Genomic DNA, 144,179 nt, shown 5'->3' with positions numbered 1-144,179 from the left:
GTAGGGGACAAGGAGGGAATGAGGAAATATGAATTTTATGATCAATTGTGTCCCCTATTTTAGACCCCAACGGCTCCATGTACATGCTACAAGTACATGTATGTTCCCTCCACATCCAGCTATGAAGACGCAAATACATGTGCGTCCAACGTTAACATGTCCTCTTTCAGATCCGCCATGAATGGGTCGGATATTCCGTTCCTAAGTATGCTTGGCCACCGACTTTTTATGGTGCACCTTTCTTATTTCACAGCTCTGGCGAGTAGGCCCTGAATTCTGCCATCGATCCTTTTTCTGCTTTCTGCCTCTGAAAGCTCCAGCCTGGACTCGCATCTGTATCCATGACCTTTGTTTTACTCCCTGCACGGCTAACGGTGCCCGGCTCAGCCTGTTGCCTGCCAAGACTCTATTCAGCCTTCAAGTTATCTGCTCCGCTCCTCATCCAATACATTCCTGTCTAGTAGTTTAGGTAAACATCTTTCCAGCTACAGAGCAAAGGGCCCGGCCTCACTGTCTCCGTGCAAGTAATTCATAGCTCCTGTTACCATGGAAGGCCCATGCCCCACGCATCTCATGTAGACACATAGACGCTTGTACACGCACTAGCAGTCAGCATAGAATAGACTCTGTCCGAGAGACCTTTCCTTCCCGATAGTATAGTTCTTTAAACACAAGATATTAGATACGATTTAGGATTAGGTTGTCCTGACATCCCAGACTTCTGTCTCCTCATGAAGGGCTCAATGTCAAGTCCCTTTCACCCTCTAGTTACACGTCAATCACACGTCATGCGGCTGCGCACGCATCTCTGCCAAGTATTACTGCTGACATTGCAGGATTCTCTTATGGATCCACCCACTTATGATATCATCTTAATGACGTCTCTAGTATACGCCTTTATGCACGCCTATTGTAACGCCTTTTCATTACGTATGTGTATTCTTATCTTTCTTATCAGCTGTTACGCCTACTGCATCTGTCTTTACTGTAAATGCATTTTACTATATATATGATTGCCTGTCAATGTATTGCCTATCCCTTCCTGAACCTTCGTGGTGATGGAATACGATTGCCATGGTTCGAACCATAATTCCTTGTAAGGAATAAAGCCTTTTTAGAACCTCAAATACCACGGATTCTGCCTCTTATTTTTCTGAGTTATTCTTATAGACTTTACCGCATAAAAATAGTACAGGTAATTTAAATATTTACCACACGCCCCTAGGGCCCAAACGTGTATTTGTGCTATTACTGATGATTGCTCACTTGTAACTTAAGTACTTCGAACTCCAGTCTCATAAAGAGACTAGAGGAGTGTATGTTAACCTAAATACATATATTTTAAATATATACCTGGTGTGGTTCTCCATTCATTTGGTCATGCAGGGGGTTATAGAGTGGTAAAACAAGCTGCTTTACATTCCTTTGAGACTTATCCTGAAGGCTGCTCTCCACAGCTACCACTAGGATAGCTTTCTTTAAAGGTTGTTTTTGACCTAATCATCAATAAGGGTCGTTTGGACTGGTGGAAGATGCCCACTCTAACTAGTGGACATCATATACTAGACCAACTTCTCACAACTCTCTTGTGGAGGGCACAGCCACGGTTCCTCGTCCTCCTAAACATGGCATGAAATGTTCTCGAGAGGATCCCAATGTGCCAGGGACTTCTGACAGATCCTCTCAGGATGGAGCACTCGTTGATTCTAACAGGACAACTGAGCCTCGTGGCTTGGAGAGTTTCAGGGAGCACTGGTGTCTGCCAGGCTTTTTCCACAAGCTCACTTATATATTCAACAAGCCTGGTCATCAAATGCTTTAAAACAATATTCTTCAGCATGGCGCAAATGGATTAGTTGGTGTATTGAACGGGGAACTGATCCCAAGGAGGAGGAATTAAGCATGATAGTTAATGTTCTGCCGCAATTGGCGGACCCTGGTCTGGCGTATAGGTCGGTGAATAATTAGCGATCAGCTATTTCAGTAGGGCATTCTCCACTGGAAGATATGCCAGTTGGAGATCACCCTTTTGTTTGTAAACTGATGAGAGGGATTCAGATAAATTTTCCCCCCGAACCTAGATATTTCGTTTTGTTGGATGTGAATAAGGTCCTTAAATGTTTGAAAAATTGGCCTTGTAATGAGGACCTGTCCCGTAAATAATTGTCAGCAAAGTTGACGATGTTAGTCTGTTTGAGCTCTTGCAAAAGGCTTTCGAATGTCTTGGCATGTAGAGTATTTTCTCCTTCTTGGATGTCTTTCCCCTATTTCTAAACAAACCAAGACTAATAATAGATATGTTTTGTATCCTTCTTTCCCGCATAACCACAATCTTTGCATGGTAAGATGTCTGAAGGAATATGAAGACCGTACAAGGGAGTTTCGTCAACACCTGAGTAGGCAATTGTCAATTGCCTTACACAGACAATTTGGCCAAGTTTCTGCGGGCACCTTAGCTATTTGAATACAATGTTTATTCACTGAGCCTTTGGTGCCCATTCTCTGAGGGGCGCTATGGCCTTAAAATCATTGGGTTACAGATTGGAGGATATCATATCGATGGTGGGTTGATCGTCCTTGTCCACATCGAGAAATTTCTACCATAAGCCTACTGTGGATATAACATCTGTTGTGGGACAGCTTGGAACAAAAATAATCAGAGCCTCCGGTCCTGATATAGAATGTAAAATGTTCTAGCTTACGCATCAAGAATTTTCAATTCTGATAAGGACACAGAGGTGAGGATTATCCCACTTAAAGATTCATGTTGATGTTTTTTGTGATAATGTTATGTTGTTATGTTATAGGTATTTCTAAGCGCTGCAATTACCCGAGGGTGTCCTGGCGCTAACCACTATTCTCTGAGCATTTAAAATAGGAGGCAATGTTACAGGTTAAAAAGCCAGGTTTTCAATCCCCTCCTAAATGTATGGAGGTGGTGGCATTTCTCAAATACAGGGGAAGGTCATTCCAGGCCTTTGCTGCATAAACAAAGCTTCTCCCCCCCATGAGGCGCTTTTAATGGATGGTACTATCACCAACTTGCCTCCACAGGAGCGAAGGTTTCTTCTGGGTGAGTACCACCTCATTTGCCGTTTCAAGTAGTCTGGGCCTGTGCCTTGTAAACAGTGCATAGAGCTTTAAAACGCACTAGTTTCCTAACCGGCAACCAATTAATTATTTTGATTTCCTTAGTAATAGGGGCACATTTGGGTGTGCCAGTAAGCAACCTTGCTGCCACATTTTGCAAAAGTTGCAATTTATTCAAAAAACGTTCCTGTATGTTTAAATAAAGGCTGTTACAATAATCAAGCCTGGACAGAATGAGTGCAGTAACTACAGTCCGCTGCCTATCAGCCAACAAAAAGGGGAGAATTTTCTTAATCATTCTGAATGCATAGGAGGTAGTTGATGCTAATAATATATATATATATATATATATATATATATATATATATATATATATATATATATATGACGAGGATTCCGCCTGGAGCACTCCTGCACACCAACTATCCTGAAGGAGAGCGGGAACAAACGGAAACCGACCCCGATAGCGAGTGAGTAGATTGTTTTATTAAATTCACAGCACCGCCTGCATGACGCGTTTCAGCCTCACCAGAGGCCTTGATCACATGACGCCATGGGAGTTGTGATCCCGCTTTTTAAAGTGCAAAATGCTAATTAATAGAATGACACAATTGGCTGATTCAAACCCTGCATGAATAGACATAGAAAAGTTTCTTAAACATTGGATAACATCACAACAGTGCAGTAATGTCAAAAGCATCTGCGTCAAACAGTTAAAATACTGAAAAACAAATTTCATATGATAAAATTATTATATGATAAAATTATTTCATCATTACTGGCAAGTAACTCATGTTAAAATAACTTGAAACAACATTTTTTGTTGTTTTTTGATTTCGTGCAAGTGTAACAGAAAGCGATAAAGTTGTTTATAACAGAATTGAATATTGATGCTTTCCTAAATATACAAAGCGAACAAACAATTTGCAATATTAAGCAGATTACATCAAACCCAAGTGGGTATAATCTAACAAATTTGAGTTAGACGCACCCTGGCAATTTGAACACTGATTTGTCAACCAGCACATCTTGCACAATTACTCATACTTGCCTTAGAGACGCAGTGCAGCCTACAAGCCCTAAAGTAACATGTGAGGTTACTGTGAAGTGCATATATAGGAGCCCTTGTTCTAATCCATGTTTTAACCAATATTCTGACAAGTGTCGAAATATGTCTAGATGCAGAGAAGACATATAAAATACAAAGTATATCAAAAAGATGTGTCATCTAAAATTATTAAAACCAACAGTGGGTGGAGGAGGTGTGACCGACAACGCAATGCAGCTTAACACATAGGGAGTCAAATTTGATACAACCCAATTTAAAGGCAAGTAAAGAGGTCTTCACTAGAATTAAGGCCCTGCGGTGTCTTCGTGTCTAGTTCAAGGATATACCTCGTTTCTAGGGCACGAAGCAATGCTTCTCTGTTGCCACCACGTCTTAAAGGGAGCACTGCATCAATGACAAAGAACTTTAATAGTTCACTTTTGTTATTGTGTAGTTCTTTGAAGTGGCGTGCCACCGGATAAGATGCATCACTACCATTGATTGCCCGTATATGCTGGAGTATCCGTTTGTGGACCTGCAACTTGGTACTGCCCACATATTGCAGGCCACACGGACACTCCGGCACATACATCGCGTACTCGGTCTTGCAAGTGAGTGGTTTTATGATGGGACGAGGAATCTCGCAGAACGGGATCGTGAACTGCGTCTTGTTAACTCCCTGTCTACACGCTTTGCAGCTGGGGCATCTTTTGAAGCCTTTACAAGACTGCAACCAGGTTGTATTGGAACCTAACTCAGGACTAGATTTAACTAAAGCATCGCTCATAGAGCGAGATTTCCTGAAGGTGATGTTTGGACTAGCTGCCATTAGATCCCCAATGACAGGGTCATTACAAACCAAGCTCCAATTTTTCTTCAGAATTTTTCTGAGTGCTTGGTGTTGACGATTGTATGTCCAGATCAATCTAACTGGTTCCCTGGTGTGAATAGGTGTAGCAATTGATCCCTTGTTGATCAGGGTCTCCTCTCTAGACAAGCAGTTAGCCTTGCGTATGGCATTGTCAATCGTTGAAACAGAGTAGCCCCTCGCTAGGAAACGTGATTTACTCAAATTCTGTGCCGCTAGGCAATCAGACTCTGTGCTACAGATGCGCCTGATACGCAGCATCTCCCTGTAGGGAATGCTGCGAATAAGATGCACAGGATGGTGACTTGTGGCATGGGGAACCATATTACCCGCGGTGGGTTTCCTAAAGAGGCGTGTATTGAGTTTGCCATAATCAATAAAGATTTCAACATCCAAGAAGAACACTCTATCTTGACTAATATCTGAGGTAAAGCTAAGATTAAGGGTGTTAGAATTGATAACCTCGATAAAGTCAAGGATCTGCTGTTTTGTGCCTTGCCAAACCATGAAAATATCATCTATAAAACGATACCAATGGATTACATGTTTTGACAGGATATCATGATGTTGACCATAGAGGACCAGCTCCTCCCAGTAGCCCATATGGAGACAGGCATAACTGGGAGAAAAGCTGGCCCCCATGGCAACACCTCTGACCTGCTGAAAGAATTGATTGCCAAACATAAAGAAATTGTTGTGCAGGCAAAAGGAAATCATAGCTAACAACATTTTGTTGTGATTGACCATATGTAGAGGTCGGGTCCCCAGATAGTGCTGGACAGCTTTTACACCATCAGAATGATGGATGCTGGTGTAGAGGGAGGTTACATCCAGTGTAACCAACCAAAACGTGGGGTCCCACTTAAACCCGGCTATTTTCCTTAAAAAATCGCTTGTATCCTGCACATATGATGGCAAAGTCTTAACATGTTCCTGCAAAAAGGCATCAATATATACAGAGGTATTCTCACAAAGTCCACCTCGTGCCGAGATGATTGGCCTGCCTGGTGGCTTCTCAGAGTTCTTATGTATCTTAGGAATAAAATACATGACAGGAATTACTGGAAAGTCATTTTTAAGAAATTTCAGTTCATCTTGACTTAGTAATCCTGTGCTCCTCCAGGCAACAAGATGGGAATAGAATTCAGTTCTGGCTACCTTCACTGTAGCTGCATCACAGCGTCTGTAACAAAGGGAATCATTAAGTTGACTATGGGCTTCCTCCAGATATAGGTCCCTAGGCCAAAGCACTGCATTACCCCCCTTGTCAGATTGACGTATGATGATGTTATTATCGGCTTGCAATTTGCTGACAAGTTGGAAGTAGCAATTGTTCCGTGCTGTGTATTTAAATTTTTCACGCAGGGTAGATGAGTATAGTTTTTTGATCCCTGAGACAGAAAGTTCGTGAAAAATATCGATGTTATCATGCAGCATCAAAGGCGTGAAGGTAGATTTAGGTTTGAATTTGGTATGACCAGGCACATTCAGGGTTAGGTGTTCTTCCGTGAAATCAGAACTAGAGCCCTCATACCTCAACTGCTGAAGGTCTTGCATTAGATCCAAATCGTTATCAATCAATCCTTGTTGCACATCCAACATAGGTGTAAGACATGGTCTCTGAATGTTAGGATTGAGTAGAAAGTGCTTCTGCAGCATTAACTTACGGATCAATTTATATAAATCGATCCGGGTTTTAGAGTAGTTAAAGTTGCTACCTGGGCTGAACGAGAGACCAAGATGTAAAATGTTGATCTCAGCTGGACTAAGTTGCGTGCTAGTAAGGTTAACAACAGATGATGATTCTATGGACTCTGTAACTTGATGTGGTACTATAGTTACTTGTTCCATCTCTTGTTGTTTTTCCTTTTTGGCCTGGTGTTTGCGGTGTGCTTGTCGTCGCAATCTGCGCTTTTGGTTGAGTCTTTGGCGCTGTTGGGATTTTGCCTTCTGGGTCTCAAGGAAAAAAACATAGGTTTCAGGGGTGTTATAGTTAGCTGGACTTTTCACTTGTACATTTGAGATGTCATCAGTGATGTCATGAGTGATGTCACTGACCATGTCATGAGTGATGTAATATGTGACGTCATCAGCAGTGCATTGCGGGCGGGCGAGTTATAGTTAGCTGCACTAACTATAACGGGGGAATTTCAATGGTTTTGTACAAGTGAAAAGTCCAGCTAACTATAACACCCCTGAAACCTATGTTTTTTTCAGTGAATTTCTGAGGCTTTTTAAATGCTAATTCCTATCTATAACATTGCCTGAAACCTATGGTTTTTTCTGTGAATTTCAAAGGTTTTTTAAATGCTAATTTCTAACTATGCCTACAGAGATAGGACATGTGAAGAAAGAAGAAAAAATGCACAGAAAGAAAAAAAAGAAGTGCAGAAAGAAGCAACAAAAGTCCTCAAAGACGAAGAAAAGTGCAGGAAGAAGGATAACGTGCAGAAAGAACAAAAAGAAGAGCAGAAAGAAGCCTTGTTGCAAAATCATCCTGTACCCTCAACTTTTTCAGATGGATACTGGTGGTAACTGAGTCTGACTAACCAGTCCTAGAGCCAGTGCTATGTTAAAAGACACTTAGAATACAGTGAAAACACCTACATACACTAGGGAACATTATGCGTTGGGGTCCCCCTGTGATTAGCATGACCTCCTCTGTAAGCCCCTAGTATATAATAGGGCATGGGGATTAAAACTACCTCTTAAAACAGGCCACAGGGCGTTTTTGCACACGTTACCTCAGGCCCCGTCCCCTCCCTTCACCACTGTGTAAACACGCCCTGTGTCCGTTTTTAGTTGGGAGATTAAGTTCATTTGAATCCTGAGGGTCCCTAGGGTCCAACTAGCCCACTAGGTACCTCCAGTAAGTGCCACAGAGCTGCGTTGCAGAGAGGTGTAAAAAGGGGCTTGGCCTGGACCACCTCTCTGCAATGCAGCTCAGTGGCGCTTACTGGAAGCACTTGGTGGGCTAGTTAGCCCCCAGGGGCCCTCAGTATTGAAGGGAAATTATATCCCCAATTTAAAACGTGCCATAGTGCGTGTTTGCACACGTCACCTCAGGCCCCGTCCCCTCCCTTCACCACTGTGTAAACGCGCCCTGTGGCTGTTCTAAGTTGAGAGATTAAGTCCCCTTGAATCCTAAGGGTCCCTAGGGTCAAACTAGACCACTAGGTACCTCCAGTAAGCGCCACAGAGCTGCGTTGCAGAGAGGTGTAAAAAGGGGCTTGGCCTCAGAACACCTGTCTGCAGCGCAGCTCCCTGGCGCATACTGGAGATGCCTGTTGGGGGCGCGTTTGCAGAGTGCTGCACGGAGGGGGCATGGCCTCCGGCACGATGCCAGTCTTTTATTTATTTTAATTTTTTAAGAAGGGGGGCTGTGTGGTTCCCCTTCTAATTCTAATTTATTGGCCCTGATGACCCCTTCCCCCAGGGCCTGTCTCCTAATTATATTTTTTTGACCCCAATCCCCAGGGCCGGCCACTGTTTTTTATTATTTTAAAAAAATATATATTTATAGACACACCTAGGACATGCTGGACAAACCGTACGTACCTATCACCATGACGATTTGCGTGATATTCATTAAAAGGTGACTATGCATACAATGAATCCACGTGGAATGTATTTACACCACTAGTGAAGCTCTGACATGTCTGATGCCCTACCGTGCCTAATCCCGGTAGACACCCTTGTCGTTTATTTATACAAACATGGGTAGCTATTGACGGGCACATTTAATACACATGCACACCAAGCCATTCAAAGGGGATTCGACAAACATTCGATCAAAACTATGCAATAAACCCCCTTCACGGTTAATAAAGCACTCATCCACTGCCGGATGTGTAATACTTTTTATTTTACTCTCTGGAAAGGGGACGAACATCACTTGAGAGTCACAGCGCGCTCCTGACAGAGCCCAATGCTGTGTTACACCCACCATTGCCTGCTGAGTGCCACACACCTCTGTGTTGTATTCCACTAGCTAGTGCATATGCTATGACACTCTCTAGCCCATGTGCACTGTAACACCACCCCGTGAAGATGTCATGCCACACTTGTCTTCGCACGGGTTATATTGCCCCATCTAACGTGCCTTCCTCGATGCCTATGTTATAACGCACAGTGCTATGCCATACATATTACAATCTGGGATCCATATCTTTGTCACAGTGCATATGCAACGTTACACTCCCCAGCACATATTTTATATGACAACTTTAGAGACTAGTTAGGTTACACAACACTGCCCTGTGCATATTACACTCCAAGGCGCATATCGCATAGCACGCGCTAGTGCCTGTGCTATCTCGCGCTCTCCAATGAATCTGTCATTGCGCACAATGTATTGCATATTATATTTCACGTCCGGTTCATCTTATATCACACTTTTTGGTGCATAGTTTATACCATACACTATATCTAGTTTTCATTTTCAATCGTGCTCTCAGGACTATGTTCTATATAACACTGTGTTCACCTACCCTTTTCACGGGCATTACATTTTGCGATAGGGCGTGGAGGGTCTGTGGGTGTTTCTGCCAAGTGAGCCCGGAGTCACAGTCACAAACGTCCTCTTCTTCCTGAATAAAAGTGAGATTATGCTGCATACTTGTTCATATTTTAAGTAGTTCGCACAGACACAATGTTTTAAAAACAATAAAATTCCTAATACCCGCCTTCTCTGAACAGTTAGCTTGCTGCTCCACCCCCCTCCTCCCTATCCTCTGTTGTGTGAATCCATGGACTAGCCTCCTCCCTCCTGCCATGCATGGTCTGATGTGCTGCCACTGCCCTCAATTTAGTATGATGTACCAGTCCACTACTCCTGCCCTCCATTGCCCAATTCTATGCCCCATCATTGACCTCCTGCTTAAACTCTGTGCTTAGCTTGCCTCCCCTATTCTCCTTCCCCCTGCCCTCCGATGTCTTTGTGCATGCCCCTGCTCCATCCTTTTTGCCCACCATGTTCCATGGACCTGGCACTATCTATCTACTCTGAGTGTTCTGTTGAGCTGCCACTCCCTTCCCACCTGCCTAGCATTGTCAGATGACTGTAACCTGTCCCTGCCACCTCCACCCTGCCTGTCCAAATGCCATGCCCCTATCCTCTTCCTCCCTTCCTACATGGTCCATTGTACTGCCACACCCTTCTGCCCTCCCTGGTCTGTTGTGCTGCAACTGCTCCTCCTGCCTGCCCCGTGTGGTCTGTTGTGAGGCCCCTTCCCCTGAACTTTCTTGTCTGTGCACAGGTCCTGACCCTCCCTTCTATCCTCCATCGTCCTTTGTGCATGCCCCTGCACCCTCCTTCTTGCCCATCATAGCCATTGTGCTGCCACTAACCCTCCCACTTGCCATGCATGGTCTTCTGTGCTGCCATGGCCCCTCCCACCTTCCCTGTGTGGTCAGTTAGCTGCCCCTGACCCCCTCCCACCTTCCCTCCATGGTCTGTGTGTATGCCATCACAGTCTCACTGTTGCTCTTCATGGTGTGTCTTGCTTCTAGTGCCCATCCTGCCTGACCTCCATGGCTATCTTGCTGCTCCTGCCCTGCCCCCTTGCCCCCAGCCCTCTGTTTACATGTGCAGACCCCTACTCCCTCCCTCCTGGCTTGTCTGTTCCATTGTAATGCCCCTGATCCATCCCTCCTGCCCTATATGGTCTGTTATGCTGCAGCTTTCTCTCCTGTCTGTCCATTATGGTCAGCTAGCTACCATTGCCTCTTGCCCCTCTGTTCTCTGTTATCCATATGCATGGTCCTGTCCCCTCCCTCTTGCTTTCTATGGATTGTTGTGCTGCACTCCCGTCCTGCATGCCCTGTGTGGTGTATTGTGCTGCTGCAAACCCTGATGCCTGCCCTGGAGGATCAGTTTGGTGCACCTCTCCATGTCCCTTCTGTCCTCTGTTATCCAAGTCCATGTCCCTACCCCATTTCCTTTCATGATCCAATGTACCATACTTGCGAACATTTTGAACTTGGTAAGAGGGAGATTTTGAAAAAAAACTAGGGTATTGATTTTCCCCTTTGAGTTACATTGAAAAAGAGGAGATTGTAGACAGGAGACAGATCAAATAAAGCCCATTTGAGCTTAAAAACATTGGACGTTTCCTGGCTGAATCGGGTCTGTTGGCATGTATGGTTGTACTACCATTGCCTCTTCCTTCTGCCCACAATGGTCTATTACATTGCCACAGCCTCTCTTGCAAGTCCTGTATTGTTGGTTTGTTGCCCCTGCCCCCCTTTCCACTGCCCTCCATAGTCTGTTGTGCTTCCACGGCCCTTCCTGCCTGCTCAGTGTGGTTAAATTTTTGCCTTTGCACCCTCCTACCTGCCTTCAATTTTCAGAGTCCGTGCCCCTGGCCTCTGCCTCTCAACAGTATCCTAATGAACAACTAGATTGCTAACATTCAATATTTATTACAAAAGTGTGGAACGCCTGACATCATCTTGATGTAATCAAAACTGTAATACCTAGAGCATTTCCTTTAGAAATTACATATATGAGAGGGTCTTATTGGCATCAAAATTATGGTTAGTGCTCTAAAAGACTAAAATAAGGACATATTTTATGAGTTTTCAAATAGCGACAAAGCACTTTTAAATTATTTGTTATCTTTATGTTTTTTTATCCAGTTGACCACTTGATTAAATGTTGCACTTAGGGGAGAGGATGTGGTGTTACTTCCAGAACTGCAGACTTTGCAACTGGGGAACCAGGTTGAAATATCTGCTTCAGCTCGACATTCTGTGATTCTGGTCAAATCACTTAGTCTCCCCATGTCTACAACCAAAATGAATTTGTTCTTTTGTGATGTAACCAATGCTCATGTAAAGCACTCCAATACCTGACAAGTCTGCACTATATAACACTGCAAAAACACAAAATAATAAGTGTTTTGCACACTTCTGTCATTGGGCTGTATTTGGGCTACATCTGGGTGATTTTGGGCTACATTTGGGCTCTTTTGTCTCCGGTGGCCATCTTGGGAGATTTGTTATGAAGTTTCCTAATTTCCTCATGTACTGCAGTCTCCTCAGTAGGAAATGCTTTCAGCTTTTTACTTTGATTCCATCATGAAGGTATTCAGATATGTCACACATTTGCCATAAATTCTCAATGTTTCGCGAGGAATCGTCAACCGGCGCCAAAGATATTCAAAATAGAATTTTGAGATTTCCTATGGAAACTAGGTTGTAACTATAACTGTCTACTGGCGACCGCCAGTAGATAATATATATATGTATGTATATATATATATATATATATATTCACTGAAAAAACCATAGGTTTCACACACGTTATAGTTAGGAATTACCATTTAAAAAACCTTGCAAATTCACTGAAAAAACCATAGGTTTCACACATGTTATAGTTAGCTGGACATTTCACTCGTAAAAAACCATTGAAATTCCCCCGTTATAGTTAGTGCAGGCAACTATAACTCACGCGACCGCAATTCTCTGCTGATGCTAATACTGTATTTAGACACTTATTTGCCCATGTCTTCTTCCATTAAATTTTAGCTATACATATATTGCAAATATTTTTTTTTCATAAAGACACATATGTCATCAGCAGAGGATTGCGGTCGCGTGAGTTATAGTTGCCTGCACTAACTATAACGGGGGAATTTCAATGGTTTTTTACGAGTGAAATGTCCAGCTAACTATAACATGTGTGAAACCTATGGTTTTTTCAGTGAATTTGCAAGGTTTTTTAAATGGTAATTCCTAACTTTAACGTGTGTGAAACCTATGGTTTTTTCAGTGAATTTGTACGGTTTTTTAAATGCTAAGTTACTTTACGCCGTTCGTGGCATGCGCGCCCACTTCACGCAGTTCGTTCCGTGCGCGCACGGTGCGCTTCGCACACAGTGAGCATGCGGTGCGCTAAGCGCACCGCGCGCCCACTTTACGCAGTTAGTGCCGTGGGCCATGCCTTGGGCCATGTACGCACGATGCGCATCGCGCATCGTCCACACACGGAGGACATATTATGCGCTTCGTTGTGAAAGGTTATCTATTAGATGATCAAATTAGCTCTATGCCATGCACAAAAGGTGCACTTCGGGCACCTTTTGCACACGGGGTAAGGAAAATGTGGATAATTTTTTTTTTAACAGTTAGCTTGCTGCTCCACCCCCCCACCTCCCTATCCTCTGTTGTGTGAATCCATGGACTATCCTCCTCCCTCCTGCCATGCATGGTCTGATGTGCTGCCACTGCCCAAAATTTAGTATGATGTACCAGTCCACTCCTCCTGCCCTACATTGCCCAATTCTATGCCCCATCATTGACCTCCTGCTTAGCCTCTGTGCTTAGCTTGCTGCCCCTATTCTCCCTCCCCCTGCCCTCCGATGTATTTGTGCGTGCCCCTGCTCCATCATTTTTGCCCACCATGTTCCATGGTCCTGCCACTTCTATCTACTCTGTTTTTTTATTTTTGTTATTTAATATTTTTATTAAGAAGCTTGGAACAAACAACATTGTTTAACAATAAAAAAGAACAAAAACATGGTCTCATTACAATACATAATACATTCCTCCACAGTTAACTTCAAAAGCAAATACAAGGGATGGTAAGGTCAAGCACAAGAAAAAGAAATTAAAGCATAATACAATAGGTAAATTCGTGTTTAGCCAACCCAATTTTGACTATTCCTTAGTCCATTTTTCCAAAGGGTCCCAAATGCGTTGCCCCATCTCACGCCTTCTTCTACCCCATCTTAAAAAATAGCTGATTCTAAATTATATAGAGCCAGAATCCTTGCTCTCCAATTTAAGAAAGTAGGGGCATCCGGGCTTATCCACTCCGATGTTATGGACAGCCTTACCACAGACATAGCTGTAAACTAAAAAGCAATTTCATACCTAGTTCTCTGCTTCAAACGGTTGCTCTCACAACCAAATATAACAAGCTCTGCCGAGAGAACAACTGAGATATTGAGTTTGGAATTTAAAAAAACTTTTATATCATGCAGAAATATATACAGTTTGGGACACGAAAAAAACATATGTAAATCATTAGCAGCTGCCAGCCCACATCTCGAGCAATGATGACCTCCTCTACCTCCCCATTTAGCAATTTTGGCCGGGGTATAGTACAAGTCAAACAGTGCCATTTAGCTTTGGGACCGTAAGCTTCCTGATATAAAGATGCTGTTTGAAAGTTCTAAAGCCTGAGAAATATCTAGATCTGTTTTACCTAACTTTGTTTCCCATTTAGCATTCATTTAATTTCAATAGTCTTTATTTTCGATCAATTTCATCATAAAAAGACATTACAATGTAAAAATAAGCATTACATACAAGATAAAAGATAAAAACGGTTCCAAAATGACACAAAAGAAATAAGATCATGATTAAACACAACACTGGTATCTAGTGATTCCTATTTCTAATAATCCAAACCCAACCCAAGAATTTGGCCACGGCGACTACGATACATTCACCAGTATCAGATCTTAAGATTCTTAAAGCCTCAAGCCCCAGTCTAGTGCCCAAAGTGCGACGTATAGGTTTGAGCCATTTAGCCCGGGGGCTGCATAGTCCGGACAGACAAAAAATATATGACCCACAGATTCAGCACAGTCTTTACACCAGCGACAGGAGTCACATACCTCACCCTTCCATTTTTTAGTAAACAGTTTGGTGGGTAGGGTGCCAACCCTCAGTTGATGATAAAGTTTCCTGTCACTGGGCCTGGTAATAATGTCCCAATAGGCTTCTAAGAGTGGGACTTTTTTCCTCACAAGAAACCTGCCTGTCAAAGACTCTGCTGGAACAAGGGATAGTTGTTTCTGAAGTACCATAGACCAGTAAAGGCTTTTAAAGAGTTTTTTAGGAGGAAAAGTGTTATTAGCAGGGTCAGTCCCAGGCCCATGGATTCCAATAGCAGACTAACTTGCTTGAACCACACAATGTTACCGGAGCCCAGAATAGAGCGAACATCCAAAAATGCCTTTGCATAGGGGCCTAATTCCGGTACGGTCCATAGTCTCCTCCAAAAAGCCAATGGTTTAAACCTGGCAATATCTTCAAAAGAATAACAACCAAGATCCAGCAGGAGCGGTTTCACTGGACTTGAACAGGGGAGACCAGTGAGGATCCTCAAAAATTTGTGTTGTGCCTTGACCAAAGGGGAAAGATCAGCAAAACCCCAGAGTTCTGCACCATAAAGGATCGCAGAATTAATCCTGGCATTATAGATTTTATTAGCAGGACCTATCATTTTCATCTGGGACTGTTTCTGTTCTTTAACCAAGCACCCAGAGAGCTGGGCAAATTTGAGAGATAGGACATCTATTTGTGGCCTCCAATTCAACTTGTTTTCGAAAACAACCCCCAGATAAGTCATAACTTTGGCACGTTCGAGTAAATCATTGTTCATGGTAACATGACCTTTCACACTTTTCCCTTTGTTAAAGACCATGTACTTAGTTTTTGAGACGTTAACTAGCAGGTCGAAGTCAGAACAAAAGTTGGCAAATACGTTCAAAGCCGCCTGTAACCCAGACTGAGTCTGGGATAGTAGTAGGGTGTCGTCGGCAAACATGAGTAGTGGGATTTTTATACCGCCCAGCGTGGGGGCGTCAGTGGATGTAGATGAAAAGTACTGCACAACTCTATTAATGAATAACAGAAAAAGAGTAGGCGCAAGGACGCACCCTTGCCTAACACCCCTATTAACTTTGAATCTGTCAGTGACCTGCCCTTGATTCCCCCATCGTACTTGTGCAAAGTTATTGTCATGCAACCTAATGACAATATTCAAAAGGTCAGCAGGCATCCCTAACTCTGCTAGAGCCCCCCAAAGTTTAGTCCTATTGACTAAGTCAAAGGCTGACCGGAGGTCAACAAAAGCGGCGTACAGAGTACCGCCACAAAGATGGACCGTTTTCCAGACGATCAGTTGGAACTTGAACGCCTGGTCGATGGTACTGGTACAGGGTCTAAACCCGGCCTGCAGAGGTGAGATGATATCCTCCTGCTCAATCCATGACTGAATTCTTGCCAGGATCATCCTGGCAATAATTTTTTGAACGGAATCAATTAAACTAATCGGGCGGTAATTCCCCGGGCACGAGCGATCACCCTTCTTAAAGATGGGCAGTATCTCGGCGCCCTTCCAGGATTCAGGGATGACAGCCCCTTTGGCTATAGCAGTTGCCATGAATGCAATATAGGGCACCCAATTACTATGGTCAAATTTAAAAAGATCCGCGGAGACACAATCTATGCCCGGTGCCTTGCTACTAGGAACCTTGGTTAAAGCCATCTCGACCTCTTTACAATCGAATGTAAGGTTCTGGAGGGTGGACATGTCCTGTAAGATGGGAGGAACAGTCTCTTCAACCAGATTAGTATCCGAGAACTGGCACTCAAAATGCGACACCCAAGATTCGGGGAGAACATGGTTTGAGGGAGCCTGCGAACTCGGAGAGTTGCCCCACTTCACAATATGCCAAAACATGGTCAGATTTCTTTGTTTACTAGCGACCAAAAGGTCGTTCCAATGTTCGTTGTCCCAATCTTGTTTAGCCGAGACTTTAGCCTTACTGTAGTCTTTCCTGGCTAATCTGATATTGGCCTGATTTTTAGATTTAATGGTGGATTTCGGTTTGCCATAAGACTCACGGCATGCTTTGTTATACCAAGGATTTTGCTTTGGTAAAAACGATTTCTTAACCATACAGGGTTTAGAAAAAAGAGCCTTGAAGCCTAAAAATAGGTTTTCGTGAATATGAGTAGACTCGCCAACGACAGCCTCTTGGCTCTGGAGAGAATGAAGGGCTTCCAACGCACATTAATCTTTCGAGCTAATTTCGGTGAGTACTGCACTATCGATAGCAACCTTTTCCTAGCGCACTCTCCGTTGATTATTAGTTAGGAGGGCGTCAGCAGTAACTATCTCGGATGGTTCACTTCTATGGGCTGGGCAAAACAGAAAACTCAGACCTAAAGGATTGTGGTCGCTCTCGGGGCGATTAAGAATCACCATATCATTTAAAGTGGACCAAAACTCCACTTTAATTAGGGCATAATCGATTCTACTACAACGACGACCATCGGCAAAGGTATCCTTGCCATTTTTGTCAGAGAGGGTCCGTCCGTTGGCTGCCCTAAAGCCACGCCCCATACACAAGCTCATCCACTGAATAGCAGATTCAGTCCACCTCTTGATGGGGGGGAAGGTCAAGAGGTGGAATATTCCAATTTGCGTCCACTTCCAGTGTAAGTGAGTCCCAAGCAGTGTACAAAGGTTCGAAACAGCAATTTAGATTACCCACTATTATCACATTTGTGCAGGGGTTGACTGTTTCCAAGAACCCGTCTAATTGTAGAAAAGTATTAGTACCTCACCCGCCTGGTAGGCCCCTATTATATACATTTATAATCAAGATATCAGGATCATCATTAAGTTGCAACGAGATGATCAAAATGTCGGGGCTATCAATGGCTATCAATGGCCAGTTCGGTGAGACTATACTTAAGGATTTGCCTCACCCATATGCAGAGACCACCCGAAGGATGACCCCTTATCCCACTAGAGGCCCCTTTATAAAAATTAACATAACCAGAAAAGTAAATCGGGTCCACAGCCCACGTTTCCTGAAAGACCAGGATATCGAGGTTATTCGCCCAGGCAGACCACTCCTCCATTACAATTTTACTTCTTAGACCGGCAATGTTCCACGAGGCCAATGTAAGAAGGGGGGAAATAGTTGTAACAGCTGGCAAATGGGCAAGTAAAGAACCCTGTGCGGCAGAATGGTTTACAGTGTTGCCAGGTTCCAAACACTCGTGCTCGTTGGGACAAGGATCTATGTGTGAAATTAATGATCTATCATTGTGCAACGCGCGAGTAAGAGGTACCGTCTCGGTTTCGATTGGTGTGGGGTTAACAAAGTTTTTGCCCTGGGGATTATCTAAACACTCCAGTGCTGGTAGAAAGGAATCAAAATTGCTAGGGGGCACAATGAGAGAAACATATGCAGTGTTGGAATACGTGTCACCCATACCCAGGTGTACCACCCTGGGCCCGCTACAACTTACGGTCCCCGTAATGGCAGAACATCCAGGGCCAATAGCAATTTTACTCACACAACCCAAATTAGTAAAATTAGTTGACAGTCAATCAACCCCTTCCATACTACTCAACGGGGCAAAATGATTAGACAATGGGAGATGGAAATCCAATCTGGATGGACAGCGAAAAAAGCCCCTGTTGACCCTTTCCCAACCAGTAGACAAATCGCAACGTGTGTCGCGAAAGTCAAAAGAAAAGAAATAGGACAAATCCAAGGTGTGTATTCCAGTAACGCTCGAGGTATTAGGATGGGAATATATATGACTCACCACTCTAGGGTCCCGAAAGTTAATGATTATACAATCTCCCTCCACTTTCTTTACTTTGATACCCAACCAACTCACCCTACGTACAGACAAAATTTCCGCACTTAGTCTAGGTGGCAAAGGCCTATTCACATTTAGCCAGTGAATCACCTTATTCTTCAACTCGCTGTGGGACTCAATCTTTACCTGAGGGAGCCTTGGAACACCAGCCAATATAACAGTATAGGGTGAGGACTCAGGAGGAAGATTGATACATGGAAGTTTTAAAAACGGACCTTCACTCTGGGAAGAAGTCTGCCCTGTTGTATTGTTGCTCTTATTGATAACAACATTACTAGCTAGTTTATTGGACATAACAGCGCCAACAGGTGTATGAGTAACTTCCACGACATGATCTTTGTGGGCAGGTGGGTAGGAAGATACACTAGCCGGGGAAGTAGGACCATTAGAAACAAACCCTGTTTTGACGGCTGAACCAGGAGGTGGTAAAATCTCGGAACCTGGCGGAGTCGCTAAAGTTTTCTCCGAAAGAGTCGTGTTTGTGAGCACAGTACTCTCCAGTTTCCCAATGGAAGTGGAGAGTTGCTTGACTCTCTCGTATAGTGGTAAGAAGAAAGATTTAAGCAATCGGTCCAGAGACTCAAAAAAGCCGGTAGGCAGAGAATTGACGTTAGGCATAATAGGGGAGGGCTGACTGGGCATAAGACTCCCAACAACGGGAGGGGTACTACGAGACATATGGGATTGGGGATCGTTACATGGGTTGGCAGGTTTAAACGCTTTGGGCACTTTGGCACGTCTGCCCTTGGATGGCACTCCCACACGTTTTCTTTTCCCATTGGTAGACTGGGGCCTGCTACCCATACTCGAAATAACTTTACGTGGCTGCTCAATAGGAGGCAAAGAGGGAATAACACTAGAATTGACAGATAAGCGACTGGGTTCTAAAATGTTTATAGTATCAGGAATGATTTCCAAAGTGCTATGTGTTGTGTCCAACATCCCTTGCACAGTACTAGGCAGCAGATCAGAAACGGGTTGAGGCTGCCTGCATTCAGGAGAGACGGCTGCCATGATGTTACCAAGAGACGATCTCTTCGCTGATATTTCTAAAGACAGTCTTTTTTCTGTTAAAATGATCTCGTGTTCAAGGACACGGACTGCTCTAGTGATGAAATTATCGAGAGTCCCTGATACACAGCCCCCTGTACTGCCCTGCACAATCTTCCTTCCAGACCTTAAGGAAGTCATCTTCGTACGTGACAAGCGTACAATAGGGCAGCCAGTGGCAATAACAAAGGTCCTTAGGATACAATATATTACAGATACCAATATTCACTTTGGGTTTAGGAACATTAATGAAACATAACTAATGCACACAACTAATAAGGGACATGGGTACAACAAGAACTCACAACTATGCGGGCACTTGTACCACACAGAGAGTGCCGAGGTTAGAGGGATTGCCCGTCCCGTCCACTACTGGCCACGAACGGCCACAAACGGTCCCGCCCTTGTCCCGGGCTTCTCCCGCGCTGCAACCCACGCTGCGTGTAGAGAGTCATCTGGGGTTAGTCCTGAGGAGGGGCGGAGTCACGGCGGAAGAGGCTGCAGCTGAGGTCCGAAGGGCTGCTGGTCCTCGCAGTCCGTAGCGCTCACAATCCCCCTGAAGCAGCAAGTGGCTGTGAGAGTCCTGTGAGTGGCTCCCGCGGAGCGGGGGCCACGAGCTGTTATCAATGTCCTGAGGAGGGGCGGAGTCACGGCGGAAGAGGCTGCAGCTGAGGTCTGAAGGGCTGCTGGTCCTCGCAGTCCGTAGCGCTCACAATCCCCCTGAAGCAGCAAGTGGCGGTGAGAGTCCTGCGAGTGGCTCCCGCGGAGCGGGGGCCACGAGCTGTTATCAATGTCCTAAGGAGGGGCGGAGTCAGGGCGGAAGAAGCTGCAGCTGAGGTCCGAAGGGCTGCTGGTCCTCGCAGTCCGTAGCGCTCACAATCCCCCTGAAGCAGCAAGTGGCGGTGAGATTCCTGCTAAAACTGATTGACTGCCTTCACAACATCCATTGTTTGAAAGAGCATTCTGTAAGAGTATAGCATCTGGGAAACCAGAGAGTAAATGTTGATACAGCGTGCCTATTCTAGAGTGTTTTAATATCAATTCCATGAGTAGATTTTTCTTGAAAAAACCAACATCTTGCCCCCTTGCTTTCTCTACAAAACTACGAATCTGTAAGTACTTAAAAAAACTCATGTACATTTAAACTGAATTTCTCCCTCAAAAAACTCAAAAGAAGCCAATACTCCCTCAGTTCCAAGATCTCCCAGCGTCCTTACTCCCTGTGAAAACCACCTGAATAAGATTATATCTTGAAAAATGGGAGGTAAAAGTCCTGCCGCAGCAAGGGGTGTGTAATTATAGATTTTAGGAATCAAATATTTACGACGAATCTTACGCCAAAGCGAGAACATTGCTATTATAACCTTGAACTTTGTCTTTTTGTAGTAACTGGGCTCCAATACACAAACAAATATCCCCCTAGCTTCTTCTCCCAATCCTATTTCAAAGATAGAGGGCCTGCGGTATGGCAAAGTGTTGAACAAGAGCTGACCAATAGTACAGCATTAAATTAGGTTTTGCCCATCCTCCCCTCTCCCTCGGAAGATACATCCAATTAGCTGCTCACCGAGGGCGATGGTAACCCCAAAGGAATCTATGACAACACCTTTCAGCTTGAGCTAAGCTTGCATGAGAAAACTCCAATGGAATGGTCCTGAAGAGGTATAAAAACTTTGGTAAGACCAACATCAGGGGCGTAGCTAGAGCTTGTGGCGCCCGGGGCTATCCCTCAGATTGCAGCCCCGGGGGGGAGGGGGGAGGGGGGGGTAAGGGGAGGAGGGTGCTGGGGAAAAAGGACCAAGAGACACGTAGTATCGCCGCTAATAATTACCTTGATCATGCAAGTTACATGCACATACATGACACGATCCAAGACTACATAGTTGAATACACTGGTGACCGGCAGTACAAAGGAGAACACACAGACTGCCACCCTGCAGGATTTCAGGAAGGGCCTAAAACCATGGTTATTCGATTAAAGTCCCTCATCAGCAGCACCGCCCCACCCTCCAGCACCTAGATACCCTTACAGGTGATAAGTAGCGCTATACAAATCCTGTTTGTTTGATTGATTGAGACCCGATTTCCACACATCGTTTTTGCGCTATATTAGTTTTATCTGTAAAACTGTATGTCTTTGCAAGTTTGTGCTGACTGTACGTTGGGGCACATGGCCTCTGTTTATACCTTCCCTCAGCTCACTCCTTGTACTTGCCAGCCCTTATCACTGACCTACTCCTGCCCAGCAGCTTCAGCTGACACCACGTGCCGGTGGATTTGAGGGTGGACTCTCATCCAACCCTCTAGCTTACTATTTTTCTCCTTCTTTTTGTGCATACTGTGGAAAGTTCAACATGTTGCTTTGTACAAATTGTTACCGATTTGATTATTCAAAACTCCAACCGAATTAATTTCTGTGCCTTGGTATTTCCTCTATCAGGTCATTTAAATCTGCCATCATGCCCTGGGAAGCTGCAGCAAAAGAACGACTGTGCTGCGAATTACATTGCGAAAAACTCCACTCTTTGCTAATAGTGGGAAACTGCAAACAATGTTAAAGAATCTGTGGGAAGGAGGTATTACATGCTTTGCAATACAAGGAAGAAAATGCCCTGATGTGTGACTCAAACTAGGCACGGGACACCATGAGATGTCTAACAGCATAGGGTTTCCACGGTGCCAACCTGCACTCTAAACACTTCCTGGCAGCTCTCCTTCTAATGTTTTCCTTTCCCCTTCTATCCTTGTCATCTTTTTTCGAACAGTAAGCTCTTTCTTGCGCTACACCACCCCCATTCCAGCTTTTCCTGGCTCTTTTTATCTCCTTCATTCTCTTCTGTACCGCTTTCACTGTACTGTAATACCTTTGGACCTGGGCGAAATTTAAATTATGCTGGCAAAATCTATATCATTTTGGAAATTTCGCCTTAACTTTGCTATGTAAAATTTCCAAACTTGGACCATGTTGTGTAATCGTCATAAAATTATAGCACAGGGGTACAGGAACAATGCGAACAACCACAACATGAGCAGCTATAGTTTGCAGTAATCAGTTTATTTTGCACTTTTTTAAAATGCAAAATACGTTGTTGCATCAAAAATTGAGGCTAGGATGCATTTTGCGCTCAAATATAGCACTAAATGATGGGTTTGCATTTCACAAAATGATACATAATTTTCTGGAATGTTCCTGATATTTTGCGATTTACACAAAAGCAAATTAGGTACATTTTGCACACCCCTAAAATAGTTTCCTTTCACCTTCTTTTCTTAATGTTTCCTTGTTCTTGGTTCGTCTCTTCCCTTTGCTACTCCGATCTCTAATCTCCTGTCCATGCGTGCAGGGAAGGATGGGACAGACCTACCATTTCTGAACTCCCAGAATTTACTACTGTTTCGTTGATCTTTTTCTCATTCGTTCCTCCCCTCCTCCGACACTGTTTACTGCCTCTCCCTCTCCTTGGTTTCCTTTCCCCTCTCTCTTTCGTTTCTCCTGGTACATTGTGCCTCTGGTTTCCTTTCTCAGTCTCTCCTGCATCGCGCCGCGCCCCCTCCCTGTCTACCTGCCCCCAATCTGCGGAAAATCCCCGATCCCTGCATCTCTGATTGGACACACAGAGTGAGTACAGAGGGTAAGTAGTGCATTCACATTCAGAACACACAGGCCCTATCTGTACTTTATTAACTGTATCTTCCTGTACATATAAAATCCCAATAAATCCTTTGTGACATTAAAGAGAACACACAGGCTCTTCTTAAGAATATCACGTAAGCAGTAGAAGGTGTTTACTTCTGCAGAAGGGACATCAGTGGTCCTCAAATCTGATAAGGGCATCTTTTTTCTTTGTTGCTCATGAAACATATATCACAATAGTGTCCAACATATAGGAAGGCTTCTAGGAGTTATAAAGTGACACTTTCTATGCAATTACAATACACTACAAACTCCCATTCTCATTGCTTCGGTCCTCTCACACTCTTCGTGAGCTACCCCCTCCCGCACATAATAGCACAGCCAATGCCCCCCACAGCTCTCTCACCATTACATCTGCACTTCCGTGCCCCTCCCCGAAAGTCTAGCAGTAATAGGTCCATAGAAGATTCAGTTGCTACCTGAGTCAATGCAAACTCATACCTGCCAACTCACACGGTGCCACCGCGTATGACACGATTTCCTACACATGGTCACCCGGTGAGGAACCGAAATCACACAGTGGCAGGGAAGACGAGCACACTAAAGTAAACAGTGGATTTCCAGCTCCTTCCCGGAGGCATGAGTAGCCGGCTGCGGGTAGGTAAGCGTGCGCTGACATCATGCAAGGCTGGCACAGTCTCACTTACTTGGAGGCAGCCCCCATCACTAACTGTACCCAGGACTGTACCCAGAGGGAAGACTCACGTGCTGAACATGCGGGACCCTGCACCACAACAGCTGAAACAAACGCGACTATTATTAAAAGAAAAAAATGTTTCCTACCTTACAACGCGAACCAACTGAAAACTTTGGGAAAGGGAGGCCCCTGCACTTCGAGGAAATCCAAGCCGATAGTGTGTGGCAACTCTATGCTACACCACCCTGCTGCCGTGGCTGCCCTGAAGGTGTCGAGGTCAGGGAGGGAGGGAGGACAATCAAACTCCCGCCGGCGGCACGGACAGCTCCTGGGGGGCAGGTCCATTAGCAGGAAATTGAAAAAAAAACACATAACGGTGCCTGCCTCACGCTGAGTACGATAGGTGCAACATTGTCGGAGTCTGTTCACGTGACCTGATAGACTGGCGCCAGCGATCGGGTCCCACTCTAGCAGAGGGTGCCAATTTGATACTAAATGCCGAGCTGTGATCCTCGGCATATAGTGTCCCAGGCGGCCGCCAAAAGGTGTCAGTGGCATAATAGGGAGTGGGTGGGGTGGCAGGCCCACTGAGGGCAGGCCCCGCAGGTGTCACTTACTGTCTCTGATACATGCCAACATATCAGAAGAGCAAAGTGGGAGTTTAAAAAAAATAAATCGGGAGAATGGGGCCTTGAATCAGGTTACTGTCATGTATGGGCTTTGGAAGTGTGCTGCTGCAGGATCGGGCATTTGAAACGCAAATGCATGTTTTTTTCATACCTTTCAGAAGCATGGAGCCTGATGGAAGGCAGAGAGAGGGTGATACAAGTGTTGTGCACTCACTGGCCTGAAAGGTTGCTGGCATTGCATACACCACCGCCCCCACCCCCCTGTGTGTCAGCCCGGGCTGACACGCTGAGACAGCTTCCCGTGAACACACACAGCCGCCCCCAGTACTTCACAGGTCTTTAAAAGACCATTCGCTGGTTAATGAGGCTTTGTTGGTTTTTCACCCCTTCTAGAGCCCCTGCATTGCCACTCTGACTATTGCTGGAAGAATTAGCACGTTACACGATACAAGCCCTGTCAGCTGAAACCCCGAGGAATCTTGCTTGCAGGAATCCGGAGGCGGGAGACTAGCGTTAACATCGGTATTCTCCCGCCTGAATCGGGAGGGTGTCTGTTCTTGATCTGGTGACGTCTGGCCTGGGCCGTAGTCTGATTGACTGGTGGCCCGTTGCGGAGGCCTTTATAATTTATTTGGGGACTTGGGACACTGACTGACACTACTGTAAAGTGTCAGACAGTGAGTGTCCCCACTCCCCAAATAAATTATAAAGGCCGCCACGACGGGCCACCAGTGACCGCCGCCGCCCCAAAAATAGTGCCGCCTGGGGCGGTCCGCCCCCCCGCCTAGCTACGCCACTGACCAATATTTTCAATACATTTCCCCTACCGTATAGAGACAGATGGAGATTATCTATCCTTGTCAACATCGAGTTAATTACTTTAATTACAGGCAAAATATTCAAATCTGGAATGTTTTCTACTGCAGCCATTATTTTAACCCCTAAGTACCCCGCGGTCTGCACCACCGGGGCATCAGACGGACCCATAGATGCTGACTGAATCACTTGAGTTTTAGTGACATTGAGTTTATAACCAGACAAATGTCCATACTGTTCTGTAAGACTCTTGATAGCAGAGAATGCCAGTGCCACATTGCTAGTCAATACTACAATGTCATCGGCATATGCTAATGCCTTATACTCTGCTGTAGGAACCCTGACTGGAGATATTTCTACACATTTCTCTATTTTACTTAAAAGCGGGTCTATATACAAAGCAAACAGAAGGGGCGAACAAGGGCAACCTTGTCGAGTGCCCCTTCCATTGCAAAAAGAACTTGATCGCAATCCTGAGACTGAGAGAGTCGCCTCCGGAGATATATATAACGACTGGAGTGCATGGAGAAATTCCAAACTAAACCCCTTCCATCCCAGAACTGCCCACAGAAACCCCCAGGCGACCCTGTCAAACGCCTTCTCGGCGTCCAACAGGATAGCTCCAAGGGGAGAGTGTGTGGTTTGAGCCCAATCTAAAAGAGCTATTACACGCCGAACATGGTCGGCTGTGTCTCTACCTGGGATGAAACCATGCTGTCATAGGGACACTAAAGGAGAGATCACAGCTGCTAGTCTAGTGGCTAGAATTTTCGAAAATATTTTACTGTCCACATTTATTAACGATATTGGACGGAACGATGCAGGGTCCAATTCAGGTTTGTCTTTTTTTTAATAAGAATTATAGATGTTTGTCGCCAGGAATCTGGTATATGTCCTCCCTGTGCTCCTCTAAAAATAGTCAGCATCTCTGCTTGAATTTCCGAACAGAACAACTTATAAAACTCAAGAGGAATGGAATCCGGACCTGCAGCTTTCCCACTGGCTAGAGACTTAATTGCCAACTCGACCTCCTCCCATTCTATAGGAGCTGAAAGAATTTCATTTTGCTGAGTGGTAATGAGATCCTGTAAAAAGTCTTCTATTTCTACCTCCATGTTGGATAGAACATCTTCCTGTGAATACAGACGGCAATAAAACTGCCTAAAGACCTCAATGACCCCCTCTGGTGTGTCCTGTATACAGCCTTGGGAGTCCTGGATCTTTAAAATGTGATTAGCCAATCCTTTTTCATGCAACCGCTTGGCTAGAACCCTGCCAGCTTTTTCCCCAAATTCAAACATCTATGATCTAAATTGTACGTACTTTGCCGCAAGATCCTGCCAAAAAAATTCCAACAGAGAGGTCCTTACTCTAGCTATCTGTGACTGAATTTCCAGAATCTCACGACCCTCTCTTATAGCGCATACCAACTGAGTCTCTGCGGTCCCCAATTCCTCAATACGCCGCTTAGTCTGATCCTGAACTAACTTTCTCCTAAAGAATGAGAAACTTTTCGTTTCCCCCCCCTTACCACTGCTTTAAACGTGTCCCAGACTATTGTATGTACAGCTGTATCTTTATAGATTTTTAAAAATTCCCTCATCCAATTTTTCATATGATCTATATAAGACTGTTCCAGTAATAATTTCCTCTCAAAAGTCCAAGTCCTTGGAACCTTTTGGGTACCCCTCATTGTGCATTCAATTATCAAAGGATTATGATCCGAAAGTATCCTGGGTAAGACTGAGATAGATGTGGCTTCTACCACCTGGTCAGATACAAAAACATAATCTAAACGAACCAGCTTATTATGGGGGACTGAAAAGAAAGTATAGCCATCTAAGTGTTTATTATTATAAAACCAAGAATCAATCAGACGGTGTTCTTAAACCAGAGCTTGGAGAGCCCTAAAAACTCTATGTTTCTTACCAGTGTAAATTTGAGACCCTCCTAAATTAAAATCAGCTAAGAGGTTAATATTCATATCCCCACAAAAACATACAGGATGAGGCCAAAGTGCCAATTCCACGTTTAAATAGTGTAGAACTGCTGGATCATCAGAGTTTGAGCAATAGACTGTACAAACAGTCATGGGGCTGCCATTAACCACCAACTCAGCTATTGCCCATCTACCATTACTAACTTGTGCAGTTCTACTGCATACCCCAGATCCATGTCTCAAAAGAATTGCGACCCCTCTAATCCTAGCAGATTGTCGAGAGCACACAACTAAGTCAAACCCAGGAATTTTTAAATATGCCCGATCATTCCAAGATACATGCGTTTCCTGCAGACACACCACCTCAAGGTGGAAAGCCTGGATAACCTTCGAGAATAATCCCCTCTTTTTGCCATCATTGAGGCCACAGATATTCCAAGTCCCTTTACGAATTTTGCCCTGTGCCATCTATGTTGAAAAAAATAGAACCAAACAATAAAAATAACAGCTCTTCCTCCACAAATATTTGCATTTAACAAGAAAAAGACATGCTGTGTAAAAACCATGAGTACTTTGTTAGTTCCAGCTTCTTTTTTAATGTTTTTAACCCCAACCCTCCCTAACCCCCTTGATCACTCCCTACCCCCCTCCTGCTCCGTCCCTCCTACCTCCCTCCCCCCCCCAAATGAGGCATAAGGACTCTGTCCTTTCGATGAAAAGGCTGGTTAACCACCCGTCCCCTCCTGTGCAACTGCCAGAACCAAAAGCCAAAAAAACAAGCCCTTAATTACACATGCAAAGATATATGAGCACCGCAACCGTAGCGCAACAAGAGAACCAAAAAACTCAAGAAAACATTTTATTTTGGGTTACAGCAAGAGACCCAATACTTTCTGTGTGGTGCAGTGCTTCCCTAAAAACAAACACATTCCCCTAGGACCCCTGGACCCTCCATTGAAAAAGACATCAAAATCAAGAGCAGTGAGAGAGAACTGTATCCTTACAATGAATCCAAATACACCTTAGCCTGAATTTCTGAGTCAAAAAACTTTGTCTGACCCTGAAAAATGATTTTTAGCTTTGAGGGAAACAACAAAAACACCTGAGCTCCCTTAGACTGCAATGGTCCAATTAACTGCCGGAGCTGCCACCTCCGTTCCACGGTCGCTGGACATAAATTAGGCCTGACAAAGAACTCACACCCCCTTCCAACCCTTTTTTTATCAGGTCACGGAGACTTCAAAAGTGTTAGAAATTCATTTTGGAGGTACACAGAACAGTGCAAATGCAGTTATATAGCATTCAGGACACTGCCATTACACCTATATAGTTTTTGAATGATTTTGAGGTAATAACATTTTTGACCTCCATAAGGGGGGAAAGCTGAAATTTTACCACGCTCGGAGTTCCATGACTTCCGTGACCTTGTCCCCCTGAAATTTAAAAGAACAATTTTCAATGTTTTTGTAAAACTATTCATTCTATATCATTCATTATATGTTTAGCATGCTATTGAGCCACTGTAGCACTTTGTTTTTTTCATTTTATCCCAATTTTGACCGTTTTTGAACACTTTGATGCACCAATCATGTATTTGGACTAAGTCATTTTTCACTTCATGGAGACTTCAAAAGTGTTAGAAATTCATTTTGGAAATACACAGAAAAGTGCAAATGCACTTATATACCATTCAGAAAGCTGCAATTGCACCTACATAGTTTTTAAATGATTTTGATGTATTAATATTTTTGATCTCCATGGGGAGAGCCCTTAAGCTGAAGTTTTACCCAGCTCAGAGTTCCACGACCTCGGACACAACTGTGACGTTGTCCCCCGAACTTATTTTTGAAACTATTCATTTTGTTTCATTCATTGTGTGTTTATAATGTAATTAGGCCACTGTAACACTCAATTATTTGTATTTTAATCAATTTTTGAGCATTTTTTAACACTTTGATGCATCAATAATATTTTGGGACTTAGCCATTTTTTTCTTTAGGTAGACTTCAAAAGTGTTAGAAATTCATTTTGGAGGTACCTAGGACACTGTAAGTGCACATAGCATTCCACACACTGCAATTGTACCTATATACTTTTTTAATGATTTTGTATTATATATTTTTTGACCTCTTGGAGCACCATAGCCTTCTGTAGAAGTGACTCTGTTCCCCGAACACCTAAAAAAATGACAAATATCACTAAAACAGGTAGCTGGATGCTACATTTGGGTCTCAGACTCTGAAGCTTTATCATCTGAGGAATAATATGAGTCCTGGTTCCACAGGGACCCAAAAACAGTCATGAGGGTTGATACCGAAAATTAGCAAAACTCGCTTATAGTGAGCACTTCTAGCAAGTTTTGCTAATTTGTCAAATAGCTCAGGCTGGATATCAGAGAAACTGTTTGAGTGCACAAGACCTAAATACACTTGTTAGAAAGGTCAGGTCTGATGCTTTCATGTGGTGTATATACCTTTGATACCATATGAAGTTTTTTTCCAGCTTGAACTAGGAATGTGATGTGACTCTGAGCTCTATGGCCTGTAATGGAAAAATGAGTTTGACACCAAACACCTCAAAATGTCAGAAATAGGAGTCAGACATGTAACTGGAGGCTGGAAATGAGCCCTAGCCACTCTTGCTATATCACCTGAGATATATTATGGGGTCCTGGTGGCCACAGGGACCTGCAAACAGTCATTAGAGTTGGTACTGAAAATTAGCAAAACTCGCTAATAGTGAGCGCTTCTAGCGAGGTTTGCTAATTTGTCAAATAGCTCAGGCTGGATATCAGAGACACTGTTTAAGTGCACAAGATATAAATACACTTCTTAGAAAGGTCAGGTCTGATCCTTTCATGTGATCTATCTACCTTTGGTATTATCTGAAGTTTTTTTTTCAGCTTCCAGCCAAGGGAAAAACCTGATATCGACCCAATTTTGAGCACCTTGGGCTGGGTGGAAGAAGTGACTTTGCTCCCTTAAACCCAAAAACACTAGTATTTGTGTATTCATACATTTTGAAAAAGAATTTCCTGTGACTTTGAATGGGAATCCACCATTTAAAAAAGACCGAAGTGCACTGGTTGGTGCTCACGAGAGGCTTGCATATGATAAGTGGAGACTGAAACAGCAACTTCTAAGAAAGGAGGAAACAATGAGTAAGTAAACATTTAGAGATGCTGAAATATATTGAAAAGTTAAAATTTTAGAAACTGATATCAATTTATTTTGTTTCTTTAAATCACAGAACAGTTCCCGCAAAGGCAACCAAGAGAAAAATGTGTACTAAAGTTTTTTAATCAAATGCAATGCAATGATGTACCAGAGATTGCAGAGCTAATCCAGAATTGGAAACCGATGACAGAAAGCACATCTCCAACTGGTGATAAACAAATTAACTCATGTCTGAGTCACCAACGGTGGAGTGGAGTCTCTGTTGTTGACGAAGAAGGAAGAAGGAAGGCCGTTGAATTACGCATATTTCAAAAAGGAGAGGCGGTCTGTGATTTTCATGGGGAGCTAATATCTGCAACAGAAGGAATAAAGATGAATGAGCTGCCAAAGAAAAAAATGAGCAGCTTATTTTTTTTTTATTTATTATAAATTCTTTTTATTAAACATATTCAGCATATTCAACATAGGTACAGTTCCAACAGTTCAATGACAGGGCACACAGCGATACCAAGGTATATAAACATAGGAGGATGATAATTGGAAGTTATTTTGAGGGGGGACTGTCACATTCGGGGTCATCTGGTGGGGTACATATATAGCCACGATATGCGTTCCAGCGAGTCCAGATCCTAGACCACTTTCGGTAATGGGGTGGACTAGATCCTAGAGGGATTCTTGGCATAATGCCTACACAGATGCTAGGTACATTTAGGTACATCTAGTTAGGGAGACATCGTAGGAGTACGCACTTTTATCATGTGTTTCATAAACATGTATATATTCATGATTTCTGAAGATGGTAGAACTCGACCATTCCTTTACTTTCATAGTACTGCTAATCATATATCTCTGCTACTGTCTAATGGTTGTTGCAGCTCATTTATACTGCACTAGAATAACAACCGTTCAATAAATACTTATTCAAATTCCCAGACTGTTTATTCAGTGTATCTCTGAGACAAACTAAGTGAGCACGAATGACTGAGCGAAAGATAGCATATTGTTTCTACGATTCTGAGGGATCAGGATTGTCATGTTCTGAGGTTGCCCATAACTATTCTCTCCCCGATACGAGGAGACTCTAGTGGCACTGTGATCTAGCTAATATAGACAGGCTAACGTCACACACTGGCCGGACCTAGAAAGGAGAATTCTGGTTTTGACATGTAGGCTTTGCCCGCACCAACCACCCCCTACATGAGACAATTTGTTGAGACACAGGTGGCACTTAAATCTCTTAGTCTGGGTGAAATACACAGGGGCTGCATAAATGCAAGATTGGACGCCAAATACCCAAGGTGCGCCTGTCCAAATAATCATGTACAAATGGCCATCATCAGATGATTGTAACAAGACACACAGGCACTGGCCACCGTAAGTATGAACAAGGAAATTCAGGTCAGGCTGTACAGTGGACACTTGTACTACATTTTACGTCAATATATATGGTGCCAGGGGACAATGGCACAGAGCACAACCTATGCTGTAGACACTGAGAGTGTCCACGTTTTGTGATGACACACATGACACCTATGAAAACATGCCCCAGGGGATAGTAGTGGCCACACAACTCCATGGTCCTGAATGGGAATGACTGCAACGCACGCCACCATTCCTGCACTATGCGTATCGCACACTCATGCACATCATGTCACAGGCCACAACATAGGATATGCGTGCTGTGAGGCATGACACTTGAGAGACTAACTCCCATGTCTGGACTCAGCATCAGTGCCAACTGACATGGAACCCACATGTACTGAACTGGACAGGGCACAGGCAAGGTCCCAAAACCTGTTACACACCACCCCCACGCATGATGCTACAGGCATAGTTCACGTGGAGAAAGCGCCAGCCTACATTACCTTGTGAAGGAGTGACTACACACAGACCAGGGAACACATTGCAAGGAGGGGAAGGGAGACAGGAGAGCACCGCTATACTGTGGGTAACTGGATCTGCACAGGACATTTAAACCCTGGCAGTGTATCCATGCAACTGTGCACTTACAAATGCTGGTGACACACAACAAACACACATGTACCTACCCCTTTCCTGCTGCTGCTTCTCCTGTAAGCGCCTGTCCAAGTCTGGAAATACCACCGCCAGCACACGCTTGTGGATGTGGGTCAGACGGCGGCACCCGCGGTTCTTATGGGTCTCAGGTGAGTCCCCCAGCAGGACCCGTGCGATCCTCCGCGTCCAGCACCGGATATCCTGCCAGCGTTTCCTCACCTGGGCCAGGCGCCGCTTGCGACCATCCGCACTCCTCACGGCACTGACGGCGGTCAACCATATCTGCTTCTTGGCAGAGGCGCCTACCTGTGAGGATAAACAAGTGACACTACATCAATACACCAGGCACATGTCACAGAGAGACATATTGGAACAAATTTGCTGTTTACAACAAGGCATAGTATGCATCCAACGCATTGCACCTTTGTCATAGGGACATGATCCTCTGGGGAAGGGCAAAAGCAGTACGTGCCATTGAAAGTACACAGGTGGAATGAGGGCAATGACACAATCAATGATCGAGGCTCACACTGTGCATCACAAGCTACACCAGGATAATGTGCAGCACCTCAAAGCAGTCACATGCCACAGGCCACTGACGCTAACGCAGCAGAGTACACAGACACACACAGGCACAGGACATGCACCTGCCATTGCCACATGCAGCGACAAACCTCACTCTGCACATGTGCCACTAGACAGGGGGCTCACAGGTGTGGGGCTGGCCCTGCACATCAGACACACAGCACTGCTCCCTGCTCACATCACATGGGCAGGGTATATCCATCCCTCATGCAGCCCGGGTGCCACACTCCACATATGCACCCACCCTCATGACAGGGGACTTACACACACACCGATGTCCAGGGTACGAACACATCATGTGGACACTCTCAGCACAGGTACACAGAACTAACACACATCTGTGGTACAGTCACCTGTCACACTGGGCTGACCACATCATAAAATGAGGACTGTAGAGGCTACATTCCCAGGAGGACAAGACAGGCAGAATGTGGCATGCACCATGCAGTGATTGTCACAGTAAACACAATGCAAGTGAGGACGGCATACATGCACCACAGCATGCACTGGCTGGGAGACATCAGGCATTCCCCCCCGGGACCCCCCCCTACAGTACATAGCATGTGTGCCACACCTGGACACAATGCCAGAAGTCACAGTCACAAACAAGGGACACAGTCTGTGCTAGTAGACTCTGCACTCTCCTGATACCCTGGTCGGCCATACAGCAGGGGGTACTGTGAGAGGATCACATCCAGCAAAGCCAGGTTCTCCTCCAGGGTGAAAGGCTGTGACCTCTCCAAAGACCTTGACATGGTTCCAGGGAATCAGTAGCAGCAGCTGGGTCATCGAATACAAAGATGTGCAGGCAAGTGCTCCCTCATGGGACCTGGCTGCCTTATATCTGCCTTGCTGGCCTGTTTCATGCACAGGAGTACAGAGGGATTGGTCACTCACATTTGCATCCTATGTTTCCTCCAATCCCTTCAAACCTAGCACCGCTAGGTTCTTATTGTGTTTTTTTCTTGAGCATGATGTCAACTCCAGAACCACATTGCAACAAAGTAGATTCATTCAAACTGACTACTGCTGTGCACCTGCTTAAAAAAATTCAAACTTTAAACTTGGTCTCCATGACAACCAGCATGCATGTAGGCCTTTATACTTGTCCCTCATGTGTCCCCTATGTAATTTGGAGTTTCACACACAGGTACGGTGCGTACCGGGGCCCTAGGGCACCACAAATGCATAGCAACGGCCCGTACAGGCGTGTGTACGGTCCGTACCACTATGGGTACGCATACGCGAGAACACCCATAGTGACAGTGAGCGTACGCGCGTGTGTACGGTCGTATCACTATGGGTGTTCTCGCGTATGCGTACTCATAGTGGTACGGACCGTACACATGCCTGTACGCTCACTATCACTATGGGTGTGCTAGCGTATGCGTACTCATAGTGGTACAGACCGTACACACGCCTGTACGCTCACTATCACTATGGGTGTGCTCGCGTATGCGTACTCATAGTGATAGTGAGCGTACTCCCATGGTGATAGGGAACGTACATAGGCCCTCTGAGCGAAAGTACGGTGCCTTTCACACATCACAGTGGTGACAGGCAGCACACAGGAAGGAATAGGGCTGACAAACTTGTCCATGGATGGACATCGAGGCATTGTCTGGGCAGTACTACATGTGTGGGGCACAGGTGTGAAAGGCTGTGATGTGGCACATTACTCCTGAGTGGAGAAGGCACCAGATGTATGATGAGATGAGTACAGATGTTATGTGTGACGGTGCAATGTGTGCCAAGCATGGTCTTAACTCCTTTGACATGTGTGCATGTCGTACTGCACACTTGGGATGAGCGTCACTGGCATGGCACAGTCAACAACACACGCAAGTGTCCCCTGATGCCCGCTACTGGGGTTACCACACCAGAAATGTGACTACCCACGGTGCACGATGTGACTGTCATGTATGTGTGGGGGGTGGCCATTTGCTTGATGTTGGAGCTCCCTCAAAAGCATCAGCTGTTGCAGCAACCAACATGTGTCTGTGTGTAGATGGACATGGCACACTGTTCCGCACACCAGGCCACATGTGGTATCGGATGTGAGGTGCGTATGTATGCATGGCACACGGAGTAGCGTAACAAGGACATGTCTGCATCCTCTCTATGAATGTGTGCTGAGTCATTACATGTACACCTTATTGGCAAGGTGTGTGGGCTGTCCTAGTGTAATGTCATGTGACCTGTGGCTCTAGTGTTCCGCTACCAGTCTCTGCAATCGACATCCTACTTCTGCTCATGTGTTGATGTATGTCACTCCTGTGTTGCGTCTGGCTGTTCACTTACACTGGGACACAGCTAATCCCATGCCATGGTATGTGGAGGTTCACAATCTCCGTGTGTAGCTGGGTCTTGGTAGGAGTGTCACCTGGAAGCCATTCGTGTCCAGGGCATGTGGCACATACCTCACTCCGTATGTCGCATATGTGTATTGACAGATTAACATGTGCTCAGCACCCAAAAATTGTTGTAGCAGTGCACTCACTCTTCCTTGTCACTTCCAAATTACTGCAGAGCGCCGCCTCTTCCCCGAGCAATTCCGGACTTGGCTGACATGCGGGAGAATGACTGTATCCGGTGCTACCGCTTCCCCCAACCGTTGATTCTGGAGTTGACGGCGAGGCTGGCACCACACCTGCAACCGCTGCACAGGTATCCTAAGGCACTGACACCCAAGCTGAAGGTAATGGCAGCCCTACATTTTCTTGCCACGGGTACCTTTCAAAATACCATTGCTCATGTTAGTGGCATGTCCCAGAGCATGTTCTGCCGTGTGCTGCATGATTTCTTAGAGGCCATGTTGCTTCACCTGGATGAGTTCATCCATTTCCCAACCCCTGAAATGTTGACTGGTGTCAAGCGTGGATTCTATGCCCTGGGAGGGATGCCCCATGTCATTGGGTCCATAGATGGGACACATGTGGCTTTGGTACCACCACAGGCACAGGAGGTAGCGTACAGGAATCGCAAACACTACCACTCCATCAATGCCCTTGTGGTGTGTCTGTCCAACATGGTGATTTCACATGTCTGTGCTCGTTTTCCAGGATCAGCACACGATGCCTACATCATGAGGCGTAGCAGGGTGCCTGAAAGGATGACGCAGCTGCGCAACGAACGAGCATGTGTTGTTGGTGGGTACACTCCGTCTGTCCTGTATTTTGCGTAGACTTCCAGCACGACCGCTTCTCCTGTCCTACTTATGTCCATGTGCTTTCCATGTAGGGGACGCTGGCTATCCCAACATGCCATGGCTGATCACACCTCTCCGCAACCCCATCACGCCGGCCCAGCTCCGCTACAACACCGCCCATGGCCGGACAAGGCGAGTGATAGAGAGGACATTTGGCCTCCTGAAGAGCCGATTCCGATGCCTCCACAAGACCGGCGGCGCCCTCCCATATGCCCCGGCGAAGGTCTGCAAAATCTTCATGGTCTGCTGCATGCTGCACAACATGGCAGTTGAGAAAGCTGTGCCACTCATCCTGGATCAAGATGATCAGGACCATCCACCCGTGGAGGACGAAGGTCTTGGCAATGGGGCTAGTGATGTGGAGGATGTGGTTCCGCAAGAGGACATCCGGACTCGGCTCATACGCGACTTCTTTGCTTAGTGGTGAGTACCAGTGTCTGTGTGTGCACGCATTGGTCCCCGTGTGGCATGTGTTGCGATGTGTGTGTCCATCTGCATGTATGGCACCTGAGTCAGAGGTGTGTGTGTGGATGTGTCACTGGAGTGATGGTGCCAGTCATAATTGTGACCTAGCATGTTGTCATCCATACATGTGTCGAGTACATGCACATGCAAGTGGCTGTGCTTTTTGTGGCTGACTTCTTGTGTGTCTCTCTTCCCCAGGTACTTGTGCATGCCGTCTGCTGCTTGCATTGTTGTGGCACTGCTATTCCTCATGGACACGTCATCGTGTGCTGACTCAGCGTTACACGCACGGACAAGTTTGGAAGTCTCCTTAGGGTAAGGGATGCATCAGGGGTGTATTGGGTGTGGCAGTTGTTTACGATGTATGCACACTGCCCCTGTCGATGTTTGGTTCCTCTGCAGACATGTCGCATCACCATGGTACACATGACATGCTGCTGGGTACACCTGAATAGATGGTCAGACTTGTTGACAGTCATCAGTGATGGGATTGTGGAATGTGATGATGGCATCAATGTGTGTTACACTGCCCTCGGACACATACGCTTTGCATTGGCTTGACATGGTGTGGGACTTCCACATCAGCGGATCAATGGTGTATGGCAGTCTCTCCGTGAGCAGCAGGGGGTGTTTAGCTGTTAGCCGACACTTGTGTGCCAGTTCCATGGCTATCACGCATTTGTGCTGCAGAAGGGGGATTCCAGTGTTGGACCCACATGTTACTCCACATGACCCGTTCATGTGTACTCCGAGTTGCCTCTGCAATCCTGAATACATGACTAATAAAGGTGTCCCTATGCCTCCAAGGTGCCTATTCTCAGTCAATGCTGGTGTGTTGCCACGGTGCATCCGGCATGTCTGGCATGGTTTTCCGTGACAGTGGCTATGTGTCTATGTGTAGAGTGGCAAGATGCAAGCTGTTTGTGTGGGATTAGACTGTGTATTGTGCATGATGTCCATGACTGTGTGGGTATTGTGACATGTGCCATCCCAATGCATCCAATGTTGGCCAGGCCACCATTCTCTGCATCCACCTGACTCAAGCTTGCAGGTCATGGTTCTGCCACCTGTCCACACATACCTGGGTGCCCCCCAGGACACTCCACATGATCCCTGACCTCTGCGTATGGCTGTCGCTGTACTCAAAATGTCTGTCGGCATGGTTGTGCGGCCACCCCCTCAGCTGGTTGGGCCCATCACGGGTGTGTATGGTGCTCCATGTCTGTCTTGCCTAATACAATGTGACCCATGTGTGTCCTGTGCCAGACTCAGGCCCCAGGGTGTGGATGGTTGAAGTCAAATGAGAACTCAGGCATGGTTAGACTTTACAAGACACATGTAAGGTAATAATGCAAAAGGTAGGCATCTTCTCTTTATGGTGTAACTTTTTATTTTGGTTGGGGTACCGGGGGGGGGGGGGTATGACATGAGGGGCTTTCCGGGTGTGTGGAATCCAAAGTTCACTAGGGGAGTTGGTGTCCTTGCCATTTGAAATCCTCAGAGTCCATGCCACAGTCTTTGTCAACATTGGTCAGACAGTGACCAGTAAGTCCATGTGGCAGAGAATGTCTTTTGCTGCTGTGCTGCTGTTGCTCCAGTGGGCCAGGTGCCAGGCCAGGTGTCCTGGGAGATGGTGCTGTTGCGCCGACCCTCACGGTCTTTTCCGTGGACGACCCGCCCTCCTGCGGGGACCCTCAGAAGCAGGCCGTGACGATGTTTGGGATGCTCCGTCGGATGTCTCCTCCTCCTCCTCATCCCTCCCTGTGGGTGGTGATGTTCTACGCCTGGTGGCACAGGGAGGGTTGCCCATGTTGTCGGCCATCCGACGGAGTGTACTGTGAATTCCCGTGAACACCGTCAAGAGCTCAGCCTGTCCGTCCTCCATCCGCCGTTGGTGTCGCAGTAGATAGGCATGTTGCTCCGCATGTTGTTGGGCCTGCTGTGTCTTGATCTCATCGAGGGTCCCCTTCATCTCGTTGAGGGTGGACACAACCTGGGCCATGCCCGTGGTGTTCTGCCGGTATGTGTCCAGGATGTTGCGGACATGGGAATATACCGGTTCCCCAGCCAACTGGTCAGGCTCGCACCTCCACCGTCCTCCACTCCCACCACCCCTGCCCACTTGCACCTGGCCTGCCCTTGTGGGCACATCGGGTCTCCGGGACCCCTGAGGGGTGGCATTGGCGTTGTCGCCTGCCTCCTCCTGGGTGCCCGGTACACCGTGTCCCTCTTGGCCAGCCTGGCTGCAATGTGGTGGTGGGGCAGGGATCCTGGGTGTCTCCTGGGATGTGGCAGGAGTGGGGGTGGTGGTTGGCCCAGTTGTACCTGACGCAGGTGCTGCAGGTCGTTGGACACCAGAGGGGCCAGGTTGGTCGGGGTCGGGTTCGTCCACAGAGTGGTGAGAGTCGTCGCTGCCGGTGGCTCCGTCATCCCGCCGAGCCGGGTCCTGTGAGTCTTCCCCCCCAGTGTTGGGGGGTGATCCACGACATTGACCTGTGTGTGAGAGAGACAATGTTAATTTTGTTCCATGCAACATCCATGTTTCATTGGTTTCTAAGTTGGCACATTTCCTCTGGGAATTTGGATATGTCTTGCATTCCACTCACAGTGCACTTGTGCATGGGTATGTCCCTTGGCCACAGCTTTTGCGACTTTACCTATGTGTGGCACAGTCTTACTTGCTGCATCAATTGTGACTGCAGTCAGCAGTGGAGTGGGCAGGTGTGGCGAGCCGTGCATTGGCGCCTTCTGTGTTGCACTGTACGTGGGCACATGGAGTGGTTCCACACACTTAGATAATGCAGGTAGCTGTCGTTGTGCTCGTGCACAGGTTGTGACATGGCCCTGTGTTTTGCCATGGAGAAGAGGGGGGGTTCTGGCACTGGCCACCCTTGTCTACATGCACGCAGTCCACCTGCTGACGAGCAGACATTCCCACAACCCCCAAGGCTGATTTGCTCTCCCTGCATGTCCCTTTCTCGCTCCCTCTCTGTCCCCCTCTCCCTCCCTCTGTGTGTCAGCCTCCTCCCTCTGTCCGTCTCCCTGTGTCTCCCTCCCTCTCTCTCCCCCTCTCCCTCCCTCTGTGTGTTACCCTCTGTCACCTCAGCCCAGCTTCCTAGGCACACACTTTTTGCAGATCTTTGAATGGCCCTTGGCTTGTTCATGTGAGTTTGTTTCTGATCTCTAGGCACCCATTGGGTGTATTGTCTGTGTCTGCGCTGCTGCTGTGGTGGTGTGTGCTGCCACTCTTTCACAGTGTTGGCTGTTCATTAGCTGCTGTCATGTGCAAGAACGTGCCGTCACCCCCATGTGTTAATGCAAGGCATCCGCCATTTGCTGGCAAGTCTTTCCTGTGTGGGGACACACTGTTTGTCTGGCTGTGACCTAGGCCATATGGGCAGGGGGCATGGTTGTCTGCTTCTGAGTTGCACTATATGATTTTTGGGGCCCACACTCCCGCCATCCGGCTTACCGTGTCTTGTGTTGGTGTTTTCTGTGGCCTGTGACTTGGCATTGTCCAGCTGGGTGCATGGGGCATGGTGGCGCCAGTGGCATGTGCATGTTTATGGAGTGTGGTTGAGTCATGCGATGGCTTGGGGTGGTTGCGTGCCTGTTTGTGAGTTTGGTTGTGGATGACGTTCCCCCCATGTGAGGTGAGTTGTTTGTGTACTCACCCGGGTCTCGGAGTCCTTCTAATCCGTCCACTGCCACCACCGGCAGTATGGCCATCACCCTCTCCTCCCAGGGATGGTAGTGTACGGGTCTGCGGGGCGGCCCTCCTCCAGTGACGTTGGCCTGGTTGTGGTCATCGGTCATTTTGGCTCGGACCCTCCTCCGCAGATCGTACCACCTGGCTTGGCATTCATGCCTGGTCCTTCTGGTGTCCGCAACAGCATTCACAGCATCGACAATCGTCTGCCACATGGCTGTTTTTTCAGAAATGCTGGTCTGTCTGACCAATGTTCCAAAGAGGTGTGGCTCGACTCTGAGGATTTCATCGACAAGGACCTCCAACTCTCGGCTAGTGAACTTTGGATTCTTGTTAGTGGGCATGGTGAGGGGTGTGGGTGTGGATGGTGGGGGGGTGTGTGTGGATGGTTGTGGGTGTGTGGGATGTGGTTGTTTGGGTGTGTGTGTGAATGTGATGAGGGGGTGTTTGTGAAGGTGGTTGTGCGAAGGTGTGCAAGTGTAAGGTGTAGTAAACGTTCTAGTATGGTGCTGTAGGTTGTCTGTGGGGTCTGGCAGCAGTGAGTCTGTTGCAAAAGCTCATGGTTTGTGTGTGTGGGCCCTTTTTATTGGTCCATTGGTGGGTGTGGCTGTGTTTGAAGTTTGGGTGGGTGTGTTATAAGGAGTGGTTGTGTTTTGGGCCTCTGTTTGGGATTTTGGCAGTTGCAGGTCAGTAAATGTGTTGTTTTTGTGCTTGTTGGACAAGTTTTGTGGCATTGTGCCATTCGAATGGTGTATTCTTGTGTTGTTTTGCTTTGTCCTGGTTGTGTACGTGCGTTTTTAACGTGTGTACGGTGTGTACTTCGGCCATTTTGTTGTACAGTGCTGTCCTTGTGTCTGGCTTGGTACGACTCGTACATGCGCAATGTTGTGTGAAGGTGGTGGTGTTGGGGCCTGGGGTGCGCTCCGTACTTAGAATGTTGGGGTGGGGGTACGCTCCATACGTACGCGGGTGAGGGTACGGGTCGTACATACACGGTTGGGGTGGGGGTACGGTACGTACATACACGGTTGGGGTGGGGGTACGCTCCATACGTATGCGGGTGAGGGTACGGGTCGTACATACATGGTTGGGGTGGGGGTACAGTACGTACATACACAGTTGGGGTGGGGGTACGCTCCATACGTACGCGGGTGAGGGTACGGGTCGTACATACACGGTTGGGGTGGGGGTACGGGTCGTACATACACTGTTGGGGTGGGGGTACGCTCCATACGTACGCGGGTGAGGGTACGGGTCGTACATACACGGTTGGGGTGGGGGTACGGTACGTACATACACGGTCGGGGTGGGGGTATGCTCCATATGTACGCGGGTGAGGGTACGGGTCGTACATACACGGTTGGGGTGGGGGTACGGGTCGTACATACACTGTTGGGGTGGGGGTACGCTCCATACGTATGCGGGTGAGGGTACGGGTCATACTTACACTGTTGGGGTGGGGGGTATGCTCCATACGTACGCGGGTGAGGGTACGGGTCGTACATACATGGTTGGGGTAGGGGTACGGTACGTACATACACGGTTGGGGTGGGGGTACGCTCCATATGTACGCGGGTGAGGGTACGGGTCGTACATACACGGTTGGGGTGGGGGTACGCTCCATACGTACGCGGGTGAGGGTACGGGTCGTACATACACGGTTGGGGTGGGGGTACGGGTCGTACATACACGGTTGGGGTGGGGGTACGGGTCGTACATACACTGTTGGGGTGGGGGTACGCTCCATACGTACGCGGGTGAGGGTACGGGTCATACATACACGGTTGGGGTGGGGGTACGGTCTGTACATACACGATTGGGGTGGGGGTATGCTCCATATGTACGCGGGTGAGGGTACGGGTCATACATACACGGTTGGGGTGGGGGTATGCTCCATGCATACGCGGGTGAGGGTACGGGTCGTACATACACGGTTGGGGTGGGGGTACGCTCCATGCATACGTGGGTGAGGGTACGGGTCGTACATACACGGTTGGGGTGGGGGTACGCTCCATACATTCACGGGTGGGGGTACGTCTCGTACATACACGGAGGGCTGGGGGGGTGTTGGGCGCGTATGCGGGTAAATGTCTCCATGGTTGCTATGGGAGTTCAGTGCGGACGGTGTTTTTTCCATACGGTTGTAACATCGGACGCACGGGATGGATCGTGATTCCGCGGTCGGACTTCACTTTTCACATTTGTACGGTAAATCGTCCGAGGACGTGTCGGACACAATTTCCGACCCGAGGACGTGTGGGGAATAATTCCCAATGCGGTTCGTATGGACTTTTTACCATGCGAATCGTGATTGGCAGTTTGTACGCCACTTGTACGATTCGTACGATAAAAAGACCGGATACGAGTCGTACGGGGAAATTTTTTACCGGATCGTGATCGGCACCTTGGTGTCCCTGTGTATAGTCCAGTTCAAATCGGTTGCAGGGGCTACCTGCCCCTGCTCTGGCGTGAAACTGGACAAAGGAAATGGGTGCAACCACCCTTCTTTCCAAACCCACCCATAGGTGGGGCCTTAGAGTTAGTTCATCCCCTAAACTTAGTATAAGTATAGGAATCCAGTCCCTAAGACTTTAGATTACCCTGGACGAAACTCTGCATCATATATCCTGGACCTTCGATGTTATATCCTGACTAGAAGACTGAAGAAATCTCCCTTGGGGTCAAGGAGTGACTCCCCTGCTTGGCAGGCACCAAAGAAACACCTGACAGGTCTGCATCGCTGAAGCTCCCTACGGATGCCAAAGCGTTTGCATCACTAGAGGTGGATGTCCAGACATCCCCGAGGCTACCCTGAGTCCACAGGAAAGCTGAGGCCCGTGGGTGACGTGGAACTGTGACCCCGTGACACCGTGAACTTTTGCAGCATCACTATCTTCCTGGTCCTCCTTGAAGTTGTGCTTTGGGCTCCGAGTAGCCCCAGCCTTGAGAACCTCCTGCACCAAAGATTGCTAGCCTCCACTCCACGAGTGACCCGTGGGCAAGTTTCAAGTGCGACCGCTCGAGGCTCCTTCTCAATCGCTAGCCCATTGGCTAGTAGGTCTCCACGAAAGCAACTCCTCTTCTAAGTGGGCTTTCCTGGTTGCCCCAGACGTGCCCTGACTTTCCCTCACTGGGTGAGTCCCTCAGACCTTGCTGGTCTGCACCGCAGTCCTTTCTCTGAATTCCTGAGACTTGCCATTGCCAAGGCTTGTTGGGTCCAATCTGGTCGCCGACGCAGCAGCATAAGACAAACTTCGTGGGACTGCTCGAATCCGGCTCGTGGACTTCGTTGACACCTCCTGGACCTCGTGGCTGAAGAGTCAAAACACCCATCAACTCACCTGAAGCACCCGACATCTGTGGGCATTGGTCCATCCTGCCTTCGGTCACTGGCTAGTGACCCAGACTCTGTCCCCTCTGCTTTCAGGTTCCTTACATCCTAGATCCAGGCTTGGATCTCTTCGGACACTTCTCCTCTTCACGGCAGCAGCAGTTCTTTGCAGGCTTCCATTGCAATCGACGACGCAACCTGACACCAAAAGACACCTATGCACCCGGCTTCCCTGGGTGAGGTAACTCGAGTACTCCGGTGCTCCCGTGGGTGCTAGCCCTAGAACTTCTTAAGTCCAAAAGAGTTTGGTCCTGACTCGATTCTAAGTGTCCCTAATCTTTAAATTTCCAACCGCGACATTGCCCATACAAGATAACGGGAACCAACGGTTGTGTTTACGCACTGCATGCAGTACCCGTGGGTCCTCTGTGTCACTACCTTGGGTGGTTCCTTGGGGTCCCAGCGATTCTACAGGCTCTAGGCCTTGTGTCTAGTTCAGTTGTGGTTCTTATACCACTTTTTTGGTATGTGGTTTGGTACGCCTGAGGAAATATGAATTTTATGATCAATTGTGTCCCCTATCTTAGACCCCAACGGCTCCATGTACATGCTACAAGTACATGTATGTTCCCTCCACATCCAGCTATGAAGACGCAAATACATGTGCGTCCAACGTTAACATGTCCTCTTTCAGATCCGCCATGAATGGGTCGGATATTCCGTTCCTAAGTATGCTTGGCCACCGACTTTTTATGGTGCACCTTTCTTATTTCACAGCTCTGGCGAGTAGGCCCTGAATTCTGCCATCGAGCCTTTTTCTGCTTTCTGCCTCTGATAGCTCCAGCCTGGACTCGCATCTGTATCCATGACCTTTGTTTTACTCCCTGCACGGCTAACGGTGCCCGGCTCAGCCTGTTGCCTGCCAAGACTCTATTCAGCCTTCAAGTTATCTGCTCCGCTCCTCATCCAATACATTCCTGTCTAGTAGTTTAGGTAAACATCTTTCCAGCTACAGAGCAAAGGGCCCGGCCTCACTGTCTCCGTGCAAGTAATTCATAGCTCCTGTTACCATGGAAGGCCCATGCCCCACGCATCTCATGTAGACACATAGACGCTTGTACACGCACTAGCAGTCAGTATAGAATAGACTCTGTCCGAGAGACCTTTCCTTCCCGATAGTATAGTTCTTTAAACACAAGATATTAGATACGATTTAGGATTAGGTTGTCCTGACATCCCAGACTTCTGTCTCCTCATGAAGGGCTCAATGTCAAGTCCCTTTCAACCTCTAGTTACACGTCAATCACACGTCATGCGGCTGCGCGCGCATCTCTGCCAAGTATTTCTGCTGACATTGCAGGATTCTCTTATGGATCCACCCACTTATATCATCTTAATGACGTCTCTAGTATACGCCTTTATGCATGCCTATTGTAACGCCTTTTCATTACGTATGTGTATTCTTATCTTTCTTATCAGCTGTTACGCCTACTGCATCTGTCTTTACTGTAAATGCATTTTACTATATTTATGATTGCCTGTCAATAATGTATTGCCTATCCCTTCCTGAACCTTCGTGGTGATGGAATACGATTGCCATGGTTCGAACCATAATTCCTTGTAAGGAATAAAGCCTTTTTAGAACCTCAAATACCACGGATTCTGCCTCTTATTTTTCTGAGTTATTCTTATAGACTTTACCGCATAAAAATAGTACAGGTAATTTAAATATTTACCACATAATTGGTGCCCGAATAGGGACACCTTCCCCATCTCACGCGCCGGAGGTGCGTTGCAGGCCCGGTCTCCTGTCACAGCTGGACGGACAACTACGCGTACCCGCAGGATTTCCTGTATCTCCCTCCGGCCAAGCGGGAGTGACTGAGGCTGCGATCAACACCCAGACGAGGCGGTGAGGAGTGCGAAGGATCCCGACCAGAGCCTAGCTGAGAGAGCAAGATCCGAGGTATACAGAGGCCCACCAGGTTCCGAAGTTTCCGAAGTACCTATGTCACGAGTCCAGTCCAGTCCGATCCAGTCCAGTCCAGTTTCCGAGGCCTTCCGTTCCGTGCTTCCCGGTGAGTACCGTTGCTGGGGACGCATTTAGACGTGCACATTAGTTTGTGCCGGGCAAGACGGGTTTGGGTACACAGATCCGGTCTGCACTGTTTTAGCAGTGTATCTGTACTGTTTAGCAGTACATCTGTTATGTTTAGCAGTACATCTAGTACATTCAGTATTATCTAGTACCTCTAGTATTATGTCAGTAACTAGTTTTATTTTAATTATCGTTGTTCGTTCTAAATGTTAAATGTTTTAATATGTTTTAAAAAAAATGTCGTGGTATGAATGATTGTTCAATTTTCATTATTGTGTTTACTGTACTAATTATGTTCAAGTCCAAGTGTTAAAAGTTCGAGTAAGAATCAAGCAGCAAGGTTTTAAGATGCCGTTCTTTTCAAAATTAAGACAGATAAAAACTAGAAAAGGGATACTCGAAGAAGCCGTTCCCATTCCACCTAGGGACACTCCAGGGTACTTTATGTACCACAAGCATGGCCTAGATGCCATATTAGATCTTGATTTATGGGTGGACTACACCAAAGATTTAGCAGAGAATCAGAGATGGCCCGTCGCTGGGACCTGGGATGCAGATTGCATCATGAGAATAGAAGAATTATTATGGAAAAAGAAAGCCAGACAGTCACAGAAAGATGCCATCGAATTATGGAGCAAAGAATCGCATAGACGCACAGAGAAAGAGTTCAGAAAGGAAGAGAAAAGTAGGGGGAAGTCAGGCAAAGCCCGAGAAAACATATTAATTGAGGAAGGTATCAGAGTAAAAACAGAACAAGTAGACAGACAACGAAACACTCTTATGAATGGTATGTATCCTCTTCTGGCCGAGGGTTCACCTAAGGCCACCCCGGAGGTACCAAAAGATCTGCCACCTCCATTACTCCCGATTAAAGCACATCCCAAGACCGCAAAGGACATTTTCCTTTCTTCTTATTTAGACGATGCAGCACCCGAATATGTTAATATTGCGCATCAACGCGCATCACCTGTTGACAACGTTCAACGTCAAGATCATCCGCCTCCACCTCCGCAGCAACAAACTCCTCCTCACATTTCAAGTGTTCCGTCCGTTTCTACAGTCCTTCCTGCATCCACACTCTCTAATTTACATTCAACAAATCCTTTTGGACTAGGCACCTCAGGAGGTGCGACAGGAGGTTTTACCACGCCGCCGCCAGTACCTAGATTGACTTATAGGGATTTAGCACTCCAACGTACACCTCAAGCTAATCACAAAATATTTAATGAGACTCTTCCAGATTGTAGATATGATCCAGTGCCCGGTAAACACGACAGAATGTTGCTGTCATCACTACGTATACGACGAGCTTCGATCTATTTAATGACACTACCAGGAATGGTTGCTCATCTAGACAACATATATCGCTTTGTCCAAACAGGGCAAGGTCCTGAAAGTATTGGCGAGGCCATGGAATACCAGAAAGTGGATATACAGAAACTACTGTTACGTTTCTTCATAAATTGCTTGATCAGAAATAGAGATAGGCCTGAGGTAGATCAGGAGGAAATACAAGTACTTACCAGATGGGGCCAGAATATATCAGAGGGAAAACATGATAAACAGAAGAGTATAGAAGTTATGTGCCGAAAGATCAGAAAAGAAGTAGAACGAATACATGAAAGAAGAATAGAGGAAGATAAAACTGAATCAGAGGGAGAGGAGGAGGAACAGTCAGAAATAACTACAGGACAATTAGAATTACCAGCTAGAGAAACGATAGCTTATGTAGGTTGAGGAAGATCTTTTAATAATGCGATACGTCCGACACATCCAGGATGTAACAGAATTTTTCAAACAGCTATATCAAATGCTAGGACCCCTGAACACTTATTCCAGGCCACTGATAAATTACTTCGAGAGCGAAGGGGGTACCATGTGCTTGATTCTATGGATGAACAAGAATTAGCCAGGTCAGCAGTACAATGGGCTGACAGTTCTGAGAAATACAGTGATGATGCGTTAGCACACACGTTTCTGAATCTTACACCAGACGAACAGCGTTTAACTGGTATATACATGATACAACACCTCCTTATACTATATAAAAGCCAACACTCCGATCCTGGTCCCCTACCTGATATACTGATAGAATTACTCACAAATAAATGGAGAGGTATGGGTACCGATCTAATTAAAGAAATTCTAGAACATCGGCACAGATACAGTGCCTTCTTATGTCCAGAGCATGATTCAGCTCCCTCCATGGAAAGAAAAATGTATTACATAGACAGACAGAATCCCTTACGAGAAGTACACCCAGTTAAAAATACGGATGATTCTTTTTCACGCGTGTGTGTACACGCCCATAACTAAAATAGAACTATTGGAAATGAAAAAATTAGTACCGAGCCATGATAAAGATCCAGCAGGTTTTCACCGTGAAATCAAAGACATGTTGCTCATGGGTGATTACACCTATCCTGACATTATGAAAATATTAAAAGTATTATTGCCTGCCGGTATTTATGAGAAACTCAAAGAAAAAGAGTGGGAGGTGGGAGACCAAAAGATTGATTGGACCGCATTAGAAAACGCAGAGACTGCCCGAACTGCAGGACGAGGGCTTGGGGACAAAACTAAAGCATTACCAGGATTGTTAGTGCAAGTACTGCCACGTTTATTAACTACAAAAAAGGAAGACTGGGGTGCAATTTCAGCCTGCAAACAGAAACCCGATGAAGACACTAGTGATTTTTATTCCCGATTTGAAAAATGTTTTGGTATTAATAGTGGCATAAAGGCAAATAGCGAGTCATATCCACATCTTTTTGTAACGAAACTAGTCGAGAATTCCCTGCCCCAAGTTAAGAATAGAGTATTAAAAGTCGAGAGCACTTGGCAAGCTAACACTCCTTCACAGATGTTACAAATGTTACAGTATCACCAGAATAGAATTAGAGAAGAACAAGAACACGAACACAGACGTATGAAAGACACGAAAATGAAAATGCTCGTTGCTCAGTCAGTTCCAGCTGACAGCATTAAAAAGGGTACAACACAGTCCAGTAATTCAGCAGTTCCTGTAAAAGGGACATGCAACTATTGTAAACAGCCAGGTCATTATATAAACGATTGTGCAGTTCTGAAACACAATATCTCTACGGGTAAAACCAAGGAGAGACCGCATCCAACGAGACAGGATCAGATCCAACAGCCAGTACCTCAGAATGTACAACCTATGCCAGTTTCACAACAGACCGTACCAGTATCACAGTCACAGCCTATTGCCGCAACACAAAACACGACACAACAGATGTACCAGTATGCACAAACTGACTATCCAGATTATCAGCGATACACATGAAACAGCCTAGAGAGGAAAGTTGGCTTACCCCTTATTGAGGTACCTGTAGATCAAGAGGGACCTTATGTACATAGTCACGTATTAGGGAAAGATAGAAAGTTTTTAGTTGATACAGGGGCAAGCAGAACGACTATAAGTCACAACGAAGTTCCAGGGGCACCCCTCTCAGGCTCACAGAATATTTCCCTTGGTTTTTCAGGAAAGCCTATTATTAATGAAGTGTCGCAACCACTTCCACTTACAGTTGGTCCGCTAACACGGACTACAGACTTATTGCTTACTAAATCATGTCCAGAAAATTTGTTAGGTATAAAGACACTGAAAGCTCTAGGAGCTGTAATATGTTGTTCTCCGGAAGGAGTACGATTATTTTTGCGTGACTTTAAAGGTCACTACGTGTCAAAAGATATGGATCACCGGTTACAGAATCTACCTGCACACTTATGGGCACAAGGCCCCACTGATGTAGGTTGTATGCACATTACACCATATCGAGTCACACTCAAAACAGGAGTGGTATTACCACGAATTCGACAATACAAGTTACCTCCAGATGCCGTAGTGGCTTTGCTGCAAATCATTGACGAGCTCATTGCACAAGGAATGGTTGTGGAAACTGACTCCAATGTATGTAATTCTCCGATTATTCCGATTCTTAAAAGAACTGACCCGAAAGCACCCCCAGTATATCGATTAGTTATTGACCTGCGCGAAATAAATAAATGCAGTGTACCACAATACCCCGTGGTCCCAGATATCTCTTCATTACTAACAGCTATTGATTCCGAAGCAACGTTCTTTACTGTAATTGACCTCAAGAACGCCTTCTTTAGCGTCCCAATCGATCCGGAAAGCCAATATTTGTTCGGATTCTGTTTAAATGGACGAAGCTTCAAATTTACACGCGCACCTCAAGGATTCACAGAAAGCCCCAGCATCTATAGCCAAGCACTGAAAAGACAACTTGACAGTATCCACATGCCAGTTAACACTGCCCTGCTTCAGTATGTCGATGATCTGTTGATCACCGCGCGAAGCGAACCCGAATGTGAAAAAGCATCACTGACGGTTTTACATTTTTTGGCCGACAAGGGACACAAGGTGTCCCCTTCGAAGCTACAATTCTGTGTCCAGCAAGTTGTGTACCTTGGGCACTTGCTGTCCAAGGGGGGGAGACAGCTCACACCTGACCGCATCCAGTTAATTATAAACATGCCAACACCTAAGACACAAAAGGAGGTACGGGCCTTCATAGGCCTCACTTCATACTGTAGGCAGTGGATCCCCCAATATGCATTTTTAGCAAAACCACTCATTCAGTTGACAACCCAGGAGGCAGCGACATCGACTGTCCTCCCTTGGACTCAGGAACATACACAAGCTTTTGAAAGCTTAAAGAAAGCCTTATGTCAAGCACCTGTTTTAGCGACACCATGTTACAGTAAGCCGTTTACACTTTTTGTTACAGAACGTGAAGGTACTGCCTTATCAGTACTCACTCAGGAACAAGCAGGTTCACACAAACCGTGTGCTTACTTTTCTTGCACATTAGATCCGGTAGCTCAGGCTCTGCCTGCGTGCCTAAAATCAGTTGCAGCGACAGCTTTAGCGATCAGACAAAGTGATGCCATAGTATTGGGACATCAATTAACAGTACAAGTACCACACGCAGTAGAGGTTCTCTTGAACCGGACACAAACACAACACTTGACTATAGCACGACTGACCGGTTACGAACTAACATTGTTCCAGCCACACATAGAAATTAGACGTTGTAGTACATTAAATCCTGCCACACTTTTACCAGTAAGTGGAACAGACCCATTGACACATGATTGTATTGAAGTCATTACTATTACGACGAAACCCAGACAAGACCTGACAGACATTCCATTATCAGATCCAGACCTGACATTCTATGTAGATGGTTCATGCATGAGAACAAGTACAGGAGAGTTAGTGGCCGCTTATTCAGTCACAACAGACACTGAAGTTATTGAGACAAACTGTATTGACACTTTGTCAGCTCAAGCAGCAGAGCTCATCGCTCTGACACAAGCCTGTATTCAAGCCAAAAATAGGAAAGTTAACATATATACAGATTCACGTTATGCATTCGGAGTCGTTCATGACTTCGGCGTCCTTTGGCGAGAGAGAGGTTATTTGACTTCTCATGGTGCCAACATTCAACACGGTCCCCTCATTCAAGCTCTATTAGATGCAATACATCTACCTACTGCGATATCTATTATGAAGTGCAAAGCCCATACTAAAGTTACCGACATTATTTCCCAGGGTAACGACCTAGCAGACCGAACAGCTAAACAGACAGCTCAGAATCGGACTCATGCAACTGACATGACAAAGAAAATAGTTCCGACATCGACACACTGCATGACAGTTAAGGATCCCGCCCTTGATGTAATCGACATACAGACATGCTACACCAGAGGAAATCAAGAAATGGACTGAACTAGGAGGGATCCAAACAGATCAGGGATGGATGACGAAGGGAAAATCTATATGGTTTCTCCCCGATTCCATGGTTCAAGTTATCATTAACACAATACATAGTCCAGCGCACCTAGGAGAAAAAGCTATGCTAGATAGTATTCAACACATTTGGTTCAACAAACACTTACGAGCAGCAGCCAAACAGAAAGTGCGTACTTGCATGATTTGTTGTCAGTTCAACCCAGGTAAAAGCATTCCCGTAGAACAAGGTGGATTTCAACCTCCCGACCACCCTTTTGAAGTCCTCCAGATGGATTATATCCAGATGGAACGTTGTCGAGGATTCAAATATGTCCTCGTAGTTGTGTGTGCGCTTTCCCGTTGGACAGAAGCCTACCCAGTCTCAGATTACACTGCTCCGACCACTGCCAAGCAGCTGGTTCGTGAATTCTTCCCACGGTATGGTTTGCCCCGTGCTGTGTATTCAGATAACGGTCAGCCGTTCTCATCCGAGCTAATGAAACACGTTTCACTCTTGTTAGGCTATCAATGGAAATTCCACTGTGTCCGGTCCCGAGGCAGCAGGTCTCGTGGAGCGTCATAATCAGACTCTGAAAATACGACTTTCGAAAATCTGTAGAGAAAAAGGTGTCGACTGGATAGTAGCTTTACCAGTTGCTCTCTTTTACATGAGAATGGTAGCACATTCTCGAACAGGGCTATCCCCGTACGAGGTGATCTTTGGTAGGCCACCAAATATGTGGGGGACGCCTATACCTCGTAAAATCAATGATGTTGATTGTAATATGCTGACAGATTACCTGGCTTCCTTGATGTCTGCACTACAATCTTGTCGTTCACAGGTAGCTGCAGCTTTTCCCGATAACACTGAGGTGAAGCCCCATGAAGTGATTCCAGGGGATCTGGTCCTTGTAAGAAACTTCGACAGGAGGAGCCCGCTGGAGCCTCGCTGGCAACAACCAAAACTTGTTTTACTAACCACAAGGACAGCAGTGAAGATTGAGGGTCGCAAGGGTTGGCTACATTCGAGCCATATCAAGAAATTTCATGGACCACTACCTGAACTGAACTCTCAGCCCTGCCTTCCCTCACAGACTGATTCAAAACTCCCCCTGGTTGAAACTACCAAACAACAAGAATATAAACTGAAACTAAGGTCTAGCAAGTCAGACAATTTGATTGTTTAAGTCCTCTCCAAGGTGAATCGGTTGAATTAGTCTCTGACATGTATCCTCTAGACCGAAATAGAGAGAGAAATAGACAGAAACAGCTCAAGAAACATGAATACTGTAAATCACTTCGTAGTCACTGTGTGGTGACATTGTTGATTATGTTATTTCTAAGCTTTTTGATTATTGCTGCTAGTATACTGTTGCACATATACTACCCTATTTCTAAGCGTGCTTTCAATGTTACTGCCGAACATTCTTTTAGTGAATTACCTCCACATGAGTTGTCCTACAGATTTGCGCTGCGTAATAACACATTCATTAGTATGTTACATCATTCCCATCAGACCAGTAACGCTACAAACTGTTGGATATGTGGCCGACTCCCTCCCTATCAGAAATACAAGGGAGTTCTGCCTCTCTTTCCGTATCCGTTCACACACAATGGCTCCTGTGGAGCATGGTTTAGTTTGATTAACTCTTTAGGTTCAAATGCCGTAGTTTACCAAGACAACAGGGTATGGGGAAACCTGAACTCAGTTTTACTTAAAGTCTGCTACCCTAACAAGGAGGGACTTCCCAAAAGAACAGGAACTGATCTAGAAAATGAAGTATATGGATTAGGTAACTTTACACTTAACCTCATGATTCTGAATGTTGAATCTGAAGCTACACCAGTCTTGCCTGCTATGTCAGTATTTCCAGTTAAAGGTGAATTATGTGTAAGAAAGAATGGTTCAGTATACATGGGTCATAGTAAATGCACTACTGTGATCGAATTCAGTGATCAAGGCAAGTCTACATTTAGAGCTTCCCGTCATTCCTACTTCATATGTGGTCATACCGCATATATACGTTTACCTCCAGATTGGGATGGTACCTGTTACATTGCATTCCTTTTGCCACCTGTTTTCCTAGCCCCTCCTGATTATCATAGGAATACCCATTTAGTACATAATAGACCGCAGAGAGATCTCCCGATTGTCGACTACACTGAAACGGCATGGGAGCAATACACAGATTTCAATAAAGGTTTCTTTCCCTACATAGGTGTTGTCACTAATAGTAAACTGATACGTAGATTAACCAGAACCCTTGAAGCAGTAGTGAATGAAACTACTTCCGCCCTAGGCAACTTAACAGAGGAGCAGTCTGCGATGCGGATTGTTGTTCTTCAAAATCGTCTTGTCCTTGACATCATCCTAGCCGATAGGGGCGGAGCCTGTAGAGTCATCGGATCGAGTTGTTGTATTTTCATTCCACAAAACGCGCCATCAGTATATAAAGCCATAACTCGTCTCCATAAGATTGTAAGCCAGATACACCAGAATCCAGGCACCTGGACTTGGTCCGGTTGGCTTTGGAGCGTGTTGTCAGCCTGGGGATGGAGGATCCTATCCTTCCTAGGTATTGGCTTTCTCATAATATTCAGTTGTTGCCTGTGTCTCCAATGTGGGCCAGCGATTTGCGGCCTGTGTGCCACATCGTGTATTCCACATTCAAGTTTTCATTCAAGATCTTGTAAGAAGAAAGAAGAGCAAATGATGCTATATGAACAGATTGATGGATTAATGAAGATCGATATTTCATGAAGGGTCCGTAGGGGACAAGGAGGGAATGAGGAAATATGAATTTTATGATCAATTGTGTCCCCTATCTTAGACCCCAACGGCTCCATGTACATGCTACAAGTACATGTATGTTCCCTCCACATCCAGCTATGAAGACGCAAATACATGTGCGTCCAACGTTAACATGTCCTCTTTCAGATCCGCCATGAATGGGTCGGATATTCCGTTCCTAAGTATGCTTGGCCACCGACTTTTTATGGTGCACCTTTCTTATTTCACAGCTCTGGCGAGTAGGCCCTGAATTCTGCCATCGATCCTTTTTCTGCTTTCTGCCTCTGAAAGCTCCAGCCTGGACTCGCATCTGTATCCATGACCTTTGTTTTACTCCCTGCACGGCTAACGGTGCCCGGCTCAGCCTGTTGCCTGCCAAGACTCTATTCAGCCTTCAAGTTATCTGCTCCGCTCCTCATCCAATACATTCCTGTCTAGTAGTTTAGGTAAACATCTTTCCAGCTACAGAGCAAAGGGCCCGGCCTCACTGTCTCCGTGCAAGTAATTCATAGCTCCTGTTACCATGGAAGGCCCATGCCCCACGCATCTCATGTAGACACATAGACGCTTGTACACGCACTAGCAGTCAGCATAGAATAGACTCTGTCCGAGAGACCTTTCCTTCCCGATAGTATAGTTCTTTAAACACAAGATATTAGATACGATTTAGGATTAGGTTGTCCTGACATCCCAGACTTCTGTCTCCTCATGAAGGGCTCAATGTCAAGTCCCTTTCACCCTCTAGTTACACGTCAATCACACGTCATGCGGCTGCGCGCGCATCTCTGCCAAGTATTTCTGCTGACATTGCAGGATTCTCTTATGGATCCACCCACTTATGATATCATCTTAATGACGTCTCTAGTATACGCCTTTATGCACGCCTATTGTAACGCCTTTTCATTACGTATGTGTATTCTTATCTTTCTTATCAGCTGTTACGCCTACTGCATCTGTCTTTACTGTAAATGCATTTTACTATATATATGGTTGCCTGTCAATAATGTATTGCCTATCCCTTCCTGAACCTTCGTGGTGATGGAATACGATTGCCATGGTTCGAACCATAATTCCTTGTAAGGAATAAAGCCTTTTTAGAACCTCAAATACCACGGATTCTGCCTCTTATTTTTCTGAGTTATTCTTATAGACTTTACCGCATAAAAATAGTACAGGTAATTTAAATATTTACCACACGCCCCTAGGGCCCAAACGTGTATTTGTGCTATTACTGATGATTGCTCACTTGTAACTTAAGTACTTCGAACTCCAGTCTCATAAAGAGACTAGAGGAGTGTATGTTAACCTAAATACATATATTTTAAATATATACCTGGTGTGGTTCTCCATTCATTTGGTCATGCAGGGGGTTATAGAGTGGTAAAACAAGCTGCTTTACATTCCTTTGAGACTTATCCTGAAGGCTGCTCTCCACAGCTACCACTAGGATAGCTTTCTTTAAAGGTTGTTTTTGACCTAATCATCAATAAGGGTCGTTTGGACTGGTGGAAGATGCCCACTCTAACTAGTGGACAGCATATACTAGACCAACTTCTCACAACTCTCTTGTGGAGGGCACAGCCACGGTTCCTCGTCCTCCTAAACATGGCATGAAATGTTCTCGAGAGGATCCCAATGTGCCAGGGACTTCTGACAGATCCTCTCAGGATGGAGCACTCGTTGATTCTAACAGGACAACTGAGCCTCGTGGCTTGGAGAGTTTCAGGGAGCACTGGTGTCTGCCAGGCTTTTTCCACAAGCTCACTTATATATTCAACAAGCCTGGTCATCAAATGCTTTAAAACAATATTCTTCAGCATGGCGCAAATGGATTAGTTGGTGTATTGAACGGGGAACTGATCCCAAGGAGGAGGAATTAAGCATGATAGTTAATGTTCTGCCGCAATTGGCGGACCCTGGTCTGGCGTATAGGTCGGTGAATAATTAGCGATCAGCTATTTCAGTAGGGCATTCTCCACTGGAAGATATGCCAGTTGGAGATCACCCTTTTGTTTGTAAACTGATGAGAGGGATTCAGATAAATTTTCCCCCCGAACCTAGATATTTCGTTTTGTTGGATGTGAATAAGGTCCTTAAATGTTTGAAAAATTGGCCTTGTAATGAGGACCTGTCCCGTAAATAATTGTCAGCAAAGTTGACGATGTTAGTCTGTTTGAGCTCTTGCAAAAGGCTTTCGAATGTCTTGGCATGTAGAGTATTTTCTCCTTCTTGGATGTCTTTCCCCTATTTCTAAACAAACCAAGACTAATAATAGATATGTTTTGTATCCTTCTTTCCCGCATAACCACAATCTTTGCATGGTAAGATGTCTGAAGGAATATGAAGACCGTACAAGGGAGTTTCGTCAACACCTGAGTAGGCAATTGTCAATTGCCTTACACAGACAATTTGGCCAAGTTTCTGCGGGCACCTTAGCTATTTGAATACAATGTTTATTCACTGAGCCTTTGGTGCCCATTCTCTGAGGGGCGCTATGGCCTTAAAATCATTGGGTTACAGATTGGAGGATATCATATCGATGGTGGGTTGATCGTCCTTGTCCACATCGAGAAATTTCTACCATAAGCCTACTGTGGATATAACATCTGTTGTGGGACAGCTTGGAACAAAAATAATCAGAGCCTCCGGTCCTGATATAGAATGTAAAATGTTCTAGCTTACGCATCAAGAATTTTCAATTCTGATAAGGACACAGAGGTGAGGATTATCCCACTTAAAGATTCATGTTGATGTTTTTTGTGATAATGTTATGTTGTTATGTTATAGGTATTTCTAAGCGCTGCAATTACCCGAGGGTGTCCTGGCGCTAACCACTATTCTCTGAGCATTTAAAATAGGAGGCAATGTTACAGGTTAAAAAGCCAGGTTTTCAATCCCCTCCTAAATGTATGGAGGTTGGTGGCATTTCTCAAATATAGGGGAAGGTCATTCCAGGCCTTTGCTGCATAAACAAAGCTTCTCCCCCCCATGAGGCGCTTTTAATGGATGGTACTATCACCAACTTGCCTCCACAGGAGCGAAGGTTTCTTCTGGGTGAGTACCACCTCATTTGCCGTTTCAAGTAGTCTGGGCCTGTGCCTTGAAGTGCCTTGTAAACAGTGCATAGAGCTTTAAAACGCACTAGTTTCCTAACCGGCAACCAATTAATTATTTTGATTTCCTTAGTAATAGGGGCACATTTGGGTGTGCCAGTAAGCAACCTTGCTGCCGCATTTTGCAAAAGTTGCAATTTATTCAAAAAACGTTCCTGTATGTTTAAATAAAGGCTGTTACAATAATCAAGCCTGGACAGAATGAGTGCAGTAACTACAGTCCGCTGCCTATCAGCCAACAAAAAGGGGAGAATTTTCTTAATCATTCTGAATGCATAGGAGGTAGTTGATGCTAATAAATATATATATATATATATATATATATATATATATATATATATATATGACGAGGATTCCGCCTGGATCACTCCTGCACACCAACTATCCTGAAGGAGAGCGGGAACAAACGGAAACCGACCCTGATAGCGAGTGAGTAGATTGTTTTATTAAATTCACAGCACCGCCTGCATGACGCGTTTCAGCCTCACCAGAGGCCTTGATCACATGACGCCATGGGAGTTGTGATCCCGCTTTTTAAAGTGCAAAATGCTAATTAATAGAATGACACAATTGGCTGATTCAAACCCTGCATGAATAGACATAGAAAAGTTTCTTAAACATTGGATAACATCACAACAGTGCAGTAATGTCAAAAGCATCTGCGTCAAACAGTTAAAATACTGAAAAACAAATTTCATATGATAAAATTATTATATGATAAAATTATTTCATCATTACTGGCAAGTAACTCATGTTAAAATAACTTGAAACAACATTTTTTGTTGTTTTTTGATTTCGTGCAAGTGTAACAGAAAGCGATAAAGTTGTTTATAACAGAATTGAATATTGATGCTTTCCTAAATATACAAAGCGAACAAACAATTTGCAATATTAAGCAGATTACATCAAACCCAAGTGGGTATAATCTAACAAATTTGAGTTAGACGCACCCTGGCAATTTGAACACTGATTTGTCAACCAGCACATCTTGCACAATTACTCATACTTGCCTTAGAGACGCAGTGCAGCCTACAAGCCCTAAAGTAACATGTGAGGTTACTGTGAAGTGCATATATAGGAGCCCTTGTTCTAATCCATGTTTTAACCAATATTCTGACAAGTGTCGAAATATGTCTAGATGCAGAGAAGACATATAAAATACAAAGTATATCAAAAAGATGTGTCATCTAAAATTATTAAAACCAACAGTGGGTGGAGGAGGTGTGACCGACAACGCAATGCAGCTTAACACATAGGGAGTCAAATTTGATACAACCCAATTTAAAGGCAAGTAAAGAGGTCTTCACTAGAATTAAGGCCCTGCGGTGTCTTCGTGTCTAGTTCAAGGATATACCTCGTTTCTAGGGCACGAAGCAATGCTTCTCTGTTGCCACCACGTCTTAAAGGGAGCACTGCATCAATGACAAAGAACTTTAATAGTTCACTTTTGTTATTGTGTAGTTCTTTGAAGTGGCGTGCCACCGGATAAGATGCATCACTACCATTGATTGCCCGTATATGCTGGAGTATCCGTTTGTGGACCTGCAACTTGGTACTGCCCACATATTGCAGGCCACACGGACACTCCAGCACATACACCGCGTACTCGGTCTTGCAAGTGAGTGGTTTTATGATGGGACGAGGAATCTCGCAGAACGGGATCGTGAACTGCGTCTTGTTAACTCCCTGTCTACACGCTTTGCAGCTGGGGCATCTTTTGAAGCCTTTACAAGACTGCAACCAGGTTGTATTGGAACCTAACTCAGGACTAGATTTAACTAAAGCATCGCTCATAGAGCGAGATTTCCTGAAGGTGATGTTTGGACTAGCTGCCATTAGATCCCCAATGACAGGGTCATTACAAACCAAGCTCCAATTTTTCTTCAGAATTTTTCTGAGTGCTTGGTGTTGACGATTGTATGTCCAGATCAATCTAACTGGTTCCCTGGTGTGAATAGGTGTAGCAATTGATCCCTTGTTGATCAGGGTCTCCTCTCTAGACAAGCAGTTAGCCTTGCGTATGGCATTGTCAATCGTTGAAACAGAGTAGCCCCTCGCTAGGAAACGTGATTTACTCAAATTCTGTGCCGCTAGGCAATCAGACTCTGTGCTACAGATGCGCCTGATACGCAGCATCTCCCTGTAGGGAATTCTGCGAATAAGATGCACAGGATGGTGACTTGTGGCATGGGGAACCGTATTACCCGCGGTGGGTTTCCTAAAGAGGCGTGTATTGAGTTTGCCATAATCAATAAAGATTTCAACATCCAAGAAGAACACTATCTTGACTAATATCTGAGGTAAAGCTAAGATTAAGGGTGTTAGAATTGATAACCTCGATAAAGTCAAGGATCTGCTGTTTTGTGCCTTGCCAAACCATGAAAATATCATCTATAAAACGATACCAATGGATTACATGTTTTGACAGGATATCATGATGTTGACCATAGAGGACCAGCTCCTCCCAGTAGCCCATATGGAGACAGGCATAACTGGGAGAAAAGCTGGCCCCCATGGCAACACCTCTGACCTGCTGAAAGAATTGATTGCCAAACATAGAAATTGTTGTGCAGGCAAAAGGAAATCATAGCTAACAACGTTTTGTTGTGATTGACCATATGTAGAGGTCGGGTCCCCAGATAGTGCTGGACAGCTTTTACACCATCAGAATGATGGATGCTGGTGTAGAGGGAGGTTACATCCAGTGTAACCAACCAAAACGTGGGGTCCCACTTAAACCCGGCTATTTTCCTTAAAAAATCGCTTGTATCCTGCACATATGATGGCAAAGTCTTAACATGTTCCTGCAAAAAGGCATCAATATATACAGAGGTATTCTCACAAAGTCCACCTCGTGCCGAGATGATTGGCCTGCCTGGTGGCTTCTCAGAGTTCTTATGTATCTTAGGAATAAAATACATGACAGGAATTACTGGAAAGTCATTTTTAAGAAATTTCAGTTCATCTTGACTTAGTAATCCTGTGCTCCTCCAGGCAACAAGATGGGAATAGAATTCAGTTCTGGCTACCTTCACTGTAGCTGCATCACAGCGTCTGTAACAAAGGGAATCATTAAGTTGACTATGGGCTTCCTCCAGATATAGGTCCCTAGGCCAAAGCACTGCATTACCCCCCTTGTCAGATTGACGTATGATGATGTTATTATCGGCTTGCAATTTGCTGACAAGTTGGAAGTAGCAATTGTTCCGTGCTGTGTATTTAAATTTTTCACGCAGGGTAGATGAGTATAGTTTTTTGATCCCTGAGACAGAAAGTTCGTGAAAAATATCGATGTTATCATGCAGCATCAAAGGCGTGAAGGTAGATTTAGGTTTGAATTTGGTATGACCAGGCACATTCAGGGTTAGGTGTTCTTCCGTGAAATCAGAACTAGAGCCCTCATACCTCAACTGCTGAAGGTCTTGCATTAGATCCAAATCGTTATCAATCAATCCTTGTTGCACATCCAACATAGGTGTAAGACATGGTCTCTGAATGTTAGGATTGAGTTGAAAGTGCTTCTGCAGCATTAACTTACGGATCAATTTATATAAATCGATCCGGGTTTTAGAGTAGTTAAAGTTGCTACCTGGGCTGAACGAGAGACCAAGATGTAAAATGTTGATCTCAGCTGGACTAAGTTGCGTGCTAGTAAGGTTAACAACAGATGATGATTCTATGGACTCTGTAACTTGATGTGGTACTATAGTTACTTGTTCCATCTCTTGTTGTTTTTCCTTTTTGGCCTGGTGTTTGCGGTGTGCTTGTCGTCGCAATCTGCGCTTTTGGTTGAGTCTTTGGCGCTGTTGGGATTTTGCCTTCTGGGTCTCAAGGAAAAAAACATAGGTTTCAGGGGTGTTATAGTTAGCTGGACTTTTCACTTGTGATGTCATGAGTGATGTCACTGACCATGTCATGAGTGATGTAATATGTGACGTCATCAGCAGTGCATTGCGGGCGGGCGAGTTATAGTTAGCTGCACTAACTATAACGGGGGAATTTCAATGGTTTTGTACAAGTGAAAAGTCCAGCTAACTATAACACCCCTGAAACCTATGTTTTTTTCAGTGAATTTCTGAGGTTTTTTAAATGCTAATTCCTAACTATAACATTGCCTGAAACCTATGGTTTTTTCTGTGAATTTCAAAGGTTTTTTAAATGCTAATTTCTAACTATGCCTACAGAGATAGGACATGTGAAGAAAGAAGAAAAAATGCACAGAAAGAAAAAAAAGAAGTGCAGAAAGAAGCAACAAAAGTCCTCAAAGACGAAGAAAAGTGCAGGAAGAAGGATAACGTGCAGAAAGAACAAAAAGAAGAGCAGAAAGAAGCCTTGTTGCAAAATCATCCTGTACCCTCAACTTTTTCAGATGGATACTGGTGGTAACTGAGTCTGACTAACCAGTCCTAGAGCCAGTGCTATGTTAAAAGACACTTAGAATACAGTGAAAACACCTACATACACTAGGGAACATTATGCGTTGGGGTCCCCCTGTGATTAGCATGACCTCCTCTGTAAGCCCCTAGTATATAATAGGGCATGGGGATTAAAACTACCTCTTAAAACAGGCCACAGGGCGTTTTTGCACACGTTACCTCAGGCCCCGTCCCCTCCCTTCACCACTGTGTAAACACGCCCTGTGTCCGTTTTTAGTTGGGAGATTAAGTTCATTTGAATCCTGAGGGTCCCTAGGGTCCAACTAGCCCACTAGGTACCTCCAGTAAGTGCCACAGAGCTGCGTTGCAGAGAGGTGTAAAAAGGGGCTTGGCCTGGACCACCTCTCTGCAATGCAGCTCAGTGGCGCTTACTGGAAGCACTTGGTGGGCTAGTTAGCCCCCAGGGGCCCTCAATATTGAAGGGAAATTATATCCCCAATTTAAAACGTGCCATAGTGCGTGTTTGCACACGTCACCTCAGGCCCCGTCCCCTCCCTTCACCACTGTGTAAATGCGCCCTGTGGCTGTTCTAAGTTGAGAGATTAAGTCCCCTTGAATCCTAAGGGTCCCTAGGGTCAAACTAGACCACTAGGTACCTCCAGTAAGCGCCACAGAGCTGCGTTGCAGAGAGGTGTAAAAAGGGGCTTGGCCTCAGAACACCTGTCTGCAGCGCAGCTCCCTGGCGCATACTGGAGATGCCTGTTGGGGGCACGTTTGCAGAGTGCTGCACGGAGGGGGCATGGCCTCCGGCACGATGCCAGTCTTTTATTTATTTAAATTTTTTAAGAAGGGGGGCTGTGTGGTTCCCCTTCTAATTCTAATTTATTGGCCCTGATGACCCCTTCCCCCAGGGCCTGTCTCCTAATTATATTTTTTTGACCCCAATCCCCAGGGCCGGCCACTGTTTTTTATTATTTTAAAAAAATATATATTTATAGACACACCTAGGACATGCTGGACAAACCGTACGTACCTATCACCATGACGATTTGCGTGATATTCATTAAAAGGTGACTATGCATACAATGAATCCACGTGGAATGTATTTACACCACTAGTGAAGCTCTGACATGTCTGATGCCCTACCGTGCCTAATCCCGGTAGACACCCTTGTCGTTTATTTATACAAACATGGGTAGCTATTGACGGGCACATTTAATACACATGCACACCAAACCATTCAAAGGGGATTCGACAAACATTCGATCAAAACTATGCAATAAACCCCCTTCACGGTTAATAAAACACACATCCACTGCCGGATGTGTAATACTTTTTATTTTACTCTCTGGAAAGGGGACGAACATCACTTGAGAGTCACAGCGCGCTCCTGACAGAGCCCAATGCTGTGTTACACCCACCATTGCCTGCTGAGTGCCACACACCTCTGTGTTGTATTCCACTAGCTAGTGCATATGCTATGACACTCTCTAGCCCATGTGCACTGTAACACCACCCCGTGAAGATGTCATGCCACACTTGTCTTCGCACGGGTTATATTGCCCCATCTAACGTGCCTTCCTCGATGCCTATGTTATAACGCACAGTGCTATGCCATACATATTACAATCTGGGATCCATATCTTTGTCACAGTGCATATGCAACGTTACACTCCCCAGCACATATTTTATATGACAACTTTAGAGACTAGTTAGGTTACACAACACTGCCCTGTGCATATTACACTCCAAGGCGCATATCGCATAGCACGCGCTAGTGCCTGTGCTATCTCGCGCTCTCCAATGAATCTGTCATTGCGCACAATGTATTGCATATTATATTTCACGTCCGGTTCATCTTATATCACACTTTTTGGTGCATAGTTTATACCATACACTATATCTAGTTTTCATTTTCAATCGTGCTCTCAGGACTATGTTCTATATAACACTGTGTTCACCTACCCTTTTCACGGGCATTACATTTTGCGATAGGGCGTGGAGGGTCTGTGGGTGTTTCTGCCAAGTGAGCCCGGAGTCACAGTCACAAACGTCCTCTTCTTCCTGAATAAAAGTGAGATTATGCTGCATACTTGTTCATATTTTAAGTAGTTCGCACAGACACAATGTTTTAAAAACAATAAAATTCCTAATACCCGCCTTCTCTGAACAGTTAGCTTGCTGCTCCACCCCCCTCCTCCCTATCCTCTGTTGTGTGAATCCATGGACTAGCCTCCTCCCTCCTGCCATGCATGGTCTGATGTGCTGCCACTGCCCTCAATTTAGTATGATGTACCAGTCCACTACTCCTGCCCTTCATTGCCCAATTCTATGCCCCATCATTGACCTCCTGCTTAAACTCTGTGCTTAGCTTGCCTCCCCTATTCTCCTTCCCCCTGCCCTCCGATGTCTTTGTGCATGCCCCTGCTCCATCCTTTTTGCCCACCATGTTCCATGGACCTGGCACTATCTATCTACTCTGAGTGTTCTGTTGAGCTGCCACTCCCTTCCCACCTGCCTAGCATTGTCAGATGACTGTAACATGTCCCTGCCACCTCCACCCTGCCTGTCCAAATGCCATGCCCCTATCCTCTTCCTCCCTTCCTACATGGTCCATTGTACTGCCACACCCTTCTGCCCTCCCTGGTCTGTTGTGCTGCAACTGCTCCTCCTGCCTGCCCCGTGTGGTCTGTTGTGAGGCCCCTTCCCCTGAACTTTCTTGTCTGTGCACAGGTCCTGACCCTCCCTTCTATCCTCCATCGTCCTTTGTGCATGCCCCTGCACCCTCCTTCTTGCCCATCATAGCCATTGTGCTGCCACTAACCCTCCCACTTGCCATGCATGGTCTTCTGTGCTGCCATGGCCCCTCCCACCTTCCCTGTGTGGTCAGTTAGCTGCCCCTGACCCCCTCCCACCTTCCCTCCATGGTCTGTGTGTATGCCATCACAGTCTCACTGTTGCTCTTCATGGTGTGTCTTGCTTCTAGTGCCCATCCTGCCTGACCTCCATGGCTATCTTGCTGCTCCTGCCCTGCCCCCTTGCCCCCAGCCCTCTGTTTACATGTGCAGACCCCTACTCCCTCCCTCCTGGCTTGTCTGTTCCATTGTAATGCCCCTGATCCATCCCTCCTGCCCTATATGGTCTGTTATGCTGCAGCTTTCTCTCCTGTCTGTCCATTATGGTCAGCTAGCTACCATTGCCTCTTGCCCCTCTGTTCTCTGTTGTCCATATGCATGGTCCTGTCCCCTCCCTCTTGCTTTCTATGGATTGTTGTGCTGCACTCCCGTCCTGCATGCCCTGTGTGGTGTATTGTGCTGCTGCAAACCCTGATGCCTGCCCTGGAGGATCAGTTTGGTGCACCTCTCCATGTCCCTTCTGTCCTCTGTTATCCAAGTCCATGTCCCTACCCCATTTCCTTTCATGATCCAATGTACCATACTTGCGAACATTTTGAACTTGGTAAGAGGGAGATTTTGAAAAAAAACTAGGGTATTGATTTTCCCCTTTGAGTTACATTGAAAAAGAGGAGATTGTAGACAGGAGACAGATCAAATAAAGCCCATTTGAGCTTAAACACATTGGACGTTTCCTGGCTGAATCGGGTCTGTTGGCATGTATGGTTGTACTACCATTGCCTCTTCCTTCTGCCCACAATGGTCTATTACATTGCCACAGCCTCTCTTGCAAGTCCTGTATTGTTGGTTTGTTGCCCCTGCCCCCCTTTCCACTGCCCTCCATAGTCTGTTGTGCTTCCACGGCCCTTCCTGCCTGCTCAGTGTGGTTAAATTTTTCCTTTGCACCCTCCTACCTGCCTTCAATTTTCAGAGTCCGTGCCCCTGGCCTCTGCCTCTCAACAGTATCCTAATGAACAACTAGATTGCTAACATTCAATATTTATTACAAAAGTGTGGAACGCCTGACATCATCTTGATGTAATCAAAACTGTAATACCTAGAGCATTTCCTTTAGAAATTACATATATGAGAGGGTCTTATTGGCATCAAAATTATGGTTAGTGCTCTAAAAGACTAAAATAAGGACATATTTTATGAGTTTTCAAATAGCGACAAAGCACTTTTAAATTATTTGTTATCTTTATGTTTTTTTATCCAGTTGACCACTTGATTAAATGTTGCACTTAGGGGAGAGGATGTGGTGTTACTTCCAGAACTGCAGACTTTGCAACTGGGGAACCAGGTTGAAATTTCTGCTTCAGCTCGACATTCTGTGATTCTGGTCAAATCACTTAGTCTCCCCATGTCTACAACCAAAATGAATTTGTTCTTGTGTGATGTAACCAATGCTCATGTAAAGCACTCCAATACCTGACAAGTCTGCACTATATAACACTGCAAAAACACAAAATAATAAGTGTTTTGCACACTTCTGTCATTGGGCTATATTTGGGCTACATCTGGGTGATTTTGGGCTACATTTGGGCTCTTTTGTCTCCGGTGGCCATCTTGGGAGATTTATTTGTTATGAAGTTTCCTAATTTCCTCATGTACTGCAGTCTCCTCAGTAGGAAATGCTTTCAGCTTTTTACTTTGATTCCATCATGAAGGTATTCAGATATGTCACACATTTGCCATAAATTCTCAATGTTTCGCGAGGAATCGTCAACCGGCGCCAAAGATATTCAAAATAGAATTTTGAGATTTCCTATGGAAACTAGGTTGTAACTATAACTGTCTACTGGCGACCGCCAGTAGATAATATATATATGTATGTATATATATATATATATATATATATTCACTGAAAAAACCATAGGTTTCACACACGTTATAGTTAGGAATTACCATTTAAAAAACCTTGCAAATTCACTGAAAAAACCATAGGTTTCACACATGTTATAGTTAGCTGGACATTTCACTCGTAAAAAACCATTGAAATTCCCCCGTTATAGTTAGTGCAGGCAACTATAACTCACGCGACCGCAATTCTCTGCTGATGCTAATACTGTATTTAGACACTTATTTGCCCATGTCTTCTTCCATTAAATTTTAGCTATACATATATTGCAAATATTTTTTTTTCATAAAGACACATATGTCATCAGCAGAGGATTGCGGTCGCGTGAGTTATAGTTGCCTGCACTAACTATAACGGGGGAATTTCAATGGTTTTTTACGAGTGAAATGTCCAGCTAACTATAACATGTGTGAAACCTATGGTTTTTTCAGTGAATTTGCAAGGTTTTTTAAATGGTAATTCCTAACTTTAACGTGTGTGAAACCTATGGTTTTTTCAGTGAATTTGTACGGTTTTTTAAATGCTAAGTTACTTTACGCCGTTCGTGGCATGCGCGCCCACTTCACGCAGTTCGTTCCGTGCGCGCACGGTGCGCTTCGCACACAGTGAGCATGCGGTGCGCTAAGCGCACCGCGCGCCCACTTTACGCAGTTAGTGCCGTGGGCCATGCCTTGGGCCATGTACGCACGATGCGCATCGCGCATCGTCCACACACGGAGGACATATTATGCGCTTCGTTGTGAAAGGTTATCTATTAGATGATCAAATTAGCTCTATGCCATGCACAAAAGGTGCACTTCGGGCACCTTTTGCACACGGGGTAAGGAAAATGTGGATAATTTCTTTTTTAACAGTTAGCTTGCTGCTCCACCCCCCACCTCCCTATCCTCTGTTGTGTGAATCCATGGACTATCCTCCTCCCTCCTGCCATGCATGGTCTGATGTGCTGCCACTGCCCTCAATTTAGTATGATGTACCAGTCCACTCCTCCTGCCCTACATTGCCCAATTCTATGCCCCATCATTGACCTCCTGCTTAGCCTCTGTGCTTAGCTTGCTGCCCCTATTCTCCCTCCCCCTGCCCTCCGATGTATTTGTGCGTGCCCCTGCTCCATCATTTTTGCCCACCATGTTCCATGGTCCTGCCACTTCTATCTACTCTGTTTTTTTATTTTTTTTATTTAATATTTTTATTAAGAAGCTTGGAACAAACAACATTGTTTAACAATAAAAAAGAACAAAAACATGGTCTCATTACAATACATAATACATTCCTCCACAGTTAACTTCAAAAGCAAATACAAGGGATGGTAAGGTCAAGCACAAGAAAAAGAAATTAAAGCATAATACAATAGGTAAATTCGTGTTTAGCCAACCCAATTTTGACTATTCCTTAGTCCATTTTTCCAAAGGGTCCCAAATGCGTTGCCCCATCTCACGCCTTCTTCTACCCCATCTTAAAAAATAGCTGATTCTAAATTATATAGAGCCAGAATCCTTGCTCTCCAATTTAAGAAAGTAGGGGCATCCGGGCTTATCCACTCCGATGTTATGGACAGCCTTACCACAGACATAGCTGTAAACTAAAAAGCAATTTCATACCTAGTTCTCTGCTTCAAACGGTTGCTCTCACAACCAAATATAACAAGCTCTGCCGAGAGAACAACTGAGATATTGAGTTTGGAATTTAAAAAAACTTTTATATCATGGAGAAATATATACAGTTTGGGACAAGAAAAAAACATATGTAAATCATTAGCAGCTGCCAGCCCACATCTCGAGCAATGATGACCTCCTCTACCTTCCCATTTAGCAATTTTGGCCGGGGTATAGTACAAGTCAAACAGTGCCATTTAGCTTTGGGACCGTAAGCTTCCTGATATAAAGATGCTGTTTGAAAGTTCTAAAGCCTGAGAAATATCTAGATCTGTTTTACCTAACTTTGTTTCCCATTTAGCATTCATTTAATTTCAATAGTCTTTATTTTCGATCAATTTCATCATAAAAAGACATTACAATGTAAAAATAAGCATTACATACAAGATAAAAGATAAAAACGGTTCCAAAATGACACAAAAGAAATAAGATCATGATTAAACACAACACTGGTATCTAGTGATTCCTATTTCTAATAATCCAAACCCAACCCAAGAATTTGGCCACGGCGACTACGATACATTCACCAGTATCAGATCTTAAGATTCTTAAAGCCTCAAGCCCCAGTCTAGTGCCCAAAGTGCGACGTATAGGTTTGAGCCATTTAGCCCGGGGGCTGCATAGTCCGGGCAGACAAAAAATATATGACCCACAGATTCAGCACAGTCTTTACACCAGCGACAGGAGTCACATACCTCACCCTTCCATTTTTTATTAAACAGTTTGGTGGGTAGGGTGCCAACCCTCAGTTGATGATAAAGTTTCCTGTCACTGGGCCTGGTAATAATGTCCCAATAGGCTTCTAAGAGTGGGACTTTTTTCCTCACAAGAAACCTGCCTGTCAAAGACTCTGCTGGAACAAGGGATAGTTGTTTCTGAAGTACCATAGACCAGTAAAGGCTTTTAAAGAGCTTTTTAGGAGGAAAAGTGTTATTAGCAGGGTCAGTCCCAGGCCCATGGATTCCAATAGCAGACTAACTTGCTTGAACCACACAATGTTACCGGAGCCCAGAATAGAGCGAACATCCAAAAATGCCTTTGCATAGGGGCCTAATTCCGGTACGGTCCATAGTCTCCTCCAAAAAGCCAATGGTTTAAACCTGGCAATATCTTCAAAAGAATAACAACCAAGATCCAGCAGGAGCGGTTTCACTGGACTTGAACAGGGGAGACCAGTGAGGATCCTCAAAAATTTGTGTTGTGCCTTGACCAAAGGGGAAAGATCAGCAAAACCCCAGAGTTCTGCACCATAAAGGATCGCAGAATTAATCCTGGCATTATAGATTTTATTAGCAGGACCTATCATTTTCATCTGGGACTGTTTCTGTTCTTTAACCAAGCACCCAGAGAGCTGGGCAAATTTGAGAGATAGGACATCTATTTGTGGCCTCCAATTCAACTTGTTTTCGAAAACAACCCCCAGATAAGTCATAACTTTGGCACGTTCGAGTAAATCATTGTTCATGGTAACATGACCTTTCACACTTTTCCCTTTGTTAAAGACCATGTACTTAGTTTTTGAGACGTTAACTAGCAGGTCGAAGTCAGAACAAAAGTTGGCAAATACGTTCAAAGCCGCCTGTAACCCAGACTGAGTCTGGGATAGTAGTAGGGTGTCGTCGGCAAACATGAGTAGTGGGATTTTTATACCGCCCAGCGTGGGGGCGTCAGTGGATGTAGATGAAAAGTACTGCACAACTCTATTAATGAATAACAGAAAAAGAGTAGGCGCAAGGACGCACCCTTGCCCAACACCCCTATTAACTTTGAATCTGTCAATGACCTGCCCTTGATTCCCCCATCGTACTTGTGCAAAGTTATTGTCATGCAACCTAATGACAATATTCAAAAGGTCAGCAGGCATCCCTAACTCTGCTAGAGCCCCCCAAAGTTTAGTCCTATTGACTAAGTCAAAGGCTGACCGGAGGTCAACAAAAGCGGCGTACAGAGTACCGCCACAAAGATAGACCGTTTTCCAGACGATCAGTTGGAACTTGAACGCCTGGTCGATGGTACTGGTACAGGGTCTAAACCCGGCCTGCAGAGGTGAGATGATATCCTCCTGCTCAATCCATGACTGAATTCTTGCCAGGATCATCCTGGCAATAATTTTTTGAACGGAATCAATTAAACTAATCGGGCGGTAATTCCCCGGGCACGAGCGATCACCCTTCTTAAAGATGGGCAGTATCTCGGCGCCCTTCCAGGATTCAGGGATGACAGCCCCTTTGGCTATAGCAGTTGCCATGAATGCAATATAGGGCACCCAATTACTATGGTCAAATTTAAAAAGATCCGCGGAGACACAATCTATGCCCGGTGCCTTGCTACTAGGAACCTTGGTTAAAGCCATCTCGACCTCTTTACAATCGAATGTAAGGTTCTGGAGGGTGGACATGTCCTGTAAGATGGGAGGAACAGTCTCTTCAACCAGATTAGTATCCGAGAACTGGCACTCAAAATGCGACACCCAAGATTCGGGGAGAACATGGTTTGAGGGAGCCTGCGAACTCGGAGAGTTGCCCCACTTCACAATATGCCAAAACATGGTCAGATTTCTTTGTTTACTAGCGACCAAAAGGTCGTTCCAATGTTCGTTGTCCCAATCTTGTTTAGCCGAGACTTTAGCCTTACTGTAGTCTTTCCTGGCTAATCTGATATTGGCCTGATTTTTAGATTTAATGGTGGATTTCGGTTTGCCATAAGACTCACGGCATGCTTTGTTATACCAAGGATTTTGCTTTGGTAAAAACGATTTCTTAACCTTACAGGGTTTAGAAAAAAGAGCCTTGAAGCCTAAAAATAGGTTTTCGTGAATATGAGTAGACTCGCCAACGACAGCCTCTTGGCTCTGGAGAGAATGAAGGGCTTCCAACGCACATTAAACTTTCGAGCTAATTTCGGTGAGTACTGCACTATCGATAGCAATCTTTTCCCAGCGCACTCTCCGTTGATTATTAGTTAGGAGGGCGTCAGCAGTAACTATCTCGGATGGTTCACTTCTATGGGCTGGGCAAAACAGAAAACTCAGAACTAAAGGATTGTGGTCGCTCTCGGGGCGATCAAGAATCACCATATCATTTAAAGTGGACCAAAACTTAATTAGGGCATAATCGATTCTACTACAACGACGACCATCGGCAAAGGTATCCTTGCCATTTTTGTCAGAGAGGGTCCGTCCGTTGGCTGCCCTAAAGCCACGCCCCATACACAAGCTCATCCACTGAATAGCAGATTCAGTCCACCTCTTGATGGGGGGAAGGTCAAGAGGTGGAATATTCCAATTTGCGTCCACTTCCAGTGTAAGTGAGTCCCAAGCAGTGTACAAAGGTTCGAAACAGCAATTTAGATCACCCACTATTATCACATTTGTGCAGGGGTTGACTGTTTCCAAGAACCCGTCTAATTGTAGAAAAGTATTAGTACCTCACCCGCCTGGTAGGCCCCTATTATATACATTTATAATCAAGATATTAGGATCATCATTAAGTTGCAACAAGATGATCAAAATGTCGGGGCTATCAATGGCTATCAATGGCCAGTTCGGTGAGACTATACTTAAGGATTTGCCTCACCCATATGCAGAGACCACCCGAAGGATGACCCCTTATCCCACTAGAGGCCCCTTTATAAAAATTAACATAACCAGAAAAGTAAATCGGGTCCACAGCCCACGTTTCCTGAAAGACCAGGATATCGAGGTTATTCGCCCAGGCAGACCACTCCTCCATTACAATTTTACTTCTTAGACCGGCAATGTTCCACGAGGCCAATGTAAGAAGGGGGGAAATAGTTGTAACAGCTGGCAAATGGGCAAGTAAAGAACCCTGTGCGGCAGAATGGTTTACAGTGTTGCCAGGTTCCAAACACTCGTGCTCGTTGGGACAAGGATCTATGTGTGAAATTAATGATCTATCATTGTGCAACGCGCGAGTAAGAGGTACCGTCTCGGTTTCGATGGGTGTGGGGTTAACAAAGTTTTTGCCCTGGGGATTATCTAAACACTCCAGTGCTGGTAGAAAGGAATCAAAATTGCTAGGGGGAACAATGAGAGAAACATATGCAGTGTTGGAATACGTGTCACCCATACCCAGGTGTACCACCCTGGGCCCGCTACAACTTACGGTCCCCGTACTGGCAGAACATCCAGGGCCAATAGCAATTTTACTCACACAACCCAAATTAGTAAAATTAGTTGACAGTCAATCAACCCCTTCCATACTACTCAACGGGGCAAAATGATTAGACAATGGGAGATGGAAATCCAATCTGGATGGACAGCGAAAAAAGCCCCTGTTGACCCTTTCCCAACCAGTAGACAAATCGCAACGTGTGTCGCGAAAGTCAAAAGAAAAGAAATAGGACAAATCCAAGGTGTGTATTCCAGTAACGCTCGAGGTATTAGGATGGGAATATATATGACTCACCACTCTAGGGTCCCGAAAGTTAAGGATTATACAATCTCCCTCCACTTTCTTTACTTTGATACCCAACCAACTCACCCTACGTACAGACAAAATTTCCGCACTTAGTCTAGGTGGCAAAGGCCTATTCACATTTAGCCAGTGAATCACCTTATTCTTCAACTCGCTGTGGGACTCAATCTTTACCTGAGGGAGCCTTGGAACACCAGCCAATATAACAGTATAGGGTGAGGACTCAGGAGGAAGATTGATACATGGAAGTTTTAAAAACGGACCTTCACCCTGGGAAGAAGTCTGCCCTGTTGTATTGTTGCTCTTATTGATAACAACATTACTAGCTAGTTTATTGGACATAACAGCGCCAACAGGTGTATGAGTAACTTCCACGACATGATCTTTGTGGGCAGGTGGGTAGGAAGATACACTAGCCGGGGAAGTAGGACCATTAGAAACAAACCCTGTTTTGACGGCTGAACCAGGAGGTGGTAAAATCTCGGAACCTGGCGGAGTCGCTAAAGTTTTCTCCGAAAGAGTCGTGTTTGTGAGCACAGTACTCTCCAGTTTCCCAATGGAAGTGGAGAGTTGCTTGACTCTCTCGTATAGTGGTAAGAAGAAAGATTTAAGCAATCGGTCCAGAGACTCAAAAAAGCCGGTAGGCAGAGAATTGACGTTAGGCATAATAGGGGAGGGCTGACTGGGCATAAGACTCCTAACAACGGGAGGGGTACTACGAGACATATGGGATTGGGGATCGTTACATGGGTTGGCAGGTTTAAACGCTTTGGGCACTTTGGCACGTCTGCCTTTGGATGACACTCCCACACGTTTTCTTTTCCCATTGGTAGACTGGGGCCTGCTACCCATACTCGAAATAACTTTACGTGGCTGCTCAATAGGAGGCAAAGAGGGAATAACACTAGAATTGACAGATAAGCGACTGGGTTCTAAAATGTTTATAGTATCAGGAATGATTTCCAAAGTGCTATGTGTTGTGTCCAACATCCCTTGCACAGTACTAGGCAGCAGATCAGAAACGGGTTGAGGCTGCCTGCATTCAGGAGAGACGGCTGCCATGATGTTACCAAGAGACGATCTCTTCGCTGATATTTCTAAAGACAGTCTTTTTTCTGTTAAAATGATCTCGTGTTCAAGGACACGGACTGCTCTAGTGATGAAATTATCGAGAGTCCCTGATACACAGCCCCCTGTACTGCCCTGCACAATCTTCCTTCCAGACCTTAAGGAAGTCATCTTCGTACGTGACAAGCGTACAATAGGGCAGCCAGTGGCAATAACAAAGGTCCTTAGGATACAATATATTACAGATACCAATATTCACTTTGGGTTTAGGAACATTAATGAAACATAACAACTAATGCACACAACTAATAAGGGACATGGGTACAACAAGAACTCACAACTATGCGGGCACTTGTACCACACAGAGAGTGCCGAGGTTAGAGGGATTGCCCGTCCCGTCCACTACTGGCCACGAACGGCCACAAACGGTCCCGCCCTTGTCCCGGGCTTCTCCCGCGCTGCGACCCGCGCTGCGTGTAGAGAGTCATCTGGGGTTAGTCCTGAGGAGGGGCGGAGTCACGGCGGAAGAGGCTGCAGCTGAGGTCCGAAGGGCTGCTGGTCCTCGCAGTCCGTAGCGCTCACAATCCCCCTGAAGCAGCAAGTGGCTGTGAGAGTCCTGTGAGTGGCTCCCGCGGAGCGGGGGCCACGAGCTGTTATCAATGTCCTGAGGAGGGGCGGAGTCACGGCGGAAGAGGCTGCAGCTGAGGTCCGAAGGGCTGCTGGTCCTCGCAGTCCGTAGCGCTCACAATCCCCCTGAAGCAGCAAGTGGCGGTGAGAGTCCTGCGAGTGGCTCCCGCGGAGCGGGGGCCACGAGCTGTTATCAATGTCCTAAGGAGGGGCGGAGTCAGGGCGGAAGAAGCTGCAGCTGAGGTCCGAAGGGCTGCTGGTCCTCGCAGTCCGTAGCGCTCACAATCCCCCTGAAGCAGCAAGTGGCGGTGAGAGTCCTGCTAAAACGGATTGACTGCCTTCACAACATCCATTGTTTGAAAGAGCATTCTGTAAGAGTATAGCATCTGGGAAACCAGAGAGTAAATGTTGATACAGCGTGCCTATTCTAGAGTGTTTTAATATCAATTCCATGAGTAGATTTTTCTTGAAAAAACCAACATCTTGCCCCCTTGCTTTCTCTACAAAACTACGAATCTGTAAGTACTTAAAAAAACTCATGTACATTTAAACTGAATTTCTCCCTCAAAAAACTCAAAAGAAGCCAATACTCCCTCAGTTCCAAGATCTCCCAGCGTCCTTACTCCCTGTAAAAACCACCTGAATAAGATTAAATCTTGAAAAATGGGAGGTAAAAGTCCTGCCGCAGCAAGGGGTGTGTAATTATAGATTTTAGGAATCAAATATTTACGACGAATCTTACGCCAAAGCGAGAACATTGCTATTATAACCTTGAACTTTGTCTTTTTGTAGTAACTGGGCTCCAATACACAAACAAATATCCCCCTAGCTTCTTCTCCCAATCCTATTTCAAAGATAGAGGGCCTGCGGTATGGCAAAGTGTTGAACAAGAGCTGACCAATAGTACAGCATTAAATTAGGTTTTGCCCATCCTCCCCTCTCCCTCGGAAGATACATCCATTTAGCTGCTCACCGAGGGCGATGGTAACCCCAAAGGAATCTATGACAACACCTTTCAGCTTGAGCTAAGCTTGCATGAGAAAACTCCAATGGAATGGTCCTGAAGAGGTATAAAAACTTTGGTAAGACCAACATCAGGGGCGTAGCTAGAGCTTGTGGCGCCCGGGGCTATCCCTCAGATTGCAGCCCCGGGGGGGAGGGGGGGGGGGGGTAAGGGGAGGAGGGTGCTGGGGAAAAAGGACCAAGAGACACGTAGTATCGCCGCTAATAATTACCTTGATCATGCAAGTTACATGCACATACATGACACGATCCAAGACTACATAGTTGAATACACTGGTGACCGGCAGTACAAAGGAGAACACACAGACTGCCACCCTGCAGGATTTCAGGAAGGGCCTAAAACCATGGTTATTCGATTAAAGTCCCTCATCAGCAGCACCGCCCCACCCTCCAGCACCTAGATACCCTTACAGGTGATAAGTAGCGCTATACAAATCCTGTTTGTTTGATTGATTGAGACCCGATTTCCACACATCGTTTTTGCGCTATATTAGTTTTATCTGTAAAACTGTATGTCTTTGCAAGTTTGTGCTGACTGTACGTTGGGGCACATGGCCTCTGTTTATACCTTCCCTCAGCTCACTCCTTGTACTTGCCAGCCCTTATCACTGACCTACTCCTGCCCAGCAGCTTCAGCTGACACCACGTGCCGGTGGATTTGAGGGTGGACTCTCATCCAACCCTCTAGCTTACTATTTTTCTCCTTCTTTTTGTGCATACTGTGGAAAGTTCAACATGTTGCTTTGTACAAATTGTTACCGATTTGATTATTCAAAACTCCAACCGAATTAATTTCTGTGCCTTGGTATTTCCTCTATCAGGTCATTTAAATCTGCCATCATGCCCTGGGAAGCTGCAGCAAAAGAACGACTGTGCTGCGAATTACATTGCGAAAAACTCCACTCTTTGCTAATAGTGGGAAACTGCAAACAATGTTAAAGAATCTGTGGGAAGGAGGTATTACATGCTTTGCAATACAAGGAAGAAAATGCCCTGATGTGTGACTCAAACTAGGCACGGGACACCATGAGATGTCTAACAGCATAGGGTTTCTACGGTGCCAACCTGCACTCTAAACACTTCCTGGCAGCTCTCCTTCTAATGTTTTCCTTTCCCCTTCTATCCTTGTCATCTTTTTTCGAACAGTAAGCTCTTTCTTGCGCTACACCACCCCCATTCCAGCTTTTCCTGGCTCTTTTTATCTCCTTCATTCTCTTCTGTACCGCTTTCACTGTACTGTAATACCTTTGGACCTGGGCGAAATTTAAATTATGCTGGCAAAATCTATATCATTTTGGAAATTTCGCCTTAACTTTGCTATGTAAAATTTCCAAACTTGGACCATGTTGTGTAATCGTCATAAAATTATAGCACAGGGGTACAGGAACAATGCGAACAACCACAACATGAGCAGCTATAGTTTGCAGTAATCAGTTTATTTTGCACTTTTTTAAAATGCAAAATACGTTGTTGCATCAAAAATTGAGGCTAGGATGCATTTTGCGCTCAAATATAGCACTAAATGATGGGTTTGCATTTCACAAAATGATACATAATTTTCTGGAATGTTCCTGATATTTTGCGATTTACACAAAAGCAAATTAGGTACATTTTGCACACCCCTAAAATAGTTTCCTTTCACCTCCTTTTCTTAATGTTTCCTTGTTCTTGGTTCGTCTCTTCCCTTTGCTACTCCGATCTCTAGTCTCCTGTCCATGCGTGCAGGGAAGGATGGGACAGACCTACCATTTCTGAACTCCCAGAATTTACTACTGTTTCGTTGATCTTTTTCTCATTCGTTCCTCCCCTCCTCCGACACTGTTTACTGCCTCTCCCTCTCCTTGGTTTCCTTTCCCCTCTCTCTTTCGTTTCTCCTGGTACATTGTGCCTCTGGTTTCCTTTCTCAGTCTCTCCTGCATCGCGCCGCGCCCCCTCCCTGTCTACCTGCCCCCAATCTGCGGAAAATCCCCGATCCCTGCATCTCTGATTGGACACACAGAGTGAGTACAGAGGGTAAGTAGTGCATTCACATTCAGAACACACAGGCCCTATCTGTACTTTATTAACTGTATCTTCCTGTACATATAAAATCCCAATAAATCCTTTGTGACATTAAAGAGAACACACAGGCTCTTCTTAAGAATATCACGTAAGCAGTAGAAGGTGTTTACTTCTGCAGAAGGGACATCAGTGGTCCTCAAATCTGATAAGGGCATCTTTTTTCTTTGTTGCTCTAGAAACATATATCACAATAGTGTCCAACATATAGGAAGGCTTCTAGGAGTTATAAAGTGACACTTTCTATACAATTACAATACACTACAAACTCCCATTCTCATTGCTTCGGTCCTCTCACACTCTTCGTGAGCTACCCCCTCCCGCACATAATAGCACAGCCAATGCCCCCCACAGCTCTCTCACCATTACATCTGCACTTCCGTGCCCCTCCCCGAAAGTCTAGCAGTAATAGGTCCATAGAAGATTCTGTTGCTACCTGAGTCAATGCAAACTCATACCTGCCAACTCACACGGTGCCACCGCGTATGACACGATTTCCTACACATGGTCACCCGGTGAGGAACCGAAATCACACAGTGGCAGGGAAGACGAGCACACTAAAGTAAACAGTGGATTTCCAGCTCCTTCCCGGAGGCATGAGTAGCCGGCTGCGGGTAGGTAAGCGCGCGCTGACATCATGCAAGGCTGGCACAGTCTCACTTACTTGGAGGCAGCCCCCATCACTAACTGTACCCAGGACTGTACCCAGAGGGAAGACTCACGTGCTGAACATGCGGGACCCTGCACCACAACAGCTGAAACAAACGCGACTCTATTATTAAAAGAAAAAAATGTTTCCTACCTTACAACGCGAACCAACTGAAAACTTTGGGAAAGGGAGGCCCCTGCACTTCGAGGAAATCCAAGCCGATAGTGTGTGGCAACTCTATGCTACACCACCCTGCTGCCGTGGCTGCCCTGAAGGTGTCGAGGTCAGGGAGGGAGGGAGGACAATCAAACTCCCGCCGGCGGCACGGACAGCTCCTGGGGGGCAGGTCCATTAGCAGGAAATTGAAAAAAAAAACACATAACGGTGCCTGCCTCACGCTGAGTACGATAGGTGCAACATTGTCGGAGTCTGTTCACGTGACCTGATAGACTGGCGCCAGCGATCGGGTCCCACTCTAGCAGAGGGTGCCAATTTGATACTAAATGCCGAGCTGTGATCCTCGGCGTATAGTGTCCCAGGCGGCCGCCAAAAGGTGTCAGTGGCATAATAGGGAGTGGGTGGGGTGGCAGGCCCACCGAGGGCAGGCCCCGCAGGTGTCACTTACTGTCTCTGATACATGCCAACATATCAGAAGAGCAAAGTGGGAGTTTAAAAAAAATAAATCGGGAGAATGGGGCCTTGAATCAGGTTACTGTCATGTATGGGCTTTGGAAGTGTGCTGCTGCAGGATCGGGCATTTGAAACGCAAATGCATGTTTTTTTCATACCTTTCAGAAGCATGGAGCGTGATGGAAGGCAGAGAGAGGGTGATACAAGTGTTGTGCACTCACTGGCCTGAAAGGTTGCTGGCATTGCATACACCACCGCCCCCACCCCCCTGTGTGTCAGCCCGGGCTGACACGCTGAGACAGCTTCCCGTGAACACACACAGCCGCGCCCAGTACTTCACAGGTCTTTAAAAGACCATTCGCTGGTTAATGAGGCTTTGTTGGTTTTTCACCCCTTCTAGAGCCCCTGCATTGCCACTCTGACTATTGCTGGAAGAATTAGCACGTTACACGATACAAGCCCTGTCAGCTGAAACCCCGAGGAATCTTGCTTGCAGGAATCCGGAGGCGGGAGACTAGCGTTAACATCGGTATTCTCCCGCCTGAATCGGGAGGGTGTCTGTTCTTGATCTGGTGACGTCTGGCCTGGGCCGTAGTCTGATTGACTGGTGGCCCGTTGCGGAGGCCTTTATAATTTATTTGGGGACTTGGGACACTGACTGACACTACTGTAAAGTGTCAGACAGTGAGTGTCCCCACTCCCCAAATAAATTATAAAGGCCGCCACGACGGGCCACCAGTGACCGCCGCCGCCCCAAAAATAGTGCCGCCTGGGGCGGTCCGCCCCCCCGCCTAGCTACGCCACTGACCAATATTTTCAATACATTTCCCCTACCGTATAGAGACAGATGGAGATTATCTATCCTTGTCAACATCGAGTTAATTACTTTAATTACAGGCAAAATATTCAAATCTGGAATGTTTTCTACTGCAGCCATTATTTTAACCCCTAAGTACCCCGCGGTCTGCACCACCGGGGCATCAGACGGACCCGTAGATGCTGACTGAATCACTTGAGTTTTAGTGACATTGAGTTTATAACCAGACAAATGTCCATACTGTTCTGTAAGACTCTTGATAGCAGAGAATGCCAGTGCCACATTGCTAGTCAATACTACAATGTCATCGGCATATGCTAATGCCTTATACTCTGCTGTAGGAACCCTGACTGGAGATATTTCTACACATTTCTCTATTTTACTTAAAAGCGGGTCTATAAACAAAGCAAACAGAAGGGGCGAACAAGGGCAACCTTGTCGAGTGCCCCTTCCATTGCAAAAAGAACTTGATCGCAATCCTGAGACTGAGAGAGTCGCCTCCGGAGATATATATAACGACTGGAGTGCATGGAGAAATTCCAAACTAAACCCCTTCCATCCCAGAACTGCCCACAGAAACCCCCAGGCGACCCTGTCAAACGCCTTCTCGGCGTCCAACAGGATAGCTCCAAGGGGAGAGTGTGTGGTTTGAGCCCAATCTAAAAGAGCTATTACACGCCGAACATGGTCGGCTGTGTCTCATCCTGGGATGAAACCATGCTGTCATAGGGACACTAAAGGAGAGATCACAGCTGCTAGTCTAGTGGCTAGAATTTTCGAATATATTTTACTGTCCACATTTATTAACGATATTGGACGGAACGATGCAGGGTCCAATTCAGGTTTGTCTTTTTTTTAATAAGAATTATAGATGTTTGTCGCCAGGAATCTGGTATATGTCCTCCCTGTGCTCCTCTAAAAATAGTCAGCATCTCTGCTTGAATTTCCGAAAAGAACAACTTATAAAACTCAAGAGGAATGGAATCCGGACCTGCAGCTTTCCCACTGGCTAGAGACTTAATTGCCAACTCGACCTCCTCCCATTCTATAGGAGCTGAAAGAATTTCATTTTGCTGAGTGGTAACGAGATCCTGTAAAAAGTCTTCTATTTCTACCTCCATGTTGGATAGAACATCTTCCTGTGAATACAGACGGCAATAAAACTGCCTAAAGACCTCAATGACCCCCTCTGGTGTGTCCTGTATACAGCCTTGGGAGTCCTGGATCTTTAAAATGTGATTAGCCAATCCTTTTTCATGCAACCGCTTGGCTAGAACCCTGCCAGCTTTTTCCCCAAATTCAAACATCTACGATCTAAATTGTACGTACTTTGCCGCAAGATCCTGCCAAAAACATTCCAACAGAGAGGTCCTTACTCTAGCTATCTGTGACTGAATTTCCAGAATCTCACGACCCTCTCTTATAGCGCATACCAACTGAGTCTCTGCGGTCCCCAATTCCTCAATACGCCGCTTAGTCTGATCCTGAACTAACTTTCTCCTAAAGAATGAGAAACTTTTCGTTTCCCCCCCCTTACCACTGCTTTAAACGTGTCCCAGACTATTGTATGTACAGCTGTATCTTTATTGATTTTTAAAAATTCCCTCATCCAATTTTTCATATGATCTATATAAGACTGTTCCAGTAATAATTTCCTCTCAAAAGTCCAAGTCCTTGGAACCTTTTGGGTACCCCTCATTGTGCATTCAATTATCAAAGGATTATGATCCGAAAGTATCCTGGGTAAGACTGAGATAGATGTGGCTTCTACCACCTGGTCAGATACAAAAACATAATCTAAACGAACCAGCTTATTATGGGGGACTGAAAAGAAAGTATAGCCATCTAAGTGTTTATTATTATAAAACCAAGAATCAATCAGACGGTGTTCTTAAACCAGAGCTTGGAGAGCCCTAAAAACTCTATGTTTCTTACCAGTGTAAATTTGAGACCCTCCTAAATTAAAATCAGCTAAGAGGTTAATATTCATATCCCCACAAAAACATACAGGATGAGGCCAAAGTGCCAATTCCACGTTTAAATAGTGTAGAACTGCTGGATCATCAGAGTTTGAGCAATAGACTGTACAAACAGTCATGGGGCTGCCATTAACCACCAACTCAGCTATTGCCCATCTACAATTACTAACTTGTGCAGTTCTACTGCATACCCCAGATCCATGTCTCAAAAGAATTGCGACCCCTCTAATCCTAGCAGATTGTCGAGAGCACACAACTAAGTCAAACCCAGGAATTTTTAAATATGCCCGATCATTCCAAGATACATGCGTTTCCTGCAGACACACCACCTCAAGGTGGAAAGCCTGGATAACCTTCGAGAATAATCCCCTCTTTTTGCCATCATTGAGGCCACAGATATTCCAAGTCCCTTTACGAATTTTGCCCTGTGCCATCTATGTTGAAAAAATAGAACCAAACAATAAAAATAACAGCTCTTCCTCCACAAATATTTGCATTTAACAAGAAAAAGACATGCTGTGTAAAAACCATGAGTACTTTGTTAGTTCCAGCTTCTTTTTTAATGTTTTTAACCCCAACCCTCCCTAACCCCCCTTGATCACTCCCTACCCCCCTCCTGCTCCGTCCCCCCTACCTCCCTCCCCCCCCAAATGAGGCATAAGGACTCTGTCCTTTCGATGAAAAGGCTGGTTAACCACCCGTCCCCTCCTGTGCAACTGCCAGAACCAAAAGCCAAAAAAACAAGCCCTTAATTACACATGCAAAGATATATGAGCACCGCAACCGTAGCGCAACAAGAGAACCAAAAAACTCAAGAAAACATTTTATTTTGGGTTACAGCAAGAGACCCAATACTTTCTGTGTGGTGCAGTGCTTCCCTAAAAACAAACACATTCCCCTAGGACCTCTGGACCCTCCATTGAAAAAGACATCAAAATCAAGAGCAGTGAGCAGTGTATCCTTACAATGAATCCAAATACACCTTAGCCTGAATTTTTGAGTCAAAAAACTTTGTCTGACCCTGAAAAATGATTTTTAGCTTTGAGGGAAACAACAAAAACACCTGAGCTCCCTTAGACTGCAATGGTCCAATTAACTGCCGGAGCTGCCACCTCCGTTCCACGGTCGCTGGACAAACATTAGGCCTGACAAAGAACTCACACCCCTTCCAACCCTTTTTTTATCAGGTCTTGCCAGATCATAAACCTTCTCTCTTGCTAAAAAACTCGAAAAGCATATTAGAATTGCTCTAGGCCTACTGTCCTCTTGCCCAGGAAGGGATAGGGGGGATAGAGGGCAAGGTAACACTCTGTTCCAGTCCGGGTGGGAGGGAGGAAGGGATAGGGGTAGGGGATAGGAGGGATAGGGGGGATAGAGGGCAAGGTAACACTCTGTTCCAGTCCGGGTGGGAGGGAGGAAGGGATAGGGGGTAGGGGATAGGAGGGATAGGGGGGATAGAGGGCAAGGTAACACTGTTCCAGTCCGGGTGGGAGGGAGGAAGGGATAGGGGGTAGGGGATAGGAGGGATAGGGGGGATAGAGGGCAAGGTAACACTCTGTTCCAGTCCGGGTGGGAGGGAGGAAGGGATAGGGGGTAGGGGATAGGAGGGATAGGGGGGATAGAGGGCAAGGTAACACTCTGTTCCAGTCCGGGTGGGAGGGAGGAAGGGATAGGGGGTAGGGGATAGGAGGGATAGGGGGATAGAGGGCAAGGTAACACTTTGTTCCAGTCCGGGTGGGAGGGAGGAAGGGATAGGGGGGATAGAGGGCAAGGTAACACTCTGTTCCAGTCCGGGTGGGAGGGAGGAAGGGATAGGGGGTAGGGGATAGGAGGGATAGGGGGATAGAGGGCAAGGTAACACTTTGTTCCAGTCCGGGTGGGAGGGAGGAAGGGATAGGGGGGATAGAGGGCAAGGTAACACTCTGTTCCAGTCCGGGTGGGAGGGAGGAAGGGATAGGGGGTAAGGGATAGGGGGATAGAGGGCAAGGTAACACTGTTCCAGTCCGGGTGGGAGGGAGGAAGGGATAGGGGGTAGGGGATAGGAGGGATAGGGGGGATAGAGGGCAAGGTAACACTCTGTTCCAGTCCGGGTGGGAGGGAGGAAGGGATAGGGGGTAGGGGATAGGAGGGATAGGGGGGATAGAGGGCAAGGTAACACTCTGTTCCAGTCCGGGTGGGAGGGAGGAAGGGATAGGTGGTAGGGGATAGGAGGTATAGGGGGATACAGGGCAAGGTAACACTCTTTTCCAGTCTGGGTGGGAGGGAGGAAGGGATAGGGGGGATAGAGGGCAAGGTAACACTCTGTTCCAGTCCGGGTGGGAGCGAGGAAGGGATAGGGGGGATAGAGGGCAAGGTAACACTCTGTTCCAGTCCGGGTGGGAGGGAGGAAGGGATAGGGGGTAGGGGATAGGAGGGATAGGGGGGATAGAGGGCAAGGTAACACTCTGTTCCAGTCCGGGTGGGAGGGAGGAAGGGATAGGGGGTAGGGGATAGGAGGGATAGGGGGGATAGAGGGCAAGGTAACATTCTGTTCCAGTCCGGGTGGGAGGGAGGAAGGGATAGGGGGTAGGGGATAGGAGGGATAGGGGGGATAGAGGGGATAGAGGGCAAGGTAACACTCTGTTCCAGTCCGGGTGGGAGGGAGGAAGGGATAGGGGGTAGGGGATAGGAGGGATAGGGGGGATAGAGGGCAAGGTAACACTCTGTTCCAGTCCGGGTGGGAGGGAGGAAGGGATAGGGGATAGGGGATAGGAGGGATAGGGGGGATAGAGGGCAAGGTAACACTCTTTTCCAGTCCTGGTGGGAGGGAGGAAGGGATAGGGGGGATAGAGGGCAAGGTAACACTCTGTTCCAGTCCGGGTGGGAGGGAGGAAGGGATAGGGGGGATAGAGGGCAAGGTAACACTCTGTTCCAGTCCGGGTGGGAGGGAGGAAGGGATAGGGGGTAGGGGATAGGAGGGATAGGGGGGATAGAGGGCAAGGTAACACTCTGTTCCAGTCCGGGTGGGAGGGAGGAAGGGATAGGGGGTAGGGGATAGGAGGGATAGGGGGGATAGAGGGCAAGGTAACACTCTGTTCCAGTCCGGGTAAGAGGGAGGAAGGGATAGGGGGTAGGGGATAGGAGGGATAGGGGGGATAGAGGGCAAGGTAACACTCTGTTCCAGTCCGGGTGGGAGGGAGGAAGGGATAGGGGGTAGGGGATAGGAGGGATAGGGGGGATAGAGGGCAAGGTAACACTCTGTTCCAGTCCGGGTGGGAGGGAGGAAGGGAGGGATAGGGGGTAGGGGATAGGAGGGATAGGGGGGATAGAGGGCAAGGTAACACTCTGTTCCAGTCCGGGTGGGAGGGAGGAAGGGATAGGGGGTAGGGGATAGGAGGGATAGGGGGGATAGAGGGCAAGGTAACACTCTGTTCCAGTCTGGGTGGGAGGGAGGGAGGGATAGGGGGTAGGGGATAGGAGGGATAGGGGGGATAGAGGGCAAGGTAACACTCTGTTCCAGTCCGGGTGGGAGGGAGGAAGGGATAGGGGGGATAGAGGGCAAGGTAACACTCTGTTCCAGTCCGGGTGGGAGGGAGGAAGGGATAGGGGGTAGGGGATAGGAGGGATAGGGGGGATAGAGGGCAAGGTAACACTCTGTTCCAGTCCTGGTGGGAGGGAGGAAGGGGTAGGGGATAGGAGGGATAGGGGGGGATAGAGGGCAAGGTAACACTCTATTCCAGTCCTGGTGGGAGGGAGGAAGGGATAGGGGGGATAGAGGGTAAGGTAACACTCTGTTCCAGCCCTGTTGGGAGGGAGGGGTAGGGGGATAAGAGGGATAGAGGTGAAGGTAACAATCTGTTCCAGGCCTGGAGGGAGGGATAGGGGGTAGGTATTACAGTAAGCACCCACCTGCACTCCAGTTTGTTCCTTCCTTGGTGCAGACTGTTCCAAGCTTTCTCTGAATACGACCAGAACGGCAAGGAAGGTGTACACTTGCCATCCTGACAGTTCCCTCGGGGAAGGGGAATGGGAGTGAGACAAGAAAAAACAAGAGACTGGATTGTGTTGCTGTTGGACCCGGCCTCGTAGAATGGCCCTCCGTGCCCCCGCACCCCCGAAACCTGGTGCCTGCAGCCCCAGCACCCGGCCCAGCCGACCCTTCCCACCAGGACACCCGCACCAACCCCGGACATCCCCGTCCATGGCCTCTCTCCTTTCGGCCACCCCGGGCCCGCGTGCCCACTCCATGCAACAAGATGGCCGCCCGACCCCAGCGCGACCCGGGCCTCGAGGCGCCACTCCGGCGGGAGGGCATCACGCTTCCAGGGGATGAGAGAGGGAGGAGCAGTTTCTATCGCACCTCTGAACTCCCCTGGGACGATGGGTTTCGATCGGCCCTCCGGCCTCCCTGCGGGCTGGCTCCATACCTGCTGGGTGTCAGGGACTCCTCCCGACCCGGCCCTGAAAGGATCAAAAGACAATAGCAGGAAACCCCGACCAGCGGCCCCCAGGTGACGAGACCCCTGCCTGCACAGACTCCGGACATCAAAGAGGGGTCGACCTATAACAAGGGGTGCTCTGAGACTGTCCGGGAGATTCGACGCTGGAACAACGAGAGCCTGCGACGTGTGCGTGGCTCCTGGAACTAAACCCACCTAAGCCTGCTGAGTGACTCGCGGCTTCCTGAAGATCGTAAGACCTCCGAACTTGTGCCTGGCCCTGCTGAGTGACTCGCGGCCCCCTGGAAGATCGTAACACCTCCGAACTTGTGCCTGGCCCTGCTGAGTGACTCGCGGCCCCCTTGAAGATCGTAACACCTCCGAACTTGTGCCGAAGCCTGCTGAGTGACTCGCGGCTCCTTGAAGATCGTAAGACCTCCGAACTTGTGCCAAAGCCCGCTGAGTGACTCGCGGCTCCTTGAAGATCGTAAGACCTCCGAACCTGTACCTGAGCCCGCTGAGTGACTCGCGGCTCCCCCCCCCAGACTCTCACGGTCCCGCCAGACCCCGACTCCGACCACGTATCCCCCAGCTCGAGGATTGTGAGCTGTGCGCCGGATACGTCCCTGCTTGAACCGTTACCTGAGACTGTCCCGCTACCCCCTACCTTTCCGAGACTCTTGAGCCCGTGCTCACTTTGTACATATTTGCAGTGATACCTATCTGATAAAGCTTGTTTTCTGAGAATATCCAGTGTGGTCACTCTGTGTCGTGTGGTGCCAGAAGTACCATCCTAGTTGCGAGATTCCTCCCCCTGGGGAATCTCCCGCCAACGCCCGGCTACGATACTACACGGGTGGGACTCAGGGTAGTCAGGACCCCCTTCCGGGCTCCTCTGAGGTCGCCGTCTAACATTGGTGGCAAGCGACGGGATTCGGGCCCATCACCTAGAGATCGTACAGTGAACAACGGACGCACGACCAACAAGGATGGCAGAAGGAAGCGTCATGAGCTCCACAGAAACCAACGCCAACAGAGTGTTCCAGGTGGAGCAGCTAGAAGAATACACACACAAAGAGCTAAAGCAATTTTGCAAAGAACTTAAAATCGCTACCACTGGCCTCAACACTAAGGAAGACTTGCAGAAAGCACTGAAAACTTGGGTGGAGACCGGGGCCTCCCGCCCGGAAGGCACGGGGGAGCGCCCCGATGAAGCCGAACCCCCCCCAAGGGAAAGCAGCGGCAATCAGGTGCAAGGCATCGTACCAGACGGGGGCCTATCCCCGGAAGAACTCGCGGACAGAGAGAGAAGCCGCAGTCATGAACTCGAGTTAGCCAAACTCAAAATCGAGGGCGAATTGAAGTTAGCGGAGAAAAAGCTAGCGGTAGAGCAAATGCGCGTACAAGGCGAACTGGAAGAAAAGAAGCTCCAACGGGAGCACGAAGGAAGGAAGCTCCAACTAGAGCACGAACGCAGCTTAAAGGAACTCGAGCTCAAGGCCCGAAACGAGGACGGGAGGCCCTCGGGAAACCGAGAGACGACCCCCCCAGCGGAACAGAAGGTCCACATCCCCAAGGATGTGGTCAAGGAATATTATAAAAACGATGACATTCAGCAATGGTTTCGGGCCTACGAGGTCGCCATGACCTCCCATCGGATCCCACAGAAGGACTGGGGGGCGGGGTTGTGGGGGCGGTTTCTGAGCGAAGGAAGAGACACCCTGCTCGACCTTCCCCTCTCCCTGCAGACCTCCTACAGCCACATGAAAGAGGCTCTCCTCACAAGATACGGCCTCACCCCAGAAATGTACCGCCAACGGTTCCGGGACTGCAGGAAGATCCCGGGCACCACTTGGGTGGAGTATGTAAACTTTTTTAGTCGGGCCTTCGATGGGTGGGTCAAGGGCAGCAAAGTCACCACCCTTGCCGAACTCACTGATCTCATGTTATGGGAACACCTGGCTGCGAACTGCTTCATAGAGCTACGTCAACATCTGCTGGATAGCAAGCTCACAGATCCCCGGAAGCTGGCTGTGGAGGCCGACCGCTGGACCAACACCCGGGTCTCCCGGGGCATGGTAGGAGAGTACCCCCGAACCAGTCAGGGACCACCCCGCCAGAGAGGAGGGGGGAACCAGGGAGGGCCGAGAGAGTCCCAGCCTAGCCCCCCGAAGACACCACCTCCACCTTTCCCGGCGCCCCCCCCACCAGTGACCGGGCCCCCTGGGAGACGGGGACACCGGGTGACCGTCACCTGCTTCCGTTGCCAGAAACCCGGGCACTACGCCAATGACCCCGAGTGTCCCATGGCCACCCAAGTCCCCCCTGCGAGACAGGTATCCAACGTAGCCCTGGGGGAGGAGGTTGAGGAAGCTGAGGAGTGGGAACCCGCAGCGATGGCCCTAGTATCCCTGGGAGATAGGGAAATGGTTCCTGGTAGCCTCCTACCCTCCAACACACAGAAATATGGGCAGCTCGTCAAAATCAATGGCCACCAGGTAGAGGCCCTGCGGGACACCGGGGCCAGTATCACCGGTGTCCTCAGGCACCTAGTCCCCGAGGAACAGATCCTCCCCAATGTCTTTTGCCCCGTGATATCCGCAGACAATAGGGAAAGTATGTGTCAGGTAGCCCTGGTGCCATTTGAGTGGGGAGGGGTGATAGGTAAACTCAAGGTGGCCGTAAGAACCTCCCAGCCGGTTGACTGCCTCCTAGGGAACGACCTGGAGAGTTCTCCCTGGAAGCATGTAGAGCGCAAGGCCCACCTAGGAATGATGGGACTCCCCGAATGGGTGTGTATCACCACCCGATCTATGACAGCCCGACTCACTCCCCCGAGAGAAGTCGAGAGCACCCCGGCCGAAGAAACCAGTACCGTCCCCGCCGAGGGTCCTCCCGTTCCCCCATCAGAAGGGTCCGTCGCCAGCGACGAACCCGCACCATCCGACCCCGCCCCGGTCCCCGAGTTGGGGGATCTACCCGAGTTGGCCCAGTGGCGCCACGAGGGCGGGCCCACCCGGGAAGAATTTTGCCGGGAGCAAGCCACTTGTCCTTCCCTGGTCGGGCTGCGGCGCCAGGCCGAGGGCCAAGCCGCAGGTGACCAGACCGGAACGCACCGAATCTATTGGGAGAATAACATCCTGTATAGTGAGCAGAAGTCGGTGGAGCTGGGATCCGGACGGGTCCTGGTGGTACCCCTCCGCTTCCGAGATTTCCTCCTGGGCTTAGCCCACGACGTCCCCCTCGCCGGCCACCTGGGTCAGGACAAGACTTACAGCCGTCTCGTGACCCATTTTTATTAGCCTAAGATGAAAGCAGCGGTAGAGGCACACTGCAAGTCCTGCCCCACGTGCCAGGCCAGTGGGAAGAGTGGGGGGAAGCGCAAGGCTCCCCTCCAACCCTTCCCGGTCGTCAGTACCCCCTTCGAACGAGTCGGAATCGACATCGTGGGGCCACTGGACCCCCCCACCTCCCAAGGTCACCGTTTCATCTTGGTCCTAGTAGACCACGCCACCCGCTATCCGGAGGCCATTCCCCTACGCACCATTACGGCCCCCGTGGTGGGCCGGGCCCTGATGGGGATCTTTTCCAGGGTGGGTTTCCCCCGCAAAGTCGTGAGCGATCGCGGCACTAATTTCATATCCCGGTACATGAAGTCCCTGTGGCAACAATGTGGGGTGTCCTATAAGTTCACCACCCCGTACCATCCCCAAGGGAACGGCCTAGTAGAAAGGTTTAATAGGACTTTGAAAGGGATGATCGCTGGCCTAGAAGAGCCCCTCCGGCGTAAGTGGGACGTCCTGCTCCCATGCCTCCTGTTCGCTTACCGGGAGGTCCCCCAGAAGTCCTTAGGGTTCAGCCCGTTTGAATTGCTCTATGGACACCCCGTCCGAGGTCCCCTCAGTCTGGTTAAGGAAGGGTGGGAGGCAGCACCCCAGACCACTCCCCGAGATGTGTTCCACTATGTCCTGGCCCTCCGGAACCAGACCAGGAGGTTCCGAGAACTGGCCGAGGCCAACCTGGAGGCGAGTCAAGAAGAAATGAAGCGCTGGTACGACCAGAATGCTGCTCTGGTCGAGTTCCAGCCGGGCCAGCAGGTGTGGGTCATGGCCCCCGTGAAGCCTGGCGCCCTCCAGGACCGATGGACTGGGCCCTACAAAGTGGTTGAGAGGAAGAGTCAAGTCACCTACTTGGTGGACGTCCAGTCGCCTCGGGATCCCCTCCGGGTCCTGCACGTGAACCGCCTCAAGCCTCACTTCGTGCGGACAGAACTGAGCCTCCTGCTGGCCACCGATGCCGGGGCCGAAGATGAGTCGGATCCCCTCCCGGACCTCCTGTGTGTCAAGGAGCAGGATGGCTCCGTGGAGGGAGTGAACCTCTCCCCAGCCCTCACTGCCCAGCAACAAGCGGACTGCCGCCAGCTCCTAAGACAATTTTCCGACCTCTTCTCCCTGACCCCCCGGGTCACCAACTGGTGTGTTCACGATGTGGACACCGGGGACAGCCCGCCGGTGAGACACCGAGCCTACCGGGTCCCTGACCGGGTCCGGTCCTGCATTCAAGCTGAAGTCGCGAAGATGTTGACCCTGGGGGTGATCGAGCCCCCTGACAGTCCCTGGGCCAGCCCCGTGGTCCTGGTCCCGAAGGCAGCGGCCCCCGGTGTCGCCCCCGAGCTCCGGTTCGGCGTGGATTACCGGGGGCTCAATGACATTACCAGAGCCGATGCCCACCCCATTCCACGAGCCGACGAACTCATTGACCGACTAGGGGCCGCCCGGTTCCTCAGCACTTTCGACCTCACCTGCGGATACTGGCAGATTGCGCTCACCGAAGGGGCCAAGGAGCGGTCTGCTTTCTCCACCCCTGACGGGCATTACCGCTTCCGCGTGATGCCCTTCGGGATGAAAAATGCCCCGGCCACTTTCCAGAGACTGGTGAATAGGGTCCTGGCCGGGCTAGAACAGTTCAGCGCGGCCTATCTGGACGACATCGCTGTCTTCAGTTCAGAGTGGAGTGAGCACCTCCAGCACCTCCGGAGAGTGCTAACCGCCCTGCGCCAGGCAGGCCTCACAGTAAAAGCCAGCAAGTGCCAGATCGGGCAAGGATCCGTAGTCTACCTGGGGCACCAAGTCGGGAGTGGCCAGGTCGCCCCTCTACAGCCAAAGATCGACGCCATCCTGGCATGGGAACCACCCATCACCCAAACGGAGGTCCGAGCCTTTCTGGGACTCACGGGCTACTACCGCCGATTCATTCGAGAGTATGGCAGCCTTGTCGGCCCTCTCACTGAACTTACGTCTAAAAAACAGCCAAAGAAGGTGCAGTGGACGGCTGCCTGCCAGGAAGCTTTCGATGCTCTAAAAAAGGCCATGTGCACTGCCCCCGTCCTCCAGGCTCCCGACTACGCCAAGGAGTTCATAGTCCAGACCGATGCCTCCGAGCATGGCATTGGGGCCGTCCTGTCCCAAGTGAATGATCAAGGCCTAGACCAGCCCGTCGCCTTCCTCAGTCGGCGGCTGCTACCCCGAGAGCAGAGGTGGAGCACCATAGAGCGCGAGGCCTTTGCCGTGGTCTGGGCACTCAAAAAACTACGACCCTACCTGTTCGGCACTCATTTCAGAGTGCAAACTGACCATCGACCCCTGCAATGGCTCATGCAGATGCGAGGAGAAAACCCCAAGCTACTGCGGTGGTCAATCTCCCTCCAGGGAATGGACTTCACCGTAGAACACCGCCCTGGCACGGACCACGCCAACGCTGACGGCCTCTCCAGGTTCTTCCGCTTCAGCGAAGAGAACCCCCCAAGGTGATGGGCAGTTCTCTCCGGCTTTCAGCTGGGGGGGACGCATGTTGGACCCGGCCTCGTAGAATGGCCCTCCGTGCCCCCGCACCCCCGAAACCTGGTGCCTGCAGCCCCAGCACCCGGCCCAGCCGACCCTTCCCACCAGGACACCCGCACCAACCCCGGACATCCCCGTCCATGGCCTCTCTCCTTTCGGCCACCCCGGGCCCGCGTGCCCACTCCATGCAACAAGATGGCCGCCCGACCCCAGCGCGACCCGGGCCTCGAGGCGCCACTCCGGCGGGAGGGCATCACGCTTCCAGGGGATGAGAGAGGGAGGAGCAGTTTCTATCGCACCTCTGAACTCCCCTGGGACGATGGGTTTCGATCGGCCCTCCGGCCTCCCTGCGGGCTGGCTCCATACCTGCTGGGTGTCTGGGACTCCTCCCGACCCGGCCCTGAAAGGATCAAAAGACAATAGCAGGAAACCCCGACTAGCGGCCCCCAGGTGACGAGACCCCTGCCTGCACAGACTCCGGACATCAAAGAGGGGTCGACCTATAACAAGGGGTGCTCTGAGACTGTCCGGGAGATTAGACGCTGGAACAACGAGAGCCTGCGACGTGTGCGTGGCTCCTGGAACTGAACCCACCTAAGCCTGCTGAGTGACTCGCGGCTTCCTGAAGATCGTAAGACCTCCGAACTTGTGCCTGGCCCTGCTGAGTGACTCGCGGCCCCCTGGAAGATCGTAACACCTCCGAACTTGTGCCTGGCCCTGCTGAGTGACTCGCGGCCCCCTTGAAGATCGTAACACCTCCGAACTTGTGCCGAAGCCTGCTGAGTGACTCGCGGCTCCTTGAAGATCGTAAGACTTCCGAACTTGTGCCAAAGCCCGCTGAGTGACTCGCGGCTCCTTGAAGATCGTAAGACCTCCGAACCTGTACCTGAGCCCGCTGAGTGACTCGCGGCTCCCCCCCCCAGACTCTCACGGTCCCGCCGGACCCCGACTCCGACCACGTATCCTCCAGCTCGAGGATTGTGAGCTGTGCGCCGGATACGTCCCTGCTTGAACCGTTACCTGAGACTGTCCCGCTACCCCCTACCTTTCCGAGACTCTTGAGCCCGTGCTCACTTTGTACATATTTGCAGTGATACCTATCTGATAAAGCTTGTTTTCTGAGAATATCCAGTGTGGTCACTCTGTGTCGTGTGGTGCCAGAAGTACGATCCTAGTTGCGAGATTCCTCCCCCTGGGGAATCTCCCGCCAACGCCCGGCTACGATACTACACGGGTGGGACTCAGGGTAGTCAGGACCCCCTTCCGGGCTCCTCTGAGGTCGCCGTCTAACAGTTGCTCACGCTTGTTGGCTGTGTCTCTGGACCGTCTCTCAGGGTTGAGGATGAAATGATGAGCTGCTGATTGCTAGCCATAGTAGTTTAGGCACATCAATATAAGGAACATAAAATGCACATTTACTATTCTAATGCAATAATAATGAAGGACTTGACTAATCACTAACTAATCTCTGGAGTAACCTACCAAATCTAATACTGTGTCCTGAATGAGCTTCTATTCAGAAGCGCCTGCAATCACAACTCCTGCATATTTGGATATGAGCATCAGCATAATTTATCTAAACATCCATGTTTAGTGCTATGAATATATGATTGGAATATATGTTGTAAAATGCCAATAAAGATGTTAAAAAAATAACATTCTTGGCAGAGCCAGGAGAGACAAAACAGGAGTGAGTTTGCCTTGAACAACTGTACAAAGTGGTGCCGAAGTTCTGCTGGCAGCAAATGCACCTCAGTGAGGGCATTAGCACAAGGCAAGCTGCAAAGCATGTACCTACAAACTTCCCCTCCTCTAAACATGTGTTGTTGATGCTTGTCGAAGTTCGTGGTCCACCTAGAAGGGGAAAAGAGTGTGTGCCTACAGTCTGACCCTTTAATAAACATGGTTATTACAGCCACAACAAACAATTGGAGAGTGAGGTTGCATTTAACCAACTGTACAAAGTGGTACTGTGGGTCTCCTGCCACCAAAAACAGCTCAGTGAGGGCATTAGCTCAAGGCAAGCTGCCATAAACCTACAAGATGTCCCTAGGCTAAACATGTGTAGTTGACGGTTGTTGAAGACCCTGTCCACCTAGAGGGAAAAAAGAGTGTGCCTACAACCTGTCCCTGTACTAAACCTTCATGTTATAGCGAGGAGATACAAAACGAGAGGCAGGTTGCCTTGAACAAACTGTACAAAGTGGTGCGGTGGCTCTGCTGGGAGCAAAAACACCTCAGTGAGGGCATTAGCTCAAGGCAAGCTGCTATAAACCTACAAACTGTCCCTAGGCTAAACATGTGTAGTTGACGGTTGTTGAAGTTCCTGGTCCACTTAGGAGGGAAAAAAGAGTATGTCTATAACCTGACCCTGTGCTCCTCTAGTTGAAAGAGTAAGAACTAAATCCGGATTTCTAGAGCATATACCAAGATGCTTCCCAGGAGGCCCACAGCATTGGTATACCTTCTAGTCACCGACTTACCTGAATGATGTTTCTTTGGTAACATCTAACAGTCTTGTCAGCATGACGTGATTGTTTATCTTCTTCACCTTCATCACAGACACCATGAAAGTGTTTCTACCATATGAAGAAAAAACAATGATTAAGTACTACTATTCACACGTCTCCAAATCACACCCATTCATTTCTTTCATACTTACCCTCTTACCACGCAGAGTTGGATAGCAAGTAGCGCTTTCAGAGGCAAAGCATCTCATTAGAAACTCTCATGGAGAACATGGTTGATATTAGTGAAACCATATAATGCTAAACCAAGGGCAATCAAATCATTACCCTGGTGGGTGGAAGGGTGGGATAGGGGGTAGAAGGGATAGAAGGGATAGGGGGATGGCAGGGATAGGAGGGAAGAAAACACTCTATTCCAGCCCTGGTGGGAGGGAGGGGTGGAAGGTAGGGATAGAGGTATAGGAGGGAAAGGAGGTATGGGAGGGATAGGAGGGAGGCAACACTGTTCCAGCCCAGGTGGGAGGGAGAGATAGAGGGATATGGTGGAAAGTAGGGATGGGTGAAGGTAACACTCTGTTCCAGCCCTTGAGGGAGGGATGGGGGGTAGGGAGGGATAGGGGGGATGGGGGGATAGGGGGGGATAGGGGGAAGGTAACTCTGTTCCAGCCCTGGTGGGAGGGAGGGGTGGAAGGGAGGGATAGAGGGATAGGAGGGAAAGGAGGGATAGGAGGGATAGGATGTATAAGAGGGATAGGGGCATAGGAGGAAGGCAACACTGTTCCTGCCCTAGTGGGAGGGAGAGATAGAGGGATATGGTGGAAAGTAGGGATGGGTGAAGGTAACACTCTGTTCCAGCCCTTGAGGGAGGGATGGGGGATAGGGAGGGATAGGGGGGATGGGCGGATAGGGGGGGATAGGGGGAAGGTAATACTCTGTTCCAGCCCTGGTGGGAGGGAGGGGTGGAAGGGAGGGATAGAGGGATAGGAGGGAAAGGAGGGATAGGAGGGATAGGATGTATAAGAGGGATAGGGGCATAGGAGGAAGGCAACACTGTTCCAGCCCTAGTGGGAGGGAGAGATAGAGGGATATGGTGGAAAGTAGGGATGGGTGAAGGTAACACTCCGTTCCAGCCCTGGAGGGAGGGATGGGGGATAGGGGGGGATGGAGGGGGATAGGGGGGTGGAGGGGGATAGGGGGGATAGGGGGGATGGAGGGGGTAGGTAATACTCTGTTCCAGCCCTGGTGGGAAGGAGGGAGGGATGGAAGGGAGGGAGGGAGTGAGGGATAGGGGGATGGGAGGGATAGAGGGATAGGAGGAATGGGCAAATAGGAGGGAAGCTAACACTATGATCCAGCCCTGGTGGGAGGGAGGGAGGGGTGGAAGGGAGGGAGTGGCGGATTGGGGGATAGGAAGGATAGGGGGATAGGAGGGAAGGTAACAAAGTTCCAGCCCTGGTGGGAAGGAGGGACAGGAGGGGCTTATCGTTGTGTACCCACAGTTCTCTTTCTATACATTTATTCTTGTGTATATAGATTCACTACATCCATTTATTTTACATGTGTATTATTGCCATTTGATTTATGGGAACTTGCTGTAGCAAATATTCCCCTTTATTTGGCAAATATGTTGAGCTTTGTTCACATAGTATTTTGGTATACTAAAGTTTAGAGAGTCCTATTTTGATTTTTTGTTTACATTGTGTCCTGGTATTTTGAAGTCTTGCCCAGGTGCTCTGAAAAAAAGCAAGACATTTGCCCATTTCCCAGTTGATGGTCAATGCAGGGCAGGCTGCAGCACTGATCCTTTTGGATCAGTCTGCAGGCCTTGATACCATCTCTCCTACCCTGCTTACCTGTCTACTACAGGAATTGGGGTTAAAAGGCTCAGCATTAAAACTGCTGGCATCCTTCCTTAAGGGCAGTACTCAGACTGTGATTGTCAAACAATTCAAGTCAGAATCTATCACCTTACCATGTGGGGTTCCTCAGGGATTCTCCCTGAGCCCAATCTTATTCAACCTATAAGTCTCCCCACCAGTCAAACTGATACAATCTTTTGGGCTAGAGGCTACATCGTAAGCCTACAACACTCAAATAAGTGTAACAATCACTAAAGAAATGGAGGCCTTCTCTGCCAACTTTAAAAACTGTATGAAGGCAGCAACTAATTGGGTGGGTAAAAACTAAGACTAAATGGAAACAAGACAGATGTCTTGATTTTTGCAGCTAGCCCATCCATATGGAACAAGGTGGCCAGAAATGTTAGGTACTCTGCCAGCAAAACATTGGGAGTGATTGTGGACAATAATCTATTGTTCAACCTTCAGGCAACCGCACAGTGTGGACCTGCTTCTGCGTCCCAAGGTTGCTTCGGAAAAGTGTATCCTTTTATCCCACTACTGGTGCACAAACAAGTAGCTCTGGCTTACATCTCATCCAGGCTTGACTACTGTAATGCGTTCTAGCTTGACATCAACTAAGCTGCAGATGGTACAGAATGCAGAGGCCAGACTGATTGATTGATATTCCTAAATACCACTCAGTCTCTGCAGGATTAAGCAAGCTTCATTGGCTCCCTGTGAAAAAGCGCATTAGGTTTAAAGCCCTGTGTATTGTACAGAAAGCCCTACATAACTCAGGGCCTGGAGGAATCAGAACAATGTTCCAATGTTATGTTCCTTCCAGGCAACTCCACTTTGCAAATCCAAATTTGTTAGTGAATTCCAAGTTCCGGATGGAGAGGCAGAGCCTTCTCGGTGGTCACAGCCAAGCTCTATAACTCCCTCCCCGGTAGTCTCAAACCTGGCTTTTAGACCTAAAAGGAAGGTTGCGATGACTCCATAAACAGAGCCTGTTATCCTTGCCGACTTCTCTTTCATCAGAACTAACCAGTCTTTAGCACCTTGACGCCTTTGGGCATTTGTTCACTCCTACAAACATTTAATTTCCTTTGTAAGAGGGTATGGAGGTAGACAAGCTCATAGATGGCATCTCTTATCCATTGTTAACTGCCTTCTCCATCCTGCTCACATGGTTTCAGGCAGCCTAGCATACTAAGGATCATGGTAGTTGATCATTGATATGGAGCAGTGACTCTAATCTAACTGAATTAGAAGAAGAGGCTCAAGCGATCACATCATCTGCGACACCCACCTATCCACTCTGCAACATATCTTGAGGGCACGTATGTTGTTGTGTACTGTGGATGATGTAGATTTATAGCCGTGTTTGGGGTGTGACCTGGGGAGCACCATGTAACAAGTAGAGGTGCGGTGAAGAGAAATGTCTAGTGTTCTACTATACCCCCAGCTTTTATGGAACCACAAGCATAATTACAGGTCGCTGGGGCAAGCAGGGCTGAGGGAAAGACTACCAAAGGACAGAAAATGCAGTGCCTTGGATGGGGGTGGGGGGGCTTGGCAGGGAGCAGCCTAAGATCTTTAGTTCCTGCCTGTGGAGGCACCAATGGGCAGAAACTGCCTGTGTTCCTGGAGGTGACAGCTCTCCTGAAAAATCTATTTCCTGGTCCACTGTTAGGAATGCAGGTTAGACGTTAAATCTTGCAGGCCTGGGAGTTGGATTAAAACAATGTTGGGGCAGATACAGAACAAGGAAGATTTATTTGAGACCTGTTCCAGCACATAAAAATAAAAAAAAGAACACAAGAAGGAAGGTAATCTCCAGGACAAATGACTTGCCTTATGAGAGAAAATGCTGCTGAGCTTCATTTATACCCTAAAACCAGACCTTAACAAGAAAACTACGATTACTGTAACAGGAGTATGGTCCATGGAGAAGAGGGAGGACCTCACAAGTTGCGTTTGGAAGGTGGAACATATAGCAGATACCACCTAGGCTCACCTACAAGCTACAGAAAGTGAAATACAGGACTCAACAAATCAGCTAGATGATTCGAGACACCCAGGGTCCGGACAACTGAAGACATGGTAAGGCTTGAGTAGTAAACTGAAATTCTGAGTAGCCAGAGGCATGGGAACTAAGCGCCCTCCATGATTGCTCAAGGGGAATATTCTACACTCCAGGATAGGTTTCCTTTTGTAAGTTTTTCATTGCTCCACATGACCATTGGGTGACTGAGAAATTCTATATATGATTTTACAGATATTTTCTCTTATTAAGAAATGGTTGGTGTCTGTACCCTGCTAGGTTAAAGGTAGACTTCTGGTGAAGAACAATTGGATGGGGACTTGCTATATCTTCGATTGATGGTTTGGATAACAAAAACAATTTAGACATAAAATGGCTTAAAATCAAATTAGAATGAGAACGATGGGGAAATGAAAAGTCGCACTGAGAAACTATTGTAGCAGGAAAGTTGGCATTAAAGCAAGACAGATATTACAGGCTCACCCACGTGGTAAAGGTTGAAAAAACAAATCCGTTAAGTGATAAGCAATCTTACACGCTCGGAGCTTGGGTATCAGTTATACACAGCGATTACCATGTTATATAACCCTGTCAATACAGAAAATGAATTTGCCTCCAACATAAGGTCTGAAAAAACTGCATCAGCAGCATCATGAAAAGGATACATGCCTGTAACGACACACTATCACTAAAACAATCAACTTTAAAATGTATATCGACATGTACACGTTCTCAATAATCAACTGGTCATTTCCTGAAAACATTTCAAATGTGCCATTAAATAGAAACTTATCTTTTTAAACACATTCCCACAAAAACCTCTGTCTTTTTCTGAAAAAACTATTTTTTCATTGTTACTAAATAAACGCATAACAAAGCTAATTTGATAAAAATGCTAGAATTTTACTCAAATACAAGCTTTCCATTTTAGTATATGCACACTAATTTGGTCTCCGAATATCAGATTCACATTTTATCTAGTAGCGTACTCTTGTACCCCACATGAATTTACACTGCCCCACGTGCAGGAACCAAGCAGTGACTGGATCATCCAATGCTCATTTGGTCACCCCAGGTGTCGAGTTTGACTGCCAGCATGAGTTATGTTTATGTCAGTAGATCTATAAAACTATCAGTAGCCCTCTGTCAAAAATGTTTTTAAATGTTAGTACGTGAAGAGCAAATATGTATGTCATATAAACGCACTTTCCCCAAGAGGAGTAGCCCTTGTCTGCTGAATTCAGCTCTATTTAATGTCACTACTTTATATAAGGGTGAGCGAAATTGCACAATGTGTTCCCAAAAAGCCATGTAAATACCATAACAATTTAGTGATATTTCTCTTTTTTTTTTACATGAGCGCACACTTCAGATAAAAAAAACCTCATGGGATACCAGAGAGTGGTGTAATGAAAAAATGTCTTTTGACAAGAAATCTTCTGCAAAAACCAGGCTCGCATGCAAGAATAACTAACTTGGGTAATGGAATATTTCCAGTAATTTTGGGAATTTCAAGTTACACAAAATGTGAGCATTACACAAATTTTGTCAGCATATTTAAAATATCGCCCAAGACTAATGATTCAAAGTAACTTGAGATTTTGAACAGTCCCTACCTTATACTCAACTTATGCATGTGGAAAGAGGGCTGGTGTTGGCTACAAACTCCACCCCTACATGGTGCTTGAAGTGTGTCAAGATTTTCAAAAGAATGATGGTGTACATTGTAGGAGAGTAGGATCTGCTTCACATGGGTACCCCCACTTTTTGCTGGTGTTTCACTGTTTTTCGACCTTAGTCTGGCTGTGGCCCTGCTAATCAGGACCCCAGCCTAGCTGCTTCCTCTCTAAAATGGTTTCCATGTACATTAGGTACATATCCAAGTAGATTCCGGTGTGCCTTATAAGCCCCTAGTATATGGTATACTATGTACCTAGGGCATAGGTACCTCAGAGGCCTACCAGGGGCTGAAGCATGTGTTATGCCACCCCTGGGAAGCACTCCAAAATGGCACCACAGGTCTGCTACAGCAGCCTAGGTAAGGGTGTGCTTGCACCCCTTACTGTGGTATAGGCTACCTATATCACTACTGTTGGACCTGTCCCTTTTGGCAGGTTCACCCCCAAACTTTTTGCATTTATCCTGGCCTTTTTCCCTATGTAGTGTTAGTAGTTTTAGGCCTATAGGCACTTTTAGCATTGTGTCCCAGTGTAAAGTGCGTGCACTCTGTTACATGTAGTGAAACTGGCCTGCCCTCCCATAGGATTGCATGGGGGATATGTGTGTCCATGGTAGTTCCTGAGGTGAGAGGAGTGCAGGGGCGAGTTTGGTATGTGCAAACTCGTGGGAATAAATGCTGTGCAATGGTGTGTGCAGATTTATGGTGACTGGTGGGGAAGTACCACTTCTAGAAATTGGCATGTCTGTATGCTGAGTGATGTGAATTGATTGACAGGAGCTGAGAGGGCTGGGTAATTCCAGGAGCCAGGGTGAGTCTGCCCGGTGGTGATTGGAGAGATCTGCATGTAGATGGGAGGGAGGAGTTGCACCTGGGACCTGAATAGGGCTGGGCCTTCCCTTCACAATGCTGGCTCCACCTCCTGTGGTGCGTCTGATGTCCCTGGCCTATCCAGTAAATAGAGAGGGGAGCTGGGCAAAACAAAGTGCTCCTGAATCAGTTGTATCTGGTTCTCCCCTTGCCCTACAGTTGCAGAACAAAGGAAAATGCTGTATAAAAGAAGGGGCTGTGACCCCATGAAAATGTTCTTGTTTTTGGACTGGAATCTGCCAGGGGCGTGCTGGGGCCCAGGGGAAGGCTTGCCTCCCTGGGCCCTGCCCTGCCACTGGATGCCTGGAATACTGGTTTTGGGACCTTTTGCTCAGATCCCCCAAGACCGTGGAGGAGCATGTCCTGATCCTAGTGCCTGGCGATCGCTTATCTCATTTTGCTGCTAAGCACTTTATTTTTTTCTAAAGAGGAGCGCTGGATCGTCGCAGCACTGGGCTGCACGTCGCCTCAGAGGGAATCCCCAGCGTAGGGATTACCCCACATTTGCCTTGTCGAGCAGGAGCCCACCCCACCTATTTCCATGATTGTAATCGGGTGCCCACCCCGCTTATGGCCGTCTCCTCATGCCTTAATTGCGCGGGTGCCCACCCGCGACTTTGCCAGGATTAGATTGAGCGGGTGCCCACCCCGCTTGCTATTTCTTTTTTTGTTTTGTACGGAGGGAGCCTACCCCTCATTGCCCCCGAGATCGCTGCCACCATCCGCGGCCCACCTGGTTGTGGGCGGGGCCGCCGTACGGAAATGGAAGTAACCAGCGCAACGTGTGGCAGCGAGGTTGCAGGAAGAGCGGGGCTCCCGTGAGCTGGTGGGAGCCCCGGTGCAAACAAATGGTGGCCGAAGCTTGGCGGGAGCCTATCCCGCCTTCGAGTGCCCTGCAGAGTGCGGCCACGGTATTTGAAGTCCCGGTCCCAGGAGAGGGCCCGGGCAAAGAGCAGAGCACCTGGGAGCTGCTGGGAGCCCCGGGTAAAGAGAAGAGGCTGCCGGCACCAGAGCTGGACCTCCCCGTGTGGAGGAGGAGAGGTCCCATGCACCAGCCTTGACCGAGACTGCCCGCAAGGAGGAGAGTCCTGCCTTCGGCCCAGCCGGTGAGTGAAGAGGGCTGGGGGGGGGAAGAGGGGACCGAGGCACAAGTACCGGCGCCTACCGCCTGAGTGGCCCCACATGGCAGAGGGCCACTCCATCGGGGGCGTCTGTTTTGGGAGCCAGCCGCTCCAGTGCTTGGGGGAAGTTTTGTTTTGGGCACAAGGGAGCCCAGAGGGGCCCGTGCCATGGTCTCAGTTTCCCCAGTTACCAGTGTGCAACTGCAACGATGTGGGGCCAGTGTTATCTAAAGCGCCAGTCCTCTTCACAGTGTTTGGGGGCCAGTTCTTTCTCTAAGTTTGCGCACAATTACGTCTGGAGCCAGTGTGCTCCAGGGGACATGAGGTGTAGAGCCTAGGTGGCTCCAACGTTGGGCACATCTATTTCCAGGGCCAGTAAGAGCCCCTGCCCACATCTTGATATTTACAGCTGCGCAGCAATTAGTGCCAGCTGCATTGTTTAGGCCCCCATGTTATGGTTTTTAGCTACCCAGCAAGTAGTGGGTAGTTGCAATGTTTAGGCCTACGCAGATTGCGCACCCGTGACTTTCGCTGCTCTGGCAGCGGGCCCTGACTCTTGGGACATCGGGTATTTGAGCCCCCCCTTTTTGGATGGCCAGTTGGCCAGGGGGAGTGTTAGAGTTATAGGGCGCCAGGCCCTACTGTGATTCTTGGGTGCTGGGAAATGTAATGTATGTAGAATGATTTACACACCTGTGTTGATACCTCTAAATGTGCGTTATGATCATGAGGTTAGTTCGCATATAATGGTTTATGCTAGTGAGTTATTCCCTAATGTAGTTATACTTAGGAGGTTAGGGTTTAATGTGTGTAGACTTGAGAGAATTGCATAATGTGGTTATGTTGATGAGGTTGGCGTACAATGCGTTTGGTGCCTAATGTGATACTGTGCATAATGTAGTTTATGTTACAGGCGGATGCTAAGAACAGTGATTCCCAGTGTTTATGATCTGCTGTACTTTTACTAAGTTCGCTTTGTGATGGTTCTGACAGTGGTCCATGTGGCCCTGTCATGTGTACATAATCCCTTGAAAATATTGACCAGTGCCAGTTGGCACAGTGTATAATATGTGCTCACTATTCTAATATGTTATGATAATACAAAGACTATTTTTATATAACCTTGTGTGGAGTTTCTTTTGTGGTGGGCCTGGGATGTTGTCGCTGGGTGAGAATGCAAATGCTTTACACATTGCCTCCGGGATAAGCCTGACTGCTCGTGCCAAGCTACCAAGGGGGTGAGCAGGGGTTATCTTTGGCATGTAACTTCCTTGCCCTGACTAGAGTGGTGGTTCCTGCCTGGCTTTGGCACACGCCTTAGCCAGCCAGAAATCACATTTCTAACAACTACCATTGCGCACACATATAAAACCTACAATTCACTCCTATGGCAGGCCTTAACAATCCTGAAGGGAGTGCGCTTGGTTTTTATGTGAGAGGGTGCCCCTGCATGAGCAAAATCCCTCTGCAGTGTTCAGAGTACCTTCTCTGATGCTGTTTGTGGTGCAGCCCAACCATATACTCTTAAGTGCATTATAACCTCGCGGTAAATGCTAACTTTGGGATGGCTGCACGGAAACATGTTCTGTTTGGTGTCAAACGGTTTGGAATACTACACCCCACCAGTTCTGGCGGCGGGGGAAGCATTCCACCCTTGTAGAGGGAGAGATGTTCACACTGGTCTAACCCAGCAGGACTTTCTACAGCTCTGGCATCACAAAATGGATGCCTCTGCCACAGATACGGGTCTGGCCTCCTGCTGCTGACCGCAACGCCGGCAGGGGAGGCCTGGACAATAAGTTTCCTGTCCCAGGGAGGTGCAACCACCTCCCCAGACAGGCAGATGTGTATTGGGGCTGGACAGGAGCACTCTCTGGTGCTTTGAAGTCCTGCACTGGGGGCACACTTGGTGTCCCTGTGCATAGTCCAGTTCAAACTGGTTGCAGGGGCTACCTGCCCCTGCTCTGGCGTGAAACTGGACAAAGGAAATGGGTGTAACCACCCCTCTTTCCAAACCCTCCCATAGGTGGGTCCCTAGAGTATGTCCAACCCCTAAACTTTGTAGAAGTATGGGAACCCAGTACTTGCACCTTTAGATTACCCTGGAAGAAACTCTGCAACATATATCCTGGACCTTCGATGCTCTACTTTGCTTAGAAGACTGAAGAAATCTCCCTTGGGGACAAGGAGCGACTCCCCTGCTTGGCAGGCACCAAAGAAGCAACTGACTGGTCTGCATCATTGAAGCTCCTGCCGAAGTCTTTGCATCACCAGAGGTGGATTTTCAGACTTCCCCAAGGCTACCCTGAGTCCACAGCAAAGCTGAGGCCCGTGGCTATCGTGGGTGACGTAGAACTGTGACCACTGGACATCGTGAACTTTTGCAACACTACTATCTTCTGGGACTTCCTCGAAGTTGTGCTTTGGGCTCCGAGTAGCCCCAGCCTTGAGCACCTCCTACACTGAAGATTGCTGGCCTCCACTCCACGAGTGACCCGTGGGCCAGTTTCAAGTGCGACCGCTCGAGGCTCCTTCGCGATCGCTAGCCCGTTGGCTAGTAGATCCCCACGAAGGCAACTCCTAATTGGGCTTTTCTGGTTGCTCAAGATGTGCCATGACTTACCCTTGCTGGGTGAGTCCCTCAGACCTTGATGGTCTGCACTGCAGTCCTTTCTCTGATTTCCAGTGACTTGCCGTTGCCAAGGCTTGTTGGGTCCAATCTGGTCGCTGACACCACAACACTCGACAAACTTCGTGGGACAGCTCGAATCCAGCTCCTGGTTGTCATCGGCACCTCCTGGACCTCGTGGCTGAAGAGTCAAGACACCTATCAACTCACCTGAAGCACCCAACATCTGTGGGCATTGGTCCATCCTGCCCTCGGGCACTGGCTAGTGACCCAGACTCTGTCCCCTCTGCTTCCAGGTTCCTTCCATCCTAGATCCAGGCTTGGATCTCTTTGGACACCTCTCCACTTCACGGAAGCAGCACTTCTTCTCCAGCTTCCATTGAAATAGACGACACAACCCAACACCAAAAGACACCTATGCACCCGGCTTCCCTGGTTGAGGTAACACGAGTACTCTGGTGCTCCCGTGGGTGCTAGCCCTAGAAATTCCTAAGTCCAAAAGGGTTTGGTCCTAACTCGATTGTAAGTGTCCCTAAACTTTAAACTTCCAACCGCGACATTGCCCATAGAAGCCAACGGGAACCCGCGGTTGTGTTTACACACTGCACACGGCCCCCATGGGTCCCGTGTCACTACCTTGGGTGGTTCCTTGGGGTCCCAGCAATTATACAGGCTCTAGGCCTTGTGTCTAGTTCAGTCATGGTTCTTATACCACTTTATCGGTATATGATTTGGTATGCCCCTAGGGCCCTAACGTGTATTTGTGCTTTTACTATCGATTGCTAACTTGTAAATTAAGTACTTCGAACTCCAGTCTCAAACAGACTAGAGGGGTGTGTTATCTTAAATACATGTATTTTAAATATATACCTGGTGTGGTTGTCCTTTCGTTTGATCATTCAAGAGATTATAGACTGGTAAAACAAGCTGCTTTACATCCCTTCAAGACTTAGCCTGAAGGCTGCTCTCCATAGCTACCACTAGGATAGCTTTCATATAAGGTTGTCTTTAACCATTCACCATAAGGGGTTGTTTGGACTGATACAAGGTGCCCACTAGAACTAGTGGACAGCATATATCAGGCCACCTTCTCACAATGACCCTCTAAAAGCCACAGTACAGGACATTGTCTGCTACCTGCTTAGTTTACAAAAAGCTAGTTTAGCGCACACTTTCATATGGTTCCACCTCTCTCCAGTTGCTGCCTACCTCTAAAATAGACAGCATCTCTCAATTTTTAAAATTTTAACCATCAAAGCTTTCATGGAAGGACTCAAATTAATTATTCCAACACGGGTTCATCCAGCACCCTCTTGGAACCTTAACATCTCTATATATATAGTGGGCCCCTCACTGACAGTCAAAGTGGGTATTTCGGTGTACCAGCGGTTTGAGGGATGGTCTCATATTATAAATGTGCCCTTCAAGGGAGGGCCTGGCTTGGCAGTTCTGCCTGTACTGCCAACCCATGAGGAGCAGAGTCAAAATTGATTTGCATATGGCTCGGTATAAACTGAGGCGGCATGGTGAGCACAAGGAGGATGGGTTGGAATGCTACCCAGAGCGATTGCCCATGGTTAGACAAATTGCAAGCATTCTGCCCATCACCGTTTGTGTGTTTCATGTACTGCCCTCAGTGGCATGGGTATGCCCAGACGTGGGGTCTGTGCTCCATGTGTCACTGGAACCAAGGGGTACCTGGCTAATGAGCCCATACCCAGGGTGAGACCGATCCTGTGTTGGATGTGTTCTGGTTCAGGGGGGACCTGGTTTGGCGGTTCGGGCTGTACTGTTCCCATGAGGAACAGGAGCAAGACTGATTTCCAGCTGGGTGGGTCCAAACTGAAGTGGCATGGTGAGCAAAAGAAAGATGGGTAGGGATGCTACCCAGAGCAAATGGCAGTGGTTAGACAAATTGCAAGCACTCCTCCCATCACCTTTTATGTGTTTCATGCTAAATTGATGTAATGTTTCACAAAAAAAACAATATCTGCAACAGGTTTAAATAAACATTTGCATTTTGCCAATGTCTATGTAACAAGGCATTCTGATAAAATGTTATCTATTCATAATGCTTAAATTCACATATTTACCTGTTTTAAACTAAGTGCACTGAAAAGTTAATTTTCATATTTGCTAATGAAGCAATTAGGAATTTGACTTTGAGCTACAATTGGAAAGCGATCATGGAGTCAAGTCCAAAGAATACATGCTATCTTTTCGAAAATTTACTTTTTTTTTTTTTTATTTGTCCAGGTACCAAAAACAATATACACTTTACATTTTACAATCACATTCGAATAGTTTATACAAAATAAATAATATAGTTCTGTAATTAACATACTTGGATCCTAGTAACTGAGCAAAGTATTACAGATTAGATTCCCTCCATCTTTTTAATGGAGCCCACAAATTCTGTCCCACTTCTCTTCTTTTCCTACCCCAATGAACAAAAAGGGAAGATTCAATATTGTGTATACCCAAAAGTCTTGCAAGCCACATATGAAACACCGGCGCTTGTGTGTCTTTCCAGCCCGCGGAGATAAGAATCCGAAGAACCGAAACAGCAATAAAAACAAGGGCTTCTGCTTCTTTATTCAGCCCCAACTTACTGTCCATTCCCATTATCATAAGAGTAGGGGATAAATTAATCTTAACTCCTAACAGCATCTCCAAAAATTTCTCAATTTCCCCACGAATTACATTTAGTTTCTCACATTGCTGAAACATGTGTACTAAATTTGCTGGCCCTTCCTGACACCTAGGACAGTTATCATTCTCCCTTTTACCCCAAATAAACAATTTCTCTAGCGTAAAATACAACTTAAACAGGGTTTTATATTGTTGGGCTTTCAAATTTGTTGAGCGAAACAACCTCATAGCTAACTGAAGTCGTCAATTATGTGTCATGGCTGATTCGGTACTGTGACCTGCACGGAAGCCTGATTGAAATTGGTTAAGCAGGTTGAATTGATCAATGTGCCTGTTAAGCTGCAAGTTAACACATTTTTCCAGGAGTTTAGCTAGCATAGATATGTTCGAGATCGGACGATAGTTATTAGGGTCCGAGGGGTCAGCTGTTGTTTTCTTTAGGATAGGCGATACCGGACCTGTTTTCAGGCTGTCTGGAATGAGACATTGAAGGAGGGACGTATTTATGATCTTGGTCCAGAGAGGTAGTACAAGGGGAATGAAGTCTTAAATAATTGGCCGGGAGCAGGTCTGTGAAATAGAGAGGGTTTCAGAGAGGTTAGCGCCTTTAATATGGCGTTTTCACTGCAAGTGTTGAAAAGGGACCAAGTGGCGTTTTTGAGGATGAATTTTGGGAGGATGTTAGTTTGTGTGCCAGCGGCACAGATTAGTTCTTGTCCAAGTCCGAGATGGATAATAGGTCCTTGAGTAGATCTGATTTTATGGATTCTGTTTTAGAAGCCAGAAGGAGGCAAATTCTTCACAGGTGGGTAGAGTAAAAGGGATGGCGTTCGGGAGACTGGGTATGTTCTTGGTTTGGGTATTGATAAGATCAAAGAGCTTTTTGGGGCGGTTCTTGGCTTGATCTAGTTGAGTCCTGAAGAAGTCTGTTTTAGATTTCCTGATTTTCCTAAAATAGGAGTTTCTGGAGCATCTTACAAGCTTGAGGTGGTCAGCTGAGGGTGAAGCTCTCCAACGCCGTTCAATTAATCCGAGAGAGCGTCTATCTTTATTTAGCCTCCCATCGTACCAAGGTTTTGAGTTTTTTGTGGAAGCTCTTTTCAGTTGAGGCGGTGCTATGTTATCAAGAAGGTTTTTCATGGAGTGAAAGTAGTGATTGGTCAGCCCCTGGACATCGTTTAGGTCATCCGGGGATATAGAGGGTTTGAGTTAGTAGATGTTAAAGGGATAGAGCCAACGTTTTTCAGGTTTCTCCTCCAGATCTTAGTTCTCAGGGGTTGTGTTGTGAGACGCTTGACCTCTTCCAAGACTTGGAAAGAGATAATGTGATGGTCAGACCAGTCGCATGGGAGGATAGAGTGGAGATGTGTGGAGTCCACATTTGAGATTACTAGGTCGAGAATCGCACCCTTTGTCGTGTGTAGGGCTGTTACATATTTGGATGAGATTAAGGTCTGCGAGGAAGGCTTTGAGGCTGTTTACCCCAGGGTCGCTCAGGTCATCCCAGTGGAGGTTGAAGTCTGCCAAGAAAATTTGATTATTTTGATGGCTGTAATTTGACAACGATATACATTAATTGTTCTATGAATGTGAGGTTATCTCCGGGAGGGTGGTAGAAGGTGTGAAAAGAGCAGCATTGATTATTACTGGCGATGTTTATGCAGAGGTATTAACAGGAAGAAAAAGCAGGGGCATTGGAGTTGGACACGGTTAGGCTGCGGGGGCCCCTGCAAATGATCTGGTGAGTGCCCCGGGACCTGACCCACCCCGGGGCTTAACAATAACGAAGCGCAGGAGTCCACGCTTCGGTTTTTTAATTTTCTCTGCAGGATTTTTCAACCCCATCGCAAATTTTGCAGTTTTTTGAAAAAGCAAAATGCTTTATTGGCCCTGGGAGTCCTTGTGGGATCCCCTGAGCAGGCCTAGGGGGTCAGGGTGTTTCTACCCTGCCCCCTTTTCTTATTTTTCAACCTTTTTCTTGTGACTCCTGGTTTGGAGTGTTGGCAGTTAATCGCAGTTCAGCTCATGGTCGGGAGGGTTTGTGAATCCACCGTGGCCACAGATATCAAAACTTTCTTTTTTAAATTTCTCAGCAACTACTGAACGGATATACACCATTTAACAAAGGGTTCTTTCTGAACCAAGGGCTACCCTTTTGCCAAATTTGGTGCAATTCCGTTAAGCAGTTCGTGCTGTAGCTTTGTCTAAAGTTTCCTATAGAAACATTACATGGGGTTAACGTGTTTTTGGACCCCCCTTTTGTTCTCGGCCCCCCTTGACGAATCACCCCGAAACTTTCAAGACAGGAGCTGACAGGAGCGCCCCACTAGTTTTGAAAATGTTGCAAAGATTCGTCAACCGGCGCCAACGTTGTTGGGAAAAGAAAAAATGCTTTTCCTATGGAAACTAGGTCCCAACTATAACTATCAACCGGCGACCGCTAGTAGGTAATATATATATATTTATTTTGAAGTTATACAGCGCACTGCATGTACGATTCACATTATTTCAGAGTGCAAGCTAAGGAACGCAGCTACTTTTAATCAAAAGACAAAGGACGGGGGGGATGGTGGACACAGATGACCCCTGGTAGTTCTGCGGTTCTGTTGGAAGAATCTAAACTTGTCCGTTTCCAGGAGCTTCCTGAAGCGTAGATTGAGGGATAAAAATCATTTATTCTGTATATTCGTACAATGGTATGTTAGCACAATGTATCTAGGACTGTATTTTGACAATATAAACACGAGATATGATTTAGCAGAAGCGTTATTTCTTTTGCTCTGTGTATACACGATAAAAGGGCCGAAAACCATACTGCCGCCATCCTGGTTTATGTTAGGCCGCGTGTTCAGATCACGTGGTCTCCTTTGCCCACCATCTCCACGATTTAGTTCGTACCAGCCCAGAGAAAGGTTAGCTGTATTTACGGCCGAGGCCCAAGGTCACATCTGCTGTGGGGAGTATCAAGCAAATTCCTTCAGGCCCTGGGACGGGAAGGGAGTCACCCTGCCGAACTCCTCTGTATAGATAGCAACCCTTTGTGTAAGACTGAAACTGAACACTGTATGAGCTCATCCAGGAGCCCAAGGCCTAACTGGTACTTTTCCACTTGTAAGGCTCTGTATGTAGGTAGGACATGCTCTGATGTGTTTAACATGTCCTAGTAGTGAATTACACCCAATTTCGTGTTTCACTACTGAAAGGCTACCTGTTCTCCATAGGCCAAAGTGGGAGGTTTTGGCTATTACATTCTATAGTCCTAACTGACCCACAGAACATGGTAGAAAAACGAATTTAGCATGCCTGAGCTCAGAATATTAAAATACATCTTTTAGTGAAGGTTATTTTTTATATATTCTGTATTTGAAACTACCACTTTGAGAGTATAGGTACTTCCTTGCCTAAGCCTTCCAGTGTGCTCTGCTATTATGTGTATTGGCTGTCAGTTTTGGAGGGACAGGGCAGGCTGAGTCAGACCTAGGTTGAATAGAGAGATCTGCGTAGGTGTGAGGGGAGGGGTAGCTCCTGCACTTGAATAGGGCTGTGCCTGGCAAGGTGAATGCTGGCTCCACCTCCCACTGTGCGTCTGAAGGCAGACCCCCTCTTTCTGAAAGGAAGGATGCAGCCTGGTCAACAAAGTGCTCCAGGGCTGGGCAGAACTGGTTCTGGTTGGGTTCAGACTTGTGGCTCCTAAGAACAAAGACTTTGGGGGTATAAATATTTGTGCCCCAACCCCTACAATTTATATTGCTCCTGGACAACAAGAAGAACCTCTGTCCGTGTGACTACAGGAATCTGCAGGAGAAGGACTGTCCTTGTGCTTGTGTGCTGTTTCTGGGACTGGCCTGCAGTGGTTACTACTGGACTTGGAAGAAGTGGAAAAGGACTTTGAAGGAACTTTTATTTTGTGGCTACAGCAATCACCCAAGGGCTAGAAGAGAGCTAGCCTCCTGCAGGAGTCTCAGGCACACCAGACTCCACCACCAGCCTCCTGTTTCCTACCAGCGAGGATTTCTATCTGCAGGTGAGGCTCCTGTGAGTGCCAGGGCCTCTAGTTCTACTGCTGAGAAAAGAGTGCTGAAAATAGTCGCTGAGCCCTGTTAGCGTGCCGCTGCAGTTGGAAAGTGTGAGAAAAATCGCTCTGCTGCCGCCGAGCGCTCGCTACCGGAGATCGTCGCATCACCTGTCAGCGGGCCTGGAAACGCTCGCTAACCCCGAAGATTGTCGCATCGCCTGTCAGCGGGCCTGAAAACGCCCGCTATCCCGAAGATCATCGCAGAGCCTGTCAGCGGGTCTGAAAATGCTCGCTAACCCAAGTTATTGAATCGCCTGACGGCGGGCCTGGAAACGTTCGCTAAAGATCCCAAGATTGTCGCCTTGCTTGTTAGCGTACCCCAAAGCGCTCGCTAACCTCAAATCATCGCACCAAGCTCATTGCTGCGCGGACGCCGAGCGTTCACCATTTTCCCCGCATAGCATCAGGATCGTCGCTCCCTCGCGGAGCGCCATCTTCTTCTACCGCAGCAAGATCGCACACGCAACAGGCTCGGTGCATCATCCTCCCTTAGCGGCAAGGATTTTATCGCATTACCGGCTTAGCGTGAATTAGTTTGTCGCTTTCTCCTGCCCGCAACCCAGCGCATCATCCTCCCTTGTGGCAAGAATCCAACGCATCGCTGGTTAGCGTGAGGAAATTTATCGCTACAACTCCTTAGCGACATTTTTGTTGCTTTGCTACAGAATCCAGATACCTTGTGAGTAAAAGGGTTGCAGAGACCACTGCATTGAACTGATCATTTTGTGCACCTTGAACTATTTTTGCAGCATTTTTAAAGTAACCCTATTTTTCTAGTATTGTGGATTTTTACTGCTATTGGTCTTGTGATTAAGTCTATATAAATATACCTATTTTTTATAACTACTTGAGTGGTGTCCATTTGTAGTGTTCCTCATTGTATTACTGTGTATGGTCATAAATGCTTCACACACTGCCTCTGAGATAAGCCTAGCTGCTCGTGCTACGTTACCACAGGGTTGAGCAGGGGTTGTCAAAGGGTGTAGACTGCTTACTCTGACTTAGGAAGAAGGGTCCCTACTTGGACAGTGGCCAGCCATTGCCAACTAGAGACCCCCATTTCTAACAATCAAATCAAAGCTTTGGTCAGAGTCAAAGAACTTCCCTGATTCTTTGCTTTTAAGTGGATGAGTGAGAAGCGTGTTCAGTATTTGTTCAGAATTTTGTTCGGTATGACACTGTGCTGACAGATTTGACATGTAACTCTGTATTGTAAGTGTAACTGTAAATTGTATTTCAATACCGCTCACTACCCCTGACGAGGTGCCGAAGTGCTTTGCGGTGAGTAACCCGCTACTCTGGAACCCAAGATTAGAGGTTCATAGTTAGTAGTTCAGTCATTTCTTCTTCCTTTTTTGCATTAGTTGTGCTAGGTTTGTGCCATTGTGTGTTTAGTAGAGTTTAGAGTAGGGACTGAATGATGGGAAAGGATTTGAAAGGGAAGTAGTAAGATATTTTTAAAGGTAGTGGTTGTGTGTGCCAGTTGGGTGACATGGCTAAAAAAGGAGGGGGAAGTTTGAGAAGGATGTTTGGGGGTTCCTAGTAGTCAGAAAGGTTTGGGATAAGTCAGAGAGAGGAGGTATAGGATAAAGGTTGAAAGGTGGATTTTTTAAATGAATAAACAGGAATTAGCTTATGCATACACATATGCACGACACTTGGTAAGGTTGTATTGACTGGAGAAAACCCCTCTATATAAACACCCATATGGGTACAGAATCAGTCATTTACAAGGTCTGATGTGCACACTTGTGTTGTGGCAACGTATGCAAATGCTTTCCCGAAATATCTTAGAGTTTTGGTAGCAGTCAAACTCCTCTATATATGCACCTACATATGAACAGAGAAGCAGCAATTATGACATTTTCAGATATGCACATGCATTTTGTAGTGGAATATAATTTTGTTCTCATATGAATGTATTTGCTTATAACAGGAGGCATAGTTCAATGCACAATGACACATGTATAACAACAACTTCATGAAAATGCCGTTAGAAGCATTGTTTGTGGTCATGTCTGAGTATACTGTTGCACTATTGTGTAGTGAGTTTATTTGCCATGTGGGGAAGAGCCAGCTTTTGACTAATCTTCAGAAGGTAAAATGGTTGTCAGCAGTGGTTAATTTTTGGAAAGAATAAGTGCAGGGGCTCTCATCAGGGGGCAGCTTGCACCAGCCCATTGCTCCTATTAGTGCAGCCTATACAGCATAACTAGTTACCATGAAACCCTACAAGTATGGAGAGGATGTGGCGTAATGGCAAAAGATGCCAATTTTGGAGCTGGAGAACCAGGTTCGAGTCTTGGCATATTCTCAACATCCTGTGATTCTGGGCAAATCACTTAATCTCCCAGTGCCTACAAAAACTGAATGTGTCCTTAACTGGTGCTCATGAAAAGCACTCCAATACCTTTGGGTCGAGTTTGTGCTATAAGTGCCGGTGTTGACAAATAAGTGCCGTGTCGAGCACCAGAAATCACTGGTTCAAATTAAGCACTGGTTGTCATTGCATCTTATGTGAGTGGTTAGTGATTCCATAGTTTGCCTGCTTGAACAGAGAAAGATGCTCCACCCACGTTTTTCTTCTTGTATGTAGGAACATTGAGGCGGGGAGACATTCTTGAGCATAGGTTCCTTTGCTGTATGTATTTGTTGATTTTCTTCCTGATGAAGAGTGGTCTTTGTGACTTTGCCATGTTTTGCTTTGTGTGAGATACAAAGCAGCTTGATTGTGGAGCTTATGGCACCTGGTAACCAGTGTAGGGCCCTCGAGGAAGGGGGAGATACGTGTTCTTGTGGTTTTACATGTAGGAGTAGTCTAGCGGCAGCGCTCTGAATTCTCTGTAATCTAATAGTTGACAGAGGTGAGCCGTGATACAGACCATTAGCTTATTCCAGTTTTGATCGAACAATTGAGCAGGGAGCTTGAATCTTGTGAGGGACTCCTGGGTGCGGAAGGATGTGTTGCAGTGTTTTGATTGTGATTAAGCTTGAATTAGCTACCTTGCCCACATGTGCATTTATTGCCAACTTGGTGTCCATAGTAATTCCAAGGTTTCTTCTCTCCTAATATATTTTTTCGCTGGTCCTAGGTCCTCAGGCCAGGTTCAAAGAGTCAGAGGATTCCAGTCACCACAAGAGTATTTTTTCTTTGATCAATTTGAGGCAGCTCCATGCCATTCATTGGTAAACAGATGGGAGGCAATTGTAGAGTTTTGATGATCGTGTCACATTTCTGCCTAGTATGGCCCAGTTACGACCAGCAGGGCACCAGCATGTATGATAAAATACAGTGCTGTCTACTATAACACACACTTCTGTGTAGTATATCCCAGATATGACCAGTTGGACACCATCCCATATGATAAGATTCAGCACAAGTATCACACAAGGTTTCCCAGTAAGACATAGTATGACCAGTAGGACACCATGTCGTATAAAATGATACATCGTTCTCTCTTATCACATGTTCGTTCACATATACACTGAGATCGACATTTTGAAAAAAGCCTGGGCTTTGCTTGGCCTTTGTATCCTGCTGATGTCCCCAAAGCATAAAATCACCCCCAAGCAAGTCTTCCAAGGTAGAGTCTTTTCACCAACTATGTGAGACTTTTACCAGGAAGTGGACACTGCTGTTGCCTGCACTTTCTCAAGCCTTTCTCTCGTGCCATCTCCCTCACACTCTCTCTTGCCTTTTCCATCTATTCCCTGCTCTATCATTCTCTATCTTACTCTTTCTGGGATCGATTCACAAAGGTAAACTTACATTTTTGTGTAATTTTACTACTATCGGTTATCACAAAGGTAAATTTAGACAAAAAGTCTAACTTTACTAGTAGTAACTTACCTTTGTGAATACCGAAAAGTAGTAAAGTTAGACTTTTGGTCTAAGCTTACCTTTGTGAATATCGAAAAGAAGTAAACTTACACAAAAGTATAGGTTTACCTTTGTGAAACAGGCCCTCTATCTTTCAGGACCAGAGCAAGGAACTCAAGACTGGTGCTAAGAACTAGTGAAGCCATGTTTTGGGAACTTACTTGGAAGAAAAGGAAGGTCTACTGGCCAGTGTCTGAAGAGGAGCAGGCATCTGACCAGTAGGATAGAGACCAAGGTCCAGCTGCATGAGGCCATCTTCAGGGAGCTAGCAACCCATAAGTTCTAAAGACCCTGCAGCCACAACAAGGCCAAGAACATTTGAGTAAAGAGAAGATTGAGGGCCTGCTAGGAGGTATTCCATGCCTGCATGGCTGGTGTACCTGCATCATCCCAACCCTCTCAGTTATGACCAGATTGGCAAGCCGGGCATTCCCCCAGGAGACTGGAGCCCCATGAGTCCGGTTTTGACACTTAGAGGCCGGTTTCGGCATCCAGTGGGGGTGGTGCATGTTACGAGATCCCGGCAGCAGCTTGAAAGTTTCTCTGGTTCTAACGCACATTAGCACGTCTGCACATGGGAGGTGAATTTATCATTTTTGCCAGGGCTGTTTTAAGTACCCCATGTAGCCCTGATCTCAGTACTTTCCAGGACTATAGCAGTTTATTTCTGGCCCTCCCAGGTCTAGGGAGCCACAAAGGTTCCCCTCTCATCCTCCAGCCATACTGCAGTTTCCTGTTTGACGGCGGTCGCTATAGTCCTAGAACATTTGAGATTTTCTGACTAAAGTTTCTGCTTCCCGAGTTACTACCTACTGAAGGTGAAGTGTGCTTCCTAAATCCCAGCTCCAACTGGTGTTCCTGTGTCCAGTCGCTTCTCCCGGACCAGAGGGTGAGCCCACCAACTAAAAGTCTTGACCGTTATGGAGGAGTTTTGGGATACGCGCCCATGAGGTGTGGTGCTCTCACGGACATACCTTGATTGTTTGCCCCATTCCACCACCCATAGTAGCCCCAGACTGCGGGGCGACCAAGTCCCAAGTCTGAGCTTAGTCACGTGCCACAGGCAAAGATATCCTAGTTCACAGTAGCCCCTTTCACCTAACATCAAGGCTTTGAGCTAATGGACATTCGACACATGAAAACTGCGCCTCTTTGCTTGGGTGGCACCCGTGTTCATTTTGGGTGGTACGTTTTACATTTTGGGACTGTTTTGCTGGATTCACAACTTCCTATTCTCAAATCCACTGAGTTGTCCAGCCTTGAACTTAGGGCTGCTGAGAAATCATGTCAGAGACATCAGAATAAAAGTGAAATATTATGCTGTCGCCTGGCAACTGTTGCCCCACACTTGTGTTTTTTGTGATGTCCTAAATTTAACCTCCCTATTTTGTTACCTGTAAATAAAATACCTATTGTGTTTTCACAGGTACAGCTGCGAGTACTGTCTTGTGTGGTGGGTACCTCCTACTGGAGTAAGTCTGCGCTGCTCAACCACGTTACTCTTATGTAGTCAGTAGCCCAAGGGCAGCATCTAGCCATCCAACCGGAGCGTCTTGATACCCGAGTTCACATGACACCAGAGGTGAATGACATCCTCCCCCGCCCAGAATACTGCCACCCAACCATTGGCTACCTCAGGTCTCATGGGAAAGGCTTCACCTGTGGGTCCAGATTAACCCTTGCTCTTCCAGTGCAGGCGGGAACATTCACTCCTGCACTTCACTGACTGATTAGTGCCACAAAAAAAATGCTTTGGTTTCTAGGGTGCTGTTCCATGTCCCCTGGCTGCTAGCAGAGCAGAGGATGTACTCCGGCTGTGCAAGACCCACTGCTTAATTTGTAAACAAATAAGTGCCAGAGCCCTCGTCAGGAGGACGCTGCAGCTTGCACAACACATTGCCCCTGCCTGTGCCGTCAAGGACAGCACCAACACAACTACTAGCATCGCACTTCTACAAGTGTGACAATTCAGACAGTTGCAGACCCCCAAAGACAAGGGCGTGTCTGACAGGTATTAGTCATTTTTAATCTAAATTTAATTAACAACTGCTGTTATGCTCATCTCTAAATTTGACACTTGGTGGCGCTGTTTGCCTGTCTGAATTAAGTGCTGGTGCTGACAATTAAGTGCCGGTGCCGAGCACCGGAAAACACTGCCTCAAATCAAGCACTGGCCGACCACTTCACTTCTTTTTTTTAGCATTTTGGGGGTGTAGCGCCTTCGGGACTCAGATGTCCAGTCCCTGAGCAGAGCCCACCAACCTACCCTGATTAGCTTCCGTTTTCAGTCAGAGGGCTGCATACAAACTCCAGTCGCTGTGCACTGCCCTCTTCGCTGCTGGAAGCTCCGGTCACCTCCATGCACTGCAGTCTCACAAGCAGCAGTGGGAGGGGTCTCCTGTTAGCATCAAACCTTCTGAACATCCTTACTATAGGTACATCTTACTATAGGTACATCTCTGCACATACCACATGGGGTACAGCAGCAGGGTATAGCCAGGGCCACTGGAATTATGCAGCAGGGGAGGGTAAAATTATGCAGTAGCATTGAGTAAATTATGTGGCAACATAAGGCAAATTATGTAGCACATTTTGTGATAGTATTACTTCATTATTTTGTAATTTTTACACTGTCTGGGTGTTGGTTGCACCTCATAAGTATAAGTGTAACACCCAAATATAGCAGTAAGCAACTAGAAAGGTGACCAGTCAACCTATGCAAATGGCCTTCCATTGTGCAGTAACAAGTGTTGCTGCGTTTTTTGTAACATTTGAACTATTTGAGTTAGAAACTATTTTGTTAAATCTGCAGATTATGCACCAAATGATAAATTATGTGGCAAATGTGGCAAATCTATAAGGATGCACAAAAAGGCAGAGACCACACAATCTAATAATCCCAGTGACCCTGGGTATAGCTCTGGGGTAGGATATTGATTTTCAGAGTATGTGCCCATTCATAGACCTCCCCCCACTCCTTGCTGGCACTGATGAGGCCAGACCCCACAGAGGCCTAGACTGCAATGCCCCCCCACCCACCTCCCTCTTCTCAGAGTCTGGCCCAGGTCAGGGAAGCCTGTGGCACAGCCCTGAAGATGACTGTTTATTGAGGCCCTTCCTTCCCAGCTGGCAGCAGCTGGTGAGCTGTCGGACAGGAAGTGAGAGCTGAACCCAACACAATGGGGCCACTGCCAGCCTCATCCCCAGGCAGGCCGTCTAACAATACAGGGCCCCCAAGGAAGGAGATAAAAACATTAAGGAGGCGCCAGAAAGGATCCGAGTGCAAAGAGAATTGTAACAAATGAATATACACACAAGAAACAGTCTGCATTAACAATTAAACCTAAGCTAAACAACCACCAAAAGGCACAGCTCTCTCTCACGTCATTGTTGAAGGGCCCAACCTCCATTTTACTATCATTTTTATTTAAACGACAGCCTGTTTCTTGGCGCGCGAGCTCTGCCAGTCCCACATATTTCGAGAGAACTGAGAGGCGCCTCGAAGGCAGGGCTGGCTCCTTGGTGAGCGCTTTGGGACGAAGTCACCGGCGGATCACACCGCACACGCCCCTGTGGGAGACAGGGTGCAGACAGGCACATGAGCATGCAGTGAGCGAGGCTGCCGACAGAGCACGACTATCTAAAACATGCCCCTAACAGCAAAATAACTTCTGGAGCGCATGCAGCCCGCTCAGACAAATAACACTTAAACATTGGCAAAGCCAATAGCGACACCTTTTAAAAGTGTCAGCTGACTTCCTGGCTTTGCCAGTGTATGCTGTAGTTGCTAACAAGCTATTAAACAAGCATTTGCAATGCAAAAGGTCTTGCATTTGCAAGAATTTGATCTACTGGCATTGTAAATGACACTGCCTTTTATTTATGTATTTTGAAACCCAGCATGCAGTGCGTAAACACGCACTCTGTACTTATAGCAGTTGCTTACGAGAAGCAAGGCTGGCAGTAACTGCACATCTTACTGCCAGCCTTGCTTCTCGTAAGCAAGGACTAACTGTGTACTTATTCACCGCTTGCTGGTTTTTCAAAACAAATAAAAGGCATTATTATTTACGATGTAAATAGCTCAAACTCTTGCAAATGTGAGACCTATTGCATTGCAAATGCTTGTTTTGCTTTGATGTGACGCTGACCTCTTTTTGGGTAAGCTGTTTGATGTGTAATATGCAGGTCCATCTTCTTGATTAATGTTTTTGCGTTTTCTGCATTTTGCTGCTCAAACTCTTTTTAAGAGAAAATGGTAGGTTTCTCGGTGGAAGAAATCAAACTGCTCCCTGACTTCGGAACAAAACCTTCAGCAATACAAGCCAACTGTGTTATTGTTGTGATCAGATTTGAGTATTTCTCAATATGCACACATTAAACCCCTAATAAGAGTACACTTTGATTTATTCCCAGACCGCATGTGAAAACAGTGACAGACCTGCTTTCTTGAAATATAGCTATGTATGTACACAAGGCCTTTTACTAATGAATGTTCTGTAAACAAAAATAAATGTAAAAAGAAATCTGGCTGATGTACTTGCATGACATTGGTGTGAGCTCTTGACTTGACTTATTGCCTTTCTAATACTGGAAAATTGCGCTGTGCACAGACGATTAGAAATGATGGGTTAGAGCAGAGTTCAGTCAATTAAAGGTCAGTGGATAAGTGGACATGGTATTTCTTGTAATTCCCAAACTAAGATTTGTGGTTGATATAGGGGTAGTCAGGGAAAGAGACCAGCCTCGTTTGAATTAATGTACGGAGCATATTTAAAGCGATGAGTGCGGTGGAAGTGGAGCTTTCTAGGAACAAGCCTTCAAGCAGGTTTTATTAAAATGGGTGATCGGTTTCAAGATGTGCTGGAGGGCCAAGATTATTTGGTGCAATGTTACAATAAATGGCCCAATTTGAAAGCTAAGAAGACATAACTGTGCCCACATTTGAGTCTCGCACAGAGGTTTACCTTTTCTGGGATCTTTATTGTAATGAATGAACAAACGTTTGTTTATTGGATGTGGTAGTAGTTCCCACCTACATTGCATTAGCTTTTAACAGTGACTGGTTAGCTGTAAACAGTGTGGTGATCAGCCAGCCACCTGGGAGTGCGTACATGTATTGGATACCGTCCGTTACCAGAGATTAACTAAATGACATGACATTCACAAGCCAAGTTGTGGGCTCGGACAGCTAAGTGAAAACAGGCACCTTCATTAGGCAGGAGTCCAAAGACAGACGGGGAGGCGCGGCTGCTGCAGTCACTATCTTGCGGTTTATTAAAGAGAGCCACACGTGACAACCCGGCTACGGGCCCTCCTCAAGCTAAGCTAGAGAGTTTTAAGGCAGCAACTGCAAATTAGAAATGTCTCCTATTTTTTTTATTTACATGCGACTGGGGATGCATGTAATTTATTTTCCTGCGAGTTATTAAGACGAGTTGGGACTCACGGACAGCTGAGTGAAAACAGGCACCTTGATTAGGCATGAGTCCGAAGACAGACCGAGAGGTGCGGTTGCTGAGCAGCTCTATCTAATGGTTTATTAAAGAGAGCCACACCTGACAAATCAACTGCGGGCTGTTAACCCACAGACCATGAAGCGCGCCAGAGCCCAGCAGGAGGTGGTGTTGGAGTGTGACAAAGCAACTTCCTGCACAGCAGAATGAAACCATGACAGAAAAACTAGCATTTGGGAGACAAGACATCAACAAGCCCAATCCCCTTTAGAAGAAATCCGAAAACAAAACAAATAGCCTACCAAAAAGAAGCCCAACTGACGGACATGAAAAGTGCAAAAAGGCTAAAAAATACAATCTAAGGAGCGGGAGGTACGGAGGGAGGCAGCACTAATAACTGCGGCATTAAGAAGTTGGCGGGAGGAATGCTATATTTACACGTAAGCAGCTATGCTTCTGAAGCTGAAAACAGGCAAGAAGTAACAGACCAGTAAACCAAGAAAAAAATAGTCCCCGAAAGAACAAAAAGAACCATAGCGGAATGAGACGGTACTTAGTTCCTGCTGCGTGGGAGGAACAGAAGGGAAAAAGGAGGGACAAAGAGGCAGGGGTGATCACTAGGAAGCAAGAATTTGTAAAGGACACTGAAACAAACAAATCAAAAGCAGGGGGATGGCTTTAGGCCCACAAGAGAAATTACAACAGGTCTCGAAAGGGGTCTAAGCCTCTTCCACCTTCTGGACAGAAGAAGCATCTACAAATCCCTTTCCTGGTTACTCAGTCTCTTGGCTTGTGCTGCCAAGCTTCAGTCGAGGTTAAGGTGAATAGAATTTGCTGACTAGTTAGAGTCAGTACGTGTCCAAACTTGTAGGCACCGACCAGTAGCCAAGCCAAGCAAATGGGTGGCCATCTTTATAGCTTTTAACTCCATCCACCAGAAGCGGGAGCAGCTTCACCAGCTTCTCTTTCCTGGGATTCAAGCACCCAGAGAGGGGAGCAGCCTATTGTTTGAGGGATGAATACTGGGTGGTACCGGGCTGGATGTCCCAAGACGATGGGTAGAGATGAAGAGGACGCTGCCCATACAGCCAAACTGACTTCAGCCAGTTCATTGTTCCAGCCAGGGCAGGTGTCTGAACCGAATGTAGTTTGTAGCCTGGAAACCAGAAGGGTAAAACTACTGTGGGGTGTTTGAGATGCAACCACAGAGGGCCACTCTAAGGGCATCGGAGTAGAACAGAACTATAATGCAGGGAGCACCATTCAGTGTGCTGGGTCTGGTGGCATAGTAGACAAATGTGTTCACTGTAAGGGGTCTGTGTTTGGCCTCATGGTTACAGGTTCTAATCCTGGCGGGTCCACTCAGCCTTTTATCCTTCTGAGGTCAATAAAAGAGTACCATTGAGTTGGGTAACAATAAACATCTATTACTCAGCACCAAGATACCCTTCTGTGTGAACGTGCACTTTACAAATACACATGTTATGTTATGGTAATGTGTCCTCAGAGCGTTCCAGTTATGTCACACATGGATTTACATATACATCTCAGATACACTGTGGGCAAGTGAACATGTGTTAGATGAACTAGCTCTTCCGTAAAGCAGGAAGCCTCTGGGCAACAAATAACAGTGGCACTAAACTGCTCAAAGCCCCTTCTAAAGTGATGTCGCAAGTCTTCAAGGCAGGGACATAATGCAGGTTCCTGAACCCCTGTGACGTAGAGGGGCCCACACCCTTCAGTGGGCTCCATTCAGCCTAAAACATAGGAGTATATGCAGGATTTGTGAGTCTCAAACGTCCCTCACCACATTCTGCAGGGGGGGCTTATCAGTTTGTTACACCACTGGCTCAAGAGTCCATTACTATTGCCCCCAGGATTGAAAGCCCTCACTGTTCCTGCCAGTTATGGAAATGGCTACCTTTCTCTCAAGATTACAGGTAAATTTATGGCCCTGCAGTGGGCTGTACAGCCAAAATTTGACACCAACTATATCCTGGTACAAGAATATCGAGGACAGAATATCGACACCAGCTATATCGTGGTACAAGAATATCGGGGACAGAATATTGCCACCAATGATATCGCAGTACAAGAATATCGAGGACAGAATATCAACACCAATATTAAGCCAGCATTTATTCATCGGCTGAATTTTAAATTTTTCCAGAAAGCCATTGATAAGAAAATGAATTATTCTTGATTGAAACCTGTCAGTTTCATTGGAAAGACAGCAGTTGTGTGGGGAGAGCACTCCTGCGATGTAACTGTTTAATCAATAATTCTCAATTGATGGGAGCAGCGGTGCATCAGTTCTGTAGGAGTTTGTCCTCTCCTACTGAAAAAGACCGGATATTGACAGGTTGAGAGCCTGTATGCAACTGAGCACTGTTCACAAAGTGTCCTACTTGACACTACTTTTTTTGAAAAATGTATGTTTAATTTTCAGCATTGAAACAGGACATACTCTAGAACTTTACACATTATTTTCTTATGTGGAAACGCATAAGAATGTAGCAGTTTGTACCAATACAAATTAATGACATTTAAACAGCATGGATACAAACAGTTTTCACATGTAGCACAATACCAAATTACATGTACTAAACATGATGCAATAACACAAAAAAATTCAACACAGCAGAAAATTTTTTAAATGCCCAATGCATTTCGGAACCAGCCGGTTCCTTCGTCAGGGGCCAATCTGAAAAATATAAAGCGAACCATGTTGCTAGTTAGGATTATGTTGTGGGGGCTCAATCTCAGTGACTCTAATACAGAGCAGACGTGTCTGACAACAAGTTACCTGTTTGTCTGTGTGGTTAAATGTTATCTGCAACGGACAGAAATATGACTGAGTCAGCATGGGCTCAAGTGATGATATATACGTGAAAGAAGATTGTAAAACATAGTCAACTACGCGCTTACATGGGTGTGCAACACTCGTATTTCTGAAATTATGAAAGCGAACCAGATCATGTTAGTGAAATTAATCAGGACAGGAGTCCTAATGCAAGTGCTCGATAATCGATAGAGGGTTACAGTAGTGGTAATGAATTCATACCTTACGCAAGATGGTCGGCTCTGAAGCTGTTGGAAAAATAATAATTGCGTGTGTAAACCATTAGCGTATCAAGTGAACTATACTAGACGCACAAGATCCTCAGAAGTACAGTCTAAAAAAAGTTGCGTGTAAGGCTAAACGGGTGAAATCTTACCTCCGGAGGTTTTGTGAAGAGCTGCGTAAAGAGAAAGGGAGAAAAAAGGAACGAGTTTTGTTTATAAAAAACGGAAGAATTAACGGAATGGTGTGACCAGAATGAACAGCGTACTCAACCAACGAGAAGCACGTCACAGAAATCTCACCTTAAAAATGCTACGGGGGAGAAATAACGAACGTCTCTGCAACACCAGTGAACGAGTGCAAAGCGTCAGCTGAAAACGCGCTTTTGTAAGAGAAACAATTCAGGACATAAACCGGAAGTACCCGACATAAACGATGGACTAAGAAAGTCTTGGTTTTAATCTAATGAACAGGAGGTTCTCAGTGCTAACATGGGTGCCATGTTGGAACGGAGACGAAACGCTGCAAGATAGGGGGGAAATTCATAAATGCAAGATATAATGAGCGATAAGAGAACGGAACAATCAGAACTAAGAAGTATTTCGTGATCATTACTTTTACGAGCTCCTAGTCTGAACAAATGAGATCGGGTAATGTATGTGGGCATACATCGGTGCCAAGTAGAAACAAAATAATAAAACATCACAGTGCATAAAATGATGACGACTAGGGGATAAAAAAAGGAGCAGAGTTCTCTCAGCGGAGATATGTTCAGCAAACTTAAAGTTCCTCATCTTTCGGACTAAGAGATCCGTTGGGTAGTGTTAACATATGTGTTGTGTACAATAAACTGTGTGCACAATGTGGATGAAATGCGCATCGAGATATATAGACAAGTGCTGAGAGTTCCTTTGAAAACTGAAAGGTGCGTGGTAACCTAAATAATCGTGCATAAGGAGTTGGTATGTGTGTAACATGATATTAATTGAGTTTTGCTGTAATGTTCGTAGTTGGTTTTACAGTTTAGAAGCTGGCCTAAGGGGATGCTGACTAGTTAAGAAACTCTTGGTTAAATAAAGCACGACATGTCCATCCGGTCATTGAGACCGGTGGGTGCCATGGTGTCCAGGCTTTTGATCCAAAAAACTTCCCTTTGGAGAAGTCTCAGGTGATTGTTGGTACCTTGTTGTAGCTCCACATGTTCAATTATTTGAAATCTTAGTTGTGATATAGAATGGCATGCTTCATGCCAGTGGGATGCCAGAGGAGAATTTTTACTCAAAATTCTGATGCGACTTTTGTGTTCGGTCAGACGTGTTTTCAATTAAAATATTACTAAATTATCCATAGCTTGATATCCTCAACGATCCTGATGTCGTCTGTGGCGGCGATGAGGGCGGTCTCGGTGCTGTGGTTGCTGCAGAAACCTGATTGGGACGGGTCCAGGATGTTGTTGTCTTCAAGGTGACGGGTGAGCTGGGTGTGCTGGGTGTTTACTATCTTCTCGATGACCTTTGCTGGGAACGGAAGCAGGGAGATGGGACGGAAGTTCTTGAGGTCACTCGGATCCGCCTTGGTTTTCTTCAGTAGGATGTTGATCTGTGTGCTTCCAGTTCTCAGGGAAGGTGGCGGTCTCGAAGGAGAGGTTGATGATTTTGTGCAGGTGGGGTGTGATGGAATTGCTGGGTTTGTTGAAGATTTGGTGCGGGAGAGTGTCGGTCGGGGTACCAGAGTGGATTGTTCCCATGGTCTTGATCGTGTCCTCGATGCTCACGTTGGTCCAGTTTGTCAGGGTGTCGTGGGCCGTGGGGTGCGGTGAGTTCGGTGTAGTCGGCAGGGGTTGTCCGGGGTCTGAAGCTGTCATGGATGTCTGTGATTTTCCAGTGAAAGAAGGTGGCGAGGGAGTCGCACAGGTGGGATGTCATTGGAGCTGGGGTTGGAGAGTTCCTTCACGATGGTGAAGAGCTCCTTGCTGTTGTGTGTTGTTGTCAAGGCAGTCTGTGAAGGAGGCTCTTTTGGCGGTCCTGATGAGGTGGTGGTGGTTGCGGATGGCGTCTTTGTGGGCAGTACGGCTGTCTGGCGTCTTGTCGCTGTGTCATATGTTTTCCAGTTTCTGGCAGGTGCGTTTTGAGTAAAGGAGTTCCGGGGTGAACCAGCTGACTCTTCTGCTGGTGTCTCTGCTGGTGGGGTTTTTCAGCGGGGCGACAGTGTTGGCACAGTCGTTCATCCAGGGTTCGAGGTTGAGTGCACCTTCATCTGGGTTGGTGGGGTTCGTTGGTGGTTGAGTGCGAGGCTTGTCTGTAGTTGTTCTTGGGTGACTTTGCCCCAGCAGCGGCGTGTGTGAGGGGTTTTCGGAAGGAGAAGTGGATGCAGTGGTGGTCTGTCCAGGTGAGTTCGGAGGCGTGGCTGAAGGTGACGTGGGGGCTTGAGGAGAAGATGGCATCTAGCGTGTTGCCGGCGATGTGGGTCGACGGCGTGACGAGCTGTTTCAGTCCGAGGTTGGCGAGATTGATGATCAGGGTAGAGGAGTTGCTGTCGTTGTTCTCCAGGTGATAGTTCAGGTCTCCTAGGAGGATGTAGTCGGCGGAGGTCAGCGCGTGCGTGCTGATGAGGTCAGCGATGGAGTCGCAGAATTGAGGCCAGGGTCCTGGTGGTCTGTAGATGAGGGTGCCTCTTAGGGTGGTCTTGGGGTCCATGTGGATCTGGAAGTGCATGTGTACGGCAGTGCTGAGGGTGTCGTTGGTGTTTGTTGTGACCCTGATGGTGTTTTTGTGGACGATGGCGATTCCTCCTCTGGCCCTGTTGGTGCGGTCTCTGCGGGTCATCTTGTACCCGTCTGGGATGGCTATGGTGATGGCTGGCGAGGAGGTTTCGTTCATCCAGGTCTTGGTCAGGAAGGCGACGTCCGGTGATGTGATGTGGTGTCGAGTAGGTCCCAGAGTTCGACGGCATGTTTGTGTGCGGAGAGGGTGTTGATCAGGATGCATCTAAGCTGGTTGGGTTCCTGCGTGGCAGGCGTCTTGGCGCTTTCGAGGCAGGAGAAGCTGCAGTTCCGGCAGTTGAAGGGACCGTGGGTGCGCTTCGGGGCGGCCTTTCAGCAGGTGTGGGTTCTTCCTGGGTTGAGAGCGACGAGGTTGCTGGTGTCATAGCGGAGGCGGTCTTCATGGCTGCTGCGGGGGCCAGGGGTTCTGGGCACGGTACAGGCGCAGACGTTGGCGCGCCAGCGACGCGGCCACCATATGTGGGGAGGGAGGAGCAGCTGGGAGGCGGGAGGCAAAGGATGGGTGGAGTGACTGGGCGCAGAGGGGGCGGGGCCGCAGGGGAGGCAGCGGCAGGGGAAAGGAGACCAGCGCGGGGCACGGACTCGAGCAGGGGCACAGAAGTCAGTGGTACAGAATATAAGGGGGCACAGACACAGCGGAAACTAACCTTAGGCCACCAGTTTGAGGCGCAGGTGGAGCTTGCGGGTGGTGGAGCACCGGTGGCAGCAGGAGATAGCGGGGTGACAGCGGAGCTGCTGCGGGGGGAGCGACCTACCAGGAAGTTCAAGGGTCTCTCTCCTCACCGCGCCAGCCATATATGGGGAGGGAGGAGCAGCTGGGAGGCGGGAGGCAAGGGAGGGGTAGAGCAAGTGGGCGCGGAGGGGACAGGGCAGCAGGGGAGGCAGCGGTGGGGGAAAGGCGACCGGTGCGGGGCACGGACTCTAGCAGGAGCACAGAAGTCCGAGGTACAGAATGTAAGGGGGCACAGAAGTATAGAAACAGCACAAAATCAGAGGGGCACAGAAGTCAGTGGTACAGAATATAAGGGGGCACAGCAAAAACCAAAGGAAATGATGGACGGAGTGTTGAGCATTGCAAGCACTCACCCCCAGTCAACTGATCTGGGTTTAATCCGTCACCGTTCTTTAGCCCACTCTGCCACCCCAGTTCAGACATGGCCATATGCAAATCAGTCTGACCCTGTGCCTCATGGGAACAATCCAGCCCGAACTGCCAAGCCATGTCTTCCCTGGACCGGAAACAAGCTTCCTAGGACCGGTTTCTGGCATTTCAGCCATCTTCAGCCAGGCTTGCTTGGAGCACCGGTGGCAGCAGGAGATAGCGGGGTGACGGCAGAGCTGCAGCAGGGGGAGCGACCTACCAGGAAGGTCATGGGTCACTCTCCTCACCGCGCCAGCGGCTGCCATATATGGGGAGGTGGGGAGGGAGGAGCCGCTGGGAGGCAAGGGACGGGTAGAGCAAATGGGCGCGGAGGGGACGGGCCGCAGGGGAGGCAGCGGTGGGGGAAAGGAGACCGGCGCGGGGCACGGACTCAAGCAGGGGCACAGAAGTCAGAGGTACAGAACGAAAGGGGGCACAGAAGTACAGAAACAGCACAAAATCAGAGGCGCACAGAAGTCAGAGGTACAGATCCGCTAATAATTGCGAACCAGAACCCACTGGCCTGGTTCCAGATGATGTCCAGGACCCTCCAGCAGGGGCTACAACACTGCTGAGACCGGTTGATGAATGGAACGAAGATCTTTAGTCAAGGCATACAAATAGACTGTCAGCATAGGATACTATATATCTCGAAACGTTCTGGGTCTCGGGACGCCCCAAACATTAGTAGGGCACTTAAAAATGACCTCAATCGGAGACAAACCATAACGAGAATGTGGGGCAACTCGTATTGACATCAATGCCAGCGGCAGAGCATCTGGCCACTTCAACCCAGTATTTTCCTGAACTTTAGCTAATTTAAGCTTTAATAGTCCATTATACTTCTCGACCAACCCAGCAGACTGGGGGTGTCGAGCCGCATGAAATTTCTGCCTAATCTGTAATCTATTACATATATGTGTGATGAGTTCTCCATTAAAATGTCTTCCGTTATCACTAAAGATCACACGAGGCAATCCGTAGCGAGGGAAATACTCCTTTATCGACGCTTTTGCCATTGCCAAAGCAGTATTTCCTTTAGTCGGGTAGGCCTCCATCCGTTTACTGAAGGCGTATACCACGACCAGAACATACTTCAAATTGTTAACGCGCTCCAGCTGGATATAATCCATTTGAAGCACCTCAAAAGGCAACAATGGTGGTGCAAAGTTTCCACTCAGAACAGGCTCCCTGCCCCCGGGATTATGTCGTTGGCAAACCATACAATATTGTACCAAATGAGCAGCAGTCCTAGAAATTTTGGGATTGGACCATACAGGATCTAATAATGCACAAATACCTTTCACCCCAATATGAGCTGAACCATGTGCCATTGTTGCCACCGCATTTACTAATGCATTATGCAACATCCACCGCTGCTTTTCTGTTATATCAATCCAACAACCATCTGCATCTAATCTCCCAATTCGCCCTTTCCAGTGAGCCAGTTCAATAGGGGTAGCTTCTTTCTGTATTTCTCGGACACTCTCCATAGTGTTATCAAACATCTGTTTCAGCCACCCGCCTAGCAGAACTAGTCGCACACATTGGGGTTAATTTAGATTTAGCAGTTTCCTTAGCTACTTGATCGGCAAAGGCATTACCCTCCCCCACTGCATCAACCACTGTCTTGTGTGCGCTACATTTGACTACAGCCACTATTTCTGGTAACGTCAATGCTGTCAGTAATCGCAAAATCAAGGGGCCATGCTGTATTCGCTGACCATGAGAAGTAAGAACCTCTTTCTGCCCAGAGTTGACAAACTATGAGCCATGCCAAAGGCGTACTGGCTATCTGTGTAAATGTTTACTCTCAGTCCTTCACTTAACTCACAGGCCCGAAACAATGCCACTAATTCAGCTGCCTGTGCTGACTGATAGGGTACTCGAGAAGCCTCAACTATAGTGTGAAGAGTAGTTCTCACATATGCAGCAGTTGTCGTGCCATCTGGTAACTTGAAACAAGAGCCATCGACATACAACTCCCCTTGGGGGTCAGATAGAGGAGTGTCAGTCAGGTCTACTCGTCCCTTCATTTCTTCCTCAGTCCGAAATATACAATCATGAACATCATTGTTCTTTTCATTCGAAGGGAGGGGTAGTAACGTGGCTGGGTTCAGGGTGACACATCATTTAATCGTAATGTGTGGAGCAAACAAAGTTAATTCATATCCAGTAAGACGCGCACTCCTGAGGTGCTGGGTCTTTGTTTTATTAATAATGTATCCGCAGCGTGCGGTACCATCACGGTGAGGTCAGTGTTCAAAACGAGCCCTTCCGACTGTCGAATAGCCACCGCAACCGCAGCAGTGGCTCTTAAACAGCTTGGGAGTGCTCTGGCGACGTTATCCAACACCGCCGAGAAATAAGCACAAGGTCTCTGCTTACCACCAAATCCTTGTGTTAACACAGAAAGCGAGCAACCGTCCACCTCATGTACGTAAAGCACAAAAGGTTTCCGGTAGTCAGGAGTACCAAGAACGGGTGCAGAACAAAGTGCAGATTTCAAAGAGACAAAAGCATCTTGGCAAGCATCAGTCCAGGGTAAAGGTTAATGCACATCTTTAGTAGTTAAGTACAGAAGAGGTTTAGTAAGAAGGGATAAATTAGGGATCCATTGGCGACAGTAAGAAATTATGCCGAGAAATGCATGAACATCACGCGGAGTACGAGGTACAGACATATTAAAAATGGTAGTCACCCGCTCAGGGGTTAGTCTCCTTCCCTCCTTCGACAGTAGATGACCGAGATAGGTCCCCTCCTGTCGACAATATTGAAATTTAGAAAGGGATGCTTTATTGCCATTAGCAGCCAAATGAGGCAATAATTGTACAGTGGCCGTCTTACAGCCTTTCTCGGTATCAGAGGCCACTAACAAATCATCTACGTATTGTAAAAGCACATTACCAGGGGGCAAGACCAAATTATCCAACAGTGTTTTCAAAGCTTGACTGTAAATACTAGGACTCTGTCTACCCCTGGGGAGCGCGACCGAACCGGAAGCTACGACCAGATAATGAGAAGCCAAAAATATGGCGGCAATCACGATGAATCTGAATGCTAAAGAAGGCATTTTTTAAATCGATCACAGAGAAATATTTAGCAGAGGAGGAATCCTAGTGAGAATAGTAGTGATGTCCGAAACCACAGGATATTGGGGCACCACTATTTTATTAATTTCGCGCAAATCAATCACAAAACGATAGGTATCAGCGTAGTCAGGATCGCATCCAACAGGGGCTCTTTTCAAGATAGGCAAAATAGGGCTGTTGCATACATTAGCAGCTGTCTCTTCCACCACACCCTTTTTTACCAAATCTTGTATGATAGAGAGCAAAGCCTTCTCGCCAGCCGGAGAAATTTTGTACTGAGTTATACGAGGAAGCTGAGCATTTTGCTTCAAAGTAATAGAGACAAGTGGAATCTTTAATAAGCCTACGTCCGTGTCACCAGTGGCCCACAACGTCACCGGAATAACAGCAAACTCAGGTGGGAGGGGTTCATTTTTAGTGAAACACTGCAAAGTATACTTTGCAGGGGAATTAATAGTCAGATAAACACCATCAGGTGAACAATGAATCTTAGCATGTAATTTCTTTAATAAATCCAAGCCCAACAAATTTTGCCACAATGGGAAGACAAAAGAAACGGAGAGTCTATCGTAACAGGACCTATTGTAATAGGCATGGGTTTGGAGATGGGGCTCACCACCGGAATTCCCGAGCATCCTACCGAAACATTATTGAGCCCGGTCAGAGCAGCCCCAGGGACCAGGGAACGAGAAATAGAACTATTCATTGCACTCGTGTCAACTAAAGACTTTTCAGATGTCCCCATCAAACGCGCCTCTACATAGGGTCCTTGCTGGTCAACGGGTACTGACACCTGGCCCTCTCTCTGTCCATGGCTATCCTATGTATAAGCATACCCTTCGGTCGCATTCTTTGCACATTCCTCATTATAATACTGCATACCTCTCGGATTATCAAAGTAATTCTTTTCTTGTCCAACTTGCGTCGCCTCTTCTTGTCGCATATCACTGAGATCCACACTTCCCCGACCTCTTCCTCTACTCCTTATAGCCCCGTTCTGGGCCAGCAACAATGGACACTGAAATTGCCAATGCCCTTCCTCCTTACAATAAGCACACTGATTTGCTCCCAAAACAACAGCTGGCCCTCTTCCTCACCCCGTTCCTGCTCCCCTCGGGACGAACCCTCTACCGCCTCTCTCTCTCTCTGCCTCGTCCTTGAGCAACTTGTTGCAACAACACCCGTTTTTTAAGATCCTTCGCTTTCTTTTCCGTCTTATCCTTACTCTAATTTTCTCTATGTTCATAATATTGGGCCATACTCAATATTACCGAGGGCGTGGAAGTGGTCCAGGTACTTTCAGTGGCTTGTAGCCGTGCAGAAACTTCCGGTAACAAATTCGTAACAAAACGATTAACAAATAATCATATACCGCCTTCCAATGATAAATCCTGTCCACTAAAATCAATGAATACGCCCTCAAATCTAGTGAAAAAATCAGAAACACTTTAATCTTTCTTTTGTTTACATGCAGTCAGTTTGTCCCAATCCACTTTACGAGGCGGAATTAGGGAATGCATGTAAGTGATAATACGACCAGGTAATGCCAATAATTCAGGCCTCGGTTTATCGCCAGGCTTACGATCCTTGTCCCAGTCTTTTATCTGATCCCATGTTCCGCCTAATTCTTGAGCATGGTCCTGATCATGCACTTGACGCCACACGTCCACGGGAACTAACAACGCAAAAAATAGCTCTTATGTCAGCTAAGGTCATGACGGCCGAAGAGGCCGCTTCTGTGAGTTCTTTGTAATAAGCCGTGGGATTCTTACGAGGGTCAGGTAATTGTGATTTTAACGAGAGGACTTCACTCCTCTTCCTGGGGGTATAAACCCATCGCTCCTGCACTCCTGCCTCTACACGAGGTCTAGTCACCACACCATGATCATCCTTCAGTTCCTGTATTTCAGGATGAAAAATAGGATCAACTTCTCGCATAGGATGCTGAGTGTCCCACGAGGGACACTTTTGACACATCCGTTCTCGATAACTTAATAAAATCTCCACCTTTCTATATACTTCATCTGGGCTAAGTTCCGACTTATGAGCCCTGTCCCGAATGTCATACATTACTTGGGGGACCAATCCTCCTGGAAAACATTGTTCCCAGAGAGTAATGATACGTGCAGCCATGTGTTTCAAGGCATGTTGCTGCATAACAGGCTCATAGTCTCGAAGTGTGTTCCATATATCAGTTATAGTGTAAATAGGCTGTCGTTTCCACTGGGATGACTGATCCTCAATCAACTGTTTCTCATTCTGTCCTACCGTCGAACGAGTAAACAACTTCCGTGTGTCGAAATCCCCCGGAGCACGAAATGGAGTCGAAACAGCTGGAGATGGGGTCGTGCTCGCAGAAAAGGAAGTCCACACGGGGGTGGGGGGAGACAAAACAGCTGTGGACACAACAGAAGATGGCAGCGTAACAGGCAATAAAGAAGCTGTCTCAGACACTGAGGGAGACAAAACAGAGGACGTTCCCAGAGAGGCAAGGGAAGAGGGAACATCGGGGGCAGAGGCTGAAGGAACCTGCACTAGAGTCGGAGAAACAACGGGATATACGCGCTGCGGAGCATAAGGTGGAGGTGGACGGGTATCCAATAAATCCTCTATCTCCTCTTCCGCTTCAGTCCGAGCAACATAGGTCTTATCCACATGCAATCTAAAGTGTCTATCTGCGCGATCAATCCCTTGTTCAGTTCGTGCTTTATCGTAAGCTATAGTTTTCTGTGTAATCGTCTGATTTCCTTTCATCCTATGTACTTTCCTCCCGTATACGTCTACGCTTTGCTTCCTTCTACCACAGATTCAGGGAGTCAAACATTGACTGACGACTACATTTAGAAAATAATCGATCCTGCAAGAAATGTATCATTTTTTCATCAAAAGACCCGGTTAGGGGCCATTGTAATTCCACATTGTCCTTAGTATATTTATGCCATAGTGTGTTGAACAAAAGAGGTGTAATACCATGCTTTACATACATATCATAACTTGGACTGCCTTCTGGTGGGGCAGGTTGACTTTCAGCCAGATGAGTATCATTAGGGCGGCAACAACATCTAAAACAACTCAATTTGCTAAAATACGGCATGGTTATTATCGTCACACATTCCTTAGTCAATCCTACAAATGAACATCCAAACATGGCCATGTTCAAACATTCACAAAATATACAACCTCACACTCATGCAAACACACATAAGACAATAATATATATACACACATACAAAAATATGCAAGAAATGACGTCTTTTCAAACAAAGAACACAGCCCGTCGACTCCTGTTCATGGAGAATCAATCAAATTCAAATTCCAAGACCGACAAATACCAAAACCAAGCAGTCCAAAGACTACCAAGAGACCGTCAGACAGGTTTAACCACAGACCGACCTACAGACCATCCCGCAGCCTTCCTGGTTCACTCTTGGGACTATTCTGACTAAGCCTGCTTCTTTAGCACGACTTCAGATGTGTTCCCAAGGCTACCCATGTACAGCCACAGGCCTTTCTGAGAGCAGTCCGGCCGGGCGTGCACCACACGTGCCACGCTGGGCGTCTGATCGGCATCTCTATTATTCACAAAAGGTACGTGGAGGATCTACACGTGCAGCCACCACAATGCTGCCCCGTCAGACCCCCAAGATTCTCCGTGGTCCACTGACCACTAAATACTTACACAGTTAACTGCTTCAAAAACACTGCTCAACAGTGCCTGCCAAAAACATCAAAACAATTCCACTCACCTGGCGCACACAGGTACAATGGTGTGTTCTCCACTGCCAACTCCTGAAGACCAACACCGTCAGCTCCCGAGTTCCGCCTGTAGGACTTCGGTGAAGGGTCACTAGCAGCTGGGGATACTCTGATCGTGAGAGCGGAGTAAGTTCATACCAAAAATGGCTAAATTTCAAAGGATCCCGCTCGACCAGAATTACCCCTTTGTCCTTACCACCCGTTTACGGGGAGGACGACCCAGTCACGGAGTCCCGGCGGAGTCGCCAACTGATGTACCATAAAAATAAACTAAAGGACTATACCTACCAATAGCCCCAATACCATTACCAAATAATCAGTCAGTTGGCAGTGAAGAACGTTCAATCGTTTATTAAACAGAATACTCTATAGAGGAGCCTCTTCGAACCTCACCCATCAGGTGCGCCGAGAAGAGTGCTGGCTCATATTCAAACATGAGGTTATATACTTTTCAGTTCAACACATACAATCACTGTAAAAGGAAAAACACCAGTTGGCCCTCGAGCTCCAGGAAGGGACCATATATGGCACACATCAGACCAGTACAAAGACTTGACTATCTATTACTGATGAGGTCAGGTGGGGTGACTCCCTTTCGTCTTGGTGCCTGGGAGTGCAAGCACGGTGCCTCCAGGAATGCGCTTATCACCCCCAAAGCCAGACGTGACCTTGAGTCTCAGAACAGAGGAGTGAACAGCCTACCTTCAGCTGCTACCAGTAACTCAAATGAGCTGGGACCTGACAACTGTACGTGATCACAGCCTGTGCTCGAGCAAATGAAAAGAAGATGGCGTCTGTATGGTTCTTGGCCTACTCTTTTAGCAATAGGTATACAAGGCGGAAATAAATGAGTTTCCTCCAAACAGAAGCATATAAACAACACAGAGAGCGTATATATAGATGAATCATGCTAACATAATATAGGTCCGATATTCCTTATATACGGGAAATCTACCTTTTTATCCCTCATATACATGTCTGAAAAGTAGAAAGAATTCAGCAAGGAGTCATTTCTGTAGATCCTTTAAGGTTTTCCTATGAAAAGTAAAAGCTGAAATAAAAAAAATATTGAAATTAAGTTGAAAAAACAGCCATTTGTGCCTACGTTTTCACTTGAAACTTCTTCTAAGTATGGCAGATTTCAGAAAGCAATATGCTGTTACGTCCGCTGGACCCTTCTGGTTGCAGCCATATATAGGGTTTAAAGGTTCACCAAAAGCCCAAGGTACACAGAACCAATAACTGAGCTGTACTTTGTAATTGTTTTTCATTGTGTCCCAGGTATACAGAAATTCATTTGGTAAAACATAAAGAGTGAAAGATAGATATCAAGGAAACCTATGTATTTCCAAAATGGCCACAAAATATGGTGTTTAGAAGCAGTGTTTTTTTGCACAGCTTTGAATTTGTGGGTATACATTCGGAAGGCGCAAATGCAGAGAAAGACAATTGGTAATAACACTTGTTCTGGTGGTAGGTTTCCCTAGATGCAGCTGAGCCTGGGATCAAAACTGCAGATCATTTTGTGGTCAAAAAGTTTGATGCCTCCACAGTATGTTTTGGGTATTTCCCTGTTGCGATCATTTTGTCCACCCACGCAAGTGAGGTAGTATTTTTATCTGGAGACCTAGGGGAACGCTGGGTGGTAGGAAATGTGTCCCCGCCTGGTGATCCCACAACTTTCCCACACAGAAACGGGGGGAAAATGTGTCTTTTTAAAGCTAAATTTGAGGTTTGCAGGGGATTCTGGTTAAAAAAGACATTGTAGGATCCATGCAAGCCACACCGACCTCCCCTGTTTAGTTTTCCAGAAATGACTGGGTTTGGTAGGTTGGATGGCCCCCGAGCCTGGGACCAAAAACCCAGGTGACCACCTTGCGAAACCAGGTTGTTTTGCAATCGATAATTTTGATGCTTCCACAATACGTTGTGGGCCCTTCCCTGTTGCTGGCACTTGGCCCACACACACAAGTGAGGTAGAATTTTTATTGGGGGATCTGGGGGAATGCTGGGTGGCGGAAAATTTGCGCTGGGCCGTTAATCCCACAAAGAAATGTGAGGAAAATGTGATTATTGTAGGTCAATTTGAAGTTTGCAGGGGATTCTGGGTAAGAAAACCTCGGGGAATTCGCACAAGCCGCACCTCTCTGGACTCCTCAGGGTATCTAGTTTTCAGAAAAGTCTGGGTTTGGTAGGTTTCCCTAGATGGGCGCCTGAGCCCGGGTGGAAAAAACGCAGGTGACCCCCTTGCAAAACCACGTTGTTTTGTGATAGATCATTTTGATGTTTTCACAGTATGTTTTGGGCCCTTTCCTGTCACCAGCACTTGGCCACCCACACAAGTGAGGTAGCATTTTTATTGGGAGACCTGGGGGAATGCTGGGTGGTAGGAAATTTGTGCAGGTCCGATGATCACACAATTTTCCCACACAGAAATGTGAGGAAACAATTTGATTTTGTAAATTAATCAAATTTACAAGGGTTTCTGGGTAAGTAATCCATGTGGAATCCTCACAAAACATTCCACAGATTGTTCCCTTAGTGACCAGTTTCCAAAAAGATGTGAGGGCAGAAGGTGTTCACTACAGAGAGTATGCACTGATGGTAAAAAGCAAAGGAAAACACCAAAACATTACTCCACACCCATTCACTAATCAGGTTAGGTTTCATATGTCTTTATTTCGATTTAATATCATAAAAGACAGTACAACAAAAGAACAATAATATATGCATACATTACATTAAAAACATTAAAACCCGCCTATATTTAATACAGTTCAACATTTAACAAAGCATTAAACAAAATATTAAAGACTTGGTATATGAAAAACCATATAAAAAAACAAAACAATCAGGCTACCTGGGGATGTCTGGCTCTAATAACCCAAGCCCACCCAAGGAACTTTGCAACACCTACTACCACAGTCTCCGAGGTATTAGTTTGCAGAGTCCACAAAGCCTCTGAGCTCCCTCTCAATTTCAGCCTTTGACTGATAGGCCTAATCCATCTATGTCTAGGGGCATGATAGGCAGGGCATGCAAAAAAGAAGTGTCCCACACTCTCCTTGTGGTCACTACACCAAGGACAACATTCATTTGAACCAGACCAATTCCTGGAGAAAGACATTATGGGTAAGGACCCAACTCTAAACTGATGGTATAATTTTTTGTCCTGACTCTTAGTAATGATATCCCAATAGTTTTCCAAAGAGGGATCTGTTTTAAATACCAAAAATCTACCTGTTCGGGTAACAGCACCTGACCGTGCAACAGAAAGAAGTCTGACAGAAGCACAATAAAGTGCTATAAAATCTTGTTTAGGGGGCGAATACATTGGAACCCGGGGAAAGCCAAAGTTGACTGAGACCCATATCTTCCAAAATTAGTTTCACCTCACGTAGCCATGGTATGTTCCCAGAGCCCAGAGATGATCTAACTTCCGCCAGTTCTCTGGCAAAGAGACTGAGATCCGGCGACGTCCAGAGCCGTCTCCACAATGCGACTAACCGATATCGAGCCATCTCATTAATGGACTTACAGCCCATATCTAATAGGAGGGGTTTAATCGGTGTGGATTGGGGGAGTCCTACTAGTTTGCGCATACGTTTATTTTGGACTTTTACCAAGGGGGTTAAATCCATATACCCCCACAAGTCAGCCCCATACAAAATGGCAGAACTAATTTTGGCCTCATAGATCTTAAGTGCAGGTGTAACCCGTTTAGTTAAGGACGTTTTTTGCTCCTGAATAAGACAACCCGAGAGGCGGGCAAATCTTAGTTGAAGGGCTTCAACCTGGGGTTTCCAACGTAGACGATAGTCTAAGGTTACTCCAAGGTAAGTCATAAGTTCCACTTGTTCAAGACTTACGCCATTCATACTAATGTGGCTTTTAATGGGGCGATTTTTCGTTAGGACCATAAATTTGGTCTTGCTCACATTAATTTGCAGATTATTAACTTGACAAAACTCCTCAAACCTATTTATTGCTATTTGCAGCCCCCTTCGTGTCTTTGAGAGGAGTAAAGTATCATCTGCAAAGATGAGCATAGGGAATTTTGTCCCTCCCAGTATAGGAGCATCAGTCGGGGTGTTATCAAAAAACTTCACCATCTGATCGATAAACAATAGAAAAAGGGTGGGTGCCAGAACACACCCCTGGCGAACACCTCGCGTTACGGGGAAACTATCCGTCACCTGCCCTTGGGCTCCCCACCTCACCCTGGCAAAGTTGCCCTCATGCAATCTGATAATAAGTTCAAGGAGATCCAACGGCATCCCTAAGTTGCCCAAGACTGCCCACAGTTTTGCCCTAGGCACAAGATCGATAGCGGTCATAAGGTCCACAAAGGCGGCATAAATGGTCCCTCCGCCCAACAGCACCACCTTCCAGTAAATCAGAGTAAATCTGAAAACCTGGTCGATGGTGCTGGTGCCTGATCTGAAGCCAGCCTGTAATGGGGAGAGAATGTTCTCCATCTCCATCCACCCTTTAACTCTAGCAAGAACCATTCTAGCAATAATTTTCTGCACAGAGTCGATGAGGCTAATAGCGTGATAGTTCCCCGGGACCGAACGGTCCCCCATTTTAAAAAAGGGGATAATTTCCGCCCCTTTCCAAGACTCTGGGATCCTAGCCCCCCTCGCTATGGCATTTGCAATCTGAGTTATGTAGGGAATCCAGATTTGGAGATCTGTTTTAAAAAGGTCTGCCGGGATGCAATCCATCCCGGGAGCTTTCCCTGCTTGAACCAAACATAGGGCTGACTCTGTATCAGTATTCGTAAACACTAATGATTTGCCAGGGGAAGTGGGCGGAGATATCCTGTTCCCTGGGACATTATGAGATTCTAGGTCAGGGTCCTTAAACTGGGTTGAAAAGAAATCCACCCATGCTTCCACAGGGACATAATTTATTGGGGTTTGAGAATCAGGATTCCTACCCCATTTCACTACTTCCCAGAACTTAACCTGATTTGAGGATAGACAGGCCTCATAGAGGATGGTCCAATCCCACTCCCTCTTTGCCTCCCACTGGACTTTCTTGTACATTTGGCGAGCTAATTTGATATCACAAGTCACCCTAGATTTGATAGCTTTTATTAGCCCATTATGTGCTTCCCTACATTTTTTATTGTACCAATTTTTGCGGCGACCTATAGCTTTCGCTTTTCCTTGCTTTATAGGAAGAGTTAAAAGGGCCTTGGGCTTAGTAAAGCACTGTTCGTGAAGGTTACAAATCTGATTTGGTGCCTCCAAATTTGGGGATAAATTCAATATGGCACTCAGAGTAGATGCAACTTCCAACGATATGCCATCTAACAGGGCTGGGTCCGCCACAAACCTACACCATTTAAGCCTCCTATATACCATTTAAGCCTCCTATATTCACTAATCAATCAGAGGCATACTGGTTGGATTTGGCACGGGGTAAGTATATGGTCCATATAAAAAAAACCTTTATTCACCAATGACTTTATGAAATAAAATCGGCAAAATGAATTGGTAATATTCCAACATTAGATCAAAGAACCACTGACTTACAGCTTGTGAGCTGTAAAGCCACGTCACGGCACCAACTTATTTACAGTCCATTCACAGGCCTTTCATGCGTCAGATGCAGGAAACCATCCACACTCCCAGCTGTTGGCCCAACGCAATACAACACTTAAATTTACAAACACCACTCAAGGGTCCATCACTCTCATATGCCAACAGGAACAATACACCAATCATACCACCGAGTACCCAAACATCAGACAACTGACAAACACCTCAAGCAGGTCAATACACACACTGGCTACCAGCCTCCAACATACCACCATTCCACGCACACCACCAGTCAAGCGCCAGTCTGCACACACTGCCCACCAAGCACCAGTCCACGTACAATGCCAGTCTATGCACACTGCCAACCTGTGGGAATGAGCCTTTTCAGAGGCCCACCGGTGAAGGGGTTCTCCCTTCTTTGTCCTCAAGTCCTTGGATTAACAAAATAGAGATTGGCATGGAAGCTGTAATATCAAACAAATATTTTATTCCCACTCATGAGTTGGACTACATCGATACAGAACCCATGGTGCTTATATACACCTTTTGTTGCAGAGTAAGCATGCAGACTCAAAAAGAAGCGGGACAAGTATACACATGAATAGCTATTCACAAATATGGATAAGTAGAAAATACTTAGTCATGGTGGGATGGGTAACGAAACTGCTTACATCCGTTGAAATAGTCTGACAGTTACACTTAAGACAGGTGCATTCTAACAGTTACAAGCATTTCTGAGCATGTGCAATGCTCTGTCTCAGTACTGAAGGAGTTAACTATAGTTGATGACTCAGGCAGAATGGTAAAGCAGGCGACAGTGAAGACGGAAGGATCACATGGCAAACACATGGTTCACTAAAATGGATGCCAAACCAAAATGGCTTCAGCTCATGCTAACAGCGATTTCTGCCGATTTCCACAGATGACCCTTTTAGCATTAGCTGAAGACATCTCTATGATTTAGTAGGAACAAGGAAAACATCTTGCACATCAATTTTCATCATATCACTAACTTCTTGGTCTAATATATATTGGGCATTCACATTCTTAACGTTGGGTTTGGCGGGTATACAAAGTGAGACACAAAGGGAACAAAGCATTGGGCCACATTGCATACATAAACAGCATGACAGTAGGATCGCAAAGAACATACATAGGACTGTCAACAGTTTCTAGCCGCAGGTAATGAAAAATGTCCATAACCAGCCAGTTAAAGTCCATGTTCCTGAATCGGGATGAATCTCAGCAGCTATCTTATGCAATTTATAGATTGCATCAAAAACTGAAGGGGCGTAATCAGGGATGTAAACACACCAGCTGCTCCCAATGATGTGACATGCACCACCACGATCAGCCAACACAACGTCGAGGACCATTCTGTTTTGGAGCGCCACAATCCTCGCAATTTACAGTTCTTCTGTGATCTTGCCAAGTGCCATAGCTGTTTGGTTGGTTACAGCGTCTACAACACGTGTTAAGCGTCTGATTTTCCGGCTGTTTAAAGCAGCACCAACAAAGAAGAACAATTCCAAATTTAAGTCAACATATTGCTGCAGTGCAGTGTCAATCTGATCCACCTCATCATGATTAATTTTTCTCATCGATCGGCTATTAGAAATGTCATTGTACAGTTTATAGTCTTTATGGTAGGATGCAGGAGCCAAAAACACAGGCGGTAGCACAAAGGACACATAGCAAGTTCCTGACCAACCAATGGGTAGATGGTAGTATCCTTTATTCCCACATATAAAGTAAGTATTGTGCAATGACATAAAACTGCTGTTGTTTACACCAGGAATATTCAACACCAGAGTACAGTTGCTTTTCCCCACGGAAATACTTCCAATACTGTTCACACACAGGTCTGATCGTGCTCTAATAACAGCTAAAACAGGAGGCCCATTACCCTTGACATTTCGAGTGTTTGGGAAAACATAGCGCATGGAGGAGTTTCCTCGGCGATACTCCATTTCCCATACAGTTCCTTTAGCTTGTGGATCTCCTTCCTCATCAGGGTAGCATACTTTATTAAGTTGAAAATGTAATCTTCCTACATGAGCATAAGTAATATTAGCAACTTCAGATGCCCATAGCTGCGCAAACCAGGCTGTACAAGATCCATTGTGTGAAAACGGCAGAGGAATTAAAGGTGTTCCTCCCTTTTTCTGATGTGCTGGCATCATTCCACACACCCAATGTTAGACCTGGCACCTTGGCGTGGGTATCCCTTCCATTTTTTGCTGTTGCCTCGTGTGTTTTTGATGTATGGGTTAGTGACTCCATGATTGGTTGATTTGGTTTACTGGTCAGACCCTAGTACAGTGCACTGAGTGTGCCCAGGGCTTGTAAACCAAATACTGCTGGTGGGATTGCAGCACTGGTTGTGCCACCCACAGAAGCAGACTGTAAAAGTGTGTCTCAGGTCTGCCATTGCAGAGCCTATGTGCAGTCTGGTACTTCCCTGTGACTGGGCAAGTGCACCCACTTGCCAGTCCCTAAACCTTTTCTTGTTTGTATATTAGTCACCCCTATGGTAGGCCCTAGGGCAGGGTGCCTTGTAGGTAAAAGGTAGGACAAGCCCTGATGTGTGTGGCATGTCCTAATAGTGAATTACAGCCATGTTCGTTTTTTATTATTGCAAGGATTCCTGTTCCCCATAGGCCAGAATGGGCAGTTTGATTATTACATCTATTAATCCTAACTGACTCAGGGAACTAGGTAGAAATCTAAGTTTAGTATGCCTGAACTCAGAATGGTATAATACATATTTTAATGAAGTTGGTTTGAATATTCTGTGTTTGAAAATACCACTTTTAGAAAGTAGGTATTTTCTTGTCTAACTATCCAAGCGTGCCTCTGCTAGATTGTGTATTCCTTGTCTGGAGTTTGAGTGACAGGGACCGGGGGATTCCAGGAGACAGGGTGAGTCAGCACAAGGCTGAATAGAGAGATCTACATGCAGTTGGGTGGGAGAGGTTGCACCTGAAACCTGAATAGGGCTGTGCCTTCCCTCCACAATGCTGTCTCTGCCCTGCACTATGAAAGGAAAGAAGGAGACAAGTAACCAGAGTGCTCCAGAACTGACCAGAACTGGTTTGGACTAGGCAAAGGCCTCTCTGCCTTCAGAGAACAAAGAGAAACTGTGTATAAAAAGGTGGACCCAGACCTCAGAACTTTAGATCACTTTGGGAAACAAGAAGAAACATTTGCTGAGGAGAGGAACCAGAGAGACAATCCCTAAGCTGAAGTGCTACTTGGGGGGGGGGGGGATTTGGCCCCTGCAGTGGTTGCCTACCTGCCAAAGAAAGGAGAGAGGAACTTTTGTGGGTACTTTCTGTGAGAACTTTCTGTGAGAACTATTGATCCATACCCCTTGACAAATCTCCTATAGTACCTAGTCAGGCCTAAGAAGGCTCTCACCTGAGTCTGGGTAGTTGGAGCATTCCATTATGGTTTGGATTTTGCTCTGCAATGGTTGAACCTGGCCTCCACCTAAAAGGTGGCCAAGGTACACAACCTGACTGCCCTATCTTGCACTTAGTGGCCTTGATAGTTAGGCCTCCTTTTGCAGGGCCTCCAAAACATTTCTCAGGTGGACCAGGCGATCCTCCCAGGTGGAGCTAAAGACAGCAATATTATCTAGATATGCTGCACTAAAGTCTTCCAGGCCTGTAAGGACTTGATTCACCAACCTTTGGAAAGTGGCAGGTGCATTCTTTAAACCAAAGGGCATTATCACAAATCGACAGTGCCCTCTAGGGGTAGAAAATGCTGTCTTTGGCTTTGCATCATCAGCTAGGCTGATCTGCCAGTAGCCAGCAGTCAGGTCAAATGTGCTTAGAAACTTGGCTGAGGTCAAAGTATCTATTAGCTCATCTGCCCTGCGGATGGGATGGGCATCAGTCCTAGTGACTGCATTGAGACCCCTGTAGTCTACACAAAACCTCATTTCTCTCTTTCCATCTTTGGTGTGAGGTTTAGGTACCAGGACTACTGGACTAGCCCAAGGGCTAAATGAGGGTTCAATCACACCCAAATCCAACATCTTTTGGACTTGTGTCCTTATTCAGTCCCTGACATGGCCAGGTTGCCTGTAGATCTTATTCTTCACAAGTAGACTGTCCCCAGTGTCCACTTCATGAGTGCACCAGGTGGTCTGACTTGGAGTGAGAGAAAACATATGTCAAAACTGTCTGGGAAGGTTTCTGCAGTCAGTTTGCTGCTGGGCAGTGAGGCTGCCTGCCAAGGCTACACCATCAACTGACCCATTTCAATAGGAA

General features: G+C 46.8%; 1 long non-coding RNA gene across 1 annotated transcript; it reads right to left on the bottom strand.

The window, feature by feature from the left end:
- Positions 1 to 30,442: 30,442 nt before the first annotated feature.
- LOC146776054 (uncharacterized) lies at positions 30,443 to 94,380 on the bottom strand. The gene is made up of 3 exons (XR_014972244.1): positions 94,282 to 94,380; positions 32,418 to 32,691; positions 30,443 to 30,721 (listed from the first exon to the last, which is right to left on the bottom strand). It is a non-coding gene; the product is annotated as an uncharacterized LOC146776054 (long non-coding RNA).
- Positions 94,381 to 144,179: the final 49,799 nt, after the last annotated feature.

The sequence above is a fragment of the Triturus cristatus genome, chromosome 12 (genome assembly GCF_964204655.1).
Source record: "Triturus cristatus chromosome 12, aTriCri1.1, whole genome shotgun sequence".
Lineage (NCBI taxonomy): Eukaryota > Metazoa > Chordata > Amphibia > Caudata > Salamandridae > Triturus > Triturus cristatus.
The sequence above is the reverse complement of the archived record's forward strand: the minus strand, read 5'-3'. Positions and strand labels throughout refer to the sequence as shown.